The sequence below is a fragment of the Schistocerca nitens genome, chromosome 2 (genome assembly GCF_023898315.1).
Source record: "Schistocerca nitens isolate TAMUIC-IGC-003100 chromosome 2, iqSchNite1.1, whole genome shotgun sequence".
In the NCBI taxonomy this organism is placed as follows: domain Eukaryota; kingdom Metazoa; phylum Arthropoda; class Insecta; order Orthoptera; family Acrididae; genus Schistocerca; species Schistocerca nitens.
This window is the reverse complement of record NC_064615.1, coordinates 1,144,867,665-1,145,011,843: the sequence shown is the minus strand read 5'-3', so window position 1 is coordinate 1,145,011,843 and position 144,179 is coordinate 1,144,867,665.

Below are 144,179 nucleotides of genomic sequence, written 5' to 3'. Positions count from 1 at the left end.
TTCCTCCTTTACTGCATCCCTCGCTCCCTCACATTGACGAATTAGCACACAATTTGCGTCCATATGAAATACTCTGGATTCCCTGCATTGTCCTTCTAAAACGAGATACGTTTCTACGGAAACGATAGGATTTTCTTTGGGGTTCCGAGTATCTCTTTTCCGATGCATTATTCCTCCTTTACTGCATCCCTCGCTCCCTCACATTGACCAGTTAACACACAATTTGCGTCAATATGAAGTACTCTGGATTCCCTGCATTGTCTTTCTAAATCGAGATATTTTTCAACGGAAACGATAGGATTTTCTTTGGGGTTCCGAGTATCTCTTTTCTGATGCATTATTCCTCCTTTACTGCATACCTCGCTCCCTCACATTGACAAATTAACACACAATTTGCGTCCATATAAAATACTCTGGATTCCCTGCATTAGCCTCCTAAATCGGGATTCGTTTCTACGGAAACGATAGGATTTTCTTTGGGGTTCCGAGTATCTCTTTTCCGATGCATTATTCCTCCTTTACTGCATCCCTCGCTCCCTCACATTGACGAATTAACACAGAATTTGCGTCCATATGAAATACTCTGGATTCCCTGCATTGTCCTAAATCGAGATACGTTTCTATGGAAACGATAGGATTTTCTTTGGGGTTCCTTGTATCTCTTTTCCGATGCATTATTCCTCCTTTACTGCATCCCTCGCTCCATCACAGTGACGAATTAACACACAATTTGCGTCCATATGAAATACTCTGGATTCCCTGCATTGTCCTTCTAAATCGAGATACGTTTCTACGGATAAGATAGGATTTTCTTTGGGGTTAAGAGTATCTCTTTTCCGATGCATTATTCCTCCTTTACTGCATTCCTCGCTCCCTCACATTGACGAATTAACACACAATTTGTGTCCATATGAAATACTCTGGATTCCCTGCATTGTCCTTCTAAATTGAGATCGTTTCTACGGAAACGATAGGATTTTCTTTGGGGTTCCGAGTATCTCTTTTCCGATGCATTATTCCTCCTTTACTGCATCCCTCGCTCCCTTACATTGAAGAATTAACACACAATTTGCGTCTATATGAAATACTCTGGATTCCCTGCATTGTCCTTCTAAATCGAGACACGTTTCTACGGAAACGGTAGGATTTTCCTTGGGGTTCCGAGTATCTCTTTTCCGATGCATTATTCCTCCTTTACTGCATCCCTCGCTCCCTCACACTGACGAATTAACACACAATTTGCGTCCATATGAAATACTCTGGATTCCCTGCATTGGCCTTGAAAATTGAGATACGTTTCTACGGAAACGATTGGATTTTCTTTGGGGTTCCGAGTATCTCTTTTCCGATGCATTATTCCTCCTTCACTGCATCCCTCTCTCCCTCACATTGACGAATTAACACACAATTGGCGTCCATATGAAATACTCTGGATTCCCTGCATTGTCCTTCTAAATCGAGATACGTTTCTACGGAAACGAGAGGATTTTCTTTGGGGTTCCGACTATCTCTTTTTCGATGCATTATTCCTCCTTTACTGCATCCCTCTCTCCCTCACAATGACGAATTAACACACAATTTGCGTCCATATGAAATACTCTAGATTCCCTGCATTGTCCTTCTAAATCGAGATACGTTTCTACGGAAACGATAGGATTTTCTTTGGGGTTCCGAGTATCTCTTTTCCGATGCATTATTCCTCCTTTACTGCATCCCTCGCTCCCTCACAATGACGAATTAACACACAATTTGCGTCCATATAAAATACTCTGGATTCCCTGCATTGTCCTCCTAAATCGGGATTCGTTTCTACGGAAACGATAGGATTTTCTTTGGGGTTCCGAGTATCTCTTTTCCGATGCATTATTCCTCCTTTACTGCATCCCTCGCTCCCTCACATTGACGAATTAATACACAAATTGCGTCCATATGAAATACTCTGGATTCCCTGCATTGTCCTTCTAAATCGAGATACGTTTCTATGGAAACGATAGGATTTTCATTGGGGTTCCTTGTATCTCTTTTCCGATGCATTATTCCTCCTTTACTGCATCCCTCGCTCCATCACATTGACGAATTAACACACAATTTGCGTCCATATGAAATACTCTGGATTCCCTGCATTGTCCTTCTAAATCGAGATACGTTTCTACGGATAAGATAGGATTTTCTTTGGGGTTAAGAGTATCTCTTTTCCGATGCATTTTTCCTCCTTTACTGCATTCCTCGCTCCCTCACATTGACGAATTAACACACAATTTGTGTCCATATGAAATACTCTGGATTCCCTGCAGTGTCCTTCTAAATTGAGATACGTTTCTACGGAAACGATAGGATTTTCTTTGGGGTTCCGAGTATCTCTTTTCCGATGCATTATTCCTCCTTTACTGCATCCCTCGCTCTCTTACATTGAAGAATTAACACACAATTTGCGTCTATATGAAATACTCTGGATTCCCTGCATTGTCCTTCTAAATCGAGACACGTTTCTACGGAAACGGTAGGATTTTCCTTGGGGTTCCGAGTATCTCTTTTCCGATGCATTATTCCTCCTTTACTGCATCCCTCGCTCCCTCACATTGACGAATTAACACACAATTTGCGTCCATATGAAATACTCTGGATTCCCTGCATTGGCCTTGTAAATTGAGATACGTTTCTACGGAAACGATTGGATTTTCTTTGGGGTTCCGAGTATCTCTTTTCCGATGCATTATTCCTCCTTCACTGCATCCCTCTCTCCCTCACATTGACGAATTAACACACAATTGGCGTCCATATGAAATACTCTGGATTCCCTGCATTGTCCTTCTAAATCGAGATACGTTTCTACGGAAACGAGAGGATTTTCTTTGGGGTTCCGACTATCTCTTTTTCGATGCATTATTCCTCCTTTACTGCATCCCTCTCTCCCTCACAATGACGAATTAACACACAATTTGCGTCCATATGAAATACTCTAGATTCCCTGCATTGTCCTTCTAAATCGAGATACGTTTCTACGGAAACGATAGGACTTTCTTTGGGGTTCCGAGTATCTCTTTTCCGATGCATTATTCCTCCTTTACTGCATCCCTCGCTCCCTCACAATGACGAATTAACACACAATTTGCGTCCATATAAAATACTCTGGATTCCCTGCATTGTCCTTCTAAATCGAGATACGTTTCTATGGAAACGATAGGATTTTCTTTGGGGTTCCGAGTATCTCTTTTCCGATGCATTATTCCTCCTTTACTGCATCCCTCGCTCCCTCACATTGAAGAACTAACTTACAATTTGCGTCTATATGAAATACTCTGGACTCCCTGCGTTGTCCTTCTAAATAGAAACACGTTTCTACGGAAACGGTAGGATTTTCCTTGGGGTTCCGAGTATCTCTTTTCCGATGCATTATTCCTCCTTTACTGCATCCCTCGCTCCCTCACATTGACGAATTAACACACAATTTGCGTCCATATGAAATACTCTGGATTCCCTGCATTGTCCTTGTAAATTGAGATACGTTTCTACGGAAACGATTGGATTTTCTTTGGGGTTCCGAGTATCTCTTTTCCGATGAATTATTCCTCCTTCACTGCATCCCTCTCTCCCTCACATTGACGAATTAACACACAAATTACGTCCATATGAAATACTCTGGGTTCCCTGCATTGTCCTTCTAAATCGGGATTCGTTTCTACGGAAACGATAGGATTTTCTTTGGGGTTCCGAGTATCTCTTTTCCGATGCAATATTCCTCCTTTACTGCATCCCTCGCTCCCTCACATTGACGAATTAACACACAATTTGCGTCCATATGAAATACTCTGGATTCCCTGCATTGTCCTTCTAAATCGAGATACGTTTCTACGGAAACGATAGGATTTTCTTTGGGGTTCCAAGTATCTCTTTTCCGAAACATTATTCCTCCTTTACTGCAACCCTCGCTCCCTCACATTGACGAATTAACACACAAATTACGTCCATATGAAATACTCTGGGTTCCCTGCATTGTCCTTCTAAATCGGGATTCGTTTCTACGGAAACGATAGGATTTTCTTTGGGGTTCCGAGTATCTCTTTTCCGATGCATTATTCCTCCTTTACTGCATCCCTCGCTCCCTCACTTTGAAGAATTAACACACAATTTGCGTCTATATGAAATACTCTGGATTCCCTGCATTGTCCTTCTAAATCGAGACACGTTTCTACGGAAACGGTAGGATTTTCCTTGGGGTTCCGAGTATCTCTTTTCCGATGCATTATTCCTCCTTTACTGCATCCCTCGCTCCCTCACATTGACGAATTAACACACAATTTGCGTCTATATGAAATACTCTGGATTCCCTGCATTGTTCTTCTAAATCGAGATACGTTTCTACGGAAACGATAGGATTTTCTTTGGGGTTCCAAGTATCTCTTTTCCGAAACATTATTCCTCCTTTACTGCAACCCTCGCTCCCTCACATTGACGAATTAACACACAAATTACGTCCATATGAAATACTCTGGGTTCCCTGCATTGTCCTTCTAAATCGGGATACGTTTCTGCGGAAACGATAGGATTTTCTTTGGGGTTCCGAGTATCTCTTTTCCGATGCATTATTCCTCCTTTACTGCATCCCTCGCTCCCTCACATTGAAGAATTAACACACAATTTGCGTCTATATGAAATTCTCTGGATTCCCTGCATTGTCCTTCTAAATCGAGACACGTTTCTACGGAAACGGTAGGATTTTCCTTGGGGTTCCGAGTATCTCTTTTCTGATGCATTATTCCTCCTTTACTGCATCCCTCGCTCCCTCACATTGAGGAATTAACACACAATTTGCGTCCATATGAAATACTCTGGATTCCCTGCATTGTCCTTGTAAATTGAGATACGTTTCTACGGAAACGATTGGATTTTCTTTGGGGTTCCGAGTATCTCTTTTCCGATGCATTATTCCTCCTTCACTGCATCCCTCTCTCCCTCACATTGACGAATTAACACACAATTGGCGTCCATATGAAATACTCTGGATTCCCTGCATTGTCCTTCTAAATCGAGATACGTTTCTACGGAAACTAGAGGATTTTCTTTGGGGTTCCGAGTATCTCTTTTCCGATGCATTATTCCTCCTTTACTGCATCCCTCTCTCCCTCACAATGACGAATTAACACACAATTTTTGTCCATATGAAATACTCTGGATTCCCTGCATTGTCCTTCTAAATCGAGATACGTTTCTACGGAAACGATAGGATTTTCTTTGGGGTTCCGAGTATCTCTTTTCCGATGCATTATTCCTCCTTTACTGCATCCCTCGCTCCCTCACAATGACGAATTAACACACAATTTGCGTCCATATGAAATACTCTGGATTCCCTGCATTGTCCTTCTAAATCGAGGTACGTTTCTATGGAAACGATAGGATTTTCTTTGGGGTTCCAAGTATCTCTTTTCCGATGCATTATTCCTCCTTTACTGCAACCCTCGCTCCATCACATTGACGAATCAACACACAAATTACGTCCATATGAAATACTCTGGGTTCCCTGCATTGTCCTTCTAAATCGGGATTCGTTTCTACGGAAACGATAGGATTTTCTTTGGGGTTCCGAGTATCTCTTTTCCGATGCATTATTCCTCCTTTATTGCATCCCTCGCTCCCTCACATTGACGAATTAACACACAATTTGCGTCCATATGAAATACTCTGGATTCCCTGCATTGTCCTTCTAAATCGAGATACGTTTCTACGGAAACGATAGGATTTTCTTTGGGGTTCCGAGTATCTCTTTTCCGATGCATTATTCCTCCTTTCTGCAACCCTCGCTCCCTCACAATGACGAATTAACACACAATTTGCGTCCATATGAAATTCTCTGGATTCCCTGTATTGTCCTTCTAACTCGAGATACGTTTCCATGGAAACGATAGGATTTTCTTTGGGGTTCCGAGTATATCTTTTCCGATGCATTATTCCTCCTTTACTGCAACCTTCGCTCCCTCACATTGACGAATTAACACACAAAGTACGTCCATATGAAATACTCTGGGTTCCCTGCATTGTCCTTCTAAATCGGGATTCGTTTCTACGGAAACGATAGGATTTTCTTTGGGGTTCCGAGTATCTCTTTTCCGATGCATTATTCCTCCTTTACTGCATCCCTCGCTCCCTCACATTGACGAATTAACAAACAATTTGCGTCCATATGAAATACTCTGGATTCCCTGCATTGTCCTTCTAAATCGAGATACGTTTCTACGGAAACGATAGGATTTTCTTTGGGGTTCCAAGTATCTCTTTTCCGAAACATTATTCCTCCTTTACTGCAACCCTCGCTCCCTCACATTGACGAATTAACACACAAATTACGTCCATATGAAATACTGTGGGTTCCCTGCATTGTCCTTCTAAATCGGGATTCGTTTCTACGGAAACGATAGGATTTTCTTTGGGGTTCCGAGTATCTCTTTTCCGATGCATTATTCCTCCTTTACTGCATCCCTCGCTCCCTCACATTGAAGAATTAACACACAATTTGCGTCTATATGAAATACTCTAGATTCCCTGCATTGTCCTTCTAAATCGAGACACGTTTCTACAGAAACGGTTGGATTTTCCTTGGGGTTCCGAGTATATCTTTTCCGATGCATTATTCCTCCTTTACTGCATCCCTCGCTCCCTCACATTGACGAATTAACACACAATTTGCGTCCATATGAAATACTCTGGATTCCCTGCATTGTCCTTGTAAATTGAGATACGTTTCTACGGAAACGATTGGATTTTCTTTGGGGTTCCGAGTATCTCTTTTCCGATGCATTATTCCTCCTTCACTGCATCCCTCTCTCCCTCACATTGACGAATTAACACACAATTGGCGTCCATATGAAATACTCTGGATTCCCTGCATTGTCCTTCTAAATCGAGATACGTTTCTACGGAAACGAGAGGATTTTCTTTGGGGTTCCGAGTATCTCTTTTCCGATGCATTATTCCTCCTTTACTGCATCCCTCTCTCCCTCACAATGACGAATTAACACACAATTTTTGTCCATATGAAATACTCTGGATTCCCTGCATTGTCCTTCTAAATCGAGATACGTTTCTACGGAAACGATAGGATTTTCTTTGGGGTTCCGAGTATCTCTTTTCCGATGCATTATTCCTCCTTTACTGCATCCCTCGCTCCCTCAGAATGACGAATTAACACACAATTTGCGTCCATATGAAATACTCTGGTTTCCCTGCATTGTCCTTCTAAATCGAGATACGTTTCTATGGAAACTATAGGATTTTCTTTGGGGTTCCAAGTATCTCTTTTCCGATGCATTATTCCTCCTTTACTGCAACCCTCGCTCCCTCACATTGACGAATTAACACACAAATTACGTCCATATGAAATACTCTGGGTTCCCTGCATTGTCCTTCTAAATCGGGATTCGTTTCTACGGAAACGATAGGATTTTCTTTGGGGTTCCGAGTATCTCTTTTCCGATGCATTATTCCTCCTTTACTGCATCCCTCGCTCCCTCACAATGACGAATTAACACACAATTTGCGTCCATATGAAATACTCTGGATTCCTAGCATTGTCCTTCTAAATCGAGATACGTTTCTACGGAAACGATAGGATTTTCTTTGGGGTTCCGAGTATCACTTTTCCGATGCATTATTCCTCCTTTACTGCATTCCTCGCTGCCTCACATTGACGAATTAACACACAATTTGTGTCCATATGAAATGCTCTGGATTCCCTGCTTTGCGCTTCTAAATCGAGATACGTTTCTACGGAAACGATAGGATTTTCTTTGGGGTTCCGAGTATCTCTTTTCCGATGCATTATTCCTCCTTTACTGCATCCCTCGCTCCCTCACATTGACGAATTAACACACAATTTGCGTCCATATGAATTACTCTGGATTCCCTGCATTGTCCTTCTAAATCGAGATACGTTTCTACGGAAACGATAGGATTTTCTTTGGGGTTCCGAGTATCTCTTTTCCGATGCATTATTCCTCCTTTACTGCATCCCTCGCTGCCTCACATTGACGAATTAACACACAATTTGCGCCCATATGAAATACTCTGGATTCCTTGCATTGTCCTTCTACATCGAGATACGTTTCTACGGAAACGATAGGATTTTCTTTGGGGTTCCGAGTATCTCTTTTCCGATGCATTATTCCTCCTTTACTGCATCCCTCGCTCCCTCACATTGCCGAATAAACACACATTTTGCGTCCATATGAAATACTCTGGGTTCCCTGCATTATCTTTCTAAAACGAAATACGTTTCTACGGAAATGATAGGATTTTCTTTTGGGAGTCGAGTATCTCTTTTCCGATGCATTATTCCTCCTTTACTGCATCCCGCGCTAACTCACATTGACGAATTAACACACAATTTGCGTCCATATGAAATACTCTGGATTCCCTGCATTGTCCTTCTAAATCGAGATACGTTTCTACGGAAACGATAGGATTTTCTTTGGGGTACCGAGTATCTCTTTTCCGATGCATTATTCCTCCTTTACTGCATCCCTCGCTCCCTCACATTGACGAATTAACACACAAATTACGTCCATATAAAATACTCTGGGTTCCCTGCATTGTCCTTCTAAATCGGGATACGTTTCTACGGAAACGATAGGATTTTCTTTGGGGTTCCGAGTATCTCTTTTCCGATGCATTATTCTTCCTTTACTGCATCCCTCGCTCCCTCACATTCACGAATTAACACACAATTTGCGTCCATATGAAATACTCTGGATTCCTATCATTGTCCTTCTAAATCGAGATACGTTTCTACGGAAACGATAGGATTTTCTTTGGGGTTCCGAGTATCTCTTTTCCGATGCATTATTCCTCCTTTACTGCATTCCTCGCTGCCTCACATTGACGAATTAACACACAATTTGTGTCCATATGAAATGCTCTGGATTCCCTGCTTTGCGCTTCTAAATCGAGATACGTTTCTACGGAAACGATAGGATTTTCTTTGGGGTTCCGAGTATCTCTTTTCCGATGCATTATTCCTCCTTTACTGCATCCCCCGCTCCCTCACTTTGAAGAATTGACACACAATTTGCGTCTATATGAAATACTCTGGATTCCCTGCATTGTCCTTCTAAATCGAGATACGTTTCCACGGAAACGGTAGGATTTTCCTTGGGGTTCCGAGTATCTCTTTTCCGATGCATTATTCCTCCTTTACTGCATCCCTCGCTCCCTCACATTGACGAATTAACACACAATTTGCGTCCATATGAAATACTCTGGATTCCCTGCATTGTCCTTCTAAATCGAGATACGTTTCTACGGAAACGAGAGGATTTTCTTTTGGGTACCGAGTATCTCTTTTCCGATACATTATTCCTCCTTTACTGCATCCCTCGCTCCCACACATTGACGAATTAACACACAATTTGCGTCCATATGAAATACTCTGGATTCCCTGCATTGTCCTTCTAAATCGAGATACGTTTCTTCGGAAACGATAGGATTTTCTTTGGGGTTCCGAGTATCTCTTTTCCGATGCATTATTCCTCCTTTACTGCATCCCTCGCTCCCTCACATTGACGAATTAACACACAATTTGCGTCCATATGAAATACTCTGGATTCCCTGGATTGTCCTTCTAAATCGAGATACGTTTCTACGGAAACGATAGGATTTTCTTTGGGGTTCCGAGTATCTCTTTTCCGATGCATTATTCCTCCTTTACTGCATCCCTCGCTAACTCACATTGACGAATTAACACACAATTTGCGTCCATATGAAATACTCTGGATTCCCTGCATTGTCCTTCTAAATCGAGATACATTTCTACAGAAACGATAGGATTTTCTTTGGGGTTCCGTGTATCTCTTTTCCGATGCATTATTCCTCCTTTACTGCATCCCTCGCTCCCTCACATTGACGAATTAACACACAATTTGCGTCCATATGAAATACTCTGGATTCCCTGCATTGTCCTTCTAAATCGGGATTCGTTTCTACGGAAACGACAGGATTTTCTTTGGGGTTCCGAGCATCTCTTTTCCAATGCATTATTCCTCCTTTACTGCATCTCTCGCTCCCTCACATTGCCGAATTAACACACAAATTGCGTCCACATGAAACACTCTGGGTTCCCTGCATTATCTTTCAAAATCGAGATACGTTTCCACGGAAACGATAGGATTTTCTTTGGGGTTTCGAGTATCTCTTTTCCGATGCATTATTCCTCCTTTACTGCATCCCTCGCTCCCTCACATTGACGAATTAACAAACAATTTGCGTCCATATGAAATACTCTGAATTCCCTGCATTGTCCTTCTAAATCGAGATACGTTTCTACGGAAACGATAGGATTTTCTTTGGGGTCCGAGTATCTCCTTTCCGATGCATTATTCCTCCTTTACTGCATCCCTCGCTCCCTCACATTGACGAATTAACACACAATTTGCGTCCATATGAATTACTCTGGATTCCCTGCATTGTCCTTCTAAATCGAGATACGTTTCTACGGAAACGATAGGAATTTCTTTGGGGTTCCGAGTATCTCTTTTCCGATGCATTATTCCTCCTTTACTGCATCCCTCGCTCCCTCACATTGACGAATTAACACACAATTTGCGTCCATATGAAATACTCTGGGTTCCCTGCATTATCTTTCTAAAACGAAATACGTTTCTACGGAAACGATAGGATTTTCTTTTGGGAGTCGAGTATCTCTTTTCCGATGCATTATTCCTCCTTTACTGCATCCCGCGCTAACTCACATTGACGAATTAACACACAATTTGCGTCCATATGAAATACTCTGGATTCCCTGCATTGTCCTTCTAAATCGAGATACGTTTCTACGGAAACGATAGGATTTTCTTTGGGGTACCGAGTATCTCTTTTCCGATGCATTATTCCTCCTTTACTGCATCCCTCGCTCCCTCACATTGCCGAATTAACACACAAATTGCGTCCATATGAAATACTCTGGGTTCCCTGCATTATCTTTCTAAAACGAGATACGTTTCTACGGAAACGATAGGATTTTCTTTGGGGTTCCGCGTATCTCTTTTCCGATGCATTATTCCTCCTTTACAGCATCCCTCGCTCCCTCACATTGACGAATTAACACACAATTTGCGTCAATATGAAATACTCTGGGTTCCCTGCATTGTCCTTCTAAATCGAGATACGTTTCTACGGAAACGATAGGATTTTCTTTGGGGTTCCGAGTATCTCTTTTCCGATGCATTATTCCTCCTTTACTGCATTCCTCGCTCCTACACATTGACGAATTAACACATAATTAGCGTCCATATGAAATACTCTGGATTCCTGCAATGTCCTTCTAAATCGAGATATGTTTCTACGGAAACGATAGGATTTTCTTTGGGGTTCCGAGTATCTCTTTTCCGATGCATTATTCCTCCTTTACTGCATCCCTCGCTCCCTCACATTGACGAATTAACACACAATTTGCGTCCATATGAAATTCTCTGGATTCCTTGCGTTGACCTAAGTCGAGATACGTTTCTACGGAAACGATAGGAGTTTCTTTGGGGTTCCGAGTATCTCTTTTCCGATGCATTATTCCTCCTTTACTGCATCCCTCGCTCCCTCACATTGACGAATTAACACACAATTTGCGTCCATATGAATTACTCTGGATTCCCTGCATTGTCCTTCTAAATCGAGATACGTTTCTACGGAAACGATAGGATTTTCTTTGGGGTTCCGAGTATCTCTTTTCCGATGCATTATTCCTTATTTACTGCATCCGTCGCTCCCTCACATTGACGAATTTACACACAATTTGGGTCCATATGAAATACTCTGGATTCCTTGCATTGTCCTTCTAAATCGAGATACGTTTCTACGGAAACGATAGGATTTTCTTAGGGGTTCCGTGTATCTCTTTTCCGATGCATTATTCCTCCTTTACTGCATCCCTCGCTCCCTCACATTGCCGAATAAACACACAATTTGCGTCCATATGAAATACTCTGGGTTCCCTGCATTATCTTTCTAAAACGAGATACGTTTCTAAGGAAACGATAGGATTTTCTTTTGGGAGTCGAGTATCTCTTTTCCGATGCATTATTCCTCCTTTACTGCATCCCTCGCTAACTCACATTGACGAATTAACACACAATTTGCGTCCATATGAAATACTCTGGATTCCCTGCATTGTCCTTCTAAATCGAGATACGTTTCTACGGAAACGATAGGATTTTCTTTGGGGTACCGAGTATCTCTTTTCCGATGCATTATTCCTCCTTTACTGCATCCCTCGCTCCCTCACATTGCCGAATTAACACACAAATTGCGTCCATATGAAATACTCTGGGTTCCCTGCATTATCTTTCTAAAACGAGATACGTTTCTACGGAAACGATAGGATTTTCTTTGGGGTTCCGCGTATCTCTTTTCCGATGCATTATTCCTCCTTTACTGCATCCCTCGCTCCCTCACATTGACGAATTAACACACAATTTGCGTCAATATGAAATACTCTGGGTTCCCTGCATTGTCCTTCTAAATCGAGATACGTTTCTACGGAAACGATAGGATTTTCTTTGGGGTTCCGAGTATCTCTTTTCCGATGCATTATTCCTCCTTTACTGCATCCCTCGCTCCTACACATTGACGAATTAACACATAATTAGCGTCCATATGAAATACTCTGGATTCCTGCAATGTCCTTCTAAATCGAGATATGTTTCTACGGAAACGATAGGATTTTCTTTGGGGTTCCGAGTATCTCTTTTCCGATGCATTATTCCTCCTTTACTGCATCCCTCGCTCCCTCACATTGACGAATTAACACACAATTTGCGTCCATATGAAATTCTCTGGATTCCTTGCGTTGACCTAAGTCGAGATACGTTTCTACGGAAACGATAGGAGTTTCTTTGGGGTTCCGAGTATCTCTTTTCCGATGCATTATTCCTCCTTTACTGCATCCCTCGCTCCCTCACATTGACGAATTAACACACAATTTGCGTCCATATGAATTACTCTGGATTCCCTGCATTGTCCTTCTAAATCGAGATACGTTTCTACGGAAACGATAGGATTTTCTTTGGGGTTCCGAGTATCTCTTTTCCGATGCATTATTCCTTATTTACTGCATCCGTCGCTCCCTCACATTGACGAATTAACACACAATTTGGGTCCATATGAAATACTCTGGATTCCTTGCATTGTCCCTCTAAATCGAGATACGTTTCTACGGAAACGATAGGATTTTCTTAGGGGTTCCGTGTATCTCTTTTCCGATGCATTATTCCTCCTTTACTGCATCCCTCGCTCCCTCACATTGCCGAATAAACACACAATTTGCGTCCATATGAAATACTCTGGGTTCCCTGCATTATCTTTCTAAAACGAGATACGTTTCTAAGGAAACGATAGGATTTTCTTTTGGGAGTCGAGTATCTCTTTTCCGATACATTATTCCTCCTTTACTGCATCCCTCGCTAACTCACATTGACGAATTAACACACAATTTGCGTCCATATGAAATACTCTGGATTCCCTGCATTGTCCTTCTAAATCGAGATACGTATCTACGGAAACGATAAGATTTTCTTTGGGGTTCCGAGTATCTCTTTTCCGATGCATTATTCCTCCTTCACTGCATCCCTCGTTCCCTCACATTGACGAATTAACACACAATTTGCGTCCATATGAAATACTCTGGATTCCCTGCATTGTCCTTCCAAATCGGGATTCGTTTCTAAGGAAACGATAGGATTTTCTTTGGGGTTCCGAGTATCTCTTTTCCGATGCATTATTCCTCCTTTACTGCATCCCTCGCTCCCTCACATTGCCGAATTAACACACAAATTGCGTCCATATGAAATACTCTGGGTTCCCTGCATTATCTTTCTAAAACGAGATACGTTTCTACGGAAACGATAAGATTTTCTTTGGGGTTCCGCGTATCTCTTTTCCGATGCATTATTCCTCCTTTACTGCATCCCTCGCTCCCTCACATTGACGAATTAACACACAAATTGCGTCCACATGAAATACTCTGGGTTCCCTGCATTATCTTTCTAAATCGAGATACGTGTCTACGGAAACGATAGGATTTTCTTTTGGGAGTCGAGTATCTCTTTTCCGATGCATTATTCCTCCTTTACTGAATCCCTCGCTCCCTCACATTGATGAATTAACACACAATTTGCGTCCATATGAATAACTCTGGATTCACTGCATTGTCCTTCTAAATTGAGATACGTATCTACGGAAACGAGAGGATTTTCTTTGTGGTTCCGAGTATCTCTTTTCCGATGCATTATTCCTCCTTTACTGCATCCCTCGCTCCCTCACATTGACGAATTAACACACAATTTGCGTCCATATGAAATACTCTGGATTCCCTGCATTGTCCTCCTAAATCGAGATACGTTTCTACGGAAACGATAGGATTTTCTTTGGGGTTCCGAGTATCTCTTTTCCGATGCATTATTCCTCCTTTACTGCATCCCTCGCTCCCTCACATTGACGAATTAACACACAATTTGCGTCCATATGAAATACTCAGGATTCCCTGGATTGTCCTTCTAAATCCAGATACGTTTCTACGGAAACGATAGGATTTTCTTTGGGGTTCCGAGTATCTCTTTTCCGATGCATTATTCCTCCTTTACTGCATGCCTCGCTAACTCACATTGACGAATTAACACACAATTTGCGTCCATATGAAATACTCTGGATTCCATGCATTGTCCTTCTAAATCGAGATACGTTTCTACAGAAACGACAGGATTTTCTTTGGGGTACCGAGTATCTCTTTTCCGATGCATTATTCCTCCTTTACTGCATCCCTCGCTCCCTCACATTGACGAATTAACACACAATTTGCGTCCATATGAAATACTCTGGATTCCCTGCATTGTCCTCCTAAATCGAGATACGTTCCTACGGAAACGATAGGATTTTCTTTGGGGTTCCGAGTATCTCTTTTCCGATGCATTATTCCTCCTTTACAGCATCCCTCGCTCCCTCACATTGACGAATTAACACACAATTTGCGTCCATATGAAATACTCAGTATTCCCTGGATTGTCCTTCTAAATCCAGATACGTTTCTACGGAAACGATAGGATTTTCTTTGGGGTTCCGTGTATCTCTTTTCCGATGCATTATTCCTCCTTTACTGCATCCCTCGCTCCCTCACATTGACGAATTAAGACACAATTTGCGTCCGTATGAAATACTCTGGATTCCCTGCATTGTCCTTCTAAATCGGGATTCGTTTCTACGGAAACGACAGTATTTTCTTTGGGGTTCCGAGTATCTCTTTTCCAATGCATTATTGCTCCTTTACTGCATCTCTCGCTCCCTCACATTGCCGAATTAACACACAAATTGCGTCCACATGAAATACTCTGGGTTCCCTGCATTATCTTTCTAAATTGAGATACGTTTCTACGGAAACGATAGGATTTTCTTTTGGGAGTCGAGTATCTCTTTTCCGATGCATTATTCCTCCTTTACTGCATCCCTCGCTCCCTCACATTGACGAATTAACACACAATTTGCGTCCATATGAAATACTCTGCATTCCCTGCATTGTCATTCTAAATCGAGATACGTTGTTACGGAAACGATAGGATTTTCTTTGGGGTTCCGAGTATCTCTTTTCCGATGCATTATTCCTCCTTTACTGCATCCCTCGCTCCCTCATATTGACGAATTAACACACAATTTGCGTCCATATGAAATACTCTGGATTCCCTGCATTATCTTTCTAAATCGAGATACGTTTCTACGGAAACGATAGGATTTTCTTTGGGGTTCCGAGTATCTCTTTTCCGATGCATTATTCCTCCTTTACTGCATCCATCGCTCCCTCACATTGACGAATTAACACACAATTTGCGTCCATATGAAATACTCTGGATTCCCTGCATTGTCCTTCTAAATCGAGATACGTTTCTACGGAAACGATAGGATTTTCTATGGGGTTAAGAGTATTTCTTTTCCGATGCAGTATTCCTCCTTTACTGCATCCCTCGCTCCCTCACATTGACGAATTAATACACAATTTGCGTCCATATGAAATACTCTGGATTCCTTGCATTGTCCTTCTAAATCGAGATACGTTTCTACGGAAACGATAGGATTTTCTTTGGGGTTCCGAGTATCTCTTTTCGGATGCATTATTCCTCCTTTACTGCATCCCTCGCTCCCTCACATTGCCGAAATAACACACAATTTGCGTCCATATGAAATACTCTGGGTTCCCTGCATTATCTTTCTAAAACGAGATACGTTTCTACGGAAACGATAGGATTTTCTTTTGGGAGTCGAGTATCTCTTTTCCGATGCATTATTCCTCCTTTACTGCATCCCTCGCTTCCTCACATTGACGAATTAACACACAATTTGCGTCCATATGAAATACACTGGATTCCCTGCATTGTCCCTCTAAATCGAGATACGTTTCTACGGAAACGATAGGATTTTCTTTGGGGTTCCGCGTATCTCTTTTCCGATGCATTATTCCTCCTTTACTGCATCCCTCGCTTCCTCACATTGACGAATTAACACACAATTTGCGTCCATATGAAATACTCTGGATTCCCTGCATTGTCCTTCTAAATCGGGAATCGTTTCTACAGAAACGACAGGATTTTCTTTAGGGTTCCGAGTATCTCTTTTCCGATGCATTATTCCTCCTTTACTGCATCCCTCGCTCCCTCACATTCCCGAATTTACACACAAATTGCGTCCATATGAATTACTCTGGGTTCCCTGCATTATCTTTCTAAATCGAGATACGTTTCTACGGAAACGATAGGATTTTCTTTTGGGAGTCGAGTATCTCTTTTCCGATGCGTTATTCCTGCTTTACTGCATCCCTCACTCCCTCACATTGACGAATTAACACACAATTTGCGTCCATATGAAATACTCTGGATTCCCTGCACTGTCCTTTTAAATCGAGATACGTTTCTACGGAAACGATAGGATTTTCTTTGGGGTTCCGAGTATCTATTTTCCGATGCATTATTCCTCCTTTACTGCATCCCTCGCTCCCTCACATTGACGAATTAACACACAATTTGCGTCCATATGAAATACTCTGGATTCCCTGCATTGTCCTTCTAAATCAAGATTCGTTTCTACGGAAACGATAGGATTTCCTTTGGGGTTCCGAGTATCTCTTTTCCGATGCATTATTCCTCCTTTACTGCATCCCTCGCTCCCTCACATTGACGAATTAACACACAATTTGCGTCCATATGAAATACTCTGGATTCCCTGCATTGTCCCTCTAAATCGAGATAAGTTTCTACGGAAACGATAGGATTTTCTTTGGGGTTCCGCGCATCTCTTTTCCGATGCATTATTCCTCCTTTACTGCATCCCTCGCTTCCTCACATTGACGAATTAACACACAATTTGCGTCCATATGAAATACTCTGGATTCCCTGCATTGTCCTTCTAAATCAGGATTCGTTTCTACGGAAACGACAGGATTTTCTTTAGGGTTCCGAGTATCTCTTTTCCGATGCATTATTCCTCCTTTACTGCATCCCTCGCTCCCTCACATTGCCGAATTTACACACAAATTGCGTCCATATGAATTACCTTGGGTTCCCTGCATTATCTTTCTAAATCGAGATACGTTTCTACGGAAACGATAGGATTTTCTTTTGGGAGTCGAGTATCTCTTTTCCGATGCATTATTCCTCCTTTACTGCATCCCTCGCTCCCTCACATTGACGAATTAACACACAATTTGCGTCCATATGAAATACTCTGGATTCCCTGCATTGTCCTTCTAAATCGAGATACGTTTCTACGGAAACGACAGGATTTTCTTTGGGGTTCCGAGTATCTCTTTTCCGATGCATTATTCCTCCTTTACTGCATCCCTCGTTCCCTCACATTGACGAATTAACACACAATTTGCGTCCATATGAACTACTCTGGATTCCCTGCATTGTCCTTCTAAATCGCGATTCGTTTCTAAGGAAACGATAGGATTTTCTTTGGGGTTCCGAGTATCTCTTTTCCGATGCATTATTCCTCCTTTACTGCATCCCTCGCTCCCTCACATTGCCGAATTAACACACAAATTGCGTCCATATGAAATACTCTGGGTTCCCTGCATTATCTTTCTAAAACGAGATACGTTTCTACGGAAACGATAGGATTTTCTTTGGGGTTCCGCGTATCTCTTTTCCGATGCATTATTCCTCCTTTACTGCATCCCTCGCTCCCTCACATTGACGATTTAACACACAATTTGCGTCCATATGAAATACTCTGGATTCCCTGTATTGTCTTTCTAAATCGAGATACGTTTCTACGGAAACGATAGGATTTTCTTTGGGGTCCCGAGTATCTGTTTTCCGATGCATTATTCCTCCTTTACTGCATCCCTCGCTCCCACACATTGACGAATTAACACACAATTTGCGTCCATATGAAATACTCTGGATTCCCTGCAATGTCCTTCTAAATCGAGATACGTTTGTACGGAAACGATAGGATTTTCTTTGGGGTTCCGAGTGTCTCTTTTCCGATGCATTGTTCCTCCTTTACTGCATCCCTCGCTCCCTCACATTGACGAATTAACACACAACTTGCGTCCATATGAAATACTCTGGATTCCTTGCATTGACCTTCTAAATCGAGATACGTTTCTACGGAAACGATAGGATTTTCTTTGGGGTTCCGAGTATCTCTTTTCCGATGCATTATTCCTCCTTTACTGCATCCCTCGCTCCCTCACATTGCCGAATTAACACACAATTTGCGTCCATATGAAATACTCTGGGTTCCCCGCATTATCTTCCTAAAACGAGATACGTTTCTACGGAAACGATAGGATTTTCTTTTGGGAGTCGAGTATCTCTTTTCCGATGCATTATTCCTCCTTTACTGCATCCCTCGCTCCCTCACATTGACGAATTAACACACAATTTGAGTCCATATGATATACTCTGGATTCCCTGCATTGTCCTTCTAAATCGAGATACGTTTCTACGGAAACGATAGGATTTTCTTTGGGGTTCCGAGGATCTCTTTTCCAATGCATTATTCCTCCTTTACTGCATTTCTCGCTCCCTCACATTGACGAATTAACACACAATTTGCGTCCATATGAAATACTCTGGATTCCCTGCATTGACCTTCTAAATCGAGATACGTTTCTACGGAAACGATAGGATTTTCTTTGAGGTTCCGAGTATCTCTTTTCCGATGCATTATTCCTCCTTTACTGCATCCCTCGCTCTCTCACATTGACGAATTAACACACAATTTGCGTCCGTATGAAATACTCTGGATTCCCTGCATTGCCTTCTAAATCGAGATACGTTTCTACGGAAACGATAGGATTTTCTTTGGGGTTCCGTGTATCTCTTTTCCGATGCATTATTCCTCCTTTACTGCATCCCTCGCTTCCTCACATTGACGAATAAACACACAATTTGCGTCCATATGAAATACTCTGGATTCCCTGCATTTTCCTTCTAAATCGAGATACGTTTCTACGGAAACGATAATATTTTCTTTGGGGTTCCGAGTTTCTCTTTTCCGATGCAATATTCCTCCTTTAGTGCATCCCTCGCTCCCTCACATCGACGAATTAACACACAATTTGCGTCCATATGAAATACTCTGGATTCCCTGCATTGTCCTTCTAAATCGAGATACGTTTCTACGGAAACGATAGGATTTTCTTTGGGGTTCAGAGTATCTCTTTTCCGATGCCTTATTCCTCCTTTACTGCATCCCTCGCTCCCTCACGTTGACGAATTAACACACAATTTGCGTCCATATGAAAAACTCAGGATTCCCTGCATTGTCCTTCTAAATCGAGATATGTTTCTACGGAAACGATAGGATTTTCTTTGGGGTTCCGAGTATCTCTTTTCCGAAGCATTATTCCTCCTTTACTGCATCCCTCGCTCCCTCACATTGAAGAATTAACACACAATTTGCGTCCATATGAAATACTCTGGATTCCTTGCACTGTCCTTCTAAATCGAGATACGTTTCTACGGAAACGAAAGGATTTTCTTTGGGGTTCCGAGTATCTCTTTTCCGATGCATTATTCCTCCTTTACTGCATCCCTCGCTCCCTCACATTGCCGAATTAACACACAATTTGCGTCCATATGAAATACTCTGGGTTCCCTGCATTATCTTTCTAAAACGAGATACATTTCTACGGAAACGATAACATTTTCTTTTGGGAGTCGAGTATCTCTTTTCCGATGCATTATTCCTCCTTTACTGCATCCCTCGCTAACTCACATTGACGTATTAACACACAATTTGCGTCCATATGAAATACTCTGGATTCCCTGCATTGTCCTTCTAAATCGAGATACGTTTCTACGGAAACGATAGGATTTTCTTTGGGGTTCCGAGTATCTTTTTCCGATGCATTATTCCTCCTTTACTGCATCCCTCGTTCCCTCACATTGACGAATTAACACACAATTAGCGTCCATATGAAATACTCTGGATTCCCTGCATTGTCCTTCTAAATCGGGATTCGTTTCTAAGGAAACGATAGGATTTTATTTGGGGTTCCGAGTATCTCTTTTCCGATGCATTATTCCTCCTTTACTGCATCCGTCGCTCCCTTACATTGCCGAATTAACACACAAATTGCGTCCATATGAAATACTCTGGGTTCCCTGCATTATCTTTCTAAAACGAGGTACGTTTCTACGGAAACGATAGTATTTTCTTCGGGGTTCCGCGTATCTCTTTTCCGATGCATTATTCCTCCTTTACTGCATCCCTCGCTCCCTCACATTGACGAATTAACACACAATTTGCGTCCATATGAAATACTCTGGATTCCCTGCAATGTCCTTCTAGATCGAGATACGTTTCTACGGAAACGATAGGATTTTCTTTGGGGTTCCGAGTATCTCTTTTCCGATGCATTATTCCTCCTTTACTGCATCCCTCGCTCCCACACATTGACGAATTAACACACAATTTGCGTCCATATGAAATACTCAGGATTCCCTGCATTGTCCTTCTAAATCGAGGTATGTTTCTACGGAAACGATAGGATTTTCTTTGGGGTTCCGAGTATCTCTTTTCCGAAGCATTATTCCTCCTTTACTGCATCCCTCGCTCCCTCACATTGAAGAATTAACACACAATTTGCGTCCATATGAAATACTCTGGATTCCTTGCACTGTCCTTCTAAATTGAGATACGTTTCTACGGAAACGAAAGGATTTTCTTTGGGGTTCCGAGTATCTCTTTTCCGATGCATTATTCCTCCTTTACTGCATCCCTCGCTCCCTCACATTGCCGAATTAACACACAATTTGCGTCCATATGAAATACTCTGGGTTCCCTGCATTATCTTTCTAAAACGAGATACATTTCTACGGAAACGATAACATTTTCTTTTGGGAGTCGAGTATCTCTTTTCCGATGCATTATTCCTCCTTTACTGCATCCCTCGCTAACTCACATTGACGTATTAACACACAATTTGCGTCCATATGAAATACTCTGGATTCCCTGCATTGTCCTTCTAAATCGAGATACGTTTCTACGGAAACGATAGGATTTTCTTTGGGGTTCCGAGTATCTCTTTTCCGATGCATTATTCCTCCTTTACTGCATCCCTCGTTCCCTCACATTGACGAATTAACACACAATTAGCGTCCATATGAAATACTCTGGATTCCCTGCATTGTCCTTCTAAATCGGGATTCGTTTCTAAGGAAACGATAGGATTTTCTTTGGGGTTCCGAGTATCTCTTTTCCGATGCATTATTCCTCCTTTACTGCATCCGTCGCTCCCTTACATTGCCGAATTAACACACAAATTGCGTCCATATGAAATACTCTGGGTTCCCTGCATTATCTTTCTAAAACGAGGTACGTTTCTACGGAAACGATAGGATTTTCTTCGGGGTTCCGCGTATCTCTTTTCCGATGCATTATTCCTCCTTTACTGCATCCCTCGCTCCCTCACATTGACGAATTAACACACAATTTGCGTCCATATGAAATACTCTGGATTCCCTGCAATGTCCTTCTAAATCGAGATACGTTTCTACGGAAACGATAGGATTTTCTTTGGGGTTCCGAGTATCTCTTTTCCGATGCATTATTCCTCCTTTACTGCATCCCTCGCTCCCACACATTGACGAATTAACACACAATTTGCGTCCATATGAAATACTCTGGATTCCCTGCAATGTCCTTCTAAATCGAGATACGTTTCTACGGAAACGATAGGATTTTCTTTGTGGTTCCGAGGATCTCTTTTCCGATGCATTATTCCTCCTTTACTGCATCCCTCGCTCCCTTACATTGAGGAATTAACACACAATTTGCGTCCATATGAAATACTCTGGATTCCTTGCATTGTCCTTCTACATCGAGATACGTTTCTACGGAAACGACAGGATTTTCTTTGGGGTTCCGAGTATCTCTTTTCCGATGCATTATTCCTCCTTTACTGCATCCCTCGCTCCCTCACATTGCCGAATTAACACACAATTTGCGTCCATATGAAATACTCTGGGTTCCCTGCATTATCTTCCTAAAACGAGATACGTTTCTACGGAAACGATAGGATTTTCTTTTGGGAGTCGAGTGTCTCTTTTCCGATGCATTATTCCTCCTTTACTGCATCCCTCGCTCCCTCACATTGACGAATTAACACACAATTTGCGTCCATATGATATACTCTGGATTCCCTGCATTGTCCTTCTAAATCGAGATACGTTTCTACGGAAACGATAGGATTTTCTTTGGGGTTCCGAGGATCTCTTTTCCAATGCATTATTCCTCCTTTACTGCATTTCTCGCTCCCTCACATTGACGAATTAACACACAATTTGCGTCCATATGAAATACTCTGGATTCCCTGCATTGACCTTCTAAATCAAGATACGTTTCTACGGAAACGATAGGATTTACTTTGGGGTTCCGAGTATCTCTTTTCCGATGCATTATTCCTCCTTTACTGCATCCCTCGCTCGCTCACATTGACGAATTAACACACAAATTGCGTCCATATGAAATACTCTGTGTTCCCTGCATTAACTATCTAAAACGAGATACGTTTCTACGGAAACGATAGGATTTTCTTTGGGGTTCCGCGTATCTCTTTTCCGATGCATTATTCCTCCTTTACTGCATCCCTCGCTCCCTCACATTGACGAATTAACACACAATTTGCGTCCATATGAAATACTCTGGATTCCCTGCAATGTCCTTCTAAATCGAGATACGTTTCTACGGAAACGATAGGATTTTCTTTGGGGTTCCGAGTATCTCTTTTCCGATGCATTATTCCTCCTTTACTGCATCCCTCGCTCCCACACATTGACGAATTAACACACAATTTCCGTCCATATGAAATACTCTGGATTCCCTGCAATGTCGTCCTAAATCGAGATACGTTTCTACGGAAACGATAGGATTTTCTTTGGGGTTCCGAGTATCTCTTTTCCGATGCATTATTCCTCGTTTACTGCATCCCTCGCTCCCTCACATTGCCGAATTAACACACAAATTGCGTCCATATGAAATACTCTGAGTTCCCTGCATTATCTTTCGAAAACGAGATACGTTTCTACGGAAACGATAGGATTTTCTTTGGGGTTCCGCGTAACTCTTTTCCGATGCATTATTCCTCCTTTACTGCATCCCTCGCTCCCTCACATTGACGAATTAACACACAATTTGCGTCCATATGAAATACACTGGATTCCCTGCAATGTCCTTCTAAATCGAGATACGTTTCTACGGAAACGATAGGATTTTCTTTGGGGTTCCGAGTATCTCTTTTCCGATGCATTATTCCTTCTTTACTGCATCCCTCGCTCCCTCACATTGACGAATTAACACACAATTTGCGTCCATATGAAATACTCTGGATTCCTTGCATTGTCCTTCTACATCGAGATACGTTTCTACGGAAACGACAGGATTTTCTTTGGGGTTCCGAGTATCTCTTTTCCGATGCATTATTCCTCCTTTACTGCATCCCTCGCTCCCTCACATTGCCGAATTAACACACAATTTGCGTCCATATGAAATACTCTGGGTTCCCTGCATTATCTTCCTAAAACGAGATACGTTTCTACGGAAACGATAGGATTTTCTTTTGGGAGTCGAGTATCTCTTTTCCGATGCATTATTCCTCCTTTACTGTATCCCTCGCTCCCTCACATTGACGAATTAACACACAATTTGCGTCCATATGATATACTCTGGATTCCCTGCATTGTCCTTCTAAATCGAGATACGTTTCTACGGAAACGATAGGATTTTCTTTGGGGTTCCGAGGATCTCTTTTCCAATGCATTATTCCTCTTTTACTGCATTTCTCGCTCCCTCACATTGACGAATTAACACACAATTTGCGTCCATATGAAATACTCTGGATTCCCTGCATTGACCTTCTAAATCGAGATACGTTTCTACGGAAACGATAGGATTTTCTTTGGGGTTCCGAGTATCTCTTTTCCGATGCATTATTCCTCCTTTACTGCATCCCTCGCTCCCTCACATTGCCGAATTAACACACAAATTGCGTCCATATGAAATACTCTGTGTTCCCTGCATTATCTATCTAAAACGAGATACGTTTCTACGGAAACGATAGGATTTTCTTTGGGGTTCCGCGTATCTCTTTTCCGATGCATTATTCCTCCTTTACTGCATCCCTCGCTCCCTCACATTGACGAATTAACACACAATTTGCGTCCATATGAAATACTCTGTATTCCCTGCAATGTCCTTCTAAATCGAGATACGTCTCTACGGAAACGATAGGATTTTCTTTGGGGTTCCGAGTATCTCTTTTCCGATGCATTATTCCTCCTTTACTACATCCCTCGCTCCCACACATTGACGTATTAACACACAATTTGCGTCCATATGAAATACTCTGGATTCCCTGCAATGTCCTTCTAAATCGAGATACGTTTCTACGGAAACGATAGGATTTTCTTTGGGGTTCCGAGTATCTCTTTTCCGATGCATTATTCCTCCTTTACTGCATCCCTCGCTCCCTCACATTGACGAATTAACACACAATTTGCGTCCATATGAAATACTCTGGATTCCTTGCATTGTCCTTCTACATCGAGATACGTTTCTACGGAAACATCAGGATTTCCTTTGGGGTTCCGAGTATCTCTTTTCCGATGCATTATTCCTCCTTTACTGCATCCCTCGCTCCCTCACATTGCCGAATTAACATACAATTTGCGTCCATATGAAATACTCTGGGTTCCCTGCATTATCTTCCTAAAACGAGATACGTTTCTACGGAAACGATAGGATTTTCTTTTGGGACTCGAGTATCTCTTTTCCGATGCATTATTCCTCCTTTACTGCATCCCTCGCTCCCTCACATCGACGAATTAACACTCAATTTGCGTCCGTATGAAATACTCTGGATTCCCTGCATTGTCCTTCTAAATCGAGATACGTTTCTACGGAAACGATAAGATTTTCTTTGGCGTTCCGCGTATCTCTTTTCCGATGCATTATTCCTCCTTTACTGCATCCCTCGCTTCCTCACATTGACGAATTAACACACAATTTGCGTCCATATGAAATACTCTGGATTCCCTGCATTGTCCTTCTAAATCGAGATACGTTTCTTCGGAAACGATAGTATTTTCTTTGGGGTTCCGAGTATCTCTTTTCCGATGCAATATTCCTCCTTCAGTGCATCCCTCGCTCCCTCACATCGACGAATTAACACACAATTTGCGTCCATATGAAATACTCTGGATTCCCTGCATTGTCCTTCTAAATCGAGATACGTTTCTACGGAACCGATAGGATTTTCTTTGGGGTTCCGAGTATCTCTTTTCCGATGCATTACTCCTCCTTTACTGCATCCCTCGCTCCCTCACATTGCCGAATTAACACACAATTTGCGCCCATATGAAATACTCTGGGTTCCCTGCATTATCTTTCTAAAACGAGATACGTTTCTACAGAAACGATAGGATTTTCTTTTGGGAGTCGAGTATCTCTTTTCCGATGCATTATTCCTCCTTTACTGCATCTATTCCTCCTTTACTGCATCCCTCGCTCCCTCACATTGACGAATTAACACACAATTTGCGTCCATATGATATACTCTGGGTTCCCTGCATTGTCCTTTTACATCGAGATACGTTTCTACGGAAACGATAGGATTTTCTTTGGGGTTCCGAGTATCTCTTTTCCGATGCATTATTCATCCTTTACTGCATCCCTCGCTCCCTCACATTGACGAATTAACACACAATTTGCGTCCATATGAAATACTCTGGATTCCCAGCATTGTCCTTCTAAATCGAGATACGTTTCTACGGAAACGATAGGATTTTCTTTGGGGTTCCGAGTATCTCTTTTCCGATGCATTATTTCTCCTTTACTGCATCCCTCGCTCCCTCACATTGCCGAATTAACACACAATTTGCGTCCATATGAAATACTCTGGGTTCCCTGCATTATCTTTCTAAAACGAAATACGTTTCTACGGAAACGATAGGATTTTCTTTTGGGAGTCGAGTATCTCTTTTCCGATGCATTATTCCTCCTTTACTCCATCCCTCGCTAACTCACATTGACGAATTAACACACAATTTGCGTCCATATGAAATACTCTGGATTCCCTGCATTGTCCTTCTAAATCGAGATACGTTTCTACGGAAACGATAGGATTTTCTTTGGGGGTCCGAGTATCTCTTTTCCGATGCATTATTCCTCCTTTACTGCATCCCTCGTTCCCTCACATTGACGAATTAACACACAATTTGCGTCCATATGAAATACTCAGGATTCCCTGCATTTTCCTTCCAGATCGGGATTCGTTTCTACGGAAACGATCGGATTTCTTTGGGGTTCCGAGTATCACTTTTCCGATGCTTTATTGCTCCTTTACTGCATCCCTCGCTCCCTCACATTGCCGAATTAACACACAAATTGCGTCCATATGAAATACTCTGGGTTCCCTGCTTTATCTTTCTAAAACGAGATACGTTTCTACGGAAACGATAGGATTTTCTTTTGGGAGTCGAGTATCTCTTTTCCGATGCATTATTCCTCCTTTACTGCATCCCTCGCTCCCTCACATTGACGAATTAACACACAATTTGCGTCCATATGAAATACTCTGGATTCCCTGCATTGTCCTTCTAAATCGAGATACGTTTCTACGGAAACGATAGGATTTTCTTTGGGGTTCCGAGTATCTCTTTTCCGATGCATTATTCCTCCTTTACTGCATCCCTCGCTCCCTCACATTGACGAATTAACACACAATTTGCGTCCATATGAAATACTCTGGATTCCCTGCATTGTCCTTCTAAATCGAGATACGTTTCTACGGAAACGATAGGATTTTCTTTGGGGTTCCGAGTATCTCTTTTCCGATGCATTATTCCTCCTTTACTGCATCCCTCGCTCCCTCACATTGATGAATTAACACACAATTTGCGTCCATATGAAATACTCTGGATTCCCTGCAATGTCCTTCTAAATCGAGATACGTTTCTACGGAAACGATAGGATTTTCTTTGGGGTTCCGAGTATCTCTTTTCCGATGCATTATTCCTCCTTTACTGCATCACTCGCTCCCTCACATTGGCGAATTAACACACAATTTGCGTCCATATGAAAAACTCTGGATTCCTTGCATTGTCCTTCTAAATCGTGATACGTTTCTACGGAAACGATAGGATTTTCTTTGGGGTTCCGAGTATCTCTTTTCCGATGCAATATTCCTCCTCTACTGCATCCCTCGCTCCCTCACATTGCCGAATTAACACACAATTTGCTTCCATATGAAATAATCTGGGTTCCCTGCATTATCTTTCTAAAAGGAGATACGTTTCTACGGAAACGATAGGATTTTCTTTTGGGAGTCGAGTATCTCTTTTCCGATGCATTATTCCTCCTTTACTGCATCCCTCGCTCCCTCACATTGACGAATTAACACACAATTTGCGTCCATATGCTATACTCTGGATTCCCTGCATTGTCCTTCTAAATCGAGATACGATTCTACGGAAACGATAGGATTTTCTTTGGGGTTCCGAGTATCTCTTTTCCAATGCATTATTCCTCCTTTACTGCATCCCTCGCTCCCTCACATTGACGAATTAACACACAATTTGCGTCCGTATGAAATACTCTGGATTCCCTGCATTGTCCTTCTAAATCGAGATACGTTTCTTCGGAAACGATAGGATTTTCTTTGGGGTTCCGAGTATCTCTTTTCCGATGCAATATTCCTCCTTTAGTGCATCCCTCGCTCCCTCACATCGACGAATTAACACACAATTTGCGTCCATATGAAATACTCTGGATTCCCTGCATTGTCCTTCTAACTCGAGATACGTTTCTACGGAAACGATAGGATTTTCTTTGGGGTTCCGAGTATCTCTTTTCCGATGCATTATTCCTCCTTTACTGCATCCCTCGCTCCCTCACATTGCCGAATTAACACACAATTTGCGCCCATATGAAATACTCTGGGTTCCCTGCATTATCTTTCTAAAAGAGATACGTTTCTACGGAAACGATAGGATTTTCTTTTGGGAGTCGAGTATCTCTTTTCCGATGCATTATTCCTCCTTTACTGCATCTATTCCTCCTTTACTGCATCCCTCGCTCCCTCACATTGACGAATTAACACACAATTTGCGTCCATATGATATACTCTGGGTTCCCTGCATTGTCCTTCTATATCGAGATACGTTTCTACGGAAACGATAGGATTTTCTTTGGGGTTACGAGTATCTCTTTTCCGATGCATTATTCATCCTTTACTGCATCCCTCGCTCCCTCACATTGACGAATTAACACACAATTTGCGTCCATATGAAATACACTGGATTCCCTGCATTGTCATTCTAAATCGAGATACGTTTCTACGGAAACGATAGGATTTTCTTTGGGGTTCCGAGTATCTCTTTTCCGATGCATTATTCCTCCTTTACTGCATCCCTCGCTCCCTCACATTGCCGAATTAACACACAATTTGCGTCCATATGAAATACTCTGGGTTCCTTGCATTATCTTTCTAAAACGAGATACGTTTCTACGGAATCGATAGGATTTTCTTTTGGGAGTCGAGTATCTCTTTTCCGATGCATTATTCCTCCTTTACTCCATCCCTCGCTAACTCACATTGACGAATTAACACACAATTTGCGTCCATATGCTATACTCTGGATTCCCTGCATTGTCCTTCTAAATCGAGATACGTTTCTACGGAAACGATAGGATTTTCTTTGGGGTTCCGAGTATCTCTTTTCCGATGCATTATTCCTCCTTTACTGCATCCCTCGTTCCCTCACATTGACGAATTAACACACAATTTGCGTCCATATGAAATACTCAGGATTCCCTGCATTTTCCTTCTAAATCGGGATTCGTTTCTACGGAAACGATAGGATTTTCTTTTGGGTTCCGAGTATCTCTTTTTCGATGCATTATTCCTCCTTTACTGCATCCCTCGCTCCCTCACATTGCCGAATTAACACACAAATTGCGTCCATATGAAATACTCTGGGTTCCCTGCTTTATCTTTCTAAAACGAGATATGTTTCTACGGAAACGATAGGATTTTCTTTTGGGAGTGGAGTATCTCTTTTCCGATGCATTATTCCTCCTTTACTGCATCCCTCGCTCCCTCACATTAACGAATTAACACACAATTTGCGTCCATATGAAATACTCTGGATTCCCTGCATTGTCCTTCTAAATCGAGATACGTTTCTACGGAAACGATAGGATTTTCTTTGGGGTTCCGAGTATCTCTTTTCCGATGCATTATTCCTCCTTTACTGCATCCCTCGCTCCCTCACATTTACGAATTAACACACAATTTGCGTCCATAAGAAATACTCTGGATTCCCTGCATTGTCCTAAATCGATATACGTTTCTACGGAAACGATAGGATTTTCTTTGGGGTTCCGAGTATCTCTTCTCCGATGCATTATTCCTCCTTTACTGCATCCCTCGCTCCCTCACATTGATGAATTAACACACAATTTGCGTCCATATGAAATACTCTGGATTCCCTGCAATGTCCTTCTAAATCGAGATACGTTTCTACGGAAACGATAGGATTTTCTTTGGGGTTCCGAGTATCTCTTTTCTGATGCATTATTCCTCCTTTACTGCATCCCTCGCTCCCTCACATTGCCGAATTAACACACAATTTGCGTCCATATGAAATACTCTGGGTTCCCTGCATTATCTTTCTAAAACGAGATACGTTTCTACGGAAACGATAGGATTTTCTTTTGGGAGTCGAGTATCTCTTTTCCGATGCATTATTCCTCCTTTACTGCATCCCTCGCTCCCTCACATTGACGAATTAACACACAATTTGCGTCCATATGCTATACTCTGGATTCCCTGCATTGTCCTTCTAAATCGAGATACGTTTCTACGGAAACGATAGGATCTTCTTTGGGGTTCCGAGTATCTCTTTTCCAATGCATTATTCCTCCTTTACTGCATTCCTCGCTCCCTCACATTGACGAATTAACAAACAATTTGCGTCCATATGAAATACTCTGGATTCCCTGCATTGTCCTTCTAAATCGAGATACGTTTCTACGGAAACGATAGGATTTTCTTTGGGGTTCCGAGTAACTCTTTTCCGATGCAATATTCCTCCTTTACTGCATCCCTCGCTCCCTCACATCGCCGAATTAACACACAATTTGCGCCCATATGAAATACTCTGGGTTCCCTGCATTATCATTCTACAACGAGATACGTTTCTATGGAAACGATAGGATTTTCTTTTGGGAGTGGAGTATCTCTTTTCCGATGCATTATTCCTCCTTTACTGCATCTATTCCTCCTTTACTGCATCCCTCGCTCCCTCACATTGACGAATTAACACAGAATTTGCGTCCATATGAAATACTCTGGATTCCCTGCATTGTCCTTCTAAATCGAGATACGTTTCTACGGAAAAGATAGGGTTTTCTTTGGGGTTCCGAGGATCTCTTTTCCGATGCATTATTCCTCCTTTACTGCATCCCTCGCTTCCTCACATTGACGAATTAACACACAATTTGAGTCCATATGAAATACTCTGGATTCCCTGCATTGTCCTTCTAAATCGAGATACGTTTCTACGGAAACGATAGGATTTTCTTTGGGGTTCCGAGTATCTCTTTTCCGATGCATTATTCCTCCTTTACTGCATCCCTCGCTCCCTCACATTGACGAATTAACACACAATTTGCGTCCATATGAAATACTCTGGGTTCCCTGCATTGTCCTTCTAAATCGAGATACGTTTCTACGGAAACGATAGGATTTTCTTTGGGGTTCAGAGTATCTCTTTTCCGATGCATTATTCCTCCTTTACTGCATACCTCGCTCCCTCACATTGACGAATTAACACAGAATTTGCGTCCATATGAAATACTCTGGATTCCCTGCATTGTCCTTCTAAATCGAGATACGTTTCTACGGAAACGATAGGATTTTCTTTGGGGTTCCGAGGATCTCTTTTCCGATGCATTATTCCTCCTTTACTGCATCCCTCGCTCCCTCACATTGACGAATTAACACACAATTTGCGTCCATATGAAATACTCTGGATTCCCTGCATTGTCCTTCTAAATCGAGATACGTTTCTATGGAAACGAAAGGATTTTCTTTGGGGTTCCGAGTATCTCTTTTCCGATGCATTATTCCTCCTTTACTGCATCCCTCGCTCCCTCACATTGACGAATTAACACACAATTTGCGTCCATATGAAATACTCTGGATTCCCTGCATTGTCCTTCTAAATCGAGATACGTTTCTACGGAAACGATAGGAGTTTATTTGGGGTTCCGAGTATCTCTTTTCCGTGCATTTTTCCTCTTTTACTGCATCCGTCGCTCCCTCACATTGACGAATTAACACGTAATTTGCGTCCATATGAAATACTCTGGATTCCCTGCATTGTCATTCTAAATCGAGATACGTTTCTACGGAAACAATTGGATTTTCTTTGGGGTTCCGAGTATCTCTTTTCCGATGCATTATTCCTTCTTTACTGCATCCCTCGCTCCCTCACATTGACGAATTAACACACAATTTGCGTCCATTTGAAATACTCTGAATTCCCTGCATTGTCCTTCTAAATCGGGATATGTTTCTACGGAAACGATAGGATTTTCTTTGGGGTTCCGAGTATCTCTTTTCCGATGCATTATTCCTCCTTTACTGCATACCTCGCTCCCTAACATTGACGAATTAACACACAATTTGCGTCCATATGAAATACTCTGGATTCCCTGCATTGTCCTTCTAAATCGAGATACGTTTCTACGGAAACGATAGGACTTTCTTTGGGGTTCCGAGTATATCTTTTCCGATGCATTATTCCTCCTTTGTTGCATCCCTCGCTCCCTCACATTGACGCATTAACACACATTTTGCGTCCATATGAAATACTCTGGATTCCCTGCGTTGTCCTTCTAAATCGAGATACGTTTCTATGGAAACGAAAGGATTTTCTTTGGGGTTCCGAGTATCTCTTTTCCGATGCATTATTCCTCCTTTACTGCATCCCTCGCTCCCTCACATTGACGAATTAACACACAATTTGCGTCCATATGAAATACTCTGGATTCCCTGCATTGTCCTTCTAAATCGAGATACGTTTCTACGGAAACGATAGGATTTTCTTTGGGGTTCAGAGTATCTCTTTTCCGATGCATTATTCCTCCTTTACTGCATACCTCGCTCCCTCACATTGACGAATTAACACAGAATTTGCGTCCATATGAAATACTCTGGATTCCCTGCATTGTCCTTCTAAATCGAGATACGTTTCTACGGAAACGATAGGATTTTCTTTGGGGTTCCGAGGATCTCTTTTCCGATGCATTATTCCTCCTTTACTGCATCCCTCGCTCCCTCACATTGACGAATTAACACACAATTTGCGTCCATATGAAATACTCTGGATTCCCTGCATTGTCCTTCTAAATCGAGATACGTTTCTACGGAAACGATAGGGTTTTCTTTGGGGTTCCGAGTATCTCTTTTCCGATGCATTATTCCTCCTTTACTGCATCCCTCGCTCCCTCACATTGACGAATTAACACACAATTTGCGTCCATATGAAATACTCTGGATTCCCTGCATTGTCCTTCTAAATCGAGATACGTTTGTACGGAAACGATTGGATTTTCTTTGAGGTTCCGAGTATCTCTTTTCCGATGCATTATTCGTCCTTTACTGCATCCCTTGCTCCCTCACATTGCCGAATTAACACATAATTTGCGTCCATATGAAATACTCTGAGATCCCTGCATTGTCCTTCTATATCGAGATACGTTTCTACGGAAACGATAGGATTTTCTTTGGGGTTCCGAGTATCTCATTTCCGATGCATTATTCCTCCTTTACTGCATCCCTCGCTCCCTGACATTGACGAATTAACACACAATTTGCGTCCATATGAAATACTCTGGATTCCCTGCATTGTCCTTATAAATCGAGATACGTTTCTACGGAAACGATAGGATTTTCTTTGGGGTTCCGAGTATCTCTTTTCCGATGCATTATTCCTCCTTTACTGCATCCCTCGCTCCCTCACATTGACGAATTAACACAAAATTTGCGTCCATATGAAATACTCTGGATTCCCTGCATTGTCCTACTAAATCGAAATACGTTTCTACGGAAACGATAGGATTTTCTTTGGGGTTCAGAGTATCTCTTTTCCGATGCATTATTCCTCCTTTACTGCATACCTCGCTCCCTCACATTGACGAATTAACACAGAATTTGCGTCCATATGAAATACTCTGGATTCCCTGCATTGTCCTTCTAAATCGAGATACGTTTCTACGGAAACGATAGGATTTTCTTTGGGGTTCCGAGGATCTCTTTTCCGATGCATTATTCCTCCTTTACTGCATCCCTCGCTCCCTCACATTGACGAATTAACACACAATTTGCGTCCATATGAAATACTCTGGATTCCCTGCATTGTCCTTCTAAATCGAGATACGTTTCTACGGAAACGATAGGGTTTTCTTTGGGGTTCCGAGTATGTCTTTTCCGATGCATTATTCCTCCTTTACTGCATCCCTCGCTCCCTCACATTGACGAATTAACACACAATTTGCGTCCATATGAAATATTCTAGATTCCCTGCATTGTCCTTCTAAATCGAGATACGTTTCTACGGAAACGATTGGATTTCCTTTGAGGTTCCGAGTATCTCTTTTCCGATGCATTATTCGTCCTTTACTGCATACCTCGCTCCCTCACATTGACGAATTAACACAGAATTTGCGTCCATATGAAATACTCTGGATTCCCTGCATTGTCCTTCTAAATCGAGATACGTTTCTACGGAAACGATAGGATTTTCTTTGGGGTTCCGAGGATCTCTTTTCCGATGCATTATTCCTCCTTTACTGCATCCCTCGCTCCCTCACATTGACGAATTAACACACAATTTTCGTCCATATGAAATACTCAGGATTCCCTGCATTGTCCTTCTAAATCGAGATACGTTTGTACGGAAACGATAGGATTTTCTTTGGGGTTCAGAGTATCTCTTTTCCGATGCATTATTCCTCCTTTACTGCATCCCTCGCTCCCTCACATTGACGAATTAACACAGAATTTGCGTCCATATGAAATACTCTGGATTCCATGCATTGTCCTTCTAAATCGAGATACGTTTCTACGGAAACGATAGGATTTTCTTTAGGGTTCCGAGGATCTCTTTTCCGATGCATTATTCCTCCTTTACTGCATCCCTCGCTCCCTCACATTGACGAATTAACACACAATTTGCGTGCATATGAAATACTCTGGATTCCCTGCATTGTCCTTCTAAATCGAGATACGTTTCTACGGAAACGATAGGGTTTTCTTTGGGGTTCCGAGTATCTCTTTTCCGATGCATTATTCCTCCTTTACTGCATCCCTCGCTCCCTCACATTGACGAATTAACACACAATTTGCGTCCATATGAAATACTCTGGATTCCCTGCATTGTCCTTCTAAATCGAGATACGTTTGTACGGAAACGATTGGATTTTCTTTGAGGTTCCGAGTATCTCTTTTCCGATGCATTATTCGTCCTTTACTGCATCCCTTGCTCCCTCACATTGCCGAATTAACACATAATTTGCGTCCATATGAAATACTCTGAGATCCCTGCATTGTCCTTCTATATCGAGATACGTTTCTACGGAAACGATAGGATTTTCTTTGGGGTTCCGAGTATCTCATTTCCGATGCATTATTCCTCCTTTACTGCATCCCTCGCTCCCTGACATTGACGAATTAACACACAATTTGCGTCCATATGAAATACTCTGGATTCCCTGCATTGTCCTTATAAATCGAGATACGTTTCTACGGAAACGATAGGATTTTCTTTGGGGTTCCGAGTATCTCTTTTCCGATGCATTATTCCTCCTTTACTGCATCCCTCGCTCCCTCACATTGACGAATTAACACACAATTTGCGTCCATATGAAATACTCTGGATTCCCTGCATTGTCCTACTAAATCGAAATACGTTTCTACGGAAACGATAGGATTTTCTTTGGGGTTCAGAGTATCTCTTTTCCGATGCATTATTCCTCCTTTACTGCATACCTCGCTCCCTCACATTGACGAATTAACACAGAATTTGCGTCCATATGAAATACTCTGGATTCCCTGCATTGTCCTTCTAAATCGAGATACGTTTCTACGGAAACGATAGGATTTTCTTTGGGGTTCCGAGGATCTCTTTTCCGATGCATTATTCCTCCTTTACTGCATCCCTCGCTCCCTCACATTGACGAATTAACACACAATTTGCGTCCATATGAAATACTCTGGATTCCCTGCATTGTCCTTCTAAATCGAGATACGTTTCTACGGAAACGATAGGGTTTTCTTTGGGGTTCCGAGTATGTCTTTTCCGATGCATTATTCCTCCTTTACTGCATCCCTCGCTCCCTCACATTGACGAATTAACACACAATTTGCGTCCATATGAAATATTCTAGATTCCCTGCATTGTCCTTCTAAATCGAGATACGTTTCTACGGAAACGATTGGATTTCCTTTGAGGTTCCGAGTATCTCTTTTCCGATGCATTATTCGTCCTTTACTGCATACCTCGCTCCCTCACATTGACGAATTAACACAGAATTTGCGTCCATATGAAATACTCTGGATTCCCTGCATTGTCCTTCTAAATCGAGATACGTTTCTACGGAAACGATAGGATTTTCTTTGGGGTTCCGAGGATCTCTTTTCCGATGCATTATTCCTCCTTTACTGCATCCCTCGCTCCCTCACATTGACGAATTAACACACAATTTTCGTCCATATGAAATACTCAGGATTCCCTGCATTGTCCTTCTAAATCGAGATACGTTTGTACGGAAACGATAGGATTTTCTTTGGGGTTCAGAGTATCTCTTTTCCGATGCATTATTCCTCCTTTACTGCATCCCTCGCTCCCTCACATTGACGAATTAACACAGAATTTGCGTCCATATGAAATACTCTGGATTCCATGCATTGTCCTTCTAAATCGAGATACGTTTCTACGGAAACGATAGGATTTTCTTTAGGGTTCCGAGGATCTCTTTTCCGATGCATTATTCCTCCTTTACTGCATCCCTCGCTCCCTCACATTGACGAATTAACACACAATTTGCGTGCATATGAAATACTCTGGATTCCCTGCATTGTCCTTCTAAATCGAGATACGTTTCTACGGAAACGATAGGGTTTTCTTTGGGGTTCCGAGTATCTCTTTTCCGATGCATTATTCCTCCTTTACTGCATCCCTCGCTCCCTCACATTGACGAATTAACACACAATTTGCGTCCATATGAAATACTCTGGATTCCCTGCATTGTCCTTCTAAATCGAGATTCGTTTCTACGGAAACGATTGGATTTTCTTTGAGGTTCCGAGTATCTCTTTTCCGATGCATTATTCGTCCTTTACTGCATCCCTCGCTCCCTCACATTGCAGAATTAACACATAATTTGCGTCCATATGAAATACTCTGAGTTCCCTGCATTGTCCCTCTATATCGAGATACTTTTCTACGGATACGATAGGATTTTCTTTGGGGTTCCGAGTATCTCTTTTCCGATGCATTATTCCTCCTTTACTGCATCCCTCGCTCCCTGACATTGACGAATTAACACACAATTTGCGTCCATATGAAATACTCTGGATTCCCTGCATTGTCCTTATAAATCGAGATACGTTTCTACGGAAACGATAGGATTTTCTTTGGGGTTCCGAGTATCTCTTTTCCGATGCATTATTCCTCCTTTACTGCATCCCTCGCTCCCTCACATTGACGAATTAACACACAATTTGCGTCCATATGAAATACTCTGGATTCCCTGCATTGTCCTTCTAAATCGAGATACGTTTCTACGGAAACGATAGGAATTTCTTTGGGGTTCAGAGTATCTCTTTTCCGATGCATTATTCCTCCTTTACTGCATACCTCGCTTCCTCACATTGACGAATTAACACAGAATTTGCGTCCATATGAAATACTCTGGATTACCTGCATTGTCCTTCTAAATCGAGGTACGTTTCTACGGAAACGATAGGATTTTCTTTGGGGTTCCGAGGATCTCTTTTCCGATGCATTATTCCTCCTTTACTGCATCCCTCGCTCCCTCACATTGCCGAATTAACACACAATTTGCGTCCATATGAAATACTCTGGATTCCCTGCATTGTCCTTCTAAATCGAGATACGCTTCTACGGAAACGATAGGGTTTTCTTTGGGGTTCCGAGTATCTCTTTTCCGATGCATTATTCCTCCTTTACTGCATCCCTCGCTCCCTCACATTGACGAATTAACACAGAATTTGCGTCCATATGAAATACTCAGGATTCCCTGCATTGTCCTTCTAAATCGAGATACGTTTGTACGGAAACGATAGGATTTTCTTTGGGGTTCAGAGTATCTCTTTTCCGATGCATTATTCCTCCTTTACTGCATCCCTCGCTCCCTCACATTGACGAATTAACACAGAATTTGCGTCCATATGAAATACTCTGGATTCCATGCATTGTCCTTCTAAATCGAGATACGTTTCTACGGAAACGATAGGATTTTCTTTAGGGTTCCGAGGATCTCTTTTCCGATGCATTATTCCTCCTTTACTGCATCCCTCGCTCCCTCACATTGACGAATTAACACACAATTTGCGTGCATATGAAATACACTGGATTCCCTGCATTGTCCTTCTAAATCGAGATACGTTTCTACGGAAACGATAGGGTTTTCTTTGGGGTTCCGAGTATCTCTTTTCCGATGCATTATTCCTCCTTTACTGCATCCCTCGCTCCCTCACATTGACGAATTAACACACAATTTGCGTCCATATGAAATACTCTGGATTCCCTGCATTGTCCTTCTAAATCGAGATTCGTTTCTACGGAAACGATTGGATTTTCTTTGAGGTTCCGAGTATCTCTTTTCCGATGCATTATTCGTCCTTTACTGCATCCCTCGCTCCCTCACATTGCCGAATTAACACATAATTTGCGTCCATATGAAATACTCTGAGTTCCCTGCATTGTCCCTCTATATCGAGATACTTTTCTACGGATACGATAGGATTTTCTTTGGGGTTCCGAGTATCTCTTTTCCGATGCATTATTCCTCCTTTACTGCATCCCTCGCTCCCTGACATTGACGAATTAACACACAATTTGCGTCCATATGAAATACTCTGGATTCCCTGCATTGTCCTTATAAATCGAGATACGTTTCTACGGAAACGATAGGATTTTCTTTGGGGTTCCGAGTATCTCTTTTCCGATGCATTATTCCTCCTTTACTGCATCCCTCGCTCCCTCACATTGACGAATTAACACACAATTTGCGTCCATATGAAATACTCTGGATTCCCTGCATTGTCCTTCTAAATCGAGATACGTTTCTACGGAAACGATAGGAATTTCTTTGGGGTTCAGAGTATCTCTTTTCCGATGCATTATTCCTCCTTTACTGCATACCTCGCTCCCTCACATTGACGAATTAACACAGAATTTGCGTCCATATGAAATACTCTGGATTACCTGCATTGTCCTTCTAAATCGAGGTACGTTTCTACGGAACCGATAGGATTTTCTTTGGGGTTCCGAGGATCTCTTTTCCGATGCATTATTCCTCCTTTACTGCATCCCTCGCTCCCTCACATTGCCGAATTAACACACAATTTGCGTCCATATGAAATACTCTGGATTCCCTGCATTGTCCTTCTAAATCGAGATACGCTTCTACGGAAACGATAGGGTTTTCTTTGGGGTTCCGAGTATCTCTTTTCCGATGCATTATTCCTCCTTTACTGCATCCCTCGCTCCCTCACATTGACGAATTAACACAGAATTTGCGTCCATATGAAATACTCTGGATTCCCTGCATTGTCCTTCTAAATCGAGATACGTTTCTACGGAAACGATTGGATTTCCTTTGAGGTTCCGAGTATCTCTTTTCCGATGCATTATTCGTCCTTTACTGCATACCTCGCTCCCTCACATTGACGAATTAACACAGAATTTCCGTCCATATGAAATACTCTGGATTCCCTGCATTGTCCTTCTAAATCGAGATACGTTTCTACGGAAACGATAGGATTTTCTTTGGGGTTCCGAGGATCTCTTTTCCGATGCATTATTCCTCCTTTACTGCATCCCTCGCTCCCTCACATTGACGAATTAACACACAATTTTCGTCCATATGAAATACTCTGGATTCCCTGCATTGTCCTTCTAAATCGAGATACGTTTCTACGGAAAAGATAGGATTTCCTTTGGGGTTCCGAGTATCTCTTTTCCGATGCATTATTCCTCCTTTACTGCATCCCTCGCTTCCTCACATTGACGAATTATCACACAATTTGAGTCCATATGAAATACTCTGGATTCCCTGCATTGTCCTTCTAAATCGAGATACGTTTCTACGGAAACGATAGGATTTTCTTTGGGGTTCCGAGTATCTCTTTTCCGATGCATTATTCCTCCTTTACTGCATCCCTCGCTCCCTCACATTGACCAATTAACACACAATTTGCGTCCATATGAAATACTCTGGATTTCCTGCATTGTCCTTCTAAATCGAGATACGTTTCTACGGAAACGATAGGATTTTCTTTGGGGTTCAGAGTATCTCTTTTCCGATGCATTATTCCTCCTTTACTGCATACCTCGCTCCCTCACATTGACGAATTAACACAGAATTTGCGTCCATATGAAATACTCTGGATTCCCTGCATTGTCCTTCTAAATCGAGATACGTTTCTACGCAAACGATAGGATTTTCTTTGGGGTTCCGAGTATCTCTTTTCCGATGCATTATTCCTCCTTTACTGCATCCCTCGCTCCCTCACATTGACGAATTAACACACAATTTGCGTCCATATGAAATACTCTGGATTCCCTGCATTGTCCTTCTAAATCGAGATACGTTTCTACGGAAACGATAGGGTTTTCTTTGGGGTTCCGAGTATCTCTTTTCCGATGCATTATTCCTCCTTTACTGCATCCCTCGCTCCCTCACATTGACGAATTAACACACAATTTGCGTCCATATGAAATACTCTGGATTCCCTGCATTGTCCTTCTAAATCGAGATACGTTTCTACGGAAACGATTGGATTTTCTTTGAGGTTCCGAGTATCTCTTTTCCGATGCATTATTCGTCCTTTACTGCATCCCTCGCTCCATCACATTGCCGAATTATCACATAATTTGCGTCCATATGAAATACTCTGGATTCCCTGCATTGTCCTTCTAAATCGAGATACGTTTCTACGGAAACGATAGGATTTTCTTTGAGGTTCCGAGTATCTCTTTTCCGATGCATTATTCCTCCTTTACTGCATCCCTCGCTCCCTCACATTGACGAATTAACACACAATTTGCGTCCATATGAAATACTCTGGATTCCTTGCATTGTCCTTCTAAATCGAGATACGTTTCTACGGAAACGATAGGAGTTTATTTGGGGTTCCGAGTATCTCTTTTCCGATGCATTTTTCCTCTTTTACTGCATCCGTCGCTCCCTCACATTGACGAATTAACACGTAATTTGCGTCCATATGAAATACTCTGGATTCCCTGCATTGTCCTTCTAAATCGAGATATGTTTTATACGGAAACGATAGGATTTTCTTTGGGGTTCCGAGTATCTCTTTTCCGATGCATTATTCCTCCGTAACTGCATCCCTCGCTTCTTAACATTGACGAATTAACACACAATTTGCGTCCATATGAAATACTCTGAGTTCCCTGCATTGTCCTTCTATATCGAGATACGTTTCTACGGAAACGATAGGATTTTCTTTGGGGTTCCGAGTATCTCTTTTCCGATGTATTATTCCTCCTTTATTGCATTCCTCGCTCCCTCACATTGACGAATTAACACACATTTTGCGTCCATATGAAATACTCTGGATTCCCTGCATTGTCCTTCTAAATCGAGATACGTTTCTACGGAAACGATAGGATTTTCTTTGGGGTTCAGAGTATCTCTTTTCCGATGCATTATTCCTCCTTTACTGCATACCTCGCTCCCTCACATTGACGAATTAACACAGAATTTGCGTCCATATGAAATACTCTGGATTACCTGCATTGTCCTTCTAAATCGAGATACGTTTCTACGGAAACGATAGGATTTTCTTTGGGGTTCCGAGTATCTCTTTTCCGATGCATTATTCCTCCTTTACTGCATCCCTCGCTCCCTCACATTGACGAATTAACACACAATTTGCGACCATATGAAATACTCTGGATTCCCTGCATTGTCCTTCTAAATCGAGATACGCTTCTACGGAAACGATAGGGTTTTCTTTGGGGTTCCGAGTATCTCTTTTCCGATGCATTATTCCTCCTTTACTGCATCCCTCGCTCCCTCACATTGACGAATTAACACACAATTTGCGTCCATATGAAATACTCTGGATTCCCTGCATTGTCCTTCTAAATCGAGATACGTTTCTACGGAAACGATTGGATTTCCTTTGAGGTTCCGAGTATCTCTTTTCCGATGCATTATTCGTCCTTTACTGCATACCTCGCTCCCTCACATTGACGAATTAACACACAATTTGCGTCCATATGAAATACTCTGGATTCCCTGCATTGTCCTTCTAAATCGAGATACGTTTCTACGGAAACGATAGGATTTTCTTTGGGGTTCCGAGTATCTCTTTTCCGATGCATTATTCCTCCTTTACTGCATCCCTCGCTCCCTCACATTGACGAATTAACACACAATTTTCGTCCATATGAAATACTCTGGATTCCCTGCATTGTCCTTCTAAATCGAGATACGTTTCTACGGAAAAGATAGGATTTCCTTTGGGGTTCCGAGTATCTCTTTTCCGATGCATTATTCCTCCTTTACTGCATCCCTCGCTTCCTCACATTGACGAATTATCACACAATTTGAGTCCATATGAAATACTCTGGATTCCCTGCATTGTCCTTCTAAATCGAGATACGTTTCTACGGAAACGATAGGATTTTCTTTGGGGTTCCGAGTATCTCTTTTCCGATGCATTATTCCTCCTTTACTGCATCCCTCGCTCCCTCACATTGACGAATTAACACACAATTTGCGTCCATATGAAATACTCTGGATTTCCTGCATTGTCCTTCTAAATCGAGATACGTTTCTACGGAAACGATAGGATTTTCTTTGGGGTTCAGAGTATCTCTTTTCCGATGCATTATTCCTCCTTTACTGCATACCTCGCTCCCTCACATTGACGAATTAACACAGAACTTGCGTCCATATGAAATACTCTGGATTCCCTGCATTGTCCTTCTAAATCGAGATACGTTTCTACGCAAACGATAGGATTTTCTTTGGGGTTCCGAGTATCTCTTTTCCGATGCATTATTCCTCCTTTACTGCATCCCTCGCTCCCTCACATTGACGAATTAACACACAATTTGCGTCCATATGAAATACTCTGGATTCCCTGCATTGTCCTTCTCAATCGAGATACGTTTCTACGGAAACGATAGGGTTTTCTTTGGGGTTCCGAGTATCTCTTTTCCGGTGCATTATTCCTCCTTTACTGCATCCCTCGCTCCCTCACATTGACGAATTAACACACAATTTGCGTCCATATGAAATACTCTGGATTCCCTGCATTGTCCTTCTAAATCGAGATACGTTTCTACGGAAACGATTGGATTTTCTTTGAGGTTCCGAGTATCTCTTTTCCGATGCATTATTCGTCCTTTACTGCATCCCTCGCTCCCTCACATTGCCGAATTAGCACATAATTTGCGTCCATATGAAATACTCTGGATTCCCTGCATTGTCCTTCTAAATCGAGATACGTTTCTACGGAAACGATAGGATTTTCTTTGAGGTTCCGAGTATCTCTTTTCCGATGCATTATTCCTCCTTTACTGCATCCCTCGCTCCCTCACATTGACGAATTAACACACAATTTGCGTCCATATGAAATACTCTGGATTCCTTGCATTGTCCTTCTAAATCGAGATACGTTTCTACGGAAACGATAGGAGTTTATTTGGGGTTCCGAGTATCTCTTTTCCGATGCATTTTTCCTCTTTTACTGCATCCGTCGCTCCCTCACATTGACGAATTAACACGTAATTTGCGTCCATATGAAATACTCTGGATTCCCTGCATTGTCCTTCTAAATCGAGATATGTTTTATACGGAAACGATAGGATTTTCTTTGGGGTTCCGAGTATCTCTTTTCCGATGCATTATTCCTCCGTAACTGCATCCTTCGCTTCCTAACATTGACGAATTAACACACAATTTGCGTCCATATGAAATACTCTGAGTTCCCTGCATTGTCCTTCTATATCGAGATACGTTTCTACGGAAACGATAGGATTTTCTTTGGGGTTCCGAGTATCTCTTTTCCGATGTATTATTCCTCCTTTATTGCATTCCTCGCTCCCTCACATTGACGAATTAACACATAATTTGCGTCCATATGAAATACTCTGGATTCCCTGCATTGTCCTTCTAAATCGAGATACGTTTCTACGGAAACGATAGGATTTTCTTTGGGGTTCCGAGTATCTCTTTTCCGATGCATTATTCCTCCTTTACTGCATCCCTCGCTCCCTCACATTAACGAATTAACACACAATTTGCGTCCATATGAAATACTCTGGATTCCCTGCATTGTCCTTCTAAATCGAGATACGTTTCTACGGAAAAGATAGGATTTTCTTTGGGGTTCCGAGTATCTCTTTTCCGATGCGTTATTCCTCGTTTACTGCATCCCTCGCTTCCTCACATTGACGAATTATCACACAATTTGAGTCCATATGAAATACTCTGGATTCCCTGCATTGTCCTTCTAAATCGAGATACGTTTCTACGGAAACGATTGGATTTTCTTTGGGGTTCCGAGTATCTCTTTTCCGATGCATTATTCCTCCTTTACTGCATCCCTCGCTCCCTCACATTGACGAATTATCACACAATTTGCGTCCATATGAAATACTCTGGATTCCCTGCATTGTCCTTCTAAATCGAGATACGTTTCTACGGAAACGATAGGATTTTCTTTGTGGTTCAGAGTATCTCTTTTCCGATGCATTATTTGTCCTTTACAGCATACCTCGCTCCCTCACATTGACGAATTAACACAGAATTTGCGTCCATATGAAATACTCTGGATTCCCTGCATTGTCCTTCTAAATCGAGATACGTTTCTACGGAAACGATAGGATTTTCTTTGGGGTTCCGAGGATCTCTTTTCCGATGCATTATTCCTCCTTTACTGCATCCCTCGCTCCCTCACATTGACGATTTAACACACAATTTGCGTCCATATGAAATACTCTGGATTCCCTGCATTGTCCTTCTAAATCGAGATACGTTTCTACGGAAACGATTGGATTTTCTTTGGGGTTCCGAGTATCTCTTTTCCGATGCATTATTCCTCCTTTACTGCATCCCTCGCTCCCTCACATTGACGAATTATCACACAATTTGCGTCCATATGAAATACTCTGGATTCCCTGCATTGTCCTTCTAAATCGAGATACGTTTCTACGGAAACGATAGGATTTTCTTTGGGGTTCCGAGGATCTCTTTTCCGATGCATTATTCCTCCTTTACTGCATCCCTCGCTCCCTCACATTGACGATTTAACACACAATTTGCGTCTATATGAAATACTCTGGATTCCCTGCATTGTCCTTCTAAATCGAGATACGTTTCTACGGAAACGATAGGGTTTTCTTTGGGGTTCCGAGTATCTCCTTTCCGATGCATTATTCCTCCTTTACTGCATCCCTCGCTCCCTCACATTGACGAATTAACACACAATTTGCGTCCATATGAAATACTCTGGATTCCCTGCATTGTCCTTCTAAATCGAGATACGTTTCTACGGAAAAGATAGGATTTTGTTTGGGGTTCCGAGTATCTCTTTTCCGATGCATTATTCCTCCTTTACTGCATCCCTCGCTCCCTCACATTGACGAATTAACACACAATTTGCGTCCATATGAAATACTCTGGATTCCCTGCATTGTCCTTCTAAATCGAGATACGTTTCTACGGAAACGATAGGGTTTGCTTTGGGGTTCCGAGTATCTCTTTTCCGGTGCATTATTCCTCCTTTACTGCATCCCTCGCTCCCTCACATTGACGAATTAACACACAATTTGCGTCCATATGAAATACTCTGGATTCCCTGCATTGTCCTTCTAAATCGAGATACGTTTCTACGGAAACGATTGGATTTTCTTTGAGGTTCCGAGTATCTCTTTTCCGATGCATTATTCGTCCTTTACTGCATCCCTCGCTCCCTCACATTGCCGAATTAGCACATAATTTGCGTCCATATGAAATACTCTGGATTCCCTGCATTGTCCTTCTAAATCGAGATACGTTTCTACGGAAACGATAGGATTTTCTTTGAGGTTCCGAGTATCTCTTTTCCGATGCATTATTCCTCCTTTACTGCATCCCTCGCTCCCTCACATTGACGAATTAACACACAATTTGCGTCCATATGAAATACTCTGGATTCCTTGCATTGTCCTTCTAAATCGAGATACGTTTCTACGGAAACGATAGGAGTTTATTTGGGGTTCCGAGTATCTCTTTTCCGATGCATTTTTCCTCTTTTACTGCATCCGTCGCTCCCTCACATTGACGAATTAACACGTAATTTGCGTCCATATGAAATACTCTGGATTCCCTGCATTGTCCTTCTAAATCGAGATATGTTTTATACGGAAACGATAGGATTTTCTTTGGGGTTCCGAGTATCTCTTTTCCGATGCATTATTCCTCCGTAACTGCATCCTTCGCTTCCTAACATTGACGAATTAACACACAATTTGCGTCCATATGAAATACTCTGAGTTCCCTGCATTGTCCTTCTATATCGAGATACGTTTCTACGGAAACGATAGGATTTTCTTTGGGGTTCCGAGTATCTCTTTTCCGATGCATTATTCCTCCTTTACTGCATCCATCGCTCCCTCACATTAACGAATTAACACACAATTTGCGTCCATATGAAATACTCTGGATTCCCTGCATTGTCCTTCTAAATCGAGATACGTTTCTACGGAAAAGATAGGATTTTCTTTGGGGTTCCGAGTATCTCTTTTCCGATGCGTTATTCCTCGTTTACTGCATCCCTCGCTTCCTCACATTGACGAATTATCACACAATTTGAGTCCATATGAAATACTCTGGATTCCCTGCATTGTCCTTCTAAATCGAGATACGTTTCTACGGAAACGATTGGATTTTCTTTGGGGTTCCGAGTATCTCTTTTCCGATGCATTATTCCTCCTTTACTGCATCCCTCGCTCCCTCACATTGACGAATTATCACACAATTTGCGTCCATATGAAATACTCTGGATTCCCTGCATTGTCCTTCTAAATCGAGATACGTTTCTACGGAAACGATAGGATTTTCTTTGTGGTTCAGAGTATCTCTTTTCCGATGCATTATTTGTCCTTTACAGCATACCTCGCTCCCACACATTGACGAATTAACACAGAATTTGCGTCCATATGAAATACTCTGGATTCCCTGCATTGTCCTTCTAAATCGAGATACGTTTCTACGGAAACGATAGGATTTTCTTTGGGGTTCCGAGGATCTCTTTTCCGATGCATTATTCCTCCTTTACTGCATCCCTCGCTCCCTCACATTGACGATTTAACACACAATTTGCGTCCATATGAAATACTCTGGATTCCCTGCATTGTCCTTCTAAATCGAGATACGTTTCTACGGAAACGATTGGATTTTCTTTGGGGTTCCGAGTATCTCTTTTCCGATGCATTATTCCTCCTTTACTGCATCCCTCGCTCCCTCACATTGACGAATTATCACACAATTGGCGTCCATATGAAATACTCTGGATTCCCTGCATTGTCCTTCTAAATCGAGATACGTTTCTACGGATACGATAGGATTTTCTTTGTGGTTCAGAGTATCTCTTTTCCGATGCATTATTCGTCCTTTACAGCATACCTCGCTCCCTCACATTGACTAATTAACACAGAATTTGCGTCCATATGAAATACTCTGGATTCCCTGCATTGTCCTTCTAAATCGAGATACGTTTCTACGGAAACGATAGGATTTTCTTTGGGGTTCCGAGGATCTCTTTTCCGATGCATTATTCCTCCTTTACTGCATCCCTCGCTCCCTCACATTGACGATTTAACACACAATTTGCGTCCATATGAAATACTCTGGATTCCCTGCATTGTCCTTCTAAATCGAGATACGTTTCTACGGAAACGATAGGGTTTTCTTTGGGGTTCCGAGTATCTCTTTTCCGATGCATTATTCCTCCTTTACTGCATCCCTCGCTCCCTCACATTGACGAATTAACACACAATTTGCGTCCATATGAAATACTCTGGATTCCCTGCATTGTCCTTCTAAATCGAGATACGTTTCTACGGAAAAGATAGGATTTTCTTTGGGGTTCCGAGTATCTCTTTTCCGATGCATTATTCCTCGTTTACTGCATCCCTCGCTTCCTCACATTGACGAATTATCACACAATTTGAGTCCATATGAAATACTCTGGATTCCCTGCATTGTCCTTCTAAATCGAGATACGTTTCTACGGAAACGATTGGATTTTCTTTGGGGTTCCGAGTATCTCTTTTCCGATGCATTATTCCTCCTTTACTGCATCCCTCGCTCCCTCACATTGACGAATTATCACACAATTTGCGTCCATATGAAATACTCTGGATTCCCTGCATTGTCCTTCTAAATCGAGAGACGTTTCTACGGAAACGATAGGATTTTCTTTGTGGTTCAGAGTATCTCTTTTCCGATGCATTATTCGTCCTTTACAGCATACCTCGCTCCCTCAGATTGACGAATTAACACAGAATTTGCGTCCATATGAAATACTCTGGATTCCTTGCATTGTCCTTCTAAATCGAGATACGTTTCTACGGAAACGATAGGATTTTCTTTGGGGTTCCGAGGATCTCTTTTCCGATGCATTATTCCTCCTTTACTGCATCCCTCGCTCCCTCACATTGACGAATTAACACACAATTTGCGTCCATATGAAATACTCTGGATTCCCTGCATTGTCATTCTAAATCGAGATACGTTTCTACGGAAACGATAGGGTTTTCTTTGGGGTTCCGAGTATCTCTTTTCCGATGCATTATTCCTCCTTTACTGCATCCCTCGCTCCCTCACATTGACGAATTAACACACAATTTGCGTCCATATGAAATACTCTGGATTCCCTGCATTGTCCTTCTAAATCGAGATACGTTTCTACGGAAACGATTGGATTTTCTTTGGGGTTCCGAGTATCTCTTTTCCGATGCATTATTCCTCCTTTACTGCATCCCTCGCTCCCTCACATTGACGAATTATCACACAATTTGCGTCCATATGAAATACTCTGGATTCCCTGCATTGTCCTTCTAAATCGAGAGACGTTTCTACGGAAACGATAGGATTTTCTTTGTGGTTCAGAGTATCTCTTTTCCGATGCATTATTCGTCCTTTACAGCATACCTCGCTCCCTCAGATTGACGAATTAACACAGAATCTGCGTCCATATGAAATACTCTGGATTCCTTGCATTGTCCTTCTAAATCGAGATACGTTTCTACGGAAACGATAGGATTTTCTTTGGGGTTCCGAGGATCTCTTTTCCGATGCATTATTCCTCCTTTACTGCATCCCTCGCTCCCTCACATTGACGAATTAACACACAATTTGCGTCCATATGAAATACTCTGGATTCCCTGCATTGTCATTCTAAATCGAGATACGTTTCTACGGAAACGATAGGGTTTTCTTTGGGGTTCCGAGTATCTCTTTTCCGATGCATTATTCCTCCTTTACTGCATCCCTCGCTCCCTCACATTGACGAATTAACACACAATTTGCGTCCATATGAAATACTCTGGATTCCCTGCATTGTCCTTCTAAATCGAGATACGTTTCTACGGAAACGATTGGATTTTCTTTGAGGTTCCGAGTATCTCTTTTCCGATGCATTATTCGTCCTTTACTGCATACCTCGCTCCCTCACATTGACGAATTAACACAGAATTTGCGTCCATATGAAATACTCTGGATTCCCTGCATTGTCCTTCTAAATCAATATGCGTTTCTACGGAAACGAAAGGATTTTCTTTGGGGTTCCGAGTATCTCTTTTCCGATGCATTATTCCTCCTTTACTGCATCCCTCGCTCCCTCACATTTACCAATTAACACACAATTTGCGTCCATATGAAATACTCTGGATTTCCTGCATTGTCCTTCTAAATCGAGATACGTTTCTACGGAAACGATAGGATTTTCTTTGGGGTTCAGAGTATCTCTTTTCCGATGCATTATTCCTCCTTTACTGCATACCTCGCTCCCTCACATTGACGAATTAACACAAAATTTGCGTCCATATGAAATACTCTGGATTCCCTGCATTGTCCTTCTAAATCGAGATACGTTTCTACGCAAACGAAAGGATTTTCTTTGGGGTTCCGAGTATCTCTTTTCCGATGCATTATTCCTCCTTTACTGCATCCCTCGCTCCCTCACATCGACGAATTAACACACAATTTGCGTCCATATGAAATACTCTGGATTCCCTGCATTGTCCTTCTAAATCGAGATACGTTTCTACGGAAACGATAGGGTTTTCTTTGGGGTTCCGAGTATCTCATTTCCGATGCATTATTCCTCCTTTACTGCATCCCTCGCTCCCTCACATTGACGAATTAACACACAATTTGCGTCCATATGAAATACTCTGGATTCCCTGCATTGTCCTTCTAAATCGAGATACGTTTCTACGGAAACGATTGGATTTTCTTTGAGGTTCCGAGTATCTCTTTTCCGATGCATTATTCGTCCTTTACTGCATCCCTCGCTCCCTCACATTGCCGAATTATCACATAATTTGCGTCCATATGAAATACTCTGGATTCCCTGCATTGTCCTTCTAAATCGAGATACGTTTCTACGGAAACGATAGGATTTTCTTTGAGGTTCCGAGTATCTCTTTTCCGATGCATTATTCCTCCTTTACTGCATCCCTCGCTCCCTCACATTGACGAATTAACACACAATTTGCGTCCATATGAAATACTCTGGATTCCTTGCATTGTCCTTCTAAATCGAGATATGTTTCTACGGAAACGATAGGAGTTTATTTGGGGTTCCGAGTATCTCTTTTCCGATGCATTTTTCCTCTTTTACTGCATCCGTCGCTCCATCACATTGACGAATTAACACGTAATTTGCGTCCATATGAAATACTCTGGATTCCCTGCATTGTCCTTCTAAATCGAGATATGTTTTATACGGAAGCGATAGGATTTTCTTTGGGGTTCCGAGTATCTCTTTTCCGATGCATTATTCCTCCGTAACTGCATCCCTCGCTTCCTAACATTGACGAATTAACACACAATTTGCGTCCATATGAAATACTCTGAGTTCCCTGCATTGTCCTTCTATATCGAGATACGTTTCTACGGAAACGATAGGATTTTCTTTGGGGTTCCGAGTATCTCTTTTCCGATGTATTATTCCTCCTTTATTGCATTCCTCGCTCCCTCACATTGACGAATTAACACACAATTTGCGTCCATATGAAATACTCTGGATTCTCTGCATTGTCCTTCTAAATCGAGATACGTTTCTACGGAAACGATAGGATTTTCTTTGGGGTTCAGAGTATCTCTTTTCCGATGCATTATTCCTCCTTTACTGCATACCTCGCTCCCTCACATTGACGAATTGACACAGAATTTGCGTCCAAATGAAATACTCTGGATTACCTGCATTGTCCTTCTAAATCGAGATACGTTTCTACGGAAACGATAGGATTTTCTTTGGGGTTCCGAGGATCTCTTTTCCGATGCATTATTCCTCCTTTACTGCATCCCTCGCTCCCTCACATTGACGAATTAACACACAATTTGCGTCCATATGAAATACTCTGGATTCCCTGCATTGTCCTTCTAAATCGAGATACGCTTCTACGGAAACGATAGGGTTTTCTTTGGGGTTCCGAGTATCTCTTTTCCGATGCATTATTCCTCCTTTACTGCATCCCTCGCTCCCTCACATTGACGAATTAACACACAATTTGCGTCCATATGAAATACTCTGGATTCCCTGCATTGTCCTTCTAAATCGAGATACGTTTCTACGGAAACGATTGGATTTCCTTTGAGGTTCCGAGTATCTCTTTTCCGATGCATTATTCGTCCTTTACTGCATACCTCGCTCCCTCACATTGACGAATTAACACAGAATTTGCGTCCATATGAAATACTCTGGATTCCCTGCATTGTACTTCTAAATCGAGATACGTTTCTACGGAAACGATAGGATTTTCTTTGGGGTTCCGAGGATCTCTTTTCCGATGCATTATTCCTCCTTTACTGCATCCCTCGCTCCCTCACATTGACGAATTAACACACAATTTTCGTCCATATGAAATACTCTGGATTCCCTGCATTGTCCTTCTAAACTGAGATACGTTTCTACGGAAAAGATAGGATTTCCTTTGGGGTTCCGAGTATCTCTTTTCCGATGCATTATTCCTCCTTTACTGCATCCCTCGCTTCCTCACATTGACGAATTATCACACAATTTGAGTCCATATGAAATACTCTGGATTCCCTGCATTGTCCTTCTAAATCGAGATACGTTTCTACGGAAACGATAGGATTTTCTTTGGGGTTCCGAGTATCTCTTTTCCGATGCATTATTCCTCCTTTACTGCATCCCTCGCTCCCTCACATTGACGAATTAACACACAATTTGCGTCCATATGAAATACTCTGGATTTCCTGCATTGTCCTTCTAAATCGAGATACGTTTCTACGGAAACGATAGGATTTTCTTTGGGGTTCAGAGTATCTCTTTTCCGATGCATTATTCCTCCTTTACTGCATACCTCGCTCCCTCACATTGACGAATTAACACAGAATTTGCGTCCATATGAAATACTCTGGATTCCCTGCATTGTCCTTCTAAATCGAGATACGTTTCTACGCAAACGATAGGATTTTCTTTGGGGTTCCGAGTATCTCTTTTCCGATGCATTATTCCTCCTTTACTGCATCCCTCGCTCCCTCACATTGACGAATTAACACACAATTTGCGTCCATATGAAATACTCTGGATTCCCTGCATTGTCCTTCTAAATCGAGATACGTTTCTACGGAAACGATAGGGTTTTCTTTGGGGTTCCGAGTATCTCTTTTCCGATGCATTATTCCTCCTTTACTGCATCCCTCGCTCCCTCACATTGACGAATTAACACACAATTTGCGTCCATATGAAATACTCTGGATTCCCTGCATTGTCCTTCTAAATCGAGATACGTTTCTACGGAAACGATTGGATTTTCTTTGAGGTTCCGAGTATCTCTTTTCCGATGCATTATTCGTCCTTTACTGCATCCCTCGCTCCCTCACATTGCCGAATTAGCACATAATTTGCGTCCATATGAAATACTCTGGATTCCCTGCATTGTCCTTCTAAATCGAGATACGTTTCTACGGAAACGATAGGATTTTCTTTGAGGTTCCGAGTATCTCTTTTCCGATGCATTATTCCTCCTTTACTGCATCCCTCGCTCCCTCACATTGACGAATTAACACACAATTTGCGTCCATATGAAATACTCTGGATTCCTTGCATTGTCCTTCTAAATCGAGATACGTTTCTACGGAAACGATAGGGTTTTCTTTGGGGTTCCGAGTATCTCTTTTCCGATGCATTTTTCCTCTTTTACTGCATCCGTCGCTCCCTCACATTGACGAATTAACACGTAATTTGCGTCCATATGAAATACTCTGGATTCCCTGCATTGTCCCTCTAAATCGAGATATGTTTTATACGGAAACGATAGGATTTTCTTTGGGGTTCCGAGTATCTCTTTTCCGATGCATTATTCCTCCGTAACTGCATCCCTCGCTTCCTAACATTGACGAATTAACACACAATTTGCGTCCATATGAAATACTCTGAGTTCCCTGCATTGTCCTTCTATATCGAGATACGTTTCTACGGAAACGATAGGATTTTCTTTGGGGTTCCGAGTATCTCTTTTCCGATGTATTATTCCTCCTTTATTGCATTCCTCGCTCCCTCACATTGACGAATTAACACATAATTTGCGTCCATATGAAATACTCTGGATTCCCTGCATTGTCCTTCTAAATCGAGATACGTTTCTACGGAAACGATAGGATTTTCTTTGGGGTTCCGAGTATCTCTTTTCCGATGCATTATTCCTCCTTTACTGCATCCCTCGCTCCCTCACATTAACGAATTAACACACAATTTTCGTCCATATGAAATACTCTGGATTCCCTGCATTGTCCTTCTAAATCGAGATACGTTTCTACGGAAAAGATAGGATTTTCTTTGGGGTTCCGAGTATCTCTTTTCCGATGCATTATTCCTCGTTTACTGCATCCCTCGCTTCCTCACATTGACGAATTATCACACAATTTGAGTCCATATGAAATACTCTGGATTCCCTGCATTGTCCTTCTAAATCGAGATACGTTTCTACGGAAACGATTGGATTTTCTTTGGGGTTCCGAGTATCTCTTTTCCGATGCATTATTCCTCCTTTACTGCATCCCTCGCTCCCTCACATTGACGAATTATCACACAATTTGCGTCCATATGAAATACTCTGGATTCCCTGCATTGTCCTTCTAAATCGAGATACGTTTCTACGGAAACGATAGGATTTTCTTTGTGGTTCAGAGTATCTCTTTTCCGATGCATTATTCGTCCTTTACAGCATACCTCGCTCCCTCACATTGACGAATTAACACAGAATTTGCGTCCATATGAAATACTCTGGATTCCCTGCATTGTCCTTCTAAATCGAGATACGTTTCTATGGAAACGATAGGATTTTCTTTGGGGTTCCGAGGATCTCTTTTCCGATGCATTATTCCTCCTTTACTGCATCCCTCGCTCCCTCACATTGACGATTTAACACACAATTTGCGTCCATATGAAATACTCTGGATTCCCTGCATTGTCCTTCTAAATCGAGATACGTTTCTACGGAAACGATAGGGTTTTCTTTGGGGTTCCGAGTATCTCTTTTCCGATGCATTATTCCTCCTTTACTGCATCCCTCGCTCCCTCACATTGACGAATTAACACACTATTTGCGTCCATATGAAATACTCTGGATTCCCTGCATTGTCCTTCTACATCGAGATACGTTTCTACGGAAAAGATAGGATTTTCTTTGGGGTTCCGAGTATCTCTTTTCCGATGCATTATTCCTCGTTTACTGCATCCAACGCTTCCTCACATTGACGAATTATCACACAATTTGAGTCCATATGAAATACTCTGGATTCCCTGCATTGTCCTTCTAAATCGAGATACGTTTCTATGGAAACGATTGGATTTTCTTTGGGGTTCCGAGTATCTCTTTTCCGATGCATTATTCCTCCTTTACTGCATCCCTCGCTCCCTCACATTGACGAATTATCACACAATTTGCGTCCATATGAAATACTCTGGATTCCCTGCATTGTCCTTCTAAATCGAGATACGTTTCTACGGAAACGATAGGATTTTCTTTGTGGTTCAGAGTATCTCTTTTCCGATGCATTATTCGTCCTTTACAGCATACCTCGCTCCCTCACATTGACGAATTAACACAGAATTTGCGTCCATATGAAATACTCTGGATTCCCTGCATTGTCCTTCTAAATCGAGATACGTTTCTACGGAAACGATAGGATTGTCTTTGGGGTTCCGAGGATCTCTTTTCCGATGCATTATTCCTCCTTTACTGCATCCCTCGCTCCCTCACATTGACGAATTAACACACAATTTGCGTCCATATGAAATACTCTGGATTCCCTGCATTGTCATTCTAAATCGAGATACGTTTCTACGGAAACGATAGGGTTTTCTTTGGGGTTCCGAGTATCTCTTTTCCGATGCATTATTCCTCCTTTACTGCATCCCTCGCTCCCTCACATTGACGAATTAACACACAATTTGCGTCCATATGAAATACTCTGGATTCCCTGCATTGTCATTCTAAATCGAGATACGTTTCTACGGAAACGATTGGATTTTCTTTGAGGTTCCGAGTATCTCTTTTCCGATGCATTATTCGTCCTTTACTGCATACCTCGCTCCCTCACATTGACGAATTAACACAGAATTTGCGTCCATATGAAATACTCTGGATTCCCTGCATTGTCCTTCTAAATCAATTTGCGTTTCTACGGAAACGAAAGGATTTTCTTTGGGGTTCCGAGGATCTCTTTTCCGATGCATTATTCCTCCTTTACTGCATCCCTCGCTCCCTCACATTGACGAATTAACACACAATTTGCGTCCATATGAAATACTCTGGATTCCCTGCATTGTCCTTCTAAATCGAGATACGTTTCTACGGAAACGATAAGGTTTTCTTTGGGGTTCCGAGTATCTCTTTTCCGATGCATTATTCCTCCTTTACTGCATCCCTCGCTCCCTCACATTGACGAATTAACACACAATGTGCGTCCATATGAAATACTCTGGATTCCCTGCATTGTCCTTCTAAATCGAGATACGTTTCTACGGAAACGATTGGATTTTCTTTGAGGTTCCGAGGATCTCTTTTCCGATGCATTATTCGTCCTTTACTGCATCCCTCGCTCCCTCACATTGCCGAATTAACACATAATTTGCGTCCATATGAAATACTCTGAGTTCCCTGCATTGTCCTTCTATATCGAGATACGTTTCTACGGAAACGATAGGATTTTGTTTGGGGTCCCGAGTATCTCGTTTCCGATGCATTATTCCTCCTTTACTGCATCCCTCGCTCCCTCACATTGACGAATTAACACACAATTTGCGTCCATATGAAATACTCTGGATTCCCTGCTTGTCCTTCTAAATCGAGATACGTTTCTACGGAAACGATAGGATTTTCTTTGAGGTTCCGATTATCTCTTTTCCGATGCATTATTCCTCCTTTACTGCATCCCTCGCTTCCTCACATTGACGAATTATCACACAATTTGAGTCCATATGAAATACTCTGGATTCCCTGCATTGTCCTTCTAAATCGAGATACGTTTCTACGGAAACGATAGGATTTTCTTTGGGGTTCCGAGTATCTCTTTTCCGATGCATTATTCCTCCTTTACTGCATCCCTCGCTCCCTCACATTGACGAATTAACACACAATTTGCGTCCATATGAAATACTCTGGATTCCCTGCATTGTCCTTCTAAATCGAGATACGTTTCTACGGAAACGATAGGATTTTCTTTGGGGTTCCGAGTATCTCTTTTCCGATGCATTATTCCTCCTTTACTGCATCCCTCGCTCCCTCACATTGACGAATTAACACACAATTTGCGTCCATATGAAATACTCTGGATTCCCTGCATTGTCCTTCTAAATCGAGATACGTTTCTACGGAAACGATAGGATTTTCTTTGGGGTTCAGAGTATCTCTTTTCCGATGCATTATTCCTCCTTTACTGCATACCTGGCTCCCTCACATTGACGAATTAACACAGAATTTGCGTCCATATGAAATACTCTGGATTCCCTGCATTGTCCTTCTAAATCGAGATACGTTTCTATGGAAACGATAGGATTTTCTTTGGGGTTCCGAGGATCTCTTTTCCGGTGCATTATTCCTCCTTTACTGCATCCCTCGCTCCCTCACATTGACGAATTAACACACAATTTGCGTCCGTATGAAATACTCTGGATTCCCTGCATTGTCCTTCTAAATCGAGATACGTTTCTACGGAAACGACAGGGTTTTCTTTGGGGTTCCGAGTATCTCTTTTCCGATGCATTATTCCTCCTTTACTGCATCCCTCGCTCCCTCACATTGAAGAATTAACACACAATTTGCGTCCATATGAAATACTCTGGATTCCCTGCATTGTCCTTCTAAATCGAGGTACGTTTCTACGGAAACGATTGGATTTTCTTTGAGGTTCCGAGTATCTCTTTTCCGATGCATTATTCGTCCTTTACTGCATACCTCGCTCCCTCACATTGACGAATTAACACAGAATTTGCGTCCATATGAAATACTCTGGATTCCCTGCATTGTCCTTCTAAATCGAGATACGTTTCTACGGTAACGATAGGATTTTCTTTGTGGTTCCGAGGATCTCTTTTCCGATGCATTATTCCTCCTTTACTGCATCCCTCGCCCCCACACATTGACGAATTAACACACAATTTGCGTCCGTATGAAATACTCTGGATTCCCTGCATTGTCCTTCTAAATCGAGATACGTTTCTACGGAAACGATAGGGTTTTCTTTGGGGTTCCGAGTATCTCTTTTCCGATGCATTATTCCTCCTTTACTGCATCCCTCGCTCCCTCACATTGACGAATTAACACACAATTTGCGTCCATATGAAATACTCTGGATTCCCTGCATTGTCCTTCTAAATCGAGATACGTTTCTACGGAAACGATTGGATTTTCTTTGAGGTTCCGAGTATCTCTTTTCCGATGCATTATTCGTCCTTTACTGCATCCCTCGCTCCCTCACATTGCCGAATTAGCACATAATTTGCGTCCATATGAAATACTCTGAGTTCCCTGCATTGTCCTTCTATATCGAGATACGTTTCTACGGAAACGATAGGATTTTGTTTGGGGTCCCGAGTATCTCGTTTCCGATGCATTATTCCTCCTTTACTGCATCCCTCGCTCCCTCACATTGACGAATTAACACACAATTTGCGTCCATATGAAATACTCTGGATTCCCTGCATTGTCCTTCTAAATCGAGATACGTTTCTACGGAAACGATAGGATTTTATTTGAGGTTCCGATTATCTCTTTTCCGATGCATTATTCGTCCTTTACTGCATACCTCGCTCCCTCACATTGACGAATTAACACAGAATTTGCGTCCATATGAAATACTCTGGATTCCCTGCATTGTCCTTCTAAATCAATATGCGTTTCTACGGAAACGATACGATTTTCTTTGGGGTTCCGAGGATCTCTTTTCCGATGCATTATTCCTCCTTAAGTGCATCCCTCGCTCCCTCACATTGACGAATTAACACACAATTTGCGTCCATATGAAATACTCTGGATTCCCTGCATTGTCCTTCTAAATCGAGATACGTTGCTACGGAAACGATAGGGTTTTCTTTGGGGTTCCGAGTATCTCTTTTCCGATGCATTATTCCTCCTTTACTGCATCCCTCGCTCCCTCACATTGACGAATTAACACACAATTTGCGTCCATATGAAATACTCTGGATTCCCTGCATTGTCCTTCTAAATCGAGATACGTTTCTACGGAAACGATTGGATTTTCTTTGAGGTTCCGAGTATCTCTTTTCCGATGCATTATTCGTCCTTTACTGCATCCCTCGCTCCCTCACATTGCCGAATTAACACATAATTTGCGTCCATATGAAATACTCTGAGTTCCCTGCATTGTCCTTCTATATCGAGATACGTTTCTACGGAAACGATAGGATTTTGTTTGGGGTCCCGAGTATCTCGTTTCCGATGCATTATTCCTCCTTTACTGCATCCCTCGCTCCCTCACATTGACGAATTAACACACAATTGGCGTCCATATGAAATACTCTGGATTCCCTGCTTGTCCTTCTAAATCGAGATACGTTTCTACGGAAACGATAGGATTTTCTTTGAGGTTCCGATTATCTCTTTTCCGATGCATTATTCCTCCTTTACTGCATCCCTCGCTTCCTCACATTGACGAATTATCACACAATTTGAGTCCATATGAAATACTCTGGATTCCCTGCATTGTCCTTCTAAATCGAGATACGTTTCTACGGAAACGATAGGATGTTCTTTGGGGTTCCGAGTATCTCTTTTCCGATGCATTATTCCTCCTTTACTGCATCACTCGCTCCCTCACATTGACGAATTAACACACAATTTGCGTCCATATGAAATACTCTGGATTCCCTGCATTGACCTTCTAAATCGAGATACGTTTCTACGGAAACGATAGGATTTTCTTTGGGGTTCCGAGTATCTCTTTTCCGATGCATTATTCCTCCTTTACTGCATCCCTCGCTCCCTCACATTGACGAATTAACACACAATTTGCGTCCATATGAAATACTCTGGATTCCCTGCATTGTCCTTCTAAATCGAGATACGTTTCTACGGAAACGATTGGATTTTCTTTGAGGTTCCGAGTATCTCTTTTCCGATGCATTATTCGTCCTTTACTGCATCCCTCGCTCCCTCACATTGCCGAATTAGCACATAATTTGCGTCCATATGAAATACTCTGAGTTCCCTGCATTGTCCTTCTATATCGAGATACGTTTCTACGGAAACGATAGGATTTTGTTTGGGATCCCGAGTATCTCGTTTCCGATGCATTATTCCTCCTTTACTGCATCCCTCGCTCCCTCACATTGACGAATTAACACACAATTTGCGTCCATATGAAATACTCTGGAGTCCCTGCATTGTCCTTCTAAATCGAGATACGTTTCTACGGAAACGATAGGATTTTCTTTGAGGTTCCGATTATCTCTTTTCCGATGCATTATTCCTCCTTTACTGCATCCCTCGCTCCCTCACATTGACGAATTAACACACAATTTGCGTCCATATGAAATACTCTGCATTCCCTGGATTGTCCATCTAAATCAAGATACATTTCTATGGAAACGATAGGATTTTCTTTGGGGTTCCGAGTATCTCTTTTCCGATGCATTATTCCTCCTTTACTGCATCCCTCGCTCCCTCACACTGACGAATTAACACACAATTTGCGTCCGTATGAAATACTCTGGATTCCCTGCATTGTCCTTCTAAATCGAGATACGTTTCTACGGAAACGATAGGGTTTTCTTTGGGGTACCGAGTATCTCTTTTCCGATGCATTATTCCTCCTTTACTGCATCCCTCGCTCCCTCACATTGACGAATTAACACACAATTTGCGTCCATATGAAATACTCTGGATTCCCTGCATTGTCCTTCTAAATCGAGATACGTTTCTACGGAAACGATTGGATTTTCTTTGAGGTTCCGAGTATCTCTTTTCCGATGCATTATTCGTCCTTTACTGCATCCCTCGCTCCCTCACATTGCCGAATTAGCACATAATTTGCGTCCATATGAAATACTCTGAGTTCCCTGCATTGTCCTTCTATATCGAGATACGTTTCTACGGAAACGATAGGATTTTGTTTGGGGTCCCGCGTATCTCGTTTCCGATGCATTATTCCTCCTTTACTGCATCCCTCGCTCCCTCACATTGACGAATTAACACACAATTTGCGTCCATATGAAATACTCTGGATTCCCTGCATTGTCCTTCTAAATCGAGATACGTTTCTACGGAAACGATAGGATTTTCTTTGAGGTTCCGATTATCTCTTTTCCGATGCATTATTCCTCCTTTACTGCATCCCTCGCTCCCTCACATTGACGAATTAACACACAATTTGCGTCCATATGAAATACTCTGGATTCCCTGGATTGTCCTTCTAAATCGAGATACGTTTCTATGGAAACGATAGGATTTTCTTTGGGGTTCCGAGTATCTCTTTTCCGATGCATTATTCCTCCTTTACTGCATCCCTCGCTCCCTCACACTGACGAATTAACACACAATTTGCGTCCGTATGAAATACTCTGGATTCCCTGCATTGTCCTTCTAGATCGAGATACGTTTCTACGGAAACGATAGGGTTTTCTTTGGGGTTCCGAGTATCTCTTTTCCGATGCATTATTCCTCCTTTACTGCATCCCTCGCTCCCTCACATTGACGAATTAACACACAATTTGCGTCCATATGAAATACTCTGGATTCCCTGGATTGTCCTTGTAAATCGAGATACGTTTCTATGGAAACGATAGGATTTTCTTTGGGGTTCCGAGTATCTCTTTTCCGATGCATTATTCCTCCTTTACTGCATCCCTCGCTCCCTCACACTGACGAATTAACACACAATTTGCGTCCATACGAAATACTCTGGATTCCCTGCATTGTCCTTCTAAATCGAGATACGTTTCTACGGAAACGATAGGGTTTTCTTTGGGGTTCCGAGTATCTCTTTTCCGATGCATTATTCCTCCTTTACTGCATCCCTCGCTCCCTCACATTGACGAATTAACACACAATTTGCGTCCATATGAAATACTCTGGATTCCCTGCATTGTCCTTCTAAATCGAGATACGTTTATACGGAAACGATTTTATTTTCTTTGAGGTTCCGAGTATCTCTTTTCCGATGCATTATTCGTCCTTTACTGCATCCCTCGCTCCCTCACATTGCCGAATTAACACATAATTTGCGTCCATATGAAATACTCTGAGTTCCCTGCATTGTCTTTCTATATCGAGATACGTTTCTACGGAAACGATAGGATTTTGTTTGGGGTCCCGAGTATCTCGTTTCCGATGCATTATTCCTCCTTTACTGCATCCCTCGCTCCCTCACATTGACGAATTAACACACAATTTGCGTCCATATGAAATACTCTGGATTCCCTGCATTGTCCTTCTAAATCGAGATACGTTTCTACGGAAACGATAGGATTTTGTTTGGGGTCCCGAGTATCTCTTTTCCGATGCATTATTCCTCCTTTACTGCATCCCTCGCTCCCTCACATTGACGAATTAACACACAATTTGCGTCCATATGAAATACTCTGGATTCCCTGCATTGTCCTTCTAAATCGAGATACGTTTCTATGGAAACAATAGGATTTTCTTTGGGGTTCCGAGTATCTCTTTTCCGATGCATTATTCCTTCTTTACTGCATCCCTCGCTCCCTCACATTGACGAATTAACACACAATCTGCGTCCATATGAAATACTCTGGATTCCCTGCATTGTCCTTCTTAATCGAGATACGTTTCTACGGAAACGAGAGGATTTTCTTTGGGGTTCCGAGTATCTCTTTTCCGATGCATTATTCCTCCTTTACTGCATCCCTCGCTTCCTCACATCGACGAATTATCACACAATTTGAGTCCATATGAAATACTCTGGATTCCCTGCATTGTCCTTCTAAATCGAGATACGTTTCTACGGAAACGATAGGATTTTCTTTAGGGGGTTCCGAGTATCTCTTTTCCGATGCATTATTCCTCCTTTACTGCATCCCTCGCTCCCTCACACTGACGAATTAACACACAATTTGCGTCCATATGAAATACTCTGGATTCCCTGCATTGTCCTTCTAAATCGAGATACGTTTCTATGGAAACAATAGGATTTTCTTTGGGGTTCCGAGGATCTCTTTTCCGATGCATTATTCCTCCTTTACTGCATCCCTCGCTCCCTCACATTGACGAATTAACACACAATTTGCGTCCATATGAAATACTCTGGATCCCCTGCATTGTCCTTCTAAATCGTGATACGTTTCTACGGAAACGATAGGGTATTCTTTGGGGTTCCGAGTATCTCTTTTCCGATGCATTATTCCTCCTTTACTGCATCCCTCGCTCCCTCACATTGACGAATTAACACACAATTTGCGTCCATATGAAATACTCTGGATTCCCTGCTAGTCCTTCTAAATCGAGATACGTTTCTACGGAAACGATTGGATTTTCTTTGAGGTTCCGATTATCTCTTTTCCGATGCATTATTCCTCCTTTACTGCATCCCTCGCTCCCTCACATTGACGAATTAACACACAATTTGCGTCCATATGAAATACTCTGGATTCCCTGGATTGTCCTTCTAAATCGAGATACGTTTCTATGGAAACGATAGGATTTTCTTTGGGGTTCCGAGTATCTCTTTTCCGATGCATTATTCCTCCTTTACTGCATCCCTCGCTCCCTCACACTGACGAATTAACACACAATTTGCGTCCATACGAAATACTCTGGATTCCCTGCATTGTCCTTCTAAATCGAGATACGTTTCTATGGAAACAATAGGATTTTCTTTGGGGTTCCGAGTATCTCGTTTCCGATGCATTATTCCTCCTTTACTGCATCCCTCGCTCACTCACATTGACGAATTAACACACAATTTGCGTCCATATGAAATACTCTGGTTTCCCTGCATTGTCCTTCTAAATCGAGATACGTTTCTACGGAAACGAGAGGATTTTCTTTGGGGTTCCGGGTATCTCTTTTCCGACGCATTATTCCTCCTTTACTGCATCCCTCGCTCCCTCACATTGACGAATTAACACACAATTTGAGTCCATATGAAATACTCTGGATTCCCTGCATTATCCTTCTAAATAGAGATACGTTTCTACGGAACCGATAGGATTTTCTTTGAGATTCCGAGTATCTCTTTTCCGATGCATTATTCCTCCTTTACTGCACCCCTCGCTCCCTCACATTGACGAATTAACACACAATTTGCGTCCATATGAAATACTCTGGATTCCCTGCATTGTCCTTCTAAACCGAGATACGTTTCTACCGAAACGATAGGAGTTTATTTGGGGTTCCGAGTATCTCTTTTCCGATGCATTTTTCCTCTTTTACTGCATCCGTCGCTCCCTCACATTGACGAATTAACACGAAATTTGCGTCCATATGAAATACTCTGGATTCCCTGCATTGTCCTTCTAAATCGAGATACGTTTTATACGGAAACGATAGGATTTTCTTTGGGGTTCCGAGTATCTCTTTTCCGATGCATTATTCCTCCGTAACTGCATCCCTCGCTTCCTAACATTGACGAATTAACACACAATTTGCGTCCATATGAAATACTCTGAGTTCCCTGCATTGTCCTTCTATATCGAGATACGTTTCTACGGAAACGATAGGATTTTCTTTGGGGTTCCGAGTATCTCTTTTCCGATGTATTATTCCTCCTTTATTGCGTTCCTCGCTCCCTCACATTGAAGAATTAACACATAATTTGCGTCCATATGAAATACTCTGGATTCCCTGCATTGTCCTTCTAAATCGAGATACGTTTCTACGGAAACGATAGGATTTTCTTTGGGGTTCCGAGTATCTCTTTTCCGATGCATTATTCCTCCTTTACTGCATCCCTCGCTCCCTCACATTGACGAATTAACACACAATTTGCGTCCATATGAAATACTCTGGATTCCCTGCATTGTCCTTCTAAATCGAGATACGTTTCTACGGAAAAGATAGGATTTTCTTTGGTGTTCCGAGTATCTCTTTTCCGATGCATTATTCCTCCTTTACTGCATCCCTCGCTTCCTCACATTGACGAATTATCACACAATTTGAGTCCATATGAAATACTCTGGATTCCCTGCATTGTCCTTCTAAATCGAGATACGTTTCTACGGAAACGATAGGATTTTTTTTGGGGTTCCGAGTATCTCTTTTCCGATGCATTATTCCTCCTTTACTGCATCCCTCGCTCCCTCACATTGACGAATTAACACACAATTTGCGTCCATATGAAATACTCTGGATTCCCTGCATTGTCCTTCTAAATCGAGATACGTTTCTACGGAAACGATAGGAATTTCATTGGGGTTCAGAGTATCTCCTTTCCGATGCATTATTCCTCCTTTACTGCATACCTCGCTCCCTCACATTGACGAATTAACACAGAATTTGCGTCCATATGAAATACTCTGGATTCCCTGCATTGTCCTTCTAAATCGAGATACGTTTCTACGGAAACGATAGGATTTTCTTTGGGGTTCCGAGGATCTCTTCTCCGATGCATTATTCCTCCTTTACTGCATCCCTCGCTCCCTCACATTGACGAATTAACACACAATTTGCGTCCATATGAAATACTCTGGATTCCCTGGATTGTCCTTCTAAATCGAGATACGTTTCTATGGAAACGATAGGATTTTCTTTGGGGTTCCGAGTATCTCTTTTCCGATGCATTATTCCTCCTTTACTGCATCCCTCGCTCCCTCACACTGACGAATTAACACACAATTTGCGTCCATACGAAATACTCTGGATTCCCTGCATTGTCCTTCTAAATCGAGATACGTTTCTATGGAAACAATAGGATTTTCTTTGGGGTTCCGAGTATCTCGTTTCCGATGCATTATTCCTCCTTTACTGCATCCCTCGCTCACTCACATTGACGAATTAACACACAATTTGCGTCCATATGAAATACTCTGGATTCCCTGCATTGTCCTTCTAAATCGAGATACGTTTCTACGGAAACGAGAGGATTTTCTTTGGGGTTCCGGGTATCTCTTTTCCGACGCATTATTCCTCCTTTACTGCATCCCTCGCTCCCTCACATTGACGAATTAACACACAATTTGAGTCCATATGAAATACTCTGGATTCCCTGCATTATCCTTCTAAATAGAGATACGTTTCTACGGAACCGATAGGATTTTCTTTGAGATTCCGAGTATCTCTTTTCCGATGCATTATTCCTCCTTTACTGCACCCCTCGCTCCCTCACATTGACGAATTAACACACAATTTGCGTCCATATGAAATACTCTGGATTCCCTGCATTGTCCTTCTAAATCGAGATACGTTTCTACGGAAACGATAGGAGTTTATTTGGGGTTCCGAGTATCTCTTTTCCGATGCATTTTTCCTCTTTTACTGCATCCGTCGCTCCCTCACATTGACGAATTAACACGAAATTTGCGTCCATATGAAATACTCTGGATTCCCTGCATTGTCCTTCTAAATCGAGATACGTTTTATACGGAAACGATAGGATTTTCTTTGGGGTTCCGAGTATCTCTTTTCCGATGCATTATTCCTCCGTAACTGCATCCCTCGCTTCCTAACATTGACGAATTAACACACAATTTACGTCCATATGAAATACTCTGACTTCCCTGCATTGTCCTTCTATATCGAGATACGTTTCTACGGAAACGATAGGATTTTCTTTGGGGTTCCGAGTATCTCTTTTCCGATGTATTATTCCTCCTTTATTGCGTTCCTCGCTCCCTCACATTGAAGAATTAACACATAATTTGCGTCCATATGAAATACTCTGGATTCCCTGCATTGTCCTTCTAAATCGAGATACGTTTCTACGGAAACGATAGGATTTTCTTTGGGGTTCCGAGTATCTCTTTTCCGATGCATTATTCCTCCTTTACTGCATCCCTCGCTCCCTCACATTGACGAATTAACACACAATTTGCGTCCATATGAAATACTCTGGATTCCCTGCATTGTCCTTCTAAATCGAGATACGTTTCTACGGAAAAGATAGGATTTTCTTTGGGGTTCCGAGTATCTCTTTTCCGATGCATTATTCCTCCTTTACTGCATCCCTCGCTTCCTCACATTGACGAATTATCACACAATTTGAGTCCATATGAAATACTCTGGATTCCCTGCATTGTCCTTCTAAATCGAGATACGTTTCTACGGAAACGATAGGATTTTCTTTGGGGTTCCGAGTATCTCTTTTCCGATGCATTATTCCTCCTGTACTGCATCCCTCGCTCCCTCACATTGACGAATTAACACACAATTTGCGTCCATATGAAATACTCTGGATTCCCTGCATTGTCCTTCTAAATCGAGATACGTTTCTACGGAAACGATAGGAATTTCATTGGGGTTCAGAGTATCTCGTTTCCGATGCATTATTCCTCCTTTACTGCATACCTCGCTCCCTCACATTGACGAATTAACACAGAATTTGCGTCCATATGAAATACTCTGGATTCCCTGCATTGTCCTTCTAAATCGAGATACGTTTCTACGGAAACGATAGGATTTTCTTTGGGGTTCCGAGGATCTCTTTTCCGATGCATTATTCCTCCTTTACTGCATCCCTCGCTCCCTCACATTGACGAATTAACACACAATTTGCGTCCATATGAAATACTCTGGATTCCCTGCATTGTCCTTCTAAATCGAGATACGTTTCTACGGAAACGATAGGGTTTTCTTTGGGGTTCCGAGTATCTCTTTTCCGATGCATTATTCCTCCTTTACTGCATCCCTCGCTCCCTCACATTGACGAATTAACAAACAATTTGCGTCCATATGAAATACTCTGGATTCCCTGCATTGTCCTTCTAAATCGAGATACGTTTCTACGGAAACGATTGGATTTTCTTTGAGGTTCCGAGTATCTCTTTTCAGATGCATTATTCGTCCTTTACTGCATACCTCGCTCCCTCACATTGACGAATTAACACAGAATTTGCGTCCATATGAAATACTCTGGTTTCCCTGCATTGTCCTTCTAAATCGAGATACGTTTCTACGGAAACGATAGGGTTTTCTTTGGGGTTCCGAGTATCTCTTTTCCGATGCATTATTCCTCCTTTACTGCATCCCTCGCTCCCTCACATTGACGAATTAACACACAATTTGCGTCCATATGAAATACTTTGGATTCCCTGCATTGTCCTTCTAAATCGAGATACGTTTCTACGGAAACGATTGGAATTTCTTTGAGGTTCCGAGTATCTCTTTTCCGATGCATTATTCGTCCTTTACTGCATCCCTCGCTCCCTCACATTGCCGAATTAACACATAATTTGCGTCCATATGAAATACTCTGAGTTCCCTGCATTGTCCTTCTAGATCGAGATATGTTTCTACGGAAACGATAGGATTTTGTTTGGGGTCCCGAGTATCTCTTTTCCGATGCATTATTCCTCCATTACTGCATCCCTCGCTCCCTCACATTGACGAATTAACACACAATTTGCGTCCATATGAAATACTCTGGATTCCCTGCTTGTCCTTCTAAATCGAGATACGTTTCTACGGAAACGAGAGGATTTTCTTTGGGGTTCCGAGTATCTCTTTTCCGATGCATTATTCCTCCGTTACTGCATCCCTCGCTCCCTCACATTGACGAATTAACACACAATTTGAGTCCATATGAAATACTCTGGATTCCCTGCATTATCCTTCTAAATAGAGATACGTTTCTACGGGAACGAAAGGATTTTCTTTGAGGTTCCGAGTATCTCTTTTCCGATGCATTATTCCTCCTTTACTGCATCCCTCGCTCCCTCACATTGACGAATTAACACACAATTTGCGTCCATATGAAATACTCTGGATTCCCTGCATTGACCTTCTAAATCGAGATACGTTTCTACGGAAACGATATGATTTTCTTTGGGGTTCAGAGTATCTCTTTTCCGATGCATTATTCCTCCTTTACTGCATCCCTCGCTCCCTCACATTGACGAATTAACACACAATTTGCGTCCATATGAAATACTCTGGATTCCCTGCATTGTCCATCTAAATCCGGATACGTCTCTACGGAAACGATAGGATTTTCTTTGTGGTTCCGAGTATCTCTTTTCCGATGCATTATTCCTCCTTTACTGCATCCCTCGCTCCCTCACATTGACGAATTAACACACAATTTGCGTCCATATGAAATGCTCTGGATTCCCTGCATTGATCTTCTAAATCGAGATACGTTTGTACGGAAACGATAGGATTTTCTTTGGGGTTCCGAGTATCTCTTTTCCGATGCATTATTCCTCCTTTACTGCATCCCTCGCTCCCTCACATTGACGAATTATCACACAATTTGCGTCCATATGAAGTACTCTGGATTCCCTGCATTGTCCTTCTAAATCGAGATACGTTTCTACGGAAACGATAGGATTTTCTTTGGGGTTCCGAGTATCTCTTTCCCGATGCATTATTCCTCCTTTACTGCATACCTCGCTCCCTAACATTGACGAATTAACACACAATTTGCGCCCATATGAAATACTCCGGATTCCCTGCATTGTCCTTCAAAATCGAGATACGTTTCTACGGAAACTATAGGATTTTCTTTGGGGTTCCCAGTATCTCTTTTCCGATGCATTATTCCTCCATTACTGCATCCCTCGCTCCCTCACATAGACGAATTAACACACATTTTGCGTCCATATGAAATACTCTGGATTCCCTGCATTGTCCTTCTAAATCGAGAAACGTTTCTATGGAAACGAAAGGATTTCTTTGGGGTTCCGAGTATCTCTTTTCCGATGCATTATTCCTCCTTTACTGCATCCCTCGCTCCCTCACATTGACGAATTAACACACAATTTGCGTCCATATGAAATACTCTGGATTCCCTGCATTGTCCTTCTAAATCGAGATACGTTTCTACGGAAACGATAGGATTTTCTTTGGGGTTCCGAGGATCTCTTTTCCGATGCATTATTCCTCCTTTTCTGCATCCCTCGCTCCCTCACATTGACGAATTAACACACAATTTGCGTCCATATGAAATACTCTGGATTCCCTGCATTGTCATTCTAAATCGAGATACGTTTCTACGGAAACGATAGGGTTTCCTTAGGGGTTCCGAGTATCTCTTTTCCGATGCATTATTCCTCCTTTACTGCATCCCTCGCTCCCTCACATTGACGAATTAACACACAATTTGCGTCCATATGAAATACTCTGGATTCCCTGCATTGTCCTTCTAAATCGAGCTACGTTTCTACGGAAACGATAGGATTTTCTTTGGGGTTCCGAGTATCTCTTTTCCGATGCATTATTCGTCCTTTACTGCATCCCTCGCTCCCTCACATTGCCGAATTAACACATAATTTGCGTCCATATGAAATACTCTGAGTTCCCTGCATTGTCCATTTAAAGCGAGATACGTTTCTACGGAAACGATAGGATTTTCTTTGGGGTTCCGAGTATCTCTTTTCCGATGCATTATTCCTCCTTTACTGCATCCCTCGCTCCCTCACATTGACGAATTAACACACAATTTGCGTCCATATGAAATACTCTGGATTCCCTGCATTGTCCTTATAAATCGAGATACGTTTCTACGGAAACGATAGGATTTAGTTTGGGGTCCCGAGTATCTCGTTTCCGATGCATTATTCCTCCTTTACTGCATCCCTCGCTCCCTCACATTGACGAATTAACACACAATTTGCGTCCATATGAAATACTCTGGATTTCCTGCTTGTCCTTCTAAATCGAGATACGTTTCTACGGAAACGATAGGATTTTCTTTGAGGTTCCGATTATCTCTTTTCCGATGCATTATTCCTCCTTTACTGCATCCCTCGCTCCCTCACATTGACGAATTAACACACAATTTGCGTCCATATGAAATACTCTGGATTCCCTGCATTGTCCTTCTACATCGAGATACGTTTCTATGGAAACGATAGGATTTTCTTTGGGGTTCCGAGTATCTCTTTTCCGATGCATTATTCCTCCTTTACTGCATCCCTCGCTCCCTCACACTGACGAATTAACACACAATTTGCGTCCATATGAAATACTCTGGATTCCCTGCATTGTCCTTCTAAATCGAGATACGTTTCTACGGAAACGAGAGGATTTTCTTTGCGGTTCCGAGTATCTCTTTTCCGATGCATTATTCCTCCTTTACAGCATCCCTCGCTCCCTCACATTGACGAATTAACACACAATTTGCGTCCATATGAAATACTCTGGATTCCCTGCATTGTCCATCTAAATCGAGATACGTTTCTACGGAAACGATAGGATTTTCTTTGGGGTTCCGAGTATCTCTTTTCCGATGCATTATTCCTCCTTTACTGCATCCCTCGCTCCCTCACATTGACGAATTAACACACAATTTGCGTCCATATGAAATACTCTGGATTCCCTGCATTGACCTTCTAAATCGAGATACGTTTCTACGGGAACGATAGGATTTTCTTTGGGGTTCCGAGTATCTGTTTTCCGATGTATTATTCCTCCTTTACTGCATCCCTCGCTCCCTCACATTGACGAATTAACACACAATTTGCGTCCATATGAAATACTCTGGATTCCCTGCATTGTCCTTCTAAATCGAGATACGTTTCTACGGAAACGATAGGATTTTCTTTGGGGTTCCGAGTATCTCTTTCCCTATGCATTATTCCTCCTTTACTGCATACCTCGCTCCCTAACATTGACGAATTAACACACAATTTGCGTCCATATGAAATACTCCGGATTCCCTTCATTGTCCTTCTAAATCGAGATACGTTTCTACGGAAACGATAGGATTTTCTTTGGGGTTCCGAGTATCTCTTTTCCGATGCATTATTCCTCCATTACTATATCCCTCGCTCCCTCACATTGACGAATTAACACACATTTTGCGTCCATATGAAATACTCTGGATTCCCTGCATTATCCTTCTAAATCGAGATACGTTTCTATGGAAACGAAAGGATTTTCTTTGGGATACCGAGTATCTCTTTTCCGATGCATTATTCCTCCTTTTCTGCATCCCTCGCTCCCTCACATTGACGAATTAACACACAATTTGAGTCCATATGAAATACTCTGGATTCCCTGCATTGTCCTTCTAAATCGAGATACGTTTCTACGGAAACGAGAGGATTTTCTTTGCGGTTCCGAGTATCTCTTTTCCGATGCATTATTCCTCCTTTACTGCATCCCTCGCTCCCTCACATTGACGAATTAACACACAATTTGCGTCCATATGAAATACTCTGGATTCCCTGCATTGTCCATCTAAATCGAGATACGTTTCTACGGAAACGATAGGATTTTCTTTGGGGTTCCGAGTATCTCTTTTCCGATGCATTATTCTTCCTTTACTGCATCCCTCGCTCCCTCACATTGACGAATTAACACACAATTTGCGTCCATATGAAATACTCTGGATTCCCTGCATTGACCTTCTAAATCGAGATACGTTTCTACGGAAACGATAGGATTTTCTTTGGGGTTCCGAGTATCTCTTTTCCGATGCATTATTCCTCCTTTACTGCATCCCTCGCTCCCTCACATTGACGAATTAACACACAATTTGCGTCCATATGAAATACTCTGGATTCCCTGCATTGTCCTTCTAAATCGAGATACGTTTCTACGGAAACGATAGGATTTTCTTTGGGGTTCCGAGTATCTCTTTCCCTATGCATTATTCCTCCTTTACTGCATACCTCGCTCCCTAACATTGACGAATTAACACACAATTTGCGTCCATATGAAATACTCCTGATTCCCTGCATTGTCCTTCTAAATCGAGATACGTTTCTACGGAAACAATAGGATTTTCTTTGGGGTTCCGAGTATCTCTTTTCCGATGCATTATTCCTCCATTACTATATCCCTCGCTCCCTCACATTGACGAATTAACACACATTTTGCGTCCATATGAAATACTCTGGATTCCCTGCATTATCCTTCTAAATCGAGATACGTTTCTATGGAAACGAAAGGATTTTCTTTGGGATACCGAGTATCTCTTTTCCGATGCATTATTCCTCCTTTTCTGCATCCCTCGCTCCCTCACATTGACGAATTAACACACAATTTGAGTCCATATGAAATACTCTGGATTCCCTGCATTGTCCTTCTAAATAGAGTTACGTTTCTACGGAAACGAGAGGATTCTCTTTGAGGTTCCGAGTATCTCTTTTCCGATGCATTATTCCTCCTTTACTGCATACCTCGCTCCCTCACATTGTCCAATTAACACACAATTTGCGTCCATATGAAATACTCTGGATTCCCTGCATAGACCTTCTAAATCAAGATACGTTTCTACGGAAACGATAGGATTTTCTTTGGGGTTCAGAGTATCTCTTTTCCGATGCATTATTCCTCCTTTACTGCATCCCTCGCTCCCTCACATTGACGAATTAACACACAATTTGCGCCCATATGAAATACTCCGGATTCCCTGCATTGTCCTTCAAAATCGAGATACGTTTCTACGGAAACTATAGGATTTTCTTTGGGGTTCCCAGTATCTCTTTTCCGATGCATTATTCCTCCATTACTGCATCCCTCGCTCCCTCACGTAGACGAATTAACACACATTTTGCGTCCATATGAAATACTCTGGATTCCCTGCATTGTCCTTCTAAATCGAGAAACGTTTCTATGGAAACGAAAGGATTTCTTTGGGGTTCCGAGTATCTCTTTTCCGATGCATTATTCCTCCTTTACTGCATCCCTCGCTCCCTCACATTGACGAATTAACACACAATTTGCGTCCATATGAAATACTCTGGATTCCCTGCATTGTCCTTCTAAATCGAGATACGTTTCTACGGAAACGATAGGATTTTCTTTGGGGTTCCGAGGATCTCTTTTCCGATGCATTATTCCTCCTTTTCTGCATCCCTCGCTCCCTCACATTCACGAATTAACACACAATTTGCGTCCATATGAAATACTCTGGATTCCCTGCATTGTCATTCTAAATCGAGATACGTTTCTACGGAAACGATAGGGCTTCCTTAGGGGTTCCGAGTATCTCTTTTCCGATGCATTATTCCTCCTTTACTGCATCCCTCGCTCCCTCACATTGACGAATTAACACACAATTTGCGTCCATATGAAATACTCTGGATTCCCTGCATTGTCCTTCTAAATCGAGATACGTTTCTACGGAAACGATAGGATTTTCTTTGGGGTTCCGAGTATCTCTTTTCCGATGCATTATTCGTCCTTTACTGCATCCCTCGCTCCCTCACATTGCCGAATTAACACATAATTTGCGTCCATATGAAATACTCTGAGTTCCCTGCATTGTCCATTTAAAGCGAGATACGTTTCAACGGAAACGATAGGATTTTATTTGGGGTTCCGAGTATCTCTTTTCCGATGCATTATTCCTCCTTTACTGCATCCCTCGCTCCCTCACATTGACGAATTAACACACTATTTGCGTCCATATGAAATACTCTGGATTCCCTGCATTGTCCTTATAAATCGAGATACGTTTCTACGGAAACGATAGGATTTAGTTTGGGGTCCCGAGTATCTCGTTTCCGATGCATTGTTCCTCCTTTACTGCATCCCTCGCTCCCTCACATTGACGAATTAACACACAATTTGCGTCCATATGAAATACTCTGGATTCCCTTCTTGTCCTTCTAAATCGAGATACGTTTCTACGGAAACGATAGGATTTTCTTTGAGGTTCCGATTATCTCTTTTCCGATGCATTATTCCTCCTTTACTGCATCCCTCGCTCCCTCACATTGACGAATTAACACACAATTTGCGTCCATATGAAATACTCTGGATTCCCTGCATTGTCCTTCTACATCGAGATACGTTTCTATGGAAACGATAGGATTTTCTTTGGGGTTCCGAGTATCTCTTTTCCGATGCATTATTCCTCCTTTACTGCATCCCTCGCTCCCTCACACTGACGAATTAACACACAATTTGCGTCCATATGAAATACTCTGGATTCCCTGCATTGTCCTTCTAAATCGAGATACGTTTCTACGGAAACGAGAGGATTTTCTTTGCGGTTCCGAGTATCTCTTTTCCGATGCATTATTCCTCCTTTACTGCATCCCTCGCTCCCTCACATTGACGAATTAACACACAATTTGAGTCCATATGAAATACTCTGGATCCCCTGCATTGTCCTTCTAAATAGAGGAACGTTTCTACGGAAACGATAGGATTTTCTTTGAGGTTCCGAGTATCTCTTTTCCGATGCATTATTCCTCCTTTACTGCATCCCTCGCTCCCTCACATTGACGAATTAACACGAAATTTGCGTCCATATGAAATACTCTGGATTCCCTGCATTGACCTTCTAAATCGAGATACGTTTCTACGGAAACGAGAGGATTTTCTTTGGGGTTCAGAGTATCTCTTTTCCGATGCATTATTCCTCCTTTACTGCATCCCTCGCTCCCTCACATTGACGAATTAACTCACAATTTGCGTCCATATGAAATACTCTGGATTCCCTGCATTGTCCATCTAAATCGAGATTCGTTTCTACGGAAACGATAGGATTTTCTTTGGGGTTCCGAGTATCTCTTTTCCGATGCATTATTCCTCCTTTACTGCATCCCTCGCTCCCTCACAATGACGAATTAACACACAATTTGCGTCCATATGAAATACTCTGGATTCCCTGCATTGACCTTCTAAATCGAGATACGTTTCTACGGAAACGATAGGATTTTCTTTGGGGATCCGAGTATCTCTTTTCCGATGCATTATTCCTCCTTTACTGCATCCCTCGCTCCCTCACATTGACGAATTAACACACAATTTGCGTTCATATGAAATACTCTGGATTCCCTGCATTGTCCTTCTAAATCGAGATACGTTTCTACGGAAACGATAGGATTTTCTTTGGGGTTCCGAGTATCTCTTTCCCTATGCATTATTCCTCCTTTACTGCATACCTCGCTCCCTAACATTGACGAATTAACACACAATTTGCGTCCATATGAAATACTCCGGATTCCCTGCATTGTCCTTCTAAATCGAGATACGTTTCTACGGAAACGATAGGATTTTCTTTGGGGTTCCGAGTATCTCTTTTCCGATGCATTATTCCTCCATTACTATATCCCTCGCTCCCTCACATTGACGAATTAACACACATTTTGCGTCCATATGAAATACTCTGGATTCCCTGCGTTATCCTTCTAAATCGAGATACGTTTCTATGGAAACGAAAGGATTTTCTTTGGGATACCGAGTATCTCTTTTCCGATGCATTATTCCTCCTTTTCTGCATCCCTCGCTTCCTCACATTGACGAATTAACACACAATTTGAGTCCATATGAAATACTCTGGATTCCCTGCATTGTCCTTCTAAATAGAGTTACGTTTCTACGGAAACGAGAGGATTCTCTTTGAGGTTCCGAGTATCTCTTTTCCGATGCATTATTCCTCCTTCACTGCATACCTCGCTCCCTCACATTGACGAATTAACACACAATTTGCGTCCATATGAAATACTCTGTATTCCCTGCATAGACCTTCTAAATCAAGATACGTTTCTACGGAAACGATAGGATTTTCTTTGGGGTTCAGAGTATCTCTTTTCCGATGCATTATTCCTCCTTTACTGCATCCCTCGCTCCCTCACATTGACGAATTAACACACAATTTGCGTCCATATGAAATACTCTGGATTCCCTGCATTGTCCTTCTAAATCGAGATACGTTTCTACGGAAACGATAACATTTTCTTTGGGGTACCGAGTATCTCTTTTCCGATGCATTATTCCTCCTTTACTGCATCCCTCGCTCCCTCACATTGACGAATTAACACACAATTTGCGTCCATATGAAATACTCTGGATTCCCTGCATTGACCTTCTAAATCGAGATACGTTTCTACGGAAACGATAGGATTTTCTTTGGAGTTCCGAGTATCTCTTTTCCGATGCATTATTCCTCCTTTACTGCATCCCTCGCTCCCTCACATTGACGAAATAACACACAATTAGCGTCCATATGAAATACTCTGGATTCCCTGCATTGTCCTTCTAAATCGAGATACGTTTCTACGGAAACAATTGGATTTTCATTGTGGTTACGAGTATCTCTTTTCCGATGCATTATTCCTCCTTTACTGCATCCCTCGCTCCCTCACATTGACGAATTAACACACTATTTGCGTCCATATGAAATACTCTGGATTCCCTGCATTGTCCTTATAAATCGAGATACGTTTCTACGGAAACGATAGGATTTAGTTTGGGGTCCCGAGTATCTCGTTTCCGATGCATTGTTCCTCCTTTACTGCATCCCTCGCTCCCTCACATTGACGAATTAACACACAATTTGCGTCCATATGAAATACTCTGGATTCCCTTCTTGTCCTTCTAAATCGAGATACGTTTCTACGGAAACGATAGGATTTTCTTTGAGGTTCCGATTATCTCTTTTCCGATGCATTATTCCTCCTTTACTGCATCCCTCGCTCCCTCACATTGACGAATTAACACACAATTTGCGTCCATATGAAATACTCTGGATTCCCTGCATTGTCCTTCTACATCGAGATACGTTTCTATGGAAACGATAGGATTTTCTTTGGGGTTCCGAGTATCTCTTTTCCGATGCATTATTCCTCCTTTACTGCATCCCTCGCTCCCTCACACTGACGAATTAACACACAATTTGCGTCCATATGAAATACTCTGGATTCCCTGCATTGTCCTTCTAAATCGAGATACGTTTCTACGGAAACGAGAGGATTTTCTTTGCGGTTCCGAGTATCTCTTTTCCGATGCATTATTCCTCCTTTACTGCATCCCTCGCTCCCTCACATTGACGAATTAACACACAATTTGAGTCCATATGAAATACTCTGGATCCCCTGCATTGTCCTTCTAAATAGAGGAACGTTTCTACGGAAACGATAGGATTTTCTTTGAGGTTCCGAGTATCTCTTTTCCGATGCATTATTCCTCCTTTACTGCATCCCTCGCTCCCTCACATTGACGAATTAACACGAAATTTGCGTCCATATGAAATACTCTGGATTCCCTGCATTGACCTTCTAAATCAAGATACGTTTCTACGGAAACGAGAGGATTTTCTTTGGGGTTCAGAGTATCTCTTTTCCGATGCATTATTCCTCCTTTACTGCATCCCTCGCTCCCTCACATTGACGAATTAACTCACAATTTGCGTCCATATGAAATACTCTGGATTCCCTGCATTGTCCATCTAAATCGAGATTCGTTTCTACGGAAACGATAGGATTTTCTTTGGGGTTCCGAGTATCTCTTTTCCGATGCATTATTCCTCCTTTACTGCATCCCTCGCTCCCTCACAATGACGAATTAACACACAATTTGCGTCCATATGAAATACTCTGGATTCCCTGCATTGACCTTCTAAATCGAGATACGTTTCTATGGAAACGATAGGATTTTCTTTGGGGATCCGAGTATCTCTTTTCCGATGCATTATTCCTCCTTTACTGCATCCCTCGCTCCCTCACATTGACGAATTAACACACAATTTGCGTTCATATGAAATACTCTGGATTCCCTGCATTGTCCTTCTAAATCGAGATACGTTTCTACGGAAACGATAGGATTTTCTTTGGGGTTCCGAGTATCTCTTTCCCTATGCATTATTCCTCCTTTACTGCATACCTCGCTCCCTAACATTGACGAATTAACACACAATTTGCGTCCATATGAAATACTCCGGATTCCCTGCATTGTCCTTCTAAATCGAGATACGTTTCTACGGAAACGATAGGATTTTCTTTGGGGTTCCGAGTATCTCTTTTCCGATGCATTATTCCTCCATTACTATATCCCTCGCTCCCTCACATTGACGAATTAACACACATTTTGCGTCCATATGAAATACTCTGGATTCCCTGCGTTATCCTTCTAAATCGAGATACGTTTCTATGGAAACGAAAGGATTTTCTTTGGGATACCGAGTATCTCTTTTCCGATGCATTATTCCTCCTTTTCTGCATCCCTCGCTTCCTCACATTGACGAATTAACACACAATTTGAGTCCATATGAAATACTCTGGATTCCCTGCATTGTCCTTCTAAATAGAGTTACGTTTCTACGGAAACGAGAGGATTCTCTTTGAGGTTCCGAGTATCTCTTTTCCGATGCATTATTCCTCCTTCACTGCATACCTCGCTCCCTCACATTGACGAATTAACACACAATTTGCGTCCATATGAAATACTCTGGATTCCCTGCATAGACCTTCTAAATCAAGATACGTTTCTACGGAAACGATAGGATTTTCTTTGGGGTTCAGAGTATCTCTTTTCCGATGCATTATTCCTCCTTTACTGCATCCCTCGCTCCCTCACATTGACGAATTAACACACAATTTGCGTCCATATGAAATACTCTGGATTCCCTGCATTGTCCTTCTAAATCGAGATACGTTTCTACGGAAACGATAACATTTTCTTTGGGGTACCGAGTATCTCTTTTCCGATGCATTATTCCTCCTTTACTGCATCCCTCGCTCCCTCACATTGACGAATTAACACACAATTTGCGTCCATATGAAATACTCTGGATTCCCTGCATTGACCTTCTAAATCGAGATACGTTTCTACGGAAACGATAGGATTTTCTTTGGAGTTCCGAGTATCTCTTTTCCGATGCATTATTCCTCCTTTACTGCATCCCTCGCTCCCTCACATTGACGAAATAACACACAATTAGCGTCCATATGAAATACTCTGGATTCCCTGCATTGTCCTTCTAAATCGAGATACGTTTCTACGGAAACAATTGGATTTTCATTGTGGTTACGAGTATCTCTTTTCCGATGCATTATTCCTCCTTTACTGCATCCCTCGCTCCCTCACATTGACGAATTAACACACAATTTGCGTCCACTTGAAATACTCTGAATTCCCTGCATTGTCCTTCTAAATCGAGATATGTTTCTACGTAAACGATAGGATTTTCTTTGTGGTTCCGAGTACCTCTTTTCCGATGCATTATTCCGCCTTTACTGCATACCTCGCTCCCTAACATTGACGAATTAACACACAAATTGCGTCCATATGAAATACTCTGGATTCCCTGCATTGTCCTTCTAAATCGAGATACGTTTCTACGGAAACGAGAGGATTTTCTTTGGGGTTCCGAGTATCTCTTTTCCGATGCATTATTCCTCCTTTACTGCATCCCTCGCTCCCTCACATTGACGAATTAACACACAATTTGTGTCCATATGAAATACTCTGGATTCCCTGCATTGTCCTTCTAAATCGAGATTCGTTTCTACGGAAACGATAGTATTTTCTTTAAGGTTCCGAGTATCTCTTTTCCGATACATTATTCCTCCTTTACTGCATCCCTCGCTCCCTCACATTGACGAATTAACACACAATTTGCGTCAATATGAAATACTCTGGATTCCCTGCATTGACCTTCTAAATCGTGATACGTTTCTACGGAAACGATAGGATTTTCTTTGGGGTTCCGAGTATCTCTTTTCCGATGCATTATTCCTCCTTTACTGCATCCCTCGCTCCCTCACTTTGACGAATTAACACACAATTTGCGTCCATATGAAATACACTGGATTCCCTGCATTGTCCTTCTAAATCGAGATACGTTTCTACGGAAACAGTAGGATTTTCTTTGGGGTTCCGAGTATCTCTTTTCCGATGCATTATTCCTCCTTTACTGCATCCCTCGCTCCCTCACATTGACGAATTAACACACAATTATGCGTCCATATGAAATACTCTGGATTCCCTGCATTGTCCTTCTAAATCGAGATACGTTTCTACGGAAACAATAGGATTTTCTTTGGGGTTCCGAGTATCTCTTTCCCGATGCATTATTCCTTCCTTAATGCATCCCTCGCTAACTCAAATTGACGAATTAACACACAATTTGCGTCCATATGAAATACACTGGATTCCCTGCATTGTCCTTCTAAATCGAGATACGTTTCTACGGAAACGATAGGAGTTTATTTGGGGTTCCGAGTATCTCTTTTCCGATGCATTATTCCTCTTTTTCTGCATCCGTCGCTCCCTCACATTGACGAATTAACACATAATTTGCGTCCATATGAAATACTCTAGATTCCCAGCATTGTCCTTCTAAATCGAGATACGTTTTATACGGAAACGATAGGATTTTCTTTGGGGTTCCGAGTATCCTTTTCCGATGCATTATTCCTCCATGACTGCATCCCTCGCTCCCTAACATTGACGAATTAACACACAATTTGCGTCCATATGAAATACTCTGAGTTCCCTGCATTGTCCTTCTATATCGAGATAAGTTTCTACGGAAACGTTAGGATTTTCTTTGGGGTTCCGAGTATCCCTTTTCCGATGCATTATTCCTCCTTTACTGCATCCCCCGCTCCCTCACATTGACGAATTAACACACATTTTGCGTCCATATGAAATACTCTGGATTCCCTGCATTGTCCTTCTAAATCGAGATACGTTTCTATGGAAACGAAAGGATTTTCTTTGGGGTTCCGAGTATCTCTTTTCCGATGTATTATTCCTCCTTTACTACATCCCTCGCTCCCTCAAATTGACGAATTAACACACATATGAAATACTCTGGATTCCCTGCATTGTCCTTCTAAATCGAGATACGTTTCCACGGAAACGAGAGGATTTTCTTTGGGGTTCCGAGTATCTCTTTTCCGATGCATTATTCCTCCTTTACTGCATTCCTCGCTCCCTCACATTGACGAATTAACACGCAATTTGCGTCCATATGAAGTACTCTGGATTCCCTGCATTGTCCTCCTAAATCGAGATACGTTTCTACGGAAACGATAGGATTTTCTTTGGGGTTCAGAGTATCTCTTTTCCGATGCATTATTCCTCCTTTACTGCATCCCTCGCTCCCTCACATTGACGAATTAACACACAATTTTCGTCCATATGAAATACTCTGGATTCCCTAAATTGACCTTCTAAATCGAGATACGTTTCTACGGAAACGATAGGATTTTCTTTGGGGTTCCGAGTATCTCTTTTCCGATGCATTATTCCTCCTTTACTGCATCCCTCGCTCCCTCACATTGACGAATTAACACACAATTTGCGTCCATATGAAATACCTTGGATTCCCTGGATTGTCCTTCTAAATCGAGATACGTTTCTACGGAAACGATAGGATTTTCTTTGGGGTTCCGAGTATCTCTTTCCCTATGCATTATTCCTCCTTTACTTCATACATCGCTCCCTAACATTGACGAATGAACACACAATTTGCGTCCATATGAAATACTCCGGATTCCCTGCATTGTCCTTCTAAATCGAGTTACGTTTCTACGGAAACGATAGGATTTTCTTTGGGGTTCCGAGTATCTCTTTTCCGATGCATTATTCATCCATTACTGCATCCCTCGCTCCCTCACATTGACGAATTAACACACATTTTGCGTCCATATGAAATACTCTGGATTCCCTGCATTATCCTTCTAAATCGAGATACGTTTCTATGGAAACGAAAGGATTTTCTTTGGGATTCCGAGTATCTCTTTTCCGATGCATTATTCCTCCTTTACTGCATCCATCGCTCCCTCACATTGACGAATTAACACACAATTTGCGTCCATATGAAATACTCTGGATTCCCTGCATTGTCCTTCTAAATCGAGATACGTCTCTACGGAAACGAGAGGATTTTCTTTGGGGTTCCGAGTACCTCTTTTCCGATGCATTATTCCTCCTTTACTGCATCCCTCGCTCCCTAACATTGACGAATTAACACACACTTTGGGTCCATATGAAATACTCTGGATTCCCTGCATTGTCCTTCTAAATAGCGTTACGTTTCTACGGAAACGAGAGGATTCTCTTTGAGGTTCCGAGTATCTCTTTTCCGATGCATTATTCCACCTTTACTGCATCCCTCGCTCCCTCACATTGACGAATTAACACACAATTTGCTTCCATATGAAATACTCTGGATTCCCTGCATTGTCCTTCTAAATCGAGATACGTTTCTACGGAAACGATAGGATTTTCTTTGGGGTTCAGAGTATCTCTTTTCCGATGCATTATTCCTCCTTTACTGCATCCCTCGCTCCCTCACATTGACGAATTAACACACAATTTGCGTCCATATGAAATACTCTGGATTCCCTGCATTGTCCATCTAAATCGAGATACGTTTCTACGGAAACGATAACATTTTCTTTGGGGTACCGAGTACCTCTTTTCCGATGCATTATTCCTCCTTTACTGCATCCCTCGCTCCCTCACATTGACGAATTAACACACAATTTGCGCCCATATGAAATACTCTGGATTCCCTGCATTGACCTTCTAAATCGAGATACGTTTCTACGGAAACGATAGGATTTTCTTTGGGGTTCCGAGTATCTATTTTTCCGATGCATTATTCCTCCTTTACTGCATCCCTCGCTCCCTAACATTGACGAATTAACACACAATTTGCGTCCATATGAAATACTCTGGATTCCCTGCATTGTCCTTCTAAATCGAGATACGTATCTACGGAAGCGATAGGACTTTCTTTGGGGTTCCGAGTATCTCTTTTCCGATGCATTATTCCTCCTTTATTGCATCCATCGCTCCCTCACATTGACGAATTAACACACATTTTGCGTCCATATGAAATACTCTGGATTCCCTGCATTGTCCTTCTAAATCGAGATACGTTTCTATGGAAACGAAAGGATTTTCTTTGGGGTTCCGAGTATCTCTTTTCCGATGCATTATTCCCCCTTTACTGCATCCCTCGCTCCCTCACATTGACGAATTAACACACAATTTGCGTCCATATGAAATACTCTGGATTCCCTGCATTGTCCTTCTAAGTCGAGATACGTTTCTACGGAAACGAGAGGATTTTCTTTGGGGTTCCGAGTATCTCTTTTCCGATGCATTATTCCTCCTTTACTACATCCCTCGCTCCCTCACATTGACGAATTAACACACAATTTGAGTCCATATGAAATACTCTGGATTCCCTGCATTGTCCTTCTAAATCGAGATACGTTTCTACGGAAACGATAGTATTTTCTTTAAGTTTCCGAGTATCTCTTTTCCGATACATTATTCCTCCTTTACTGCATCCCTCGCTCACTCACATTGACGAATTAACACACAATTTGCGTCAATATGAAATACTCTGGATTCCCTGCATTGACCTTCTAAATCGAGATACGTTTCTACGGAAACGATAGGATTTTCTTTGGGGTTCCGAGTATCTCTTTTCCGATGCATTATTCCTCCTTTACTGCATCCCTCGCTCCCTCACATTGACGAATTAACACACAATTTGCGTCCATATGAAATACTCTGGATTCCCTGCATTGTCCTTCTAAATCGAGATACGTTTCTACGGAAACAATAGGATTTTCTTTGGGGTTCCGAGTATCTCTTTTCCGATGCATTATTCCTCCTTTACTGCATCCCTCGCTCCCTCACATTGACGAATTAACACACAATTATGCGTCCATATGAAATACTCTGGATTCCCTGCATTGTCCTTCTAAATCGAGATACGTTTCTACGGAAACAATAGGATTTTCTTTGGGGTTCCGAGTATCTCTTTTCCGATGTATTATTCCTCCTTTACTGCATCCCTCGCTCCCTCAAATTGACGAATTAACACACGTATGAAATACTCTGGATTCCCTGCATTGTCCTTCTAAATCGAGATACGTTTCCACGGAAACGATAGGATTTTCTTTGGGGTTCCGAGTATCTCTTTTCCGATGCATTATTCCTCCTTTACTGCATCCCTCGCTCCCTCACATTGACGAATTAACACACAATTTGCGTCCATATGAAATACTCTGGATTCCCTGCATTGTCCTTCTAAATCGAGATACGTTTCTACGGGAACGATTGGATTTTCTTTGGGGTTCCGAGTATCTCTTTTCCGATGCATTATTCCTCCTTTACTGCATCCCTCGCTCCCACACATTGACGAATTAACACACAATTTGCGTCCATATGAAATACTCTGCATTCCCTGCATTGTCCTTCTAAATCGAGATACGTTTCTACGGAAAAGATAGGATTTTCTTTGGGGTTCCGAGTATCTCTTGTCCGATGCATTATTCCCCCTTTACTGCATCCCTCGCTCCCTCACATTGACGAAGTAACACACAATTTGCGTCCATATGAAATACTCTGGATTCCCTGCATTGTCCTTCTAAATCGAGATACGTTTCTACGGAAACGATAGTACTTTCTTTGGGGATCCGAGTAGCTCTTTTCCGATGCATTATTCCTCCTTTATTGCATCCCTCGCTCCCTCACATTGACGAATTAACACACATTTTGCGTCCATATGAAATACTCTGGATTCCCTGCATTGTCCTTCTAAATCGAGATACGTTTCTATGGAAACGATAGGATTTTCTTTGGGGTTCTGAGTATCTCTTTTCCGATGCATTATTCCTCCTTTACTGCATCCCTCGCTCCCTCACATTGACGAATTAACACACAATTTGCGTCCATATGAAATACTCTGGATTCCCTGCATTGTCCTTCTAAATCGAGATACGTTTCTACGGAAACGAGAGGATTTTCTTTGCGGTTCCGAGTATCTCTTTTCCGATGCATTATTCCTCCTTTACTGCATCCCTCGCTCCCTCACATTGACGAATTAACACACAATTTGAGTCCATATGAAATACTCTGGATTCCCTGCATTGTCCTTCTAAATCGAGATACGTTTCTACGGAAACGATAGGATTTTCTTTGGGTTTCCGAGTATCTCTTTTCCGATGCATTATTCCTCCTTTACTGCATCCCTCGCTCCCTCACATTGACGAATTAACACACAATTTGCGTCAATATGAAATACTCTGGATACCCTGCATTGACCTTCTAAATCGAGATACGTTTCTACGGAAACGATAGGATTTTCTTTGGGGTTCCGAGTATCTCTTTTCCGATGCATTATTCCTCCTTTACTGCATCCCTCGCTCCCTCACATTGACGAATTAACACACAATTTGCGTCCATATGAAATACTCTGGATTCCCTGAATTGTCCTTCTAAATCGAGATACGTTTCTACGGAAACGATAGTATTTTCTTTAAAGTTCCGAGTATCTCTTTTCCGATGCATTATTCCTCCTTTACTGCATCCCTCGCTCCCTCACATTGACGAATTAACACACAATTTGCGTCAATATGAAATACTCTGGATACCCTGCATTGACCTTCTAAATCGAGATACGTTTCTATGGAAACGAAAGGATTTTCTTTGGGGTTCCGAGTATCTCTTTTCCGATGTATTATTCCTCCTTTACTGCATCCCTCGCTCCCTCAAATTGACGAATTAACACACGTATGAAATACTCTGGATTCCCTGCATTGTCCTTCTAAATCGAGATACGTTTCCACGGAAACGATAGGATTTTCTTTGGGGTTCCGAGTATCTCTTTTCCGATGCATTATTCCTCCTTTACTGCATTCCTCGCTCCCTCACATTGACGAATTAACACATAATTTGCGTCCATATGAAATACTCTGGATTCCCAGCATTGTCCTTGTAAATCGAGATACTTTTCTACGGAAACGATAGGATTTTCTTTGGGGTTCCGAGTATCTCTTTTCCGATGCATTATTCCTCCTTTACTGCATCCCTCGCTCCCTCACATTGACGAATTAACACACAATTAGCGTCCATATGAAATACTCTGGATTCCCTGCATTGTCCTTCTAAATCGAGATACGTTTCTACGGGAACGATTGGATTTTCTTTGGGGTTCCGAGTATCTCTTTTCCGATGCATTATTCCTCCTTTACTGCATCCCTCGCTCCCACACATTGACGAATTAACACACAATTTGCGTCCATATGAAATACTCTGCATTCCCTGCATTGTCCTTCTAAATCGAGATACGTTTCTACGGAAAAGATAGGATTTTCTTTGGGGTTCCGAGTATCTCTTGTCCGATGCATTATTCCTCCTTTACTGCATCCCTCGCTCCCTCACATTGACGAAGTAACACACAATTTGCGTCCATATGAAATACTCTGGATTCCCTGCATTGTCCTTCTAAATCGAGATACGTTTCTACGGAAACGATAGTACTTTCTTTGGGGATCCGAGTAGCTCTTTTCCGATGCATTATTCCTCCTTTATTGCATCCCTCGCTCCCTCACATTGACGAATTAACACACATTTTGCGTCCATATGAAATACTCTGGATTCCCTGCATTGTCCTTCTGAATCGAGATACGTTTCTATGGAAACGATAGGATTTTCTTTGGGGTTCTGAGTATCTCTTTTCCGATGCATTATTCCTCCTTTACTGCATCCCTCGCTCCCTCACATTGACGAATTAACACACAATTTGCGTCCATATGAAATACTCTGGATTCCCTGCATTGTCCTTCTAAATCGAGATACGTTTCTACGGAAACGAGAGGATTTTCTTTGCGGTTCCGAGTATCTCTTTTCCGATGCATTATTCCTCCTTTACTGCATCCCTCGCTCCCTCACATTGACGAATTAACACACAATTTGAGTCCATATGAAATACTCTGGATTCCCTGCATTGTCCTTCTAAATCGAGATACGTTTCTACGGAAACGATAGTATTTTCTTTAAAGTTCCGAGTATCTCTTTTCCGATGCATTATTCCTCCTTTACTGCATCCCTCGCTCCCTCACATTGACGAATTAACACACAATTTGCGTCAATATGAAATACTCTGGATACCCTGCATTGTCCTTCTAAATCGAGATACGTTTCTACGGAAACGATAGGATTACTTTGGGGTTCCGAGTATCTCTTTTCCGATGCATTATTCCTCCTTTACTGCATCCCCCGCTCCCTCACATTGACGAATTAACACACATTTTGCGTCCATATGAAATACTCTGGATTCCCTGCATTGTCCTTCTAAATCGAGATACGTTTCTATGGAGACGAAAGGATTTTCTTTGGGGTTCCGAGTATCTCTTTTCCGATGTATTTTTCCTCCTTTACTGCATCCCTCGCTCCCTCTAATTGACGAATTAACACACATATGAAATACTCTGGAATCCCTGCATTGTCCTTCTAAATCGAGATACGTTTCCACGGAAACGATAGGATTTTCTTTGGGATTCCGAGTATCTCTTTTCCGATGCATTATTCCTCCTCTACTGCATTCCTCGCTCCCTCACATTGACGAATTAACACACAATTTGCGTCCATATGAAATACTCTGGATTCCCAGCATTGTCCTTGTAAATCGAGATACTTTTCTACGGAAACGATAGGATTATCTTTGGGGTTCCGAGTATCTCTTTTCCGATGCATTATTCCTCCTTTACTGCATCCCTCGCTCCCTCACATTGACGAATTAACACACAATTTGCGTCCATATGAAATACTCTGGATTCCCTGCATTGTCCTTCTAAATCGAGATACGTTTCTACGGAAACGATAGGATTTTCTTTGGGGTTCCGAGTATCTCTTTTCCGATGCATTATTCCTCCTTTACTGCATCCCTCGCTCCCTCACATTGACGAATTAACACACAATTATGCGTCCATATGAAATACTCTGGATTCCCTGCATTGTCCTTCTAAATCGAGATACGTTTCTACGGAAACAATAGGATTTTCTTTGGGGTTCCGAGTATCTCTATCCCGTTGCATTATTCCTTCCTTAATGCATCCCTCGCTAACTCAAATTGACGAATTAACACACAATTTGCGTCCATATGAAATACACTGGATTCCCTGCATTGTCCTTCTAAATCGAGATACGTTTCTACGGAAACGATAGGAGTTTATTTGGGGTTCCGAGTATCTCTTTTCCGATGCATTATTCCTCTTTTTCTGCATCCGTCGCTCCCTCACATTGACGAATTAACACATAATTTGCGTCCATATGAAATACTCTGGATTCCCAGCATTGTCCTTCTAAATCGAGATACGTTTTATACGGAAACGATAGGATTTTCTTTGGGGTTCCGAGTATCCTTTTCCGATGCATTATTCCTCCATGACTGCATCCCTCGCTCCCTAACATTGACGAATTAACACACAATTTGCGTCCATATGAAATACTCTGAGTTCCCTGCATTGTCCTTCTATATCGAGATACATTTCTACGGAAACGATAGGATTTTCTTTGGGGTTCCGAGTATCTCTTTCCCGATGCATTATTCCTCCTTTACTGCATCCCCCGCTCCCTCACATTGACGAATTAACACACATTTTGCATCCATATGAAATACTCTGGATTCCCTGCATTGTCCTTCTAAATCGAGATACGTTTCTATGGAAACGAAAGGATTTTCTTTGGGGTTCCCAGTATCTCTTTTCCGATGTATTATTCCTCCTTTACTGCATCCGTCGCTCCCTCACATTGACGAATTAACACACAATTTGCGTCCATATGAAATACTCTGGATTCCCTGCATTGTCCTTCTAAACCGAGATACGTTTCTACGGAAAAGATAGGATTTTCTTTGGGGTTCCGAGTATCTCTTGTCCGATGCATTATTCCTCCTTTACTGCATCCCTCGCTCCCTCACATTGACGAAGTAACACACAATTTGCGTCCATATGAAATAATCTGGATTCCCTGCATTGTCCTTCTAAATCGAGATACGTTTCTACGGAAACGATATTACTTTCTTTGGGGTTCCGCGTAGCTCTTTTCCGATGCATTATTCCTCCTTTATTGCATCCCTCGCTCCCTCACATTGACGAATTAACATACATTTTGCGTCCATATGAAATACTCTGGATTCCCTGCATTGTCCTTCTAAATCGAGATACTTTTCTATGGAAACGAAAGGATTTTCTTTGGGGTTCCGAGTATCTCTTTTCCGATGCATTATTCCTCCTTTACTGCATCCCTCGCTCCCTCACATTGACGAATTAACACACAATTTGCGTCCATGTGAAATACTCTGGATTCCCTGCATTGTCCTTCTAAATCGAGATACGTTTCTACGGAAACGAGAGGATTTTCTTTGGGGTTCCGAGTATCTCTTTTCCGATGCATTATTCCTCCTTTACTGCATCCCTCGCTCCCTCACATTGACGAATTAACACACAATTTGAGTCCATATGAAATACTCTGGATTCCCTGCATTGTCCTTCTAAATCGAGATACTTTTCTACGGAAACGATAGTATTTTCTTTGAGTTTCCGAGTATCACTTTTCCGATGCATTATTCCTCCTTTACTGCATCCCTCGCTCCCTCACATTGACGAATTAACACACACTTTGCGTCCATATGAAATACTCTGGATTCCCTGCATTGACCTTCTAAATCGAGATACGCTTCTACGGAAACGATAGGATTTTCTTTGGGTTTCCGAGTATCTCTTTTCCGAGGCATTATTCCTCCTTTACTGCATCCCTCGCTCCCTCACATTGACGAATTAACACACAATTTGCGTCCATATGAAATACTCTGGATTCCCTGCATTGTCCTTCTAAATCGAGATACGTTTCTACGGAAACGATAGGATTTTCTTTGGGGTTCCGAGTATCTCTTTTCCAATGCATTATTCCTCCTTTACAGCATCCCTTGCTCCCTCACATTGACGAATTAACACACAATTTGCGTCCATATGAAATACTCTGGATTCCCTGCATTGTCCTTCTAAATCGAGATACGTTTCTACGGAAACAATAGGATTTTCTTTGGGGTTCCGAGTATCTCTTTCCCAATGCATTATTCCTTCCTTAATGCATCCCTCGCTAACTCAAATTGACGAATTAACACACAATTTGCGTCAATATGAAATACTCTGGATTCCCTGCATTGTCCTTCTAAATCGAGATACGTGCCTACGGAAACAATAGGATTTTCTTTGGGGTTCCGAGTATCTCTTTCCCGATGCGTTATTCCTTCCTTAATGCATCCCTCGCTAACTCAAATTGACGAATTAACACACAATTTGCGTCCATATGAAATACACTGGATTCCCTGCATTGTCCTTCTAAATCGAGATACGTTTCTACGGAAACGATAGGAGTTTATTTGGGGTTCCGAGTATCTCTTTTCCGATGCATTATTCCTCTTTTTCTGCATCCGTCGCTCCCCCACATTGACGAATTAACACATAATTTGCGTCCATATGAAATACTCTGGATTCCCAGCATTGTCCTTCTAAATCGAGATACGTTTTATACGGAAACGATAGGATTTTCTTTGGGGTTCCGAGTATCCTTTTCCGATGCATTATTCCTCCATGACTGCATCCCTCGCTCCCTAACATTGACGAATTAACACACAATTTGCGTCCATATGAAATACTCTGAGTTCCCTGCATTGTCCTTCTATATCGAGATACGTTTCTACGGAAACGATAGGATTTTCTATGGGGTTCCGAGTATCTCTTTTCCGATGCATTATTCCTCCTTTACTGCATCCCCCGCTCCCTCACATTGACGAATTAACACACATTTTGCGTCCATATGAAATACTCTGGATTCCCTGCATTGTCCTTCTAAATAGAGATACGTTTCTTTGGAAACGAAAGGATTTTCTTTGGGGTTCCGAGTATCTCTTTTCCGATGTATTATTCCTCCTTTACCGCATCCCTCGCTCCCTCAAATTGACGAATTAAGACACATATGAAATACTCTGGATTCCCTGCATTGTCCTTCTAAATCGAGATACGTTTCCACGGAAACGACAGGATTTTCTTTGGGATTCCGAGTATCTCTTTTCAGATGCATTATTCCTCCTCTACTACATTCCTCGCTCCCTCACATTGACGAATTAACACATAATTTGCGTCCATATGAAATACTCTGGATTCCCAGCATTGTCCTTGTAAAACGAGTTACTTTTCTACGGAAACGATAGGATTTTCTTTGGGGTTCCGAGTATCTCCTTTCCGATGCATTATTCCTCCTTTACTGCATCCCTCGCTCCCTCACATTGACGAATTAACACACAATTTGCGTCCATATGAAATACTCTGGATTCCCTGCATTGTCCTTCTAAATCGAGATACGTTTCTACGGAAACGATAGGATTTTCTTTGGGGTTCCGAGTATCTCTTTTACGATGCATTATTCCTCCTTTACTGCATCCCTCGCTCCCTCACATTGACGAATTAACACACCATTTGCGTCCATATGAAATACTCTGGATTCCCTGCATTGTCCTTCTAAATCGAGATACGTTTCTACGGAAAAGATAGGATTTTCTTTGGGGTTCCGAGTATCTCTTGTCCGATGCATTATTCCTCCTTTACTGCATCCCTCGCTCCCTCACATTGACGAAGTAACACACAATTTGCGTCCATATGAAATAATCTGGATTCCCTGCATTGTCCTTCAAAATCGAGATACGTTTCTACGGAAACGATAGTACTTTCTTTGGGCTTCCGAGTAGCTCTTTTCCGATGCATTATTCCTCCTTTATTGCATCCCTCGCTCCCTCACATTGACGAATTAACATACATTTTGCGTCCATATGAAATACTCTGGATTCCCTGCATTGTCCTTCTAAATCGAGATACGTTTCTATGGAAACGAAAGGGTTTTCTTTGGGGTTCCGAGTATCTCTTTTCCGATGCATTATTCCTCCTTTACTGCATCCCTCGCTCCCTCACATTGACGAATTAACACACAATTTGCGTCCATGTGAAATACTCTGGATTCGCTGCATTGTCCTTCTAAATCGAGATACGTTTCTACGGAAACGAGAGGATTTTCTTTGGGGTTCCGAGTATCTCTTTTCCGATGCATTATTCCTCCTTTACTGCATCCCTCGCTCCCTCACATTGACGAATTAACACACAATTTGAGTCCATATGAAATACTCTGGATTCCCTGCATTGTCCTTCTAAATCGAGATACGTTTCTACGGAAACGATAGTATTTTCTTTGAGGTTCCGAGTATCACTTTTCCGATGCATTATTCCTCCTTTACTGCATCCCTCGCTCCCTCACATTGACGAATTAACACACAATTTGCGTCCATATGAAATACTCTGGATTCCCTGCATTGACCTTCTAAATCGAGATACGTTTCTACGGAAACGATAGGATTTTCTTTGGGTTTCCGAGTATCTCTTTTCCGATGCATTATTCCTCCTTTACTGCATCCCTCGCTCCCTCACATTGACGAATTAACACACAATTTGCGTCCATATGAAATACTCTGGATTCCCTGCATTGTCCTTCTAAATCGAGATACGTTTCTACGGAAACGATAGGATTTTCTTTGGGGTTCCGAGTATCTCTTTTCCGATGCATTATTCCTCCTTTACTGCATCCCTTGCTCCCTCACATTGACGAATTAACACACAATTTGCGTCCATATGAAATACTCTGGATTCCCTGCATTGTCCTTCTAAATCGAGATACGTTTCTACGGAAACAATAGGATTTTCTTTGGGGTTCCGAGTATCTCTTTCGCAATGCATTATTCCTTCCTTAATGCATCCCTCGCTAACTCAAATTGACGAATTAACACACAATTTGCGTCCATATGAAATACACTGGATTCCCTGCATTGTCCTTCTAAATCGAGATACGTTTCTACGGAAACGATAGGATTTTCTTTGGGGTTCCGAGTATCTCTTTTTTGATGCATTATTCCTCCTTTACTGCGTCACCCGCTCCCTCACATTGACGCATTAACACACAATTTGCGTCCATATGAAATACTCTGGGTTCCCTGCATCATCTTTCTAAAACGAAATACATTTCTACGGAAACGATATGATTTTCTTTTGGGAGTCAAGTATCTCTTTTCCGATGCATTATTCCTCCTTTACTGCAGTCCTCGCTCCCTCAAATTGAGGAATTAACACACATATGAAATACTCTGGATTCCCTGCATTGTCCTCCTAAATCGAGATACGTTTCCACGGAAACGATAGGATTCTCTTTGGGGTTCCGAGTATCTCTTTTCCGATGCATTATTCCTCCTTTACTGCATCCCTCGCTCCCTCACATTGATGAATTAACACACACTTTGCGTCCATATGAAATACTCTGGATTCCCTGCATTGTCCTTCTAAATCGAGATACGTTTATACGGAAACGATAGGAGTTTATTTGGGGTTCCGAGTATCTCTTTTCCGATGCATTTTTCCTCTTTTACTGCATCCGTCGCTCCCTCACATTGACGAATTAACACGTAATTTGCGTCCATATGAAATACTCTGGATTCCCTGCATTGTCCCTCTAAATCGAGATACGTTTTATACGGAAACGATAGGATTTTCTTTGGGGTTCCGAGTATCTCTTTTCCGATGCATTATTCTTCCGTAACTGCATCCCTCGCTTCCTAACATTGACGAATTAACACACAATTTGCGTCCATATGAAATACTCTGAGTTCCCTGCATTGTCCTTCTATATCGAGATACTTTTCTACGGAAACGATAGGATTTTCTTTGGGGTTCCGAGTATCTCTTTTCCGATGTATTATTCCTCCTTTACTGCATTCCTCGCTCCCTCACATTGACGAATTAACACATAATTTGCGTCCATATGAAATACTCTGGATTCCCTGCATTGTCCTTCTAAATCGAGATACGTTTCTACGGAAACGATAGGATTTTCTTTGGGGTTCCGAGTATCTCTTTTCCGATGCATTATTCCTCCTTTACTGCATCCCTCGCTCCCTCACATTGACGAATTAACACACAATTTTCGTCCATATGAAACACTCTGGATTCCCAGCATTGTCCTTTTAAATCGAGATACGTTTCTACGGAAAAGATAGGATTTTCTTTGGGGTTCCGAGTATCTCTTTTCCGATGCATTATTCCTCCTTTACTGCATCCCTCGCTCCCTCACATTGACGAATTAACACACAATTTGCGTCCATATGAAATACTCTGGATTCCCTGCATTGTCCTTCTAAATCGAGATACGATTCTACGGAAACGATAGGAGTTTATTTGGGGTTCCGAGTATCTCTTTTCCGATGCATTTTTCCTCTTTTACTGCATCCGTCGCTCCCTCACATTGACGAATTAACACGTAAGTTGCGTCCATATGAAATACTCTGGATTCCCTGCATTGTCCTTCTAAATCGAGATACGTTTTATACGGAAACGATAGGATTTTCTTTGGGGTTCCAAGTATCTCTTTTCCGATGCATTATTCCTCCGTAACTGCATCCCTCGCTTCCTAACATTGACGAATTATTACACAATTTGCGTCCATATGAAATACTCTGAGTTCCCTGCATTGTCCTTCTATATCGAGATACGTTTCTACGGAAACGATAGGATTTTCTTTGGGGTTCCGAGTATCTCTTTTCCGATGTATTATTCCTCCTTTACTGCATTCCTCGCTCCCTCACATTGACGAATTAACTCATAATTTGCGTCCATATGAAATACTCTGGATTCCCTGCATTGTCCTTCTAAATCGAGATACGTTTCTACGGAAACGATAGGATTTTCTTTGGGGTTCCGAGTATCTCTTTTCCGATGCATTATTCTTCCTTTACTGCATCCCCATCCCTCGCTCCCTCACATTGACGAATTAACACACAATTTTCGTCCATATGAAATACTCTGGATTCCCTGCATTGTCCTTCTAAATCGAGATACGTTTCTACGGAAAAGATAGGATTTTCTTTGGGGTTCCGAGTATCTCTTTTCCGATGCATTATTCCTCCTTTACTGCATCCCTCGCTCCCTCACATTGACGAATTAACACACAATTTGCGTCCATATGAAAAACTCTGGATTCTCTGCATTGTCCTTCTAAATCGAGATACGTTTCTACGGAAACGATAGGATTTTCTTTGGGGTTCCGAGTATCTCTTTTCCGATGCATTATTCCTCCTTTACTGCATACCTCGCTCCCTCACATTGACCAATTAACACACAATTTGCGTCCATATGAAATACTCTGGATTCCATGCATTGTCCTTCTAAATCGAGATACGTTTCTACGGAAACGATAGGATTTTCTTTGGGGTTCCGAGGATCTCTTTTCCGATGCATTATTCCTCCTTTACTGCATCCCTCGCTCCCTCACATTGACGAATTAACACACAATTTGCGTCCATATGAAATACTCTGGATTCCCTGCATTGTCCGTCTAAATCGAGATACGTTTCTACGGAAACGATAGGGTTTTCTTTGGGGTTCCGAGTATCTCTTTTCCGATGCATTATTCCTCCTTTACTGCATCCCTCGCTCCCTCACATTGACGAATTAACACACAATTTGCGTTCATATGAAATACTCTGGATTCCCTGCATTGTCCTTCTAAATCGAGATACGTTTCTACGGAAACGATAGGATTTTCTTTGGGTTTCCGAGTATCTCTTTTCCGATGCATTATTCGTCCTTTACTGCATCCCTCGCTCCCTCACATTGCCGAATTAACACATAATTTGCGTCCATATGAAATACTCTGAGTTCCCTGCATTGTCCTTCTATATCGAGATACGTATCTACGGAAACGATAGGATTTTCTTTGGGGTTCCGAGTATCTCTTTTCCGATGCATTATTCCTCCTTTACTGCATCCCTCGCTCCCTCACATTGACGAATTAACACACAATTTGCGTCCATATGAAATACTCTGGATTCCCTGCATTGTCCTTCTAAATCGAGATACGTTTCTACGGAAACTCTAGGATTTTGTTTGGGGTCCCGAGTATCTCTTTTCCGATGCATTATTCCTCCTTTACTGCATCCCTCGCTCCCTCACATTGACGAATTAACACACAATTTGCGTCCATATGAAATACTCTGGGTTCCCTGCATTGTCCTTCTAAATCGAGATACGTTTCTACGGAAACGATATTATTTTCTTTGGGGTTCCGAGTATCTCTTTTCCGATGCATTATTCCTCCTTTACTGCATACCTCTCTCCCCCACATTGACGAATTAACACACAATTTGCGTCCATATGAAATACTCTGCTTTCCCTGGATTGTCCTTCTAAATCGAGATACGTTTCTACGGAAACGATAGGATTTTCTTTGGGGTTCCGAGTATCTCTTTTCCGATGCATTATTCCCCCTTTACTGCATCAATCGCTCCCTCACATTGACGAATTAACACACAATTTGCGTCCATATGAAATACTCTGGATTCCCTGCATTGTCCTTCTAAATCGAGATACGTTTCTATGGAAACAATAGGATTTTCTTTGGGGTTCCGAGTATCTCTTTTCCGATGCATTATTCCTTCTTTACTGCATCCCTCGCTCCCTCACATTGACGAATTAACACACAATTTGCGTCCATATGAAATACTCTGGATTCCCTGCATTGTCCTTCTAAATCGAGATACGTTTCTACGGAAACGATAGGAAGTTATTTGGGGTGCCGAGTTTCTCTTTTCCGATGCATTATTCCTCCTTTTACTGCATCCGTCGCTCCCTCTCATTGCCGAATTAACACACAATTTGCGTCCATATGAAATACTCTGAGTTCCCTGCATTGTCCTTCTATATCGAGATACGTTTCTACGGAAACGATAGGATTTTCTTTGGGGTTCCGAGTATCTCTTTTCCGATGCATTATTCCTCCTTTACTGCATCCCTCGCTCCCTCACATTGACGAATTAACACACAATTAGCGTCCATATGAAATACTCTGGATTCCCTGCATTGTCCTTCTAAATCGAGATACGTTTTATACGGAAACGATAGGAATTGACTTTGGGGTTTCGAGTATCTCATTTCCGATGCATTATTCGTCCATTACTGCATCCCTCGCTCCCTAACATTGACGAATTAACACACAATTTGCGTCCATATGAAATACTCTGGATTCCCTGCATTGTCCTTCTAAATCGAGATACGATTCTACGGAAACGATAGGAGTTTATTTGGGGTTCCGAGTATCTCTTTTCCGATGCATTTTTCCTCTTTTACTGCATCCGTCGCTCCCTCACATTGACGAATTAACACGTAAGTTGCGTCCATATGAAATACTCTGGATTCCCTGCATTGTCCTTCTAAATCGAGATACGTTTTATACGGAAACGATAGGATTTTCTTTGGGGTTCCAAGTATCTCTTTTCCGATGCATTATTCCTCCGTAACTGCATCCCTCGCTTCCTAACATTGACGAATTAACACACAATTTGCGTCCATATGAAATACTCTGAGTTCCCTGCATTGTCCTTCTATATCGAGATACGTTTCTACGGAAACGATAGGATTTTCTTTGGGGTTCCGAGTATCTCTTTTCCGATGTATTATTCCTCCTTTACTGCATTCCTCGCTCCCTCACATTGACGAATTAACACATAATTTGCGTCCATATGAAATACTCTGGATTCCCTGCATTGTCCTTCTAAATCGAGATACGTTTCTACGGAAACGATAGGATTTTCTTTGGGGTTCCGAGTATCTCTTTTCCGATGCATTATTCTTCCTTTACTGCATCCCTCGCTCCCTCACATTGACGAATTAACACACAATTTTCGTCCATATGAAATACTCTGGATTCCCTGCATTGTCCTTCTAAATCGAGATACGTTTCTACGGAAAAGATAGGATTTTCTTTGGGGTTCCGAGTATCTCTTTTCCGGTGCATTATTCCTCCTTTACTGCATCCCTCGCTCCCTCACATTGACGAATTAACACACAATTTGCGTCCATATGAAATACTCTGGATTCTCTGCATTGTCCTTCTAAATCGAGATACGTTTCTACGGAAACGATAGGATTTTCTTTGGGTTTCCGAGTATCTCTTTTCCGATGCATTATTCCTCCTTTACTGCATCCCTCGCTCCCTCACATTGACGAATTAACACACAATTAGCGTCCATATGAAATATTCTGGATTCCCTGCATTGTCCTTCTAAATCGAGATACGTTTTATACGGAAACGATAGGAATTGACTTTGGGGTTCCGCGTATCTCATTTCCGATGCATTATTCGTCCATTACTGCATCCCTCGCTCCCTAACATTGACGAATTAACACACAATTTGCGTCCATATGAAATACTCTGGATTCCCTGCATTGTCCTTCTAAATCGAGATACGATTCTACGGAAACGATAGGAGTTTATTTGGGTTTCCGAGTATCTCTTTTCCGATGCATTATTCCTCCTTTACTGCATCCCTCGCTCCCTCACATTGACGAATTAACACGTAAGTTGCGTCCATATGAAATACTCTGAGTTCCCTGCATTGTCCTTCTATATCGAGATACGTTTCTACGGAAACGATAGGATTTTCTTTGGGGTTCCGAGTATCTCTTTTCCGATGTATTATTCCTCCTTTACTGCATTCCTCGCTCCCTCACATTGACGAATTAACACATAATTTGCGTCCATATGAAATACTCTGGATTCCCTGCATTGTCCTTCTAAATCGAGATACGTTTCTACGGAAACGATAGGATTTTCTTTGGGGTTCCGAGTATCTCTTTTCCGATGCATTATTCTTCCTTTACTGCATCCCTCGCTCCCTCACATTGACGAATTAACACACAATTTTCGTCCATATGAAATACTCTGGATTCCCTGCATTGTCCTTCTAAATCGAGATACGTTTCTACGGAAAAGATAGGATTTTCTTTGGGGTTCCGAGTATCTCTTTTCCGATGCATTATTCCTCCTTTACTGCATCCCTCGCTCCCTCACATTGACGAATTAACACACAATTTGCGTCCATACGAAATACTCTGCATTCTCTGCATTGTCCTTCTAAATCGAGATACGTTTCTACGGAAACGATAGGATTTTCTTTGGGTTTTCGAGTATCTCTTTTCCGATGCATTATTCCTCCTTTACTGCATCCCTCGCTCCCACACATTGACGAATTAACACACAATTTGCGTCCATATGAAATACTCTGGATTCCCTGCATTGTCCTTCTAAATCGAGATACGTTTCTACGGAAACGATAGGATTTTCTTTGGGGTTCCGAGTATCTCTTTTCCGATGCATTATTCCTCCTTTACTGCATCCCTTGCTCCCTCACATTGACGAATTAACACACAATTTGCGTCCATATGAAATACTCTGGATTCCCTGCATTGTCCTTCTAAATCGAGATACGTTTCTACGGAAACAATAGGATTTTCTTTGGGGTTCCGAGTATCTCTTTCCCTATGCATTATTCCTTCCTTAATGCATCCCTCGCTAACTCAAATTGACGAATTAACACACAATTTGCGTCCATATGAAATACACTGGATTCCCTGCATTGTCCTTCTAAATCGAGATACGTTTCTACGGAAACGATAGGATTTTCTTTGGGGTTCCGAGTATCTCTTTTTTGATGCATTATTCCTCCTTTACTGCATCACCCGCTCCCTCACATTGACGCATTAACACACAATTTGCGTCCATATGAAATACTCTGGGTTCCCTGCATTATCTTTCTAAAACGAAATACATTTCTACGGAAACGATATGATTTTCTTTTGGGAGTCAAGTATCTCTTTTCCGATGCATTATTCCTCCTTTACTGCAGTCCTCGCTCCCTCAAATTGACGAATTAACACACATATGAAATACTCTGGATTCCCTGCATTGTCCTCCTAAATCGAGATACGTTTCCACGGAAACGATAGGATTTTCTTTGGGTTCCGAGTAACTCTTTTCCGATGCATATTCCTCCTTTACTGCATCCCTCGCTCCCTCACATTGACGAATTGACACACAATTTGCGTCCATATGAAATACTCTGGATTCCCTGCATTGTCCTTGTAAATCGAGATACTTTTCTACGGAAACGATAGGATTTTCTTTGGGGTTCCGAGTATCTCTTTTCCGATGCATTATTCCTCCTTTACTGCATCCCTCGCTCCCTCACTTTGATGAATTAACACACACTTTGCGTCCATATGAAATACTCTGGATTCCCTGCATTGTCCTTCTAAATCGAGATACGTTTCTACGGAAACGATAGGAGTTTATTTGGGGTTCCGAGTATCTCTTTTCCGATGCATTTTTCCTCTTTTACTGCATCCGTCGCTCCCTCACATTGACGAATTAACACGTAATTTGCGTCCATATGAAATACTCTGGATTCCCTGCATTGTCCCTCTAAATCGAGATACGTTTTATACGGAAACGATAGGATTTTCTTTGGGGTTCCGAGTATCTCTTTTCCGATGCATTATTCTTCCGTAACTGCATCCCTCGCTTCCTAACATTGACGAATTAACACACAATTTGCGTCCATATGAAATACTCTGAGTTCCCTGCATTGTCCTTCTATATCGAGATACGTTTCTACGGAAACGATAGGATTTTCTTTGGGGTTCCGAGTATCTCTTTTCCGATGTATTATTCCTCCTTTACTGCATTCCTCGCTCCCTCACATTGACGAATTAACACACAATTTGCGTCCATATGAAATACTCTGGATTCTCTGCATTGTCCTTCTAAATCGAGATACGTTTCTACGGAAACGATAGGATTTTCTTTGGGGTTCCGAGTATCTCTTTTCCGATGCATTATTCCTCCTTTACTGCATACCTCGCTCCCTCACATTGACGAATTAACACACAATTTGCGTCCATATGAAATACTCTGGATTCCATGCATTGTCCTTCTAAATCGAGATACGTTTCTACGGAAACGATAGGATTTTCTTTTGGGTTCCGAGGATCTCTTTTCCGATGCATTATTCCTCCTTTACTGCATCCCTCGCTCCCTCACATTGACGAATTAACACACAATTTGCGTCCATATGAAATACTCTGGATTCCCTGCATTGTCCTTCTAAATCGAGATACGTTTCTACGGAAACGATAGGGTTTTCTTTGGGGTTCCGAGTATCTCTTTTCCGATGCATTATTCCTCCTTTACTGCATCCCTCGCTCCCTCACATTGACGAATTAACACACAATTTGCGTCCATATGAAATACTCTGGATTAACTGCATTGTCCTTCTAAATCGAGATACGTTTCTACGGAAACGATAGGATTTTCTTTGGGGTTCCGAGTATCTCTTTTCCGATGCATTATTCGTCCTTTACTGCATCCCTCGCTCCCTCACATTGCCGAATTAACACATAATTTGCGTCCATATGAAATACTCTGAGTTCCCTGCATTGTCCTTCTATATCGAGATACGTATCTACGGAAACGATAGGATTTTCTTTGGGGTTCCGAGTATCTCTTTTCCGATGCATTATTCCTCCTTTACTGCATCCCTCGCTCCCTCACATTGACGAATTAACACACAATTTGCGTCCATATGAAATACTCTGGATTCCCTGCATTGTCCTTCTAAATCGAGATACGTTTCTACGGAAACGATAGGATTTTGTTTGGGGTCCCGAGTATCTCTTTTCCGATGCATTATTCCTCCTTTACTGCATCCCTCGCTCCCTCACATTGACGAATTAACACATATTTTGCGTCCATATGAAATACTCTGGATTCCCTGCTTCTCCTTCTAAATCGAGATACGTTTCTACGGAAACGATAGGATTTCCTTTGAGGTTCCGATTATCTCTTTTCCGATGCATTATTCCTCCTTTACTGCATCCCTCGCTCCCTCACATTGACGAATTAACACACAATTTGCGTCCATATGAAATACTCTGGATTCCCTGCATTGTCCTTCTAAATCGAGATACGTTTCTACGGAAACGATATTATTTTCTTTGGGGTTCCGAGTATCTCTTTTCCGATGCATTATTCCTCCTTTACTGCATACCTCTCTCCCCCACATTGACGAATTAACACACAATTTGCGTCCATATGAAATACTCTGCTTTCCCTGGATTGTCCTTCTAAATCGAGATACGTTTCTACGGAAAGGATAGGATTTTCTTTGGGGTTCCGAGTATCTCTTTTCCGATGCATTATTCCCCCTTTACTGCATCCCTCGCTCCCTCACATTGACGAATTAACACACAATTTGCGTCCATATGAAATACTCTGGATTCCCTGCATTGTCCTTCTAAATCGAGATACGTTTCTATGGAAACAATAGGATTTTCTTTGGGGTTCCGAGTATCTCTTTTCCGATGCATTATTCCTTCTTTACTGCATCCCTCGCTCCCTCACATTGACGAATTAACACACAATTTGCGTCCATATGAAATACTCTGGATTCCCAGCATTGTCCTTCTAAATCGAGATACGTTTCTACGGAAACGATAGGAAGTTATTTGGGGTGCCGAGTATCTCTTTTCCGATGCATTATTCCTCCTTTTACTGCATCCGTCGCTCCCTCTCATTGCCGAATTAACACACAATTTGCGTCCATATGAAATACTCTGAGTTCCCTGCATTGTCCTTCTATATCGAGATACGTTTCTACGGAAACGATAGGATTTTCTTTGGGGTTCCGAGTATCTCTTTTCCGATGCATTATTCCTCCTTTACTGCATCCCTCGCTCCCTCACATTGACGAATTAACACACAATTTGCGTCCATATGAAATACTCTGGATTCCCTGCATTGTCCTTCTAAATCGAGATACGTTTCTACGGAAACAATAGGATTTTCTTTGGGGTTCCGAGTATCTCTTATGCGATGCATTATTCCTCCTTTACTGCATCCCTCGCTCCCTCACATTGACGAATTAACACACAATTTGCGTCCATATGAAATACTCTGGATTCCCTGCATTGTCCTTCTAAATCAAGATACGTTTCTACGGAAACGATAGGATTTTCTTTGGGGTTCCGAGTATATCTTTTCCGATGCATTATTCCTCCTTTACTGCATCCCTCGCCCCCTCACATTGACGAACTAACACACAATTTGCGTCCATATGAAATACTCTGGATTCCCTGCATTGTCCTTCTAAATCGAGATACGTTTCTACGGAAACGATAGGATTTTCTTTGGGGTTCCGCGTATCTCTTTTCCGATGCATTATTCCTCCTTTACTGCATCCCTCGCTTCCTAACATTGACGAATTAACACAAAATTTGCGTCCATATGAAATACTCTGAGTTCCCTGCATTGTCCTTCTATATCGAGATACGTTTCTACGGAAACGATAGGATTTTCTTTGGGGTTCCGAGTATCTCTTTTCCGATGTATTATTCCTCCTTTACTGCATTCCTCGCTCCCTCACATTGACGAATTAACACATAATTTGCGTCCATATGAAATACTCTGGATTCCCTGCATTGTCCTTCTAAATCGAGATACGTTTCTACGGAAACGATAGGATTTTCTTTGGGGTTCCGAGTATCTCTTTTCCGATGCATTATTCTTCCTTTACTGCATCCCTCGCTCCCTCACATTGACGAATTAACACACAATTTTCGTCCATATGAAATACTCTGGATTCCCTGCATTGTCCTTCTAAATCGAGATACGTTTCTACGGAAAAGATAGGATTTTCTTTGGGGTTCCGAGTATCTCTTTTCCGATGCATTATTCCTCCTTTACTGCATCCCTCGCTCCCTCACATTGACGAATTAACACACAATTTGCGTCCATATGAAATACTCTGGATTCCATGCATTGTCCTTCTAAATCGAGATACGTTTCTACGGAAACGATAGGATTTTCTTTGGGGTTCCGAGGATCTCTTTTCCGATGCATTATTCCTCCTTTACTGCATCCCTCGCTCCCTCACATTGACGAATTAACACACAATTTGCGTCCATATGAAATACTCTGGATTCCCTGCATTGTCCTTCTAAATCGAGATACGTTTCTACGGAAACGATAGGGTTTTCTTTGGGGTTCCGAGTATCTCTTTTCCGATGCATTATTCCTCCTTCACTGCATCCCTCGCTCCCTCACATTGACGAATTAACACACAATTTGCGTCCATATGAAATACTCTGGATTCCCTGCATTGTCCTTCTAAATCGAGATACGTTTCTACGGAAACGATAGGATTTTCTTTGGGGTTCCGAGTATCTCTTTTCCGATGCATTATTCGTCCTTTACTGCATCCCTCGCTCCCTCACATTGCCGAATTAACACATAATTTGCGTCCATATGAAATACTCTGAGTTCCCTGCATTGTCCTTCTATATCGAGATACGTATCTACAGAAACGATAGGATTTTCTTTGGGGTTCCGAGTATCTCTTTTCCGATGCATTATTCCTCCTTTACTGCATCCCTCGCTCCCTCACATTGACGAATTAACACACAATTTGCGTCCATATGAAATACTCTGGATTCCCTGCATTGTCCTTCTAAATTGAGATACGTTTCTACGGAAACGATAGGATTTTGTTTGGGGTCCCGAGTATCTCTTTTCCGATGCATTATTCCTCCTTTACTGCATCCCTCGCTCCCTCACATTGACGAATTAACACATAATTTGCGTCCATATGAAATACTCTGGATTCCCTGCTTCTCCTTCTAAATCGAGATACGTTTCTACGGAAACGATAGGATTTCCTTTGAGGTTCCGATTATCTCTTTTCCGATGCATTATTCCTCCTTTACTGCATCCCTCGCTCCCTCACATTGACGAATTAACACACAATTTGCGTCCATATGAAATACTCTGGATTCCCTGCATTGTCCTTCTAAATCGAGATACGTTTCTACGGAAACGATATTATTTTCTTTGGGGTTCCGAGTATCTCTTTTCCGATGCATTATTCCTCCTTTACTGCATACCTCTCTTTCCCACATTGACGAATTAACACACAATTTGCGTCCATATGAAATACTCTGCTTTCCCTGGATTGTCCTTCTAAATCGAGATACGTTTCTACGGAAACGATAGGATTTTCTTTGGGGTTCCGAGTATCTCTTTTCCGATGCATTATTCCCCCTTTACTGCATCCCTCGCTCCCTCACATTGACGAATTAACACACAATTTGCGTCCATATGAAATACTCTGGATTCCCTGCATTGTCCTTCTAAATCGAGATACTTTTCTATGGAAACAATAGGATTTTCTTTGGGGTTCCGAGTATCTCTTTTCCGATGCATTATTCCTTCTTTACTGCATCCCTCGCTCCCTCACATTGACGAATTAACACAGAATTTGCGTCCATATGAAATACTCTGGATTCCCTGCATTGTCCTTCTAAATCGAGATACGTTTCTACGGAAACGATAGGAAGTTATTCGGGGTGCCGAGTATCTCTTTTCCGATGCATTATTCCTCCTTTTACTGCATCCGTCGCTCCCTCTCATTGCCGAATTATCACACAATTTGCGTCCATATGAAATACTCTGAGTTCCCTGCATTGTCCTTCTATATCGAGATACGTTTCTACGGAAACGATAGGATTTTCTTTGGGGTTCCGAGTATCTCTTTTCCGATGCATTATTCCTCCTTTACTGCATCCCTCGCTCCCTCACATTGACGAATTAACACCCAATTAGCGTCCATATGAAATACTCTGGATTCCCTGCATTGTCCTTCTAAATCGAGATACGTTTTATACGGAAACGATAGGAATTGACTTTGGGGTTCCGAGTATCTCATTTCCGATGCATTATTCGTCCATTACTGCATCCCTCGCTCCCTAACATTGACGAATTAACACACAATTTGCGTCCATATGAAATACTCTGAGTTCCCTGCATTGTCCTTCTATATCGAGATACGTTTCTACGGAAACGATAGGATTTTCTTTGGGGTTCGGAGTATCTCTTTTCCGATGCATTATTCCTCCTTTACTGCATCCCTCGCTCCCTCACATTAACGAATTAACACACAAATTGCGTCCATATGATATACTCTGGGTTCTTCGCATTATCTTTCTAAAACGAGATACATTTCTACGGAAACGATATGATATTCTTTTGGGAGTCGTGTTTCTCTTTTCTGATGCATTATTATTCCTTTACTGCATCCCTCGCTCCCTGACATTGACGAATTAACACACATATGAAATACTCTGGATTCCCTGCATTGTCCTTCTAAATCGAGATACGTTTCTACGGAAACGATAGGATTTTCTTTGGGGTTCCGAGTATCTTTTTTCCGATGCATTATTCCTCTTTTACTGCATTCCACGCTCCCTCACATTGCCGAATTAACACACAATTTGCGTCCATATGAAATACTCTGGGTTCTTTGCATTATCTTTCTAAAACGAGATACATTTCTACGGAAACGATATGATTTTCTTTTGGGAGTCGAGTATCTCTTTTCCGATGCATTATTATTCCTTTACTGCATCCCTCGCTCCCTGACATTGACGAATTAACACACAATTTGCGTCCATATGAAATACTCTGAGTTCCCTGCATTGTCCTTCTATATCGAGATACGTTTCTACGGAAACGATAGGATTTTCTTTGGGGTTCCGAGTATCTCTTTTCCGATGTATTATTCCTCCTTTACTGCATTCCTCGCTCCCTCACATTGACGAATTAACACATAATTTGCGTCCATATGAAATACTCTGGATTCCCTGCATTGTCCTTCTAAATCGAGATACGTTTCTACGGAAACGATAGGATTTTCTTTGGGGTTCCGAGTATCTCTTTTCCGATGCATTATTCTTCCTTTACTGCATCCCTCGCTCCCTCACATTGACGAATTAACACACAATTTTCGTCCATATGAAATACTCTGGATTCCCTGCATTGTCCTTCTAAATCGAGATACGTTTCTACGGAAAAGATAGGATTTTCTTTGGGGTTCCGAGTATCTCTTTTCCGATGCATTATTCCTCCTTTACTGCATCCCTCGCTCCCTCACATTGACGAATTAACACACAATTTGCGTCCATATGAAATACTCTGGATTCTCTGCATTGTCCTTCTAAATCGAGATACGTTTCTACGGAAACGATAGGATTTTCTTTGGGGTTCCGAGGATCTCTTTTCCGATGCATTATTCCTCCTTTACTGCATCCCTCGCTCCCTCACATTGACGAATTAACACACAATTTGCGTCCATATGAAATACTCTGGATTCCCTGCATTGTCCTTCTAAATCGAGATACGTTTCTACGGAAACGATAGGGTTTTCTTTGGGGTTCCGAGTATCTCTTTTCCGATGCATTATTCCTCCTTTACTGCATCCCTCGCTCCCTCACATTGACGAATTAACACACAATTTGCGTCCATATGAAATACTCTGGATTCCCTGCATTGTCCTTCTAAATCGAGATACGTTTCTACGGAAACGATAGGATTTTCTTTGGGGTTCCGAGTATCCCTTTTCCGATGCATTATTCGTCCTTTACTGCATCCCTCGCTCCCTCACATTGCCGAATTAACACATAATTTGCGTCCATATGAAATACTCTGAGTTCCCTGCATTGTCCTTCTATATCGAGATACGTATCTACGGAAACGATAGGATTTTCTTTGGGGTTCCGAGTATCTCTTTTCCGATGCATTATTCCTCCTTTACTGCATCCCTCGCTCCCTCACATTGACGAATTAACACACAATTTGCGTCCATATGAAATACTCTGGATTCCCTGCATTGTCCTTCTAAATCGAGATACGTTTCTACGGAAACGATAGGATTTTGTTTGGGGTCCCGAGTATCTCTTTTCCGATGCATTATTCCTCCTTTACTGCATCCCTCGCTCCCTCACATTGACGAATTAACACATAATTTGCGTCCATATGAAATACTCTGGATTCCCTGCTTCTCCTTCTAAATCGAGATACGTTTCTACGGAAACGATAGGATTTCCTTTGAGGTTCCGATTATCTCTTTTCCGATGCATGATTCCTCCTTTACTGCATCCCTCGCTCCCTCACATTGACGAATTAACACACAATTTGCGTCCATATGAAATACTCTGGATTCCCTGCAATGTCCTTCTAAATCGAGATACGTTTCTACGGAAACGATATTATTTTCTTTGGGGTTCCGAGTATCTCTTTTCCGATGCATTATTCCTCCTTTACTGCATACCTCTCTCCCCCACATTGACGAATTAACACACAATTTGCGTCCATATGAAATACTCTGCTTTCCCTGGATTGTCCTTCTAAATCGAGATACGTTTCTACGGAAACGATAGGATTTTCTTTGGGGTTCCGAGTATCTCTTTTCCGATGCATTATTCCCCCTTTACTGCATCCCTCGCTCCCTCACATTGACGAATTAACACACAATTTGCGTCCATATGAAATACTCTGGATTCCCTGCATTGTCCTTCTAAATCGAGATACGTTTCTATGGAAACAATAGGATTTTCTTTGGGGTTCCGAGTATCTCTTTTCCGATGCATTATTCCTTCTTTACTGCATCCCTCGCTCCCTCACATTGACGAATTAACACACAATTTGCGTCCATATGAAATACTCTGGATTCCCTGCATTGTCCTTCTAAATCGAGATACGTTTCTACGGAAACGATAGGAAGTTATTCGGGGTGCCGAGTATCTCTTTTCCGATGCATTATTCCTCCTTTTACTGCATCCGTCGCTCCCTCTCATTGCCGAATTAACACACAATTTGCGTCCATATGAAATACTCTGAGTTCCCTGCATTGTCCTTCTATATCGAGATACGTTTCTACGGAAACGATAGGATTTTCTTTGGGGTTCCGAGTATCTCTTTTCCGATGCATTATTCCTCCTTTACTGCATCCCTCGCTCCCTCACATTGACGAATTAACACACAATTAGCGTCCATATGAAATACTCTGGATTCCCTGCATTGTCCCTCTAAATCGAGATACGTTTTATACGGAAACGATAGGAATTGACTTTGGGGTTCCGAGTATCTCATTTCCGATGCATTATTCGTCCATTACTGCATCCCTCGCTCCCTAACATTGACGAATTAACACACAATTTGCGTCCATATGAAATACTCTGAGTTCCCTGCATTGTCCTTCTATATCGAGATACGTTTCTACGGAAACGATAGGATTTTCTTTGGGGTTCCGAGTATCTCTTTTCCGATGCATTATTCCTCCTTTACTGCATCCCTCGCTCCCTCACATTAACGAATTAACACACAAATTGCGTCCATATGATATACTCTGGGTTCTTTGCATTATCTTTCTAAAACGAGATACATTTCTACGGAAACGATATGATATTCTTTTGGGAGTCGTGTTTCTCTTTTCTGATGCATTATTATTCCTTTACTGCATCCCTCGCTCCCTGACATTGACGAATTAACACACATATGAAATACTCTGGATTCCCTGCATTGTCCTTCTAAATCGAGATACGTTTCTACGGAAACGATAGGATTTTCTTTGGGGTTCCGAGTATCTTTTTTCCGTTGCATTATTCCTCTTTTACTGCATTCCTCGCTCCCTCACATTGCCGAATTAACACACAATTTGCGTCCATATGAAATACTCTGGGTTCTTTGCATTATCTTTCTAAAACGAGATACATTTCTACGGAAACGATATGATTTTCTTTTGGGAGTCGAGTATCTCTTTTCCGATGCATTATTCTTCCTTTACTGCATCCCTCGCTCCCTGACATTGACGAATTAACACACATATGAAATACTCTGGATTCCCTGCATTGTCCTAATAAATCGAGATACGTTTCTACGGAAACAATAGGATTTTCTTTGGGGTTCCGAGTATCTCTTTTCCGATGCATTATTCCTCCTTTACTGCATTCCTCGCTACCTCACATTGACGAATTAACACACAATTTGCGTCCATATGAAATACTCTGGATTCCCTGCATTGTCCTTCTAAATCGAGATACGTTTCTACGGAAACGATAGGATTTTCTTTGGGGTTCCGAGTATCTATTTCCGATGCATTATTCCTCCTTTACTGCATCCCTCGCTCCCTCACATTGACGAATTAACACACAATTTGCGTCCATATGAAATACTCTGGATTCCCTGCAGTGTCCTTCTAAGTCGAGATACGTTTCTACGGAAACGATAGGATTTTCTTTCGGGTTCCGAGTATCTCTTTTCCGATGCATTATTCCTCCTTTACTGCATACCTCGCTCCCTCACATTGACGAATTAACACACAATTTGCGTCCATATGAAATACTCTGGATTCCCTGCATTGTCCTTCTAAATCGAGATACGTTTCTACGGAAACGATAGGGTTTTCTTTGGGTTTCAGAGTATCTCTTTTCCGATGCATTATTCCTCCTTTACTGCATACCTCGCTCCCTCACATTGACGAATTAACACACAATTTGCGTCCATATGAAATACTATGGATTCCCTGCATTGTCCTCCTAAATCGAGATACGTTTCTACGGAAACGATAGGATATTATTTGGGGTTCCGAGTATCTCTTTTCCGATGCATTATTCCTCCTTTACTGCATCCCAGCGCTCCCTCACGTTGACGAATTAACACACAATTTGCGTCCATATGAAAAACTCTGGATTCCCTGCATTGTCCTTCTAAATCGAGATACGTTTCTACGGAAACGATAGGGTTTTCTTTGGGGTTCAGAGTATCTCTTTTCCGATGCATTATTCCTCCTTTACTGCATCCCTCGCTCCCTCACATTGACGAATTAACACACAATTTGCGTCCATATGAAATACTCTGGATTCCCTGCATTGACCTTCTAAATCGAGATACGTTTCTACGGAAACGATAGGATTTTCTTTGGGGTTCCGAGTATCTCTTTTCCGATGCATTATTCCTCCTTTACTGCATCCCTCGCTCCCTCACATTGACGAATTAACACACAATTTGCGTCCATATGAAATACTCTGGATTCTCTGCATTGTCCTTCTAAATCGAGATACGTTTCTACGGAAACGATAGGATTTTCTTTGGGGTTCCGAGGATCTCTTTTCCGATGCATTATTCCTCCTTTACTGCATCCCTCGCTCCCTCACATTGACGAATTAACACACAATTTGCGTCCATATGAAATACTCTGGATTCCCTGCATTGTCCTTCTAAATCGAGATACGTTTCTACGGAAACGATAGGGTTTTCTTTGGGGTTCCGAGTATCTCTTTTCCGATGCATTATTCCTCCTTTACTGCATCCCTCGCTCCCTCACATTGACGAATTAACACACAATTTGCGTCCATATGAAATACTCTGGATTCCCTGCATTGTCCTTCTAAATCGAGATACGTTTCTACGGAAACGATAGGATTTTCTTTGGGGTTCCGAGTATCTCTTTTCCGATGCATTATTCGTCCTTTACTGCATCCCTCGCTCCCTCACATTGCCGAATTAACACATAATTTGCGTCCATATGAAATACTCTGAGTTCCCTGCATTGTCCTTCTATATCGAGATACGTATCTACGGAAACGATAGGATTTTCTTTGGGGTTCCGAGTATCTCTTTTCCGATGCATTATTCCTCCTTTACTGCATCCCTCGCTCCCTCACATTGACGAATTAACACACAATTTGCGTCCATATGAAATACTCTGGATTCCCTGCATTGTCCTTCTAAATCGAGATACGTTTCTACGGAAACGATAGGATTTTGTTTGGGGTCCCGAGTATCTCTTTTCCGATGCATTATTCCTCCTTTACTGCATCCCTCGCTCCCTCACATTGACGAATTAACACATAATTTGCGTCCATATGAAATACTCTGGATTCCCTGCTTCTCCTTCTAAATCGAGATACGTTTCTACGGAAACGATAGGATTTCCTTTGAGGTTCCGATTATCTCTTTTCCGATGCATGATTCCTCCTTTACTGCATCCCTCGCTCCCTCACATTGACGAATTAACACACAATTTGCGTCCATATGAAATACTCTGGATTCCCTGCAATGTCCTTCTAAATCGAGATACGTTTCTACGGAAACGATATTATTTTCTTTGGGGTTCCGAGTATCTCTTTTCCGATGCATTATTCCTCCTTTACTGCATACCTCTCTCCCCCACATTGACGAATTAACACACAATTTGCGTCCATATGAAATACTCTGCTTTCCCTGGATTGTCCTTCTAAATCGAGATACGTTTCTACGGAAACGATAGGATTTTCTTTGGGGTTCCGAGTATCTCTTTTCCGATGCATTATTCCCCCTTTACTGCATCCCTCGCTCCCTCACATTGACGAATTAACACACAATTTGTGTCCATATGAAATACTCTGGATTCCCTGCATTGTCCTTCTAAATCGAGATACGTTTCTATGGAAACAATAGGATTTTCTTTGGGGTTCCGAGTATCTCTTTTCCGATGCATTATTCCTTCTTTACTGCATCCCTCGCTCCCTCACATTGACGAATTAACACACAATTTGCGTCCATATGAAATACTCTGGATTCCCTGCATTGTCCTTCTAAATCGAGATACGTTTCTACGGAAACGATAGGAAGTTATTCGGGGTGCCGAGTATCTCTTTTCCGATGCATTATTCCTCCTTTTACTGCATCCGTCGCTCCCTCTCATTGCCGAATTAACACACAATTTGCGTCCATATGAAATACTCTGAGTTCCCTGCATTGTCCTTCTATATCGAGATACGTTTCTACGGAAACGATAGGATTTTCTTTGGGGTTCCGAGTATCTCTTTTCCGATGCATTATTCCTCCTTTACTGCATCCCTCGCTCCCTCACATTGACGAATTAACACACAATTAGCGTCCATATGAAATACTCTGGATTCCCTGCATTGTCCCTCTAAATCGAGATACGTTTTATACGGAAACGATAGGAATTCACTTTGGGGTTCCGAGTATCTCATTTCCGATGCATTATTCGTCCATTACTGCATCCCTCGCTCCCTAACATTGACGAATTAACACACAATTTGCGTCCATATGAAATACTCTGAGTTCCCTGCATTGTCCTTCTATATCGAGATACGTTTCTACGGAAACGATAGGATTTTCTTTGGGGTTCCGAGTATCTCTTTTCCGATGCATTATTCCTCCTTTACTGCATCCCTCGCTCCCTCACATTAACGAATTAACACACAAATTGCGTCCATATGATATACTCTGGGTTCTTTGCATTATCTTTCTAAAACGAGATACATTTCTACGGAAACGATATGATATTCTTTTGGGAGTCGTGTTTCTCTTTTCTGATGCATTATTATTCCTTTACTGCATCCCTCGCTCCCTGACATTGACGAATTAACACACATATGAAATACTCTGGATTCCCTGCATTGTCCTTCTAAATCGAGATACGTTTCTACGGAAACGATAGGATTTTCTTTGGGGTTCCGAGTATCTTTTTTCCGATGCATTATTCCTCTTTTACTGCATTCCTCGCTCCCTCACATTGCCGAATTAACACACAATTTGCGTCCATATGAAATACTCTGGGTTCTTTGCATTATCTTTCTAAAACGAGATACATTTCTACGGAAACGATATGATTTTCTTTTGGGAGTCGAGTATCTCTTTTCCGATGCATTATTCTTCCTTTACTGCATCCCTCGCTCCCTGACATTGACGAATTAACTCACATATGAAATACTCTGGATTCCCTGCATTGTCCTAATAAATCGAGATACGTTTCTACGGAAACAATAGGATTTTCTTTGGGGTTCCGAGTATCTCTTTTCCGATGCATTATTCCTCCTTTACTGCATTCCTCGCTACCTCACATTGACGAATTAACACACAATTTGCGTCCATATGAAATACTCTGGATTCCCTGCATTGTCCTTCTAAATCGAGATACGTTTCTACGGAAACGATAGGATTTTCTTTGGGGTTCCGAGTATCTATTTCCGATGCATTATTCCTCCTTTACTGCATCCCTCGCTCCCTCACATTGACGAATGAACACACAATTTGCGTCCATATGAAATACTCTGGATTCCCTGCAGTGTCCTTCTAAGTCGAGATACGTTTCTACGGAAACGATAGGATTTTCTTTCGGGTTCCGAGTATCTCTTTTCCGATGCATTATTCCTCCTTTACTGCATACCTCGCTCCCTCACATTGACGAATTAACACACAATTTGCGTCCATATGAAATACTCTGGATTCCCTGCATTGTCCTTCTAAATCGAGATACGTTTCTACGGAAACGATAGGGTTTTCTTTGGGTTTCAGAGTATCTCTTTTCCGATGCATTATTCCTCCTTTACTGCATACCTCGCTCCCTCACATTGACGAATTAACACACAATTTGCGTCCATATGAAATACTATGGATTCCCTGCATTGTCCTCCTAAATCGAGATACGTTTCTACGGAAACGATAGGATATTATTTGGGGTTCCGAGTATCTCTTTTCCGATGCATTATTCCTCCTTTACTGCATCCCAGCGCTCCCTCACGTTGACGAATTAACACACAATTTGCGTCCATATGAAAAACTCTGGATTCCCTGCATTGTCCTTCTAAATCGAGATACGTTTCTACGGAAACGATAGGGTTTTCTTTGGGGTTCAGAGTATCTCTTTTCCGATGCATTATTCCTCCTTTACTGCATCCCTCGCTCCCTCACATTGACGAATTAACACACAATTTGCGTCCATATGAAATACTCTGGATTCCCTGCATTGACCTTCTAAATCGAGATACGTTTCTACGGAAACGATAGGATTTTCTTTGGGTTTCCGAGTATCTCTTTTCCGATGCATTATTCCTCCTTTACTGCATCCCTCGCTCCCTCACATTGACGAATTAACACACAATTTGCGACCATATGAAATACTCTGGATTCCCTGCATTGTCCTTCTAAATCGAGATACGTTTCTACGGAAACGATAGGATTTTCTTTGGGGTTCCGAGTATCTCTTTTCCGATGCATTATTCCTCCTTTACTGCATCCCTTGCTCCCTCACATTGACGAATTAACACACAATTTGCGTCCATATGAAATACTCTGGATTCCCTGCATTGTCCTTCTAAATCGAGATACGTTTCTACGGAAACAATAGGATTTTCTTTGGGGTTCCGAGTATCTCTTTCCCAATGCATTATTCCTTCCTTAATGCATCCCTCGCTAACTCAAATTGACGAATTAACACACAATTTGCGTCCATATGAAATACACTGGATTCCCTGCATTGTCCTCCTAAATCGAGATACGTTTCTACGGAAACGATAGGATTTTCTTTGGGGTTCCGAGTATCTCTTTTCCGATGCATTATTCCTCCTTTACTGCATCCCCCGCTCCCTCACATTGACGCATTAACACACAATTTGCGTCCATATGAAATACTCTGGGTTCCCTGCATTATCTTTCTAAAACGAAATACATTTCTACGGAAACGATATGATTTTCTTTTGGGAGTCAAGTATCTCTTTTCCGATGCATTATTCCTCCTTTACTGCATCCCTCGCTCCCTCACATTGACGAATTGACACACAATTTGCGTCCATATGAAATACTCTGGATTCCCTGCATTGTCCTTGTAAATCGAGATACTTTTCTACGGAAACGATAGGATTTTCTTTGGGGTTCCGAGTATCTCTTTTCCGATGCATTTTTCCTCTTTTACTGCATCCGTCGCTCCCTCACATTGACGAATTAACACGTAATTTGCGTCCATATGAAATACTCTGGATTCCCTGCATTGTCCTTCTAAATCGAGATACGTTTTATACGGAAACGATAGGATTTTCTTTGGGGTTCCGAGTATCTCTTTTCCGATGCATTATTCTTCCGTAACTGCATCCCTCGCTTCCTAACATTGACGAATTAACACACAATTTGCGTCCATATGAAATACTCTGAGTTCCCTGCATTGTCCTTCTATATCGAGATACGTTTCTACGGAAACGGTAGGATTTTGTTTGGGGTCCCGAGTATCTCTTTTCCGATGCATTATTCCTCCTTTACTGCATCCCTCGCTCCCTCACATTGACGAATTAACACATAATTTGCGTCCATATGAAATACTCTGGATTCCCTGCTTGTCCTTCTAAATCGAGATACGTTTCTACGGAAACGATAGGATTTCCTTTGAGGTTCCGATTATCTCTTTTCCGATGCATTATTCCTCCTTTACTGCATCCCTCGCTCCCTCACATTGACGAATTATCACACAATTTGCGTCCATATGAAATACTCTGGATTCCCTGCATTGTCCTTCTAAATCGAGATACGTTTCTACGGAAACGATAGGATTTTCTTTGGGGTTCCGAGTACCTCTTTTCCGATGCATTATCCCTCCTTTACTGCATACCTCTCTCCCCCACATTGACGAATTAACACACAATTTGCGTCCATATGAAATACTCTGGATTCCCTGCATTGTCCTTCTAAATCGAGATACGTTTCTACGGAAACGATAGGATTTTCTTTGGGGTTCCGAGTATCTCTTTTCCGATGCATTATTCCCCCTTTACTGCATCCCTCGCTCCCTCACATTGACGAATTAACACACAATTTGCGTCCATATGAAATACTCTGGATTCCCTGCATTGTCCTTCTAAATCGAGATACGTTTCTATGGAAACAATAGGATTTTCTTTGGGGTTCCGAGTATCTCTTTTCCGATGCATTATTCCTTCTTTAATGCATCCCTCGCTCCCTCACATTGACGAATTAACACACAATTTGTGTCCATATGAAATACTCTGGATTCCCTGCATTGTCCTTCTAAATCGAGAAACGTTTCTACGGAAACGATAGGAAGTTATTTGGGGTGCCGAGTATCTCTTTTCCGATGCATTATTCCTCCTTTTACTGCATCCGTCGCTCCCTCTCATTGCCGAATTAACACACAATTTGCGTCCATATGAAATACTCTGAGTTCCCTGCATTGTCCTTCTATATCGAGATACGTTTCTACGGAAACGATAGGATTTTCTTTGGGGTTCCGAGTATCTCTTTTCCGATGCATTATTCCTCCTTTACTGCATACCTCGCTCCCTCACATTGACGAATTAACACACAATTTGCGTCCATATGAAATACTCTGGATTCCCTGCATTGTCCTTCTAAATCGAGATACGTTTCTACGGAAACGATAGGGTTTTCTTTGGGTTTCAGAGTATCTCTTTTCCGATGCATTATTCCTCCTTTACTGCATACCTCGCTCCCTCACATTGACGAATTAACACACAATTTGCGTCCATATGAAATACTATGGATTCCCTGCATTGTCCTCCTAAATCGAGATACGTTTCTACGGAAACGATAGGATATTATTTGGGGTTCCGAGTATCTCTTTTCCGATGCATTATTCCTCCTTTACTGCATCCCAGCGCTCCCTCACGTTGACGAATTAACACACAATTTGCGTCCATATGAAAAACTCTGGATTCCCTGCATTGTCCTTCTAAATCGAGATACGTTTCTACGGAAACGATAGGGTTTTCTTTGGGGTTCAGAGTATCTCTTTTCCGATGCATTATTCCTCCTTTACTGCATCCCTCGCTCCCTCACATTGACGAATTAACACACAATTTGCGTCCATATGAAATACTCTGGATTCCCTGCATTGACCTTCTAAATCGAGATACGTTTCTACGGAAACGATAGGATTTTCTTTGGGTTTCCGAGTATCTCTTTTCCGATGCATTATTCCTCCTTTACTGCATCCCTCGCTCCCTCACATTGACGAATTAACACACAATTTGCGACCATATGAAATACTCTGGATTCCCTGCATTGTCCTTCTAAATCGAGATACGTTTCTACGGAAACGATAGGATTTTCTTTGGGGTTCCGAGTATCTCTTTTCCGATGCATGATTCCTCCTTTACTGCATCCCTTGCTCCCTCACATTGACGAATTAACACACAATTTGCGTCCATATGAAATACTCTGGATTCCCTGCATTGTCCTTCTAAATCGAGATACGTTTCTACGGAAACAATAGGATTTTCTTTGGGGTTCCGAGTATCTCTTTCCCAATGCATTATTCCTTCCTTAATGCATCCCTCGCTAACTCAAATTGACGAATTAACACACAATTTGCGTCCATATGAAATACACTGGATTCCCTGCATTGTCCTCCTAAATCGAGATACGTTTCTACGGAAACGATAGGATTTTCTTTGGGGTTCCGAGTATCTCTTTTCCGATGCATTATTCCTCCTTTACTGCATCCCCCGCTCCCTCACATTGACGCATTAACACACAATTTGCGTCCATATGAAATACTCTGGGTTCCCTGCATTATCTTTCTAAAACGAAATACATTTCTACGGAAACGATATGATTTTCTTTTGGGAGTCAAGTATCTCTTTTCCGATGCATTATTCCTCCTTTACTGCATCCCTCGCTCCCTCACATTGACGAATTGACACACAATTTGCGTCCATATGAAATACTCTGGATTCCCTGCATTGTCCTTGTAAATCGAGATACTTTTCTACGGAAACGATAGGATTTTCTTTGGGGTTCCGAGTATCTCTTTTCCGATGCATTTTTCCTCTTTTACTGCATCCGTCGCTCCCTCACATTGACGAATTAACACGTAATTTGCGTCCATATGAAATACTCTGGATTCCCTGCATTGTCCTTCTAAATCGAGATACGTTTTATACGGAAACGATAGGATTTTCTTTGGGGTTCCGAGTATCTCTTTTCCGATGCATTATTCTTCCGTAACTGCATCCCTCGCTTCCTAACATTGACGAATTAACACACAATTTGCGTCCATATGAAATACTCTGAGTTCCCTGCATTGTCCTTCTATATCGAGATACGTTTCTACGGAAACGGTAGGATTTTGTTTGGGGTCCCGAGTATCTCTTTTCCGATGCATTATTCCTCCTTTACTGCATCCCTCGCTCCCTCACATTGACGAATTAACACATAATTTGCGTCCATATGAAATACTCTGGATTCCCTGCTTGTCCTTCTAAATCGAGATACGTTTCTACGGAAACGATAGGATTTCCTTTGAGGTTCCGATTATCTCTTTTCCGATGCATTATTCCTCCTTTACTGCATCCCTCGCTCCCTCACATTGACGAATTATCACACAATTTGCGTCCATATGAAATACTCTGGATTCCCTGCATTGTCCTTCTAAATCGAGATACGTTTCTACGGAAACGATAGGATTTTCTTTGGGGTTCCGAGTACCTCTTTTCCGATGCATTATCCCTCCTTTACTGCATACCTCTCTCCCCCACATTGACGAATTAACACACAATTTGCGTCCATATGAAATACTCTGGATTCCCTGCATTGTCCTTCTAAATCGAGATACGTTTCTACGGAAACGATAGGATTTTCTTTGGGGTTCCGAGTATCTCTTTTCCGATGCATTATTCCCCCTTTACTGCATCCCTCGCTCCCTCACATTGACGAATTAACACACAATTTGCGTCCATATGAAATACTCTGGATTCCCTGCATTGTCCTTCTAAATCGAGATACGTTTCTATGGAAACAATAGGATTTTCTTTGGGGTTCCGAGTATCTCTTTTCCGATGCATTATTCCTTCTTTAATGCATCCCTCGCTCCCTCACATTGACGAATTAACACACAATTTGTGTCCATATGAAATACTCTGGATTCCCTGCATTGTCCTTCTAAATCGAGAAACGTTTCTACGGAAACGATAGGAAGTTATTTGGGGTGCCGAGTATCTCTTTTCCGATGCATTATTCCTCCTTTTACTGCATCCGTCGCTCCCTCTCATTGCCGAATTAACACACAATTTGCGTCCATATGAAATACTCTGAGTTCCCTGCATTGTCCTTCTATATCGAGATACGTTTCTACGGAAACGATAGGATTTTCTTTGGGGTTCCGAGTATCTCTTTTCCGATGCATTATTCCTCCTTTACTGCATCCCTCGCTCCCTCACATTGACGAATTAACACACAATTAGCGTCCATATGAAATACTCTGGATTCCCTGCATTGTCCTTCTAAATCGAGATACGTTTTATACGGAAACGATAGGAATTGACTTTGGGGTTCCGAGTATCTCATTTCCGATGCATTATTCGTCCATTACTGCATCCCTCGCTCCCTAACATCGACGAATTAACACACAATTTGCGTCCATATGAAATACTCTGAGTTCCCTGCATTGTCCTTCTATATCGAGATACGTTTCTACGGAAACGATAGGATTTTCTTTGGGGTTCCGAGTATATCTTTTCCGATCCATTATTCCTCCTTTACTGCATCCCTCGCTCCCTCACATTAACGAATTAACACACAAATTGCGTCCATATGATATACTCTGGGTTCTTTGCATTATCTTTCTAAAACGAGATACATTTCTACGGAAACGATATGATATTCTTTTGGGAGTCGTGTTTCTCTTTTCTGATGCATTATTATTCCTTTACTGCATCCCTCGCTCCCTGACATTGACGAATTAACACACATATGAAATACTCTGGATTCCCTGCATTGTCCTTCTAAATCGAGATACGTTTCTACGGAAACGATAGGATTTTCTTTGGGGTTCCGAGTATCTTTTTTCCGATGCATTATTCCTCTTTTACTGCATTCCTCGCTCCCTCACATTGCCGAATTAACACACAATTTGCGTCCATATGAAATACTCTGGGTTCTTTGCATTATCTTTCTAAAACGAGATACATTTCTACGGAAACGATATGATTTTCTTTTGGGAGTCGAGTATCTCTTTTCCGATGCATTATTATTCCTTTACTGCATCCCTCGCTCCCTGACATTGACGAATTAACACACATATGAAATACTCTGGATTCCCTGCATTGTCCTAATAAATCGAGATACGTTTCTACGGAAACGATAGGATTTTCTTTGGGGTTCCGAGTATCTCTTTTCCGATGCATTATTCCTCCTTTACTGCATTCCTCGCTACCTCACATTGACGAATTAACACACAATTTGCGTCCATATGAAATACTCTGGATTCCCTGCATTGTCCTTCTAAATCGAGATACGTTTCTACGGAAACGATAGGATTTTCTTTGGGGTTCCGAGTATCTATTTCCGATGCATTATTCCTCCTTTACTGCATCCCTCGCTCCCTCACATTGACGAATTAACACACAATTTGCGTCCATATGAAATACTCTGGATTCCCTGCAGTGTCCTTCTAAGTCGAGATACGTTTCTACGGAAACGATAGGATTTTCTTTCGGGTTCCGAGTATCTCTTTTCCGATGCATTATTCCTCCTTTACTGCATACCTCGCTCCCTCACATTGACGAATTAACACACAATTTGCGTCCATATGAAATACTCTGGATTCCCTGCATTGTCCTTCTAAATCGAGATACGTTTCTACGGAAACGATAGGGTTTTCTTTGGGTTCCAGAGTATCTCTTTTCCGATGCATTATTCCTCCTTTACTGCATACCTCGCTCCCTCACATTGACGAATTAACACACAATTTGCGTCCATATGAAATACTATGGATTCCCTGCATTGTCCTCCTAAATCGAGATACGTTTCTACGGAAACGGTAGGATTTTGTTTGGGGTCCCGAGTATCTCTTTTCCGATGCATTATTCCTCCTTTACTGCATCCCTCGCTCCCTCACGTTGACGAATTAACACACAATTTGCGTCCATATGAAATACTCTGTATTCCCTGCATTGTCCTTCTAAATCGAGATACTTTTCTACGGAAACGATAGGATTTTCTTTGGGGTTCCGAGTATCTCTTTTCCGATGCATTTTTCCTCTTTTACTGCATCCGTCGCTCCCTCACATTGACGAATTAACACGTAATTTGCGTCCATATGAAATACTCTGGATTCCCTGCATTGTCCTTCTAAATCGAGATACGTTTTATACGGAAACGATAGGATTTTCTTTGGGGTTCCGAGTATCTCTTTTCCGATGCATTATTCTTCCGTAACTGCATCCCTCGCTTCCTAACATTGACGAATTAACACACAATTTGCGTCCATATGAAATACTCTGGATTCCTTGAATTGTCTTTCTAAATCGAGATACGTTTCTACGGAAACGATAGGATTTTCTTTGGGGTTCCGAGTATCTCTTTTCCGATGCATTATTCCCCCTTTACTGCATCCCTCGCTCCCTCACATTGACGAATTAACACACAATTTGCGTCCATATGAAATACTCTGGATTCCCTGCATTGTCCTTCTAAATCGAGATACGTTTCTATGGAAACAATAGGATTTTCTTTGGGGTTCCGAGTATCTCTTTTCCGATGCATTATTCCTTCTTTAATGCATCCCTCGCTCCCTCACATTGACGAATTAACACACAATTTGCGTCCATATGAAATACTCTGGATTCCCTGCATTGTCCTTCTAAATCGAGAAACGTTTCTACGGAAACGATAGGAAGTTATTTGGGGTGCCGAGTATCTCTTTTCCGATGCATTATTCCTCCTTTTACTGCATCCGTCGCTCCCTCTCATTGCCGAATTAACACACAATTTGCGTCCATATGAAATACTCTGAGTTCCCTGCATTGTCCTTCTATATCGAGATACGTTTCTACGGAAACGATAGGATTTTCTTTGGGGTTCCGAGTATCTCTTTTCCGATGCATTATTCCTCCTTTACTGCATCCCTCGCTCCCTCACATTGACGAATTAACACACAATTAGCGTCCATATGAAATACTCTGGATTCCCTGCATTGTCCTTCTAAATCGAGATACGTTTTATACGGAAACGATAGGAATTGACTTTGGGGTTCCGAGTATCTCATTTCCGATGCATTATTCGTCCATTACTGCATCCCTCGCTCCCTAACATCGACGAATTAACACACAATTTGCGTCCATATGAAATACTCTGAGTTCCCTGCATTGTCCTTCTATATCGAGATACGTTTCTACGGAAACGATAGGATTTTCTTTGGGGTTCCGAGTATATCTTTTCCGATCCTTTATTCCTCCTTTACTGCATCCCTCGCTCCCTCACATTAACGAATTAACACACAAATTGCGTCCATATGATATACTCTGGGTTCTTTGCATTATCTTTCTAAAACGAGATACATTTCTACGGAAACGATATGATATTCTTTTGGGAGTCGTGTTTCTCTTTTCTGATGCATTATTATTCCTTTACTGCATCCCTCGCTCCCTGACATTGACGAATTAACACACATATGAAATACTCTGGATTCCCTGCATTGTCCTTCTAAATCGAGATACGTTTCTACGGAAACGATAGGATTTTCTTTGGGGTTCCGAGTATCTTTTTTCCGATGCATTATTCCTCTTTTACTGCATTCCTCGCTCCCTCACATTGCCGAATTAACACACAATTTGCGTCCATATGAAATACTCTGGGTTCTTTGCATTATCTTTCTAAAACGAGATACATTTCTACGGAAACGATATGATTTTCTTTTGGGAGTCGAGTATCTCTTTTCCGATGCATTATTATTCCTTTACTGCATCCCTCGCTCCCTGACATTGACGAATTAACACACATATGAAATACTCTGGATTCCCTGCATTGTCCTAATAAATCGAGATACGTTTCTACGGAAACGATAGGATTTTCTTTGGGGTTCCGAGTATCTCTTTTCCGATGCATTATTCCTCCTTTACTGCATTCCTCGCTACCTCACATTGACGAATTAACACACAATTTGCGTCCATATGAAATACTCTGGATTCCCTGCATTGTCCTTCTAAATCGAGATACGTTTCTACGGAAACGATAGGATTTTCTTTGGGGTTCCGAGTATCTATTTCCGATGCATTATTCCTCCTTTACTGCATCCCTCGCTCCCTCACATTGACGAATTAACACACAATTTGCGTCCATATGAAATACTCTGGATTCCCTGCAGTGTCCTTCTAAGTCGAGATACGTTTCTACGGAAACGATAGGATTTTCTTTCGGGTTCCGAGTATCTCTTTTCCGATGCATTATTCCTCCTTTACTGCATACCTCGCTCCCTCACATTGACGAATTAACACACAATTTGCGTCCATATGAAATACTCTGGATTCCCTGCATTGTCCTTCTAAATCGAGATACGTTTCTACGGAAACGATAGGGTTTTCTTTGGGTTCCAGAGTATCTCTTTTCCGATGCATTATTCCTCCTTTACTGCATACCTCGCTCCCTCACATTGACGAATTAACACACAATTTGCGTCCATATGAAATACTATGGATTCCCTGCATTGTCCTCCTAAATCGAGATACGTTTCTACGGAAACGATAGGATATTATTTGGGGTTCCGAGTATCTCTTTTCCGATGCATTATTCCTCCTTTACTGCATCCCTCGCTCCCTCACGTTGACGAATTAACACACAATTTGCGTCCATATGAAATACTCTGTATTCCCTGCATTGTCCTTCTAAATCGAGATACTTTTCTACGGAAACGATAGGATTTTCTTTGGGGTTCCGAGTATCTCTTTTCCGATGCATTTTTCCTCTTTTACTGCATCCGTCGCTCCCTCACATTGACGAATTAACACGTAATTTGCGTCCATATGAAATACTCTGGATTCCCTGCATTGTCCTTCTAAATCGAGATACGTTTTATACGGAAACGATAGGATTTTCTTTGGGGTTCCGAGTATCTCTTTTCCGATGCATTATTCTTCCGTAACTGCATCCCTCGCTTCCTAACATTGACGAATTAACACACAATTTGCGTCCATATGAAATACTCTGAGTTCCCTGCATTGTCCTTCTATATCGAGATACGTTTCTACGGAAACGGTAGGATTTTGTTTGGGGTCCCGAGTATCTCTTTTCCGATGCATTATTCCTCCTTTACTGCATCCCTCGCTCCCTCACATTGACGAATTAACACATAATTTGCGTCCATATGAAATACTCTGGATTCCCTGCTTGTCCTTCTAAATCGAGATACGTTTCTACGGAAACGATAGGATTTCCTTTGAGGTTCCGATTATCTCTTTTCCGATGCATTATTCCTCCTTTACTGCATCCCTCGCTCCCTCACATTGACGAATTATCACACAATTTGCGTCCATATGAAATACTCTGGATTCCCTGCATTGTCCTTCTAAATCGAGATACGTTTCTACGGAAACGATAGGATTTTCTTTGGGGTTCCGAGTACCTCTTTTCCGATGCATTATCCCTCCTTTACTGCATACCTCTCTCCCCCACATTGACGAATTAACACACAATTTGCGTCCATATGAAATACTCTGGATTCCCTGCATTGTCCTTCTAAATCGAGATACGTTTCTACGGAAACGATAGGATTTTCTTTGGGGTTCCGAGTATCTCTTTTCCGATGCATTATTCCCCCTTTACTGCATCCCTCGCTCCCTCACATTGACGAATTAACACACAATTTGCGTCCATATGAAATACTCTGGATTCCCTGCATTGTCCTTCTAAATCGAGATACGTTTCTATGGAAACAATAGGATTTTCTTTGGGGTTCCGAGTATCTCTTTTCCGATGCATTATTCCTTCTTTAATGCATCCCTCGCTCCCTCACATTGACGAATTAACACACAATTTGCGTCCATATGAAATACTCTGGATTCCCTGCATTGTCCTTCTAAATCGAGAAACGTTTCTACGGAAACGATAGGAAGTTATTTGGGGTGCCGAGTATCTCTTTTCCGATGCATTATTCCTCCTTTTACTGCATCCGTCGCTCCCTCTCATTGCCGAATTAACACACAATTTGCGTCCATATGAAATACTCTGAGTTCCCTGCATTGTCCTTCTATATCGAGATACGTTTCTACGGAAACGATAGGATTTTCTTTGGGGTTCCGAGTATCTCTTTTCCGATGCATTATTCCTCCTTTACTGCATCCCTCGCTCCCTCACATTGACGAATTAACACACAATTAGCGTCCATATGAAATACTCTGGATTCCCTGCATTGTCCTTCTAAATCGAGATACGTTTTATACGGAAACGATAGGAATTGACTTTGGGGTTCAGAGTATCTCATTTCCGATGCATTATTCGTCCATTACTGCATCCCTCGCTCCCTAACATCGACGAATTAACACACAATTTGCGTCCATATGAAATACTCTGAGTTCCCTGCATTGTCCTTCTATATCGAGATACGTTTCTACGGAAACGATAGGATTTTCTTTGGGGTTCCGAGTATATCTTTTCCGATCCATTATTCCTCCTTTACTGCATCCCTCGCTCCCTCACATTAACGAATTAACACACAAATTGCGTCCATATGATATACTCTGGGTTCTTTGCATTATCTTTCTAAAACGAGATACATTTCTACGGAAACGATATGATATTCTTTTGGGAGTCGTGTTTCTCTTTTCTGATGCATTATTATTCCTTTACTGCATCCCTCGCTCCCTGACATTGACGAATTAACACACATATGAAATACTCTGGATTCCCTGCATTGTCCTTCTAAATCGAGATACGTTTCTACGGAAACGATAGGATTTTCTTTGGGGTTCCGAGTATCTTTTTTCCGATGCATTATTCCTCTTTTACTGCATTCCTCGCTCCCTCACATTGCCGAATTAACACACAATTTGCGTCCATATGAAATACTCTGGGTTCTTTGCATTATCTTTCTAAAACGAGATACATTTCTACGGAAACGATATGATTTTCTTTTGGGAGTCGAGTATCTCTTTTCCGATGCATTATTATTCCTTTACTGCATCCCTCGCTCCCTGACATTGACGAATTAACACACATATGAAATACTCTGGATTCCCTGCATTGTCCTAATAAATCGAGATACGTTTCTACGGAAACGATAGGATTTTCTTTGGGGTTCCGAGTATCTCTTTTCCGATGCATTATTCCTCCTTTACTGCATTCCTCGCTACCTCACATTGACGAATTAACACACAATTTGCGTCCATATGAAATACTCTGGATTCCCTGCATTGTCCTTCTAAATCGAGATACGTTTCTACGGAAACGATAGGATTTTCTTTGGGGTTCCGAGTATCTATTTCCGATGCATTATTCCTCCTTTACTGCATCCCTCGCTCCCTCACATTGACGAATTAACACACAATTTGCGTCCATATGAAATACTCTGGATTCCCTGCAGTGTCCTTCTAAGTCGAGATACGTTTCTACGGAAACGATAGGATTTTCTTTCGGGTTCCGAGTATCTCTTTTCCGATGCATTATTCCTCCTTTACTGCATACCTCGCTCCCTCACATTGACGAATTAACACACAATTTGCGTCCATATGAAATACTCTGGATTCCCTGCATTGTCCTTCTAAATCGAGATACGTTTCTACGGAAACGATAGGGTTTTCTTTGGGTTCCAGAGTATCTCTTTTCCGATGCATTATTCCTCCTTTACTGCATACCTCGCTCCCTCACATTGACGAATTAACACACAATTTGCGTCCATATGAAATACTATGGATTCCCTGCATTGTCCTCCTAAATCGAGATACGTTTCTACGGAAACGATAGGATATTATTTGGGGTTCCGAGTATCTCTTTTCCGATGCATTATTCCTCCTTTACTGCATCCCTCGCTCCCTCACGTTGACGAATTAACACACAATTTGCGTCCATATGAAATACTCTGTATTCCCTGCATTGTCCTTCTAAATCGAGATACGTTTCTACGGAAACGATAGGGTTTTCTTTGGGGTTCAGAGTATCTCTTTTCCGATGCATTATTCCTCCTTTACTGCATCCCTCGCTCCCTCACATTGACGAATTAACACACAATTTGCGTCCATATGAAATACTCTGGATTCCCTGCATTGACCTTCTAAATCGAGATACGTTTCTACGGAAACGATAGGATTTTCTTTGGGTTTCCGAGTATCTCTTTTCCGATGCATTATTCCTCCTTTACTGCATCCCTCGCTCCCTCACATTGACGAATTAACACACAATTTGCGACCATATGAAATACTCTGGATTCCCTGCATTGTCCTTCTAAATCGAGATACGTTTCTACGGAAACGATAGGATTTTCTTTGGGGTTCCGAGTATCTCTTTTCCGATGCATTATTCCTCCTTTACTGCATCCCTTGCTCCCTCACATTGACGAATTAACACACAATTTGCGTCCATATGAAATACTCTGGATTCCCTGCATTGTCCTTCTAAATCGAGATACGTTTCTACGGAAACAATAGGATTTTCTTTGGGGTTCCGAGTATCTCTTTCCCAATGCATTATTCCTTTCTTAATGTATCCCTCGCTAACTCAAATTGACGAATTAACACACAATTTGCGTCCATATGAAATACACTGGATTCCCTGCATTGTCCTTCTAAATCGAGATACGTTTCTACGGAAACGATAGGATTTTCTTTGGGGTTCCGAGTATCTCTTTTCCGATGCATTATTCCTCCTTTACTGCATCCCCCGCTCCCTCACATTGACGCATTAACACACAATTTGCGTCCATATGAAATACTCTGGGTTCCCTGCATTATCTTTCTAAAACGAAATACATTTCTACGGAAACGATATGATTTTCTTTTGGGAGTCAAGTATCTCTTTTCCGATGCATTATTCCTCCTTTACTGCATCCCTCGCTCCCTCAAATTGACGAATTAACACACATATGAAATACTCTGGATTCCCTGCATTGTCCTTCTAAATCGAGATACGTTTCCACGGAAACGATAGGATTTTATTTGGGTTCCGAGTATCTCTTTTCCGATGCATTATTCCTCCTTTACTGCATCCCTCGCTCCCTCACATTGACGAATTGACACACAATTTGCGTCCATATGAAATACTCTGGATTCCCTGCATTGTCCTTGTAAATCGAGATACTTTTCTACGGAAACGATAGGATTTTCTTTGGGGTTCCGAGTATCTCTTTTTCGATGCATTATTCCTCCTTTACTGCATCCCTCGCTCCCTCACATTGACGAATTAACACACACTTTGCGTCCATATGAAATACTCTGGATTCTTTGCATTGTCCTTCTAAATCGAGATACGTTTCTACGGAAACGATAGGAGTTTATTTGGGGTTCCGAGTATCTCTTTTCCGATGCATTTTTCCTCTTTTACTGCATCCGTCGCTCCCTCACATTGACGAATTAACACGTAATTTGCGTCCATATGAAATACTCTGGATTCCCTGCATTGTCCTTCTAAATCGAGATACGTTTTATACGGAAACGATAGGATTTTCTTTGGGGTTCCGAGTATCTCTTTTCCGATGCATTATTCTTCCGTAACTGCATCCCTCGCTTCCTAACATTGACGAATTAACACACAATTTGCGTCCATATGAAATACTCTGAGTTCCCTGCATTGTCCTTCTATATCGAGATACGTTTCTACGGAAACGATAGGATTTTCTTTGGGGTTCCGAGTATCTCTTTTCCGATGTATTATTCCTCCTTTACTGCATTCCTCGCTCCCTCTCATTGACGAATTAACACATAATTTGCGTCCATATGAAATACTCTGGATTCCCTGCATTGTCCTTCTAAATCGAGATACGTTTCTACGGAAACGATAGGATTTTCTTTGGGGTTCCGAGTATCTCTTTTCCGATGCATTATTCCTCCTTTCCTGCATCCCTCGCTCCCTCACTTTGACGAATTAACACACAATTTTCGTCCATATGAAATACTCTGGATTCCCTGCATTGTCCTTCTAAATCGAGATACGTTTCTACGGAAAAGATAGGATTTTCTTTTGGGTTCCGAGTATCTCTTTTCCGATGCATTATTCCTCCTTTACTGCATCCCTCGCTCCCTCACATTGACGAATTAACCCACAATTTGCGTCCATATGAAATACTCTGGATTCCCTGCATTGTCCTTCTAAATCGAGATACGTTTCTACGGAAACGATAGGAGTTTATTTGGGGTTCCGAGTATCTCTTTTCCGATGCATTTTTACTCTTTTACTGCATCCGTCGCTCCCTCACATTGACGAATTAACACGTAATTTGCGTCCATATGAAATACTCTGGATTCCCTGCATTGTCCTTCTAAATCGAGATACGTTTTATACGGAAACGATAGGATTTTCTTTGGGGTTCCAAGTATCTCTTTTCCGATGCATTATTCCTCCGTAACTGCATCTCTCGCTTCCTAACATTGACGAATTAACACACAATTTGCGTCCATATGAAATACTCTGAGTTCCCTGCATTGTCCTTCTAAATCGAGATACGTTTCTACGGAAACGGTAGGATTTTGTTTGGGGTCCCGAGTATCTCTTTTCCGATGCATTATTCCTCCTTTACTGCATCCCTCGCTCCCTCACATTGACGAATTAACACATAATTTGCGTCCATATGAAATACTCTGGATTCCCTGCTTGTCCTTCTAAATCGAGATACGTTTCTACGGAAACGATAGGATTTCCTTTGAGGTTCCGATTATCTCTTTTCCGATGCATTATTCCACCTTTACTGCATCCCTCGCTCCCTCACATTGACGAATTAACACACAATTTGCGTCCATATGAAATACTCTGGATTCCCTGCATTGTCCTTCTAAATCGAGATACGTTTCTACGGAAACGATAGGATTTTCTTTGGGGTTCCGAGTACCTCTTTTCCGATGCATTATCCCTCCTTTACTGCATACCTCTCTCCCCCACATTGACGAATTAACACACAATTTGCGTCCATATGAAATTCTCTGGATTCCCTGCATTGTCCTTCTAAATCGAGATACGTTTCTACGGAAACGATAGGATTTTCTTTGGGGTTCCGAGTATCTCTTTTCCGATGCATTATTCCCCCTTTACTGCATCCCTCGCTCCCTCACATTGACGAATTAACACACAATTTGCGTCCATATGAAATACTCTGGATTCCCTGCATTGTCCTTCTAAATCGAGATACGTTTCTATGGAAACAATAGGATTTTCTTTGGGGTTCCGAGTATCTCTTTTCCGATGCATTATTCCTTCTTTACTGCATCCCTCGCTCCCTCACATTGACGAATTAACACACAATTTGCGTCATATGAAATACTCTGGATTCCCTGCATTGTCCTTCTAAATCGAGAAACGTTTCTACGGAAACGATAGGAAGTTATTTGGGGTTCCGAGTATCTCTTTTCCGATGCATTATTCCTCCTTTTACTGCATCCGTCGCTCCCTCTCATTGCCGAATTAACACACAATTTGCGTCCATATGAAATACTCTGAGTTCCCTGCATTGTCCTTCTATATCGAGATACGTTTCAACGGAAACGATAGGATTTTCTTTGGGGTTCCGAGTATCTCTTTTCCGATGCATTATTCCTCCTTTACTGCATCCCTCGCTCCCTCACATTGACGAATTAACACACAATTAGCGTCCATATGAAATACTCTGGATTCCCTGCATTGTCCTTCTAAATCGAGATACGTTTTATACGGAAACGATAGGAATTGACTTTGGGGTTCCGAGTATCTCATTTGCGATGCATTATTCGTCCATTACTGCATCCCTCGCTCCCTAACATTGACGAATTAACACACAATTTGCGTCCATATGAAATACTCTGAGTTCCCTGCTTTGTCCTTCTATATCGAGATACGTTTCTACGGAAACGATAGGATTTTTTTTGGGGTTCCGAGTATCTCTTTTCCGATGCATTATTCCTCCTTTACTGCATCCCTCGCTCCCTCACATTAACGAATTAACACACAATTTGCGTCCATACGAAATACTCTGGGTTCTTTGCAATATCTTTCTAAAACGAGATACATTTCTACGGAAACGATATGATTTTCTTTTGGGAGTCGAGTTTCTCTTTTCTGATGCATTATTATTCCTTTACTGCATCCCTCGCTCCCTGACTTTGACGAATTAACACATATGAAATACTCTGGATTTCCTGCATTGTCCTTCTAAATCGAGATACGTTTCTACGGAAACGATAGGATTTTCTTTGGGGTTCCGAGTATCTTTTTTCCGATGCATTATTCCTCCTTTACTGCATTCCTCGCTCCCTCACATTGCCGAATTAACACACAATTTGCGTCCATATGAAATACTCTGGGTTCTTTGCATTATCTTTCTAGAACGAGATACATTTCTACGGAAACGATATGATTTTCTTTTGGGAGTCGAGTATCTCTTTTCCGATGCATTATTATTCCTTTACTGCATCCCTCGCTCCCTGACATTGACGAATTAACACACATATGAAATACTCTGGATTCCCTGCATTGTCCTAATAAATCGAGATACGTTTCTACGGAAACAATAGGATTTTCTTTGGGGTTCCGAGTATATCTTTTCCGATGCATTATTTCTCCTTTACTGCATTCCTCGCAACCTCACATTGACGAATTAACACACAATTTGCGTCCATATGAAATACTCTGGATTCCCTGCATTGTCCTTCTAAATCGAGATACGTTTCTACGGAAACGATAGGATTTTCTTTGGGGTTCCGAGTATCTCTTTTCCGATGCATTATTCCTCCTTTACTGCATCCCTCGCTCCCTCACATTGACGAATTAACACACAATTTGCGTCCATATGAAATACTCTGGATTCCCTGCATTGTCCTTCTAAGTCGAGATACGTTTCTACGGAAACGATAGGATTTTCTTTGGGGTTCCGAGTATCTCTTTTCCGATGCATTATTCCTCCTTTAGTGCATACCTCGCTCCCTCACATTGACGAATTAACACACAATTTTGGTCCATATGAAATACTCTGGATTCCCTGCATTGTCCTTCTAAATCGAGATACGTTTCTACGGAAACGATAGGATTTTCTATGGGGTTCCGAGTATCTCTTTTCCGATGCATTATTCCTCCTTTACTGCATACCTCGCTCCCTCACATTGACGAATTAACACACAATTTGCGTCCATATGAAATACTCTGGATTCCCTGCATTGTCCTCCTAAATCGAGATACGTTTCTACGGAAACGATAGGATATTATTTGGGGTTCCGAGTATCTCTTTTCCGATGCATTATTCCTCCTTTACTGCATCCCTCGCTCCCTCACATTGACGAATTAACACACAATTTGCGTCCATATGAAATACTCTGGATTCCCTGGATTGTCCTTATAAATCGAGATACGTTTCTATGGAAATGATAGGATTTTCTTTGGGGTACCGACTACCCCTTTTCCGATGCATTATACCTCCTTTACTGCATCCCTCGCTCCCTCACACTGACGAATTAACACACAATTTGCGTCCATACGAAATACTCTGGATTCCCTGCATTGTCCTTCTAAATCGAGATACGTTTCTATGGAAACAATAGGATTTTCTTTGGGGTTCCGAGTATCTCTTTTCCGATGCATTATTCCTCCTTTACTGCATCCCTCGCTCCCTCACATTGACGAATTAACACACAATTTGCGTCCATATGAAATACTCTGGATTCCCTGCATTGTCCTTCTAAATCGAGATACGTTTCTACGGAAACGATAGGATTTCCTTTGAGGTTCCGATTATCTCTTTTCCGATGCATTATTCCTCCTCTACTGCATCCCTCGCTCCCTCACATTGACGAATTAACACACAATTTTCGTCCATATGAAATACTCTGGATTCCCTGCATTGTCCTTCTAAATCGAGATACGTTTCTACGGAAATGATAGGATTTTCTTTGGGGTTCCGAGTATCTCTTTTCCGATGCATTATTCCTCCTTTACTGCATACCTCCCTCCCCCACATTAACGAATTAACACCCAATTTGCGTCCATATGAAATACTCTGCTTTCCCTGGATTGTCCTTCTAAATCGAGATACGTTTCTACGGAAACGATAGGATTTTCTTTGGGGTTCCGAGTATCTCTTTTCCGATGCATTATTCCCCCTTTACTGCATCCGTCGCTCCCTCACATTGACGAATTAACACGTAATTTGCGTCCATATGAAATACTCTGGATTCCCTGCATTGTCCTTCTAAATCGAGATACGTTTTATACGGAAACGATAGGATTTTCTTTGGGGTTCCGAGTATCTCTTTTCCGATGCATTATTCCTCCTTTACTGCATACCTCCCTCCCCCACATTAACGAATTAACACACAATTTGCGTCCATATGAAATACTCTGCTTTCCCTGGATTGTCCTTCTAAATCGAGATACGTTTCTACGGAAACGATAGGATTTTCTTTGGGGTTCCGAGTATCTCTTTTCCGATGCATTATTCCCCCTTTACTGCATCCGTCGCTCCCTCACATTGACGAATTAACACGTAATTTGCGTCCATATGAAATACTCTGGATTCCCTGCATTGTCCTTCTAAATCGAGATACGTTTTATACGGAAACGATAGGATTTTCTTTGGGGTTCCAAGTATCTCTTTTCCGATGCATTATTCCTCCATAACTGCATCTCTCGCTTCCTAACATTGACGAATTAACACACAATTTGCGTTCATATGAAATACTCTGCGTTCCCTGCATTGTCCTTCTAAATCGAGGTACGTTTCTACGGAAACGATAGGATTTTGTTTGGGGTCCCGAGTATCTCTTTTCCGATGCATTATTCCTCCTTTACTGCATCCCTCGCTCCCTCACATTGACGAATTAACACATAATTTGCGTCCATATGAAATACTCTGGATTCTCTGCTTGTCCTTCTAAATCGAGATACGTTTCTACGGAAACGATAGGATTTCCTTTGAGGTTCCGAGTATCTCTTTTCCGATGCATTATTCCTCCTTTACTGCATCCCTCGCTCCCTCACATTGACGAATTAACACACAATTTGCGTCCATATGAAATACTCTGGATTCCCTGCATTGTCCTTCTAAATCGAGATACGTTTCTACGGAAACGATAGGATTTTCTTTGGGGTTCCGAGTATCTCTTTTCCGATGCATTATTCCTCCTTTACTGCATACCTCTCTCCCCCACATTGACGAATTAACACACAATTTGCGTCCATATGAAATACTCTGCTTTCCCTGGATTGTCCTTCTAAATCGAGATACGTTTCTACGGAAACGATAGGATTTTCTTTGGGGTACCGAGTATCTCTTTTCCGAAGCATTATTCCCCCTTTACTGCATCCCTCGCTCCCTCACATTGACGAATTAACACACAATTTGCGTCCATATGAAATACGCTGGATTCCCTGCATTGTCCTTCTAAATCGAGATACGTTTCTACGGAAACGATAGGAAGTTATTTGGGGTTCCGAGTATCTCTTTTCCGATGCATTATTCCTCCTTTTACTGCATCCGTCGCTCCCTCTCGTTGCCGAATTAACACACAATTTGCGTCCATATGAAATACTCTGAGTTCCCTGCATTGTCCTTCTATATCGAGATACATTTCTACGGAAACGATAGGATTTTCTTTGGGGTTCCGAGTATCTCTTTTCCGATGCATTATTCCTCCTTTACTGCATCCCTCGCTCCCTCACATTGACGAATTAACACACAATTTGCGTCCATATGAAATACTCTGGATTCCCTGGATTGTCCTTATAAATCGAGATACGTTTCTATGGAAATGATAGGATTTTCTTTGGGGTACCGAGTATCCCTTTTCCGATGCATTATACCTCCTTTACTGCATCCCTCGCTCCCTCACACTGACGAATTAACACACAATTTGCGTCCATACGAAATACTCTGGATTCCCTGCATTGTCCTTCTGAATCGAGATACGTTTCTATGGAAACAATAGGATTTTCTTTGGGGTTCCGAGTATCTCTTTTCCGATGCATTATTCCTCCTTTACTGCATCCCTCGCTCCCTCACATTGACGAATTAACACACAATTTGCGTCCATATGAAATACTCTGGATTCCCTGCATTGTCCTTCTAAATCGAGATACGTTTCTACGGAAACGATAGGATTTCCTTTGAGGTTCCGATTATCTCTTTTCCGATGCATTATTCCTCCTCTACTGCATCCCTCGCTCCCTCACATTGACGAATTAACACACAATTTGCGTCCATATGAAATACTCTGGATTCCCTGCATTGTCCTTCTAAATCGAGATACGTTTCTACGGAAACGATAGGATTTTCTTTGGGGTTCCGAGTATCTCTTTTCCGATGCATTATTCCTCCTTTACTGCATACCTCCCTCCCCCACATTAACGAATTAACACCCAATTTGCGTCCATATGAAATACTCTGCTTTCCCTGGATTGTCCTTCTAAATCGAGATACGTTTCTACGGAAACGATAGGATTTTCTTTGGGGTTCCGAGTATCTCTTTTCCGATGCATTATTCCCCCTTTACTGCATCCGTCGCTCCCTCACATTGACGAATTAACACGTAATTTGCGTCCATATGAAATACTCTGGATTCCCTGCATTGTCCTTCTAAATCGAGATACGTTTTATACAGAAACGATAGGATTTTCTTTGGGGTTCCGAGTATCTCTTTTCCGATGCATTATTCCTCCTTTACTGCATACCTCCCTCCCCCACATTAACGAATTAACACACAATTTGCGTCCATATGAAATACTCTGCTTTCCCTGGATTGTCCTTCTAAATCGAGATACGTTTCTACGGAAACGATAGGATTTTCTTTGGGGTTCCGAGTATCTCTTTTCCGATGCATTATTCCCCCTTTACTGCATCCGTCGCTCCCTCACATTGACGAATTAACACGTAATTTGCGTCCATATGAAATACTCTGGATTCCCTGCATTGTCCTTCTAAATCGAGATACGTTTTATACGGAAACGATAGGATTTTCTTTATGGTTCCAAGTATCTCTTTTCCGATGCATTATTCCTCCATAACTGCATCTCTCGCTTCCTAACATTGACGAATTAACACACAATTTGCGTTCATATGAAATACTCTGCGTTCCCTGCATTGTCCTTCTAAATCGAGGTACGTTTCTACGGAAACGATAGGATTTTGTTTGGGGTCCCGAGTATCTCTTTTCCGATGCATTATTCCTCCTTTACTGCATCCCTCGCTCCCTCACATTGACGAATTAACACATAATTTGCGTCCATATGAAATACTCTGGATTCTCTGCTTGTCCTTCTAAATCGAGATACGTTTCTACGGAAACGATAGGATTTCCTTTGAGGTTCCGATTATCTCTTTTCCGATGCATTATTCCTCCTTTACTGCATCCCTCGCTCCCTCACATTGACGAATTAACACACAATTTGCGTCCATATGAAATACTCTGGATTCCCTGCATTGTCCTTCTAAATCGAGATACGTTTCTACGGAAACGATAGGATTTTCTTTGGGGTTCCGAGTATCTCTTTTCCGATGCATTATTCCTCCTTAACTGCATACCTCTCTCCCCCACATTGACGAATTAACACACAATTTGCGTCCATATGAAATACTCTGCTTTCCCTGGATTGTCCTTCTAAATCGAGATACGTTTCTACGGAAACGATAGGATTTTCTTTGGGGTACCGAGTATCTCTTTTCCGATGCATTATTCCCCCTTTACTGCATCCCTCGCTCCCTCACATTGACGAATTAACACACAATTTGCGTCCATATGAAATACGCTGGATTCCCTGCATTGTCCTTCTAAATCGAGATACGTTTCTACGGAAACGATAGGAAGTTATTTGGGGTTCCGAGTATCTCTTTTCCGATGCATTATTCCTCCTTTTACTGCATCCGTCGCTCCCTCTCATTGCCGAATTAACACACAATTTGCGTCCATATGAAATACTCTGAGTTCCCTGCATTGTCCTTCTATATCGAGATACATTTCTACGGAAACGATAGGATTTTCTTTGGGGTTCCGAGTATCTCTTTTCCGATGCATTATTCCTCCTTTACTGCATCCCTCGCTCCCTCACATTGACGAATTAACACACAATTAGCGTCCATATGAAATACTCTGGATTCCCTGCATTGTCCTTCTAAATCGAGATACGTTTTATACGGAAACGATAGGAATTGACTTTGGGGTTCCGAGTATCTCATTTCCGATGCATTATTCGTCCATTACTGCATCCCTCGCTCCCTAACATTGACGAATTAACACACAATTTGCGTCCATATGAAATACTCCGAGTTCCCTGCTTTGTCCTTCTAAATCGAGATACGTTTCTACGGAAACGATAGGATTTTCTTTGGGGTTCCGAGTATCTCTTTTCCGATGCATTATTCCTCCTTTACTGCATGCCTCGCTCCCTCACATTGACGAATTAACACACAATTTGCGTCCATATGAAATACTCTGGATTCCCTGCATTGGCCTTCTAAATCGAGATACGTTTCTACGGAGACGATAGGATTTTCTTTAGGGTTCCGAGTATCTCTTTTCCGATGCATTATTCCTCCTTTACTGCATACCTCTCTCCCCCACATTGACGAATTAACACACAATTTGCGTCCATATGAAATACTCTGGATTCCCTGGATTGTCCTTCTAAATCGAGATACGTTTCTATGGAAATGATAGGATTTTCTTTGGGGTACCGAGTATCCCTTTTCCGATGCATTATTCCTCCTTTACTGCATCCCTCGCTCCCTCACACTGACGAATTAACACACAATTTGCGTCCATACGAAATACTCTGGAATCCCTGCATTGTCCTTCTAAATCGAGATACGTTTCTATGGAAACAATAGGATTTTCTTTGGGGTTCCGAGTATCTCTTTTCCGATGCATTATTCCTCCTTTACTGCATCCCTCGCTCCCTCACATTGGCGAATTAACACACAATTTGCGTCCATATGAAATACTCTGGATTCCCTGCATTGTCCTTCTAAATCGAGATACATTTCTACGGAAACGATAGGATTTTGTTTGGGGTCCCGAGTATCTCTTTTCCGATGCATTATTCCTCCTTTACTGCATCCCTCGCTCCCTCACATTGACGAATTAACACATAATTTGCGTCCATATGAAATACCCTGGATTCCCTGCTTGTCCTTCTAAATCGAGATACGTTTCTACGGAAACGATAGGATTTCCTTTGAGGTTCCGATTATCTCTTTTCCGATGCATTATTCCTCCTTTACTGCATCCCTCGCTCCCTCACATTGACGAATTAACACACAGTTTGTGTCCATATGAAATTCTCTGGATTCCCTGCATTGTCCTTCTAAATCGAGATACGTTTCTACGGAAACGATAGGATTTTCTTTGGGGTTCCGAGTATCTCTTTTCCGATGCATTATTCCTCCTTTACTGCATACCTCCCTCCCCCACATTGACGAATTAACACACAATTAGCGTCCATATGAAATACTCTGCTTTCCCTGGATTGTCCTTCTAAATCGAGATACGTTTCTACGGAAACGATAGGATTTTCTTTGGGGTTCCGAGTATCTCTTTTCCGATGCATTATTCCCCCTTTACTGCATCCCTCGCTCCCTCACATTGACGAATTAACACACAATTTGCGTCCATATGAAATACTCTGGATTCCCTGCATTGTCCTTCTAAATCGAGATACGTTTCTATGGAAACAATAGGATTTTCTTTGGGGTTCCGAGTATCTGTTTTCCGATGCATTATTCCTTCTTTACTGCATCCCTCGCTCCCTCACATTGACGAATTAACACACAATTTGCGTCCATATGAAATACTCTGGATTCCCTGCATTGTCCTTCTAAATCGAGATACGTTTCTACGGAAACGATAGGAAGTTATTTGGGGTGCCGAGTATCTCTTTTCCGATGCATTATTCCTCCTTTTACTGCATCCGTCGCTCCCTCTCATTGCCGAATTAACACACAATTTGCGTCCATATGAAATACTCTGAGTTCCCTGCATTGTCCTTCTATATCGAGATACGTTTCTACGGAAACGATAGGATTTTCTTTGGGGTTCCGAGTATCCCTTTTCCGATGCATTATTCCTCCTTTACTGCATCCCTCGCTCCCTCACACTGACGAATTAACACACAATTTGCGTCCATACGAAATACTCTGGATTCCCTGCATTGTCCTTCTAAATCGAGATACGTTTCTATGGAAACAATAGGATTTTCTTTGGGGTTCCGAGTATCTCTTTTCCGATGCATTATTCCTCCTTTACTGCATCCCTTGCTCCCTCACATTGACGAATTAACACACAATTTGCGTCCATATGAAATACTCTGGATTCCCTGCATTGTCCTTCTAAATCGAGATACGTTTCTACGGAAACGATAGGATTTTGTTTGGGGTCCCGAGTATCTCTTTTCCGATGCATTATTCCTCCTTTACTGCATCCCTCGCTCCCTCACATTGACGAATTAACACATAATTTGCGTCCATATGAAATACTCTGGATTCCCTGCTTGTCCTTCTAAATCGAGATACGTTTCTACGGAAACGATAGGATTTCCTTTGAGGTTCCGATTATCTCTTTTCCGATGCATTATTCCTCCTTTACTGCATCCCTCGCTCCCTCACATTGACGAATTAACACACAATTTGCGTCCATATGAAATACTCTGGATTCCCTGCATTGACCTTCTAAATCGAGATACGTTTCTACAGAAACGATAGGATTTTCTTTGGGGCTCCGAGTATCTCTTTTCCGATGCATTATTCCTCCTTTACTGCATCCCTCGCTCCCTCACATTGACGAATTAACACACAATTTGCGTCCATATGAAATACGCTGGATTCCCTGCATTGTCCTTCTAAATCGAGATACGTTTCTACGGAAACGATAGGAAGTTATTTGGGGTTCCGAGTATCTCTTTTCCGATGCATTATTCCTCCTTTTACTGCATCCGTCGCTCCCTCTCATTGCCGAATTAACACACAATTTGCGTCCATATGAAATACTCTGAGTTCCCTGCATTGTCCTTCTATATCGAGATACATTTCTACGGAAACGATAGGATTTTCTTTGGGGTTCCGAGTATCTCTTTTCCGATGCATTATTCCTCCTTTACTGCATCCCTCGCTCCCTCACATTGACGAATTAACACACAATTAGCGTCCATATGAAATACTCTGGATTCCATGCATTGTCCTTCTAAATCGAGATACGTTTTATACGGAAACGATAGGAATTGACTTTGGGGTTCCGAGTATCTCATTTCCGATGCATTATTCGTCCATTACTGCATCCCTCGCTCCCTAACATTGACGAATTAACACACAATTTGCGTCCATATGAAATACTCCGAGTTCCCTGCTTTGTCCTTCTATATCGAGATACGTTTCTACGGAAACGATAGGATTTTCTTTGGGGTTCCGAGTATCTCTCTTCCGATGCATTATTCCTCCTTTACTGCATCCTTCGCTCCCTCACATTAACGAATTAACACACAATTTGCGTCCATACGAAATACTCTGGGTTCTTTGCAATATCTTTCTAAAACGAGATACATTTCTACGGAAACGATAGGATTTTCTTTTGGGAGTCGAGTTTCTCTTTTCTGATGCATTATTATTCCTTTACTGCATCCCTCGCTCCCTGACATTGACGAATTAACACATATGAAATACTCTGGATTCCCTGCATTGTCCTTCTAAATCGAGATACGTTTCTACGGAAACGATAGGATTTTCTTTGGGGTTCCGAGTATCTTTTTTCCGATGCATTATTCCTCCTTTACTGCATTCCTCGCTCCATCACATTGCCGAATTAACACACAATTTGCGTCCATATGAAATACTCTGGGTTCTTTGCATTATCTTTCTAAAACGAGATACATTTCTACGGAAACGATATGATTTTCTTTTGGGAGTCGAGTATCTCTTTTCCGATGCATTATTATTCCTTTACTGCATCCCTCGCTCCCTGACATTGACGAATTAACACACATATGAAATACTCTGGATTCCCTGCATTGTCCTTCCAAATCGAGATACGTTTCTACGGAAACAATAGGATTTTCTTTGGGGTTCCGAGTATCTCTTTTCCGATGCATTATTCCTCCTTTACTGCATTCCTCGCCACATCACATTGACGAATTAACACACAATTTGCGTCCATATGAAATACTCTGGATTCCCTGCATTGTCCTTCTAAATCGAGATACGTTTCTACGGAAACGATAGGATTTTCTTTGGGGTTCCGAGTATCTCTTTTCCGATGCATTATTCCTCCTTTACTGCATCCCTCGCTCCCTCACATTGACGAATTAACACACAATTTGCGTCCATATGAAATACTCTGGATTCCCTGCATTGTCCTTCTAAGTCGAGATACGATTCTACGGAAACGATAGGATTTTCTTTGGGGTTCCGAGTATCTCTTTTCCGATGCATTATTCCTCCTTTACTGCATACCTCGCTCCCTCACATTGACGAATTAACACACAATTTGGGTCCATATGAAATACTCTGGATTCCCTGCATTGTCCTTCTAAAACGAGATACGTTTCTACGGAAACAATAGGATTTTCTTTGGGGTTCCGAGTATCTCTTTTCCGATGCATTATTCCTCCTTTACTGCATCCCTTGCTCCCTCACATTGACGAATTAACACACAATTTGCGTCCATATGAAATACTCTGGATTCCCTGCATTGTCCTTCTAAATCGAGATACGTTTCTACGGAAACGATAGGATTTTGTTTGGGGTCCCGAGTATCTCTTTTCCGATGCATTATTCCTCCTTTACTGCATCCCTCGCTCCCTCACATTGACGAATTAACACATAATTTGCGTCCATATGAAATACTCTGGATTCCCTGCTTGTCCTTCTAAATCGAGATACGTTTCTACGGAAACGATAGGATTTCCTTTGAGGTTCCGATTATCTCTTTTCCGATGCATTATTCCTCCTTTACTGCATCCCTCGCTCCCTCACATTGACGAATTAACACACAATTTGCGTCCATATGAAATACTCTGGATTCCCTGCATTGACCTTCTAAATCGAGATACGTTTCTACAGAAACGATAGGATTTTCTTTGGGGCTCCGAGTATCTCTTTTCCGATGCATTATTCCTCCTTTACTGCATCCCTCGCTCCCTCACATTGACGAATTAACACACAATTTGCGTCCATATGAAATACGCTGGATTCCCTGCATTGTCCTTCTAAATCGAGATACGTTTCTACGGAAACGATAGGAAGTTATTTGGGGTTCCGAGTATCTCTTTTCCGATGCATTATTCCTCCTTTTACTGCATCCGTCGCTCCCTCTCATTGCCGAATTAACACACAATTTGCGTCCATATGAAATACTCTGAGTTCCCTGCATTGTCCTTCTATATCGAGATACATTTCTACGGAAACGATAGGATTTTCTTTGGGGTTCCGAGTATCTCTTTTCCGATGCATTATTCCTCCTTTACTGCATCCCTCGCTCCCTCACATTGACGAATTAACACACAATTAGCGTCCATATGAAATACTCTGGATTCCATGCATTGTCCTTCTAAATCGAGATACGTTTTATACGGAAACGATAGGAATTGACTTTGGGGTTCCGAGTATCTCATTTCCGATGCATTATTCGTCCATTACTGCATCCCTCGCTCCCTAACATTGACGAATTAACACACAATTTGCGTCCATATGAAATACTCCGAGTTCCCTGCTTTGTCCTTCTATATCGAGATACGTTTCTACGGAAACGATAGGATTTTCTTTGGGGTTCCGAGTATCTCTCTTCCGATGCATTATTCCTCCTTTACTGCATCCTTCGCTCCCTCACATTAACGAATTAACACACAATTTGCGTCCATACGAAATACTCTGGGTTCTTTGCAATATCTTTCTAAAACGAGATACATTTCTACGGAAACGATAGGATTTTCTTTTGGGAGTCGAGTTTCTCTTTTCTGATGCATTATTATTCCTTTACTGCATCCCTCGCTCCCTGACATTGACGAATTAACACATATGAAATACTCTGGATTCCCTGCATTGTCCTTCTAAATCGAGATACGTTTCTACGGAAACGATAGGATTTTCTTTGGGGTTCCGAGTATCTTTTTTCCGATGCATTATTCCTCCTTTACTGCATTCCTCGCTCCATCACATTGCCGAATTAACACACAATTTGCGTCCATATGAAATACTCTGGGTTCTTTGCATTATCTTTCTAAAACGAGATACATTTCTACGGAAACGATATGATTTTCTTTTGGGAGTCGAGTATCTCTTTTCCGATGCATTATTATTCCTTTACTGCATCCCTCGCTCCCTGACATTGACGAATTAACACACATATGAAATACTCTGGATTCCCTGCATTGTCCTTCCAAATCGAGATACGTTTCTACGGAAACAATAGGATTTTCTTTGGGGTTCCGAGTATCTCTTTTCCGATGCATTATTCCTCCTTTACTGCATTCCTCGCCACATCACATTGACGAATTAACACA